This window comes from Coffea arabica, chromosome 2e (assembly GCF_036785885.1).
Source record: "Coffea arabica cultivar ET-39 chromosome 2e, Coffea Arabica ET-39 HiFi, whole genome shotgun sequence".
In the NCBI taxonomy this organism is placed as follows: domain Eukaryota; kingdom Viridiplantae; phylum Streptophyta; class Magnoliopsida; order Gentianales; family Rubiaceae; genus Coffea; species Coffea arabica.
Window position 1 is genome coordinate 6,992,601 of NC_092313.1, and position 116,243 is coordinate 7,108,843.

Here is a 116,243-nt window from a genome sequence, read left to right on the forward strand (position 1 = left end):
TTCACACTTCAAAAGTTGAAGGAGAGGAGCCTTGCATGGGCTAAAGGGTCCGAATTATTACATCCTCGACAATACCACATGAGAAAGGAACGGCCATCACCTCCTTAATCAATAATGATCTCCAACGCATTTTTATCTATCTTTTTCTGCTTTCCTTTTCCCTTTTTGTGTTTCCTGAACTGACTCGATATATCACTTTCGGTAGAAATGGAAGCAATCTTTAGCATATACTGCAACAAATATCTACTGAGAAGCATTTAAATAAAATTAAAAAAAAAAGGTGACGTGCGAGTTATTAGGAATCAGACATATTGTATTTCTCAATGATAATATTTTAAATAAAACTCAAATTATTACAATTCAAAGGTCCAATATATTTATCCCACCATCCAACTCTGAAATTAACGTGAGGATATGACAGTCAAAATAGACAGTAGTAAACCTCTAATTACCGGAAACAATATATAAAAGACAAGCAACAAACTTGCTTCCTCCTTGCTTAGATCTTCAATATGCCCTTTTTTTTTTCTGTTCACCAAAATAAAGAAACCCAGTGATCCCCCCCAAATTTTATTGAAACTTGATTTTAGTGAATCCCACGTCTTAGGTTATCTGTAGGTAACGTCCACTGATCAGCCTAATTAACCCCACATCTTAAGCGACCCGTAGGCAACGTCCATTGATCCCCATAAAAACCAGATGTTTTAAATCGAGCAAATCTTTTACCCCTTTCTCCGACCTACAATGTCCTCAATTGTCAACAAAAACACTACCCTACACCTCAGCTTCCATTCACTAGATCTAACAAGCCAAACCCCACCGTCCACCACGAGGGACTTTCGTCCTTCAAAACCAACTCCAGTCACCTACTTTGATCTAGAGGGATCGAGAATTCCTGCCACAAGCATTTGCGGTAAGATGCCAAGTACCAGAGAGAGAGAGAGTTCTTATCACCTTAGCATCGAACACTGATACTACAATACGTTCAACCTTATAGAATATCACGTATTGGCAAATCATACAATTGGCTCGTCTTCAAAATCGCATTAGACGACTTGCTTTCTAAAACTTCGATCTAATACTCTCCACTACGCACATAGCTCAAACTCCAAGTAGTGTAACATGGCTCTCATATTTCCATAATCATATTACCAAGAAAAAAATCCACAACGTTTAATAAAAAGCCCAAATAAGTACGAAGGACAAACGGCAAAATTTTTCACTACACCATGAGTTTCCTCGAAATTAAACTAATGGTATCTCCAGTATAGGAAAATGCTGATTAAGATTTTCAGTTACCAAAACAGAACTACAATTCAGGACAAAACAGCCTAGCAAATTGTCACACTTAAAAGACAATGACTAAATTCGTTCATATTATTCCAATCTTGTTTGCCACATCCAAAGCATCGTAGTCTGGAGTCAACCGAACATACGCTTTCTTTGTTCCATCAGGCCTGGCATCAAAACAGAAAGGTTGGTGATTTCAGATTAGAGCATCCAAAGCACAGAACCGTGGTCTACATATTTTCACTTCAATGTAATTCAAAATGGAATCCCAAGAACATTGCCAGATATAATGTCTGTGAGATAAGAAGTGAAGCATCTTTTGAAGTTTTATAAACAATATAACAACCCAAAGGGCAGACTGTGCAAGCACACCCTTTTTAAGAGAATCAATCAACTGAATTCAGCATTCTGCATAGGAACAGGCAAAATAATATGATGCCCTTCAACATAACTGTTACCTGATCAAAGTGTTCACTTTCTTGGTCTGTATGTCGTACATCTTCTTCACTGCATCTTTGATTTTCTTCTTATCAGCACGGATGTCAACTATGAAAACCAAGGTGTTGTTATCTTCAATCTTTTTCATGGCAGATTCAGTAGTCAAAGGATATTTGAGAATCTGATAATGGTCCAACTTATTCCTAGGAGGAGCACTGATGCGTGGGTACTTCGGGTTCCTGTCCTTTTTCAATGTCTTAGGACGATGGAAGGTAACTTTGGTCCGGATCTTCTTGGCTTTCTTCTTAAAAGCTGTCCCAGATTTGACAAATTTGGCAACCTTGGCTGCCTGAGCCTTTGTATCAAGCTTTTTTGTGGTGTCAGCTGTAAATTCCAAAAGATTCATTAAATCGTCAGGTGATTAAACAAAATGTAGAACTAATGAGTTTGTGGACATGTCTAGGTCAAAGAAAGCAAATTGTTCAGAAACGGAATAGGCTTGAAATTCCAATGAATGATCAAATTATAAACTCCTAAAAGTTAATCCTTCATATTCTAAATTAAGCATACTATCTCTCTCAAAAAAATCTACATGAGAACATACATATTCAGCAAGCACATATCTGAACTAAAATAGTGCTTAAACAATGCCAAGGGACAGATTTGTGGAAAGAAGATTTAAATAAAAGAGCCCCTTTAATCATGTAGAATACAGACTCTGACAGAGACTTGTTGCACATCCACAAACACGGAACAGAGAACAGAAGATTTGCAAACTCAATGTGATGGAAATGAAACGCAGAACAAACCACTTAAAATCTGCTAGACCACAATTAATAATCTGACAGAGGTGACGAACAGCATGCTCCAATTAATAGCTAAACTAGCTAATGAGTAACATAAAGACCCTGTCCATTCCAGGAATGAACTTGTGGGAATGACAGAAAACTGCTCCAGTTCCCAAAACAACCAATAATCAATTACTAAAAAAAATAGGAGAGTGGAATTATTGTTTTCTTTTCATTGATATAACTAAACTCATTTTACCTACTACCTTAGCAGCGAGGACTAGGACTCAAGTCTCCTCCTGGATGACCAGGTTACTTACTTCCCTCTGATTCAAGATCTAAAAACTACTAGTATAATAAGATAATTAGTGAATAGTTATAGCAATTAACGCGAACTCCTCCAAGGGTAGATAGTAAGGAAAAAACCCACGAACTTCTCTAGACGTGTAGATATTTAGCATCAAATCATGAACTAGACACCATTGATGCAACCACCCTTTTCATAGTTCCTCACTGTCCTAATTCGATCAGTGAAGAGTTTTGCATTCAATAAAGTGAACAGAATGATGTTCCAGCTGAAGTAGTTATGAGTACTAAAGTAGCCTGCTGTTTTGAAACAGGAAATTAGGTAGATGTCACTAGCTAGGCTTTTACTTCCATGTCATGAATAAGCTTTCTTATAAAAGATGTTGTCCCTTACAAAAATAGAAAAAGGCAACAAATTTCCACAACATCTGAAGTTCAGACCAGCCTTAACACGCTCATCCCCAAGTTAATTACTCATGCAGTCAAGCATACAAGGCTAACACAAGAGATAAATACAATACAAGAAACACCAAATACACAACAAAATTTAAAAAAAAAAAAATTACTACAAATTAGTGAAAGAGAAAAAACACATTTCCAATATAGCAAATCAAAGTATAGCCACAGCTCAAGTAACGGCATTCCTATTCCGCTCGGCTAATTTCGAAAACTACAGTATATAACAGCAAGCATAATTCAACTCTGATACTGATAAAACGATAGAGAACAAGAGTACCTTTAGGAGCCATTGCTGGAAACTGCCACACAAATCTTTTACCTAATCAAATCACCAAATAATTGGAAATTTGTTTCAGAAAACACTTAATCCTTCTCTAGATCTATGTAAATAAAGCTTGACTACCGTTTATCGGCATGGTACAACAATTCGGAAATCCAATCGTGGTAGAAGTTTACCTGAGGGGAGGAGCCCAGTGTCGACGGGAGGAGCTGAGTGTTGGTGAAGCGGCTGATAGGGTTTTGCGAATGGCAAGTAGTTATAAGAGACTTACGTGGTGGCAAGCGACACTAGGGCTAACACGTAATGGGCTACACGATATGGAATTGACAATATGGGCTTTACCTCCGTAGTCTGCAACCCTGATCTCCAGCCCAGAGTTATTCCATCCAGACTTTTTTCACATTTTTTCTCAAAAGATAATAACTTTATTCGAGTTTGTTATTTTATTCAAATTGATTATTTGCATATGATATTAGTTGGATCCGCGAATGGAAAATTTGCTATTCATTTGCATAAAATAAACTTCTCAGTTCTAATAAGAAGCATTCAAATTACCTAACCGGCTGTCTTTCGAGTTTAATAAGACCTAAACGGTAGTAGCTCCATAAATAATTGGCGCAAGCTCTGCCATTTTAAGGCACATAAAAATTTGTCATTTGAATTTTTATTTTTTATTACCATCAGTTTCTTGTTTCAATTAGTGATTGTGTCTAACTAGCATCTAAAGTACAAAAATTAGATAAACTTGCTTTTAAACTCATGTAGACATGGATTGTCATTAGAGTTGTTAAGTCAATCGAGTAACTCGAAATCTCATTAGAGCTCGAGCTCGAAACATGCTCGCTTAGTTAACGAGCCGAGCACTCGGCTCGTTTGATACTCGAGTAGCTCGTTAGAGCTCTTTAATGAAGGGTATATTTGTCATTTTAGAAATTAAAATTATAAAAATAAAAAATTATAGGTTTTTATTAAGGTTAATTTGCACGAACTCGAGCTCGAGCTCGTTTGTGATAAACGAGTCAAGATCGAGCTCGAGCCACATGTACATTTAACGAGTCGAGTTCGAACACATTTTAAAACTCGAGCCAAATACTCGACTCGATTAACAGCTTTAATTGTCATCATTAAATAATTAAAATTTATAAACGCATATCCTCTTATCAAATTCTTAAACTAATCCAAATGTTGCACACCTGGAGGACATAAACAGTCTTAGCTCAGTGTTTAGGAAAATGCTCATTTGATAATCCAAATGTTGAACATAGTAGTTTAAGTAAAAGATTGAGCAAACTTGCTCAAAACAAATCTTTTGACGAGAAATTCTTAGATTTTCAGTGTCTTAGTACACTTTTGTACAACTCAACTTGAGCCCTTGCTCAGCATGTAATTATACTTTGGTAATGAATAAAATCTTCTATCATTTTAGGCCAAAAAAAAAAAATCATGGATCTAGATATAGTCATGGTTTTCAAAATTGTCTGACTTTGATTTAAAAATCGATCGCTCCAGTTCTTCTAAAAAATGGAATATGAACTGGACTTTATAAGGTAGATTATAGTTACGATTTTTGAATCTTTGATTCTGATTTTGTTTCGATTCCTGTTTTATTCTGGTTACAAGTTCGGTTATTTGAGGTTTGGGATCAGTATTGATTGGGTATTTTTCAAAAATTTTATTGCAATGATATATATATATATATATGAAAAACTTTTATGTCCGATGGTTAAATATTTTTGAGGTGTTCTTGAGATTATTTTTGAGAATATATTTTGAGTTTTTTTAGAATTTATATATTTTTAAAAAAAATTAAAAATACGCTACCAACTACCGCCGCTTCCACCGGTACGCCTCTTTCCAATCGCAACCAGAGGGAGCTGGAGCTCACCACCAGAGAGAGAGGGTCGCGGCCAAATAAAAAAAAAAAAGTAACAGAATCCATAACATATTTGAATTTCACCCCAAAAAACGAATGGTCATTTATATTTCGCAGTTACGCTAAAGCCAAAACATCATCGGCATGGCATTCTTTCACATTTTATTGAAATCCAAAATGAAGCATAAGGCACGTGTCAGTGTAATTTTTTTTAGCTCAAGGTGTTGCCACTTGCGAGACCACCAACGACTTTGTCATCATTTAACAGAGACGTTATACTCAAAGCCATATAGTATTTAACTAGGAGAGGTAAACCGCGCTTCGCGCGGTGGAATATAAAATGCGAATGCCCATGAAGGATTCAAATTATGTAAATAGGAGTTGGGATTGTTGATAAGTAAATTTAGATCAGAAATTATATTGGAAGTATATGTTTTGGTTAACAATCGAAAACCGTGGGAGAAATGTAAAAAGCTAACTAATTTGGTAACCAAATATTCAAATATATTAAAAGTGAAATGTATGATGCCATGGATACATGATTTCTATGCCGTTGATTCCAAAAATTAAAACAGCAAGGGTTGTACGGGACTGGGGTATGAATACAAGTATTTCGCCTTGGCGAAGACCATGATCATCAACAAATTTGTTCCAATTTTGGTGAAATCTGTTGTCGGTCATTCCAATGATATAGTTTTTAGTTCCACTTGTGAGGACCATAGTTGGGGTTCTTGATTCATGTAATCTTGGATGAGCATGCTCGGGAACTTCCTGGAAAAGAAACAAATTTGTGTAATAAAGATAAAAAAAAAGGAGAAGTAGATTAGAAAACCATGGATATGTTTAACAGGAGAAAGCGCACACCATTGAATACTTAGCATCGGAAGAAAAAATTTGGTAAAAAGCATCTAATGCCATAAGATCATGAGAAAAGAATCGATTGATTGACGAAGTGACCAAAGTTGCACTCGGCTAGCTTTTGATATCTTCTGTAATGAAAGGAAAGGATGTGTGAGTGCATATATAACATAGGAACACAGTATAAGAGCAATAGAATTGTAGCTTCCTTGTGAAACGAAGAATTCGTAAGGGATCATTGATAAGGGCAAGGTCCAGCGTGTCCAGATTTGTAGACGATTGGTCGAGAAAGCCAGTGCATCATTTATGAAATTTGATCTTTTTCGCAAGAAAAGCATGTCATTTAGGTCAATATAGTTGTGTTTGCAAAAAAGTTCCCATTCGCCTCCAAAACAATGATTTGTGATTTTTAGACTCCATTCAGCAAGGCCGTGTTTAACTGTAATAGCCTGTCCTTCTGCAAAGTTATTATATCGAAACATTTCCACAGGAATTTCCTGCGAATAGAAGAACACTTGGTTATTAAGAGCACATAACACCATATCTGGCCAGAATTGGTTATTAAGAGCACTTGATTCTCCATATCTGTGCAAAAGAGTACATAACACCAAGGCTGTCCATTTAATATTCGGGTAATCTTTGGAGGTTCTATGGAAAAAAGAAAAACAATTAGATTTTCATGTATTTTATAACAGTGGTATAATTAGGAAAGGATACTTGCCTTGGGGGACGAATGCCTGTGAAGAAATAAGGATGATATTTTGCAACCATTGTTTAACCGAAGCAAGTGAAAATAATGATGGTTCACCCATGTACGTAAATACCATGGGGAAAGCCTCTGCAAATTTTTTTTCGAGAGAGTATACTATTTTTCCCTCCTGGCTTTTAACACTGGTTGCTGCATGGATCTTTCTATGATCAAATGTGTGAAGATAAAACTTCACTTTATCAGCAACCCGAACTAACTCCCATCTTTTAAACGGATTTTTTTTCCCATTCATTTCCACCGCTAAGTATGTATTGGGAAATGTTAGGAAGGAATGCTAAGTAGTAAGGTTTGGAGAAATTGTTTACTGTATAAAGAGCTAGGTCTAAAGTTTTTGTTTGGATATTTTCGCATCGAAGCTGCACATTTGGACGCCTTGTTATGTAGAAAAAGGCTTAAAGAGGGAAGGAGCAGCTGGAAGGAAAGGAGAACACAAACAATGCATCAACAAGTATGAGTGACAATGCGACTGTGTAGCATTTTTAAACAATAAGTTGAGAGAAAGAGAGAGAGAGAGGCATTTAATATAAATGAGTTAGGTGGACGGTGGATGAAGCATTGGCTGAAATGCAAGTGTGAATCAATGAATATAGTTGTTGTGTTTGCATTAATTGGAATTGGGCATTTAGACGTTAAAAGCTATCAAGCTATTGACAAGAGTCATACAATTAATATATATAGAATTGCAGCAGATAATGTAATGACTAATAAGGGATAGCAATACTTGTCAGACATTTGTTCAGACGGTTGATAAAGCTAAGACTTCAAAAAGGTGGGTTATAAGTTCGAGATATAGTTTCAAAAGCTGCAGCAAAATGAATGCTTTAAGCATTAGCAAAAGACATAGACATCTGAATTCATAGCCAGAAAACTAAGGAACGAAAAGGCAATCAATTTTTCTTTGCCTTTTTGCTGATGGATGTCTCCTCGTCTTTAGATGTATTGTCATTTGCATCTTCAGATTGATCAAACTTTGTATCAAGACGAATTCGCACCTTTGATGAAGAAACTTGGTTTTCTAAAAGCAATTTATTGAGAAGTATCAGTGAACGTAATAGATTGAGGATGTGTAGCTGCAAAAGTTTTTTTAACACATACAAACCTGGTGCTACACTTGCTGGGACAGTATTGCCAACTTCCTCAAAACAAGTCTGGACATCAGGATTTGCAGACTTGTTAGCAGATTCTTCAGAGCTTACATCCTCAAAACAATAGACAATTGTATAACGCTGATGACCTCCTCCATCCCTGGTAGCTGCTGCCTTTAGCTGTATTATGAACATCTTTGATTGTAGTTCCTGATGGACTTTTTCTAGCGGCAATTATGCATTCTATATATAAAAGAAATAAAAGCGTCATCGATTTGTGCAAAATTTCTTTAAGGCTTTTTTATAGATATGTATCCAACCTCTTCGTGATAATTCATTGCTTTAAGTGCAGTAAATGTGAGCAAAGTTTCAGCTAAGTCATCAAACACAGATGCAGTGAGTGTATCAGTGTGGTCAGTGAGGTCTACATCAAAACGACACCTGCATGTAATAAAGCTCGAGTTAAGATTAGACAATATATTGGTTTTGAGAAAAACCTCTACGTTCACATAAAGCAATGAATTGCATGCCGAGATTGCTTTCCTGGGAGAAGCCTGTTGTTTCTCATTACAGTGATTGCAAGTGAACGTAGTTCCAAAGTTTGCTGCAGTCATGCGGTGGCATTTTATGCAATCCATGTAATAATATTTTTGAACAATGTGCTGGAAAGAAACCTGTGCCTTAACCCATGAAATCTAAAAAATATCAAAAATGAAAGAGGCAGGTTAGCTTTTTGCTGCATACCGGAAAAAGGGGAAAAATATAAAATGGGTACAAATGCAAACCTTTTGCGTTGGTACAACATCAATGATAGAAATAATTTTCTGGTGTGATTCGTGAAATAGCTGAGGACTTTGTTTAGCATGCATGTTATCCTGAAGAAGCCCCGCAAAGCTTTTTTCATTTCTGGCAGCCCTGTTGAAAAGCATGAACGCAAATGGTAGTACAAAATGATAAGTAATGGCATGTGAGAAGATCTGGAAAAAATCTCAGGAAGAAAAGAAAAAAACCAATGCTTTAGTTGATTAGCTTCTCTGACTGGTGGGTTGACAAGAATAACCGAGTCATTCCTAGTTGACAAAGCAATTCCAAGTAGACAGAGATAGCCAGACAAAGTATTAATACAAAGACAGGTGAGCATAACATTTAATTATGCATGACGATCAGCAATTATTCCACTTACCATTGTACATAACAACATTGAGCCTGTGACATATTACAACGGGATGCTTGTCTTTCAGATCAGTGATAGATTTTCCTTGATTTTCAGTGAACTCATTCCAAAGAGACAGCAGAATAGGATTCATTCTATGTAATAGCAAGAACAGAGAAATGGCTGTTATTTTTACAATGACGGGGTAAGTGTGTCAACTGTTTCCCGAGTCATAACGCAGCAAAGAAAGAACAAGAAAAGAGTTTACTCTTCATTCACAAGCCAAATTTTTTGCACCAGTAATTCATGTGAATCTTTATGGATTGGAATAATCGCCGATGCATGAATGACTATTCCAATGACATCTATATTAAGCAGAACAGGCAAGAAAAAATCAGATACAACTTTTCTTTCATATAAGTGCAATAGAAAACAAGCGATAAGGTGTGCTTTATACTAACCAATAGTTTCATATTTCATGTCTGCGTAAAGAGGCAGGTCTTTATAAGCCGTGAAATCAAAGTGGAACGGCAACACACTTGAATCAGCTTCATCAATTTCTTCTACAACTGTTTTGGTGCTTATAATCCACTGGAGCTTAAGTCCATCAGGTTGGAACCTTTCAGCAGCAGCCCTGACTTCAGCATTTGAGATGGATATTTTTTGTAAAGCTTGAGCTTCAGCATCTGGTGGAGTAGACTCTAGAATTTCACAAAGCTCCACAGCTGATATGTAATACTTCTTGAACGGCAGTAGAAGACCATCTACATGGGAAATGTCATCATCATAGACAACCGCAGCAACCGTAATACCCTGGAGGGGAAAAAAATAGACCAAGCTAAGTAAGATACAATGGAGAGGATCCAAAGAAGACATCTGCTGATTAAAGTAAATGGCAGAGAGCAAAACCTGGGAATCACCAAATTCAAAGCGACGGAATGCCTTTGAAGTACCATTCATTTGAACGACCCTGACACGATGAGACTCAAGGACGTGCACCAAAGTTTTCCAATTGACCGTAGTTTCACTAACCTCAGATATGCGAACAACTTGGGGGACAGCAGCAACAGGCAAAGACATTGTTCAATTTACGCAACTAAGTAAAAACATCAGATAACATCAGTGCATACACGGAGAAAAAAGGAATAACCCAAAAGGTTGGGGAAACAAAACAAACAAGTACCAAAGGTACAAGAGAGCAAACAAAAACAATATTTACAACAAACAACCAAGAAAAGGGAACAAGGAAAGAACACAGTTCCAGCATCAAAGCTCGAAAGTAGGGGAGGGAATGAAATAAAATCACCATCTGGAAAAAAGGAAATGAAACAAACAAGCAAAGGAGGGGAAAAAAAAGGGGAACAGTGAAAAACACAGACTGAGGTAACAAAACACAACAAAGACCCAGAAGGGAAAAAGAAGGGAACAATCTAAAACCCAGATGCAACAATAAAACATAAAAGCAGAATAAAATAAAATCAATATTTCTGTCCTAACAGCTGAAAACGAATAGGAAGAAAAGAAACCAAAAAAGGGACAAAATCAACTCAAGGCCGGCAAGACTGGGGAAAAAAGCTTCCTCGAGGCCACCTCAAAACACAAGCCGCCTGAAGACTGTGGAAAGAGACCAAGAGAAAGCAACCCAACAGGGAGAGCAAACAAAAACAATTTTTACAAGCAGCAACCAAGAAAAGGGAACAAGGAAAGAACACAGTTCCAGTATTAAAGCTTAAAAGTAGGAGAGGGAATGAAATAAAATCACCATCTGGAAAAAGGAAACGAAATAAACAAGCAAGCGAGAAAAGGAGGGATCAGTGGAAAACACAGATTGAGGTAACAAAACAAAGCAAAGACTCAAAAGGGAAAAAGAAGGGAACAATCTAAAACCCAGTTACAGCAATAAAACATAAAAGCAGAATGCAATTAAATAAGTATCTTTGTTCTAACAGATGAAAACGAATAGAAAGGAACGAAACTAAAAAAGGGGCAAAATCACCTCAAGGCCGGCACAAGCCTGACCTTCCCCGAGGCCAGCTCAAAACACAAGCCGTCTGAAGGCTGTGGAAAGCGACCAAGAGAAACCAACCCAGCAGAGAGAAATCCAGTGGGCAAAAAAAGGGGAATGGCTAACCCCAAAAAACGCAGCTGGAAGAAGACGCAATTAAACGAGTAAAAAAAGGAAGCTGGTAAAGCATATGGGAAAAGACCAGAAAAGGAGTAAAAAAAAAATAACAATAACAAGTCACCTGAAGGTCGGTGAGCTCGAGCAGGATGAAGCTCCGGTAGGGATAAGAGTGTGGAAAAGCTATCCGAGGAAGTGTTTTCGAGAGGCCAGCTTAAAACAAAAGGCAATTGAAAGAGAAGGCAATACAGCAGTGAGATATCCAGCGGATAAAAAGATAGTGAAACGGGCAAAACGAAAAAAAAAGGGGAAGCCATAAGGAAATGGCCGGAAGAGACGAAACTCCATTAAGGAAATGAAGATGGAATAGTTTTTTGCAGGTCATTGAGATGCGAAGACAATACACAGGAGAGGAAAAAAAAGAGGACAGAAGAAAGAGGAAAGGTCAAAAAAAAAAAAAAATTATAAACCAGCTAAGGAAGTACGCCGCGTGGGCTTGTAATTAAAAGAGAGAAAAGACACGCCTTTGGCACGTGACACCGACGACGAAAAAGCAAATGAACAGTAACGCCTTTGGCTCTTAGAGTGTTATGTTAATAATAATAATAAGTTTGGAATTTTTACTCTTATTTGAAAGTCTCCGCTAAGCCAAATAAGAACAGGCTCACAAGTCACAGCCGTAACCACAACTACAGCCTATGCGGTCTAAATCCAACTCATTTATGCCGCCACAAGTTGCTCGACTTTTTTCAACATTTCAGCACGGATTCAACGGTCAACCTTTTCCCAATTTTATTGCTTTCGGTTAACTTTTAGATTCTTAAACAAGTTCCAACGCTAGTACTTGTCCTTCTTTTTTCTCAAATAGGTTTCTATTCTGTGAAAATATAATTGGTTCAAGTCCTCAGTACATGACTGTGAAGAATGCAGAGATACATGCATGATTGTGTAGCGCAAAAAGTTTTTCTAGAAGAGTTACCATGGGGCTAACTTCTGGGAACAGCAGCCATTGAGAACACCAGCTGATTTCTGGGAAATAAATAAATGGCTGCTAATGATTCGAGACACTAATTTTATATAGCTGACAAGAAGATAGAGCTAAAAGCGAAAACCTACACCTCAATTGACCTATTATCCACAAATTAATGGAATGCCTCCACTTTTGTTTTCTACAGGGCAAACTACAGCTTTTTGTAAGTTTGCAGATTGAGTCCTAAAGCTTTTGAAGCAGTAGTTGCCAAGCATCACTGGTCAAGTAAAGTCGGACCTGAATGATTTGCTCTTCATTAATTTAAGAAGCAGCTGCTTAAACCTTCTTGCAGCTGGACCAGGCCTCAATATATCAACATCACCCCATTCCGAGCAAGAAACCCTGCCACTCCATGACCTTCCCAAGCACCATGCACCTGGTGCAGGCATTCCTTTACCACGATTGAGCACAACTGAGTCAATAACATCCATAATTGGATCATTTACTGAAAAATTTCCAGCAAAAGCTGCTCCGCTTGCCAGCATACTCCCAAAATCCATAGGCCTTCTGCTATGATGGCTTTCGGAACAAGGGGAGTTGCAGTCAGTGTATCGCAAATTTGAGTTGATTACAGTGCGAGAGAACTCTGAATTGCAAGCAAGGGTCTGGAAATAGGCTTTATGAGAAAGTCTAGTGTTTGAGAAGTATAATAGGAGTATCCTTGGAAAATTTTCCCATCCTAGGAGAGCAAACTGAACGAGTTTGTGATTGAGAATCACGTGTGGAGAACCTGGTAAAGATGAGCAAGTTTCAGAAATGTTAGTGTAGTGAAACAACTAAGGGACTTATAGAAAAGGCCATATAACTTATGATTGTCTTGGCGGTTCTCAACTTTTATTGCAGGATGGGAAATGACATGTGAAACAAAGAATAGCAGGGAAATGTGCACATTGCAAAGGGTCCAATAGCAACTTTCCCAGTGTTTAATCAGAGAGTCAGAAAGAAAACGTTCCTTCCTGTGCTAATTTGCTGATATTAATGAAATTCCTTCATGAAAGTGCTTGTTGGACAACCTCTAAGGGGCATAGATACATAAGTTGTGCTTCAAATCCATGACGATAAGAAGGGTTAAGGAAAATATCAAAAAGAAAAGGCCCGTACCTGTTAAAAACCTGAAGGCATTTGGTACCGTACGCTTTTCACTGCCCATGAACATTCTTCCTGCTGATTGAAGATAAAGGCGTGGATCAACAATCACGTCGGTAATCCTTTGATATCTGAAACATATGATCTAAACTTCTTATATACATGTTTTTGGATTAATAGAGCAGATAGATGGGGCATAGAGGTGCTTACTCCTGCATGGTGATGTTAGTCTCATGTTCTATGAAATTCAACTCTCTTGGTAAATATGACAAGATGTGGAGAAAATCTGCAAATATGAGAATATGATAACTACACTTCATCCAACATAAATTGACAGATTAGCTAACTAAGCATTTCAATTTCAATCATTCGACAAAAATATGTTTACAGAGATTCTCAGGCTTATAGAAGCATATAAAAGGCCAAGGTGTTGAATTTCCTATTTGATGGGAAAACAGAAGTCTTCTTTTTTTTAAAAAAAATTAACTGCTAAAATGACTAAAGGCACCAATTTGATTTTTGGACAACGTGCACAATCACTGGTTATGATTAACCACCCAAAAGAATCTAAAACTAAAAGCTAGACCTAAGATTGCTAGAGAAAGATTCAAGAGGATTACATCAAACTACATGAGATCTAAAGCAATTACGAGGAATATGTATCTAAGCTTTCAATCCACTTAAGCAGTAAAGTATGCAAGTTCAAAACTTTGCTAACCTTAACATGCAATGACTGCAAATTTACTATTGAAGTCAACCCTCCTTCCACTATCATATTGCAATTAAGTAACTCAACACCATGTCCAACACAGGAAGTGATCAATAAGTAACAGATCATCTGAACATTAGATAAAATAAACAGTTACCAAGAAGCTGAATATCTTCATGGAATGAGCTGGTTGATTACTATATAATTTCAGCCAAAATTCAGATTACAGTGCAAGTAAGGCCATCCACTTCCAGATAATTCCAGTCTCGAGACATACGCTTACCCGATTAGTCAGGCTTACAAAATATAAAATGAATAAAAAGCGCAACAATGCTGCATATCTTTGAGGACAAGTAGTAAAAAATTATGATGGTAAAGGATATTAAGATAATGGCGGTAATCAAATGAAGACAGTGAAGTCAAATGAATTGAAAAAGACAGGCCATCATACCATCCTGAGGAATGAGAGGATAATCGGAAGCAGCAAGGTTAACAAACCAATCCCAGTCTTTTTTCCACCTCAACAAAATAGCCGCACCATGAAGAATCAAAGCAAGAGGAGAGGAGCCCTCTTCGTTTACCGGGTTTGACTTCTTCATAACATTCACATTCCCAGCTGCAACGAAGATTTCAACAGAACCCACCATTCTAGCAAGCTGATCCCTCTGCTTATCCGATGCACGCCGGTCAAGGTGCAACAGATAGTAGTTTCTTGGGTGATACGTGGCATGAAGAAGCCTGAAGATTCCTGGGCCATCATTGTTTGTACCGGAAATGAAATAGGCTACTTTAGGCGGTGGAGGAAAGGGGTTTGGTAGGTGGGAAAAATGGTGGGGTTGGTGGTTGCCGAGTAGGCGGAAGAGTAGGAAGAGGGAGAGAAGGGAGAGGGGGAGGAGAGTGAAGAGGGGAATTTGCTTGAGGAGGATTGCCATGGGTATGACTTGCTCGTTGACTGTTTTCTTGGATTTTCAAGCAGACTGATGTAATGATGTAGATGTGCTCTAGAATCAAAGTGCTCTAAAAGTGCACTTTCATTTAGAAAAAAAAAAAAACCGAGAATATTGTAGGTAGGTGTAGAAAAATGGCCCAGCTATTTAACCGGCAGATTTCCCAGGTAGGGCTCTGAATCGGATTGAAGAACAGGTAAAAAGATGTCGGCATTGACTCAGGGCTGTGGTAAAAATTTAAAAATTGAAGGAGATAAGATAACCCTTCCGGCGCATGAAAATCGCAACAGTAAATCAGTACAGAAATGCAGTAATTTACCGTGCATTCTTTCAGGCCCTCGAAAAATTTTTAGTGGAACACAAATACACTTAAAACATGATGAAGATCTAAATCTGCAAATAGCATAAGGAAAGTTCAATTTGACGACGCAAAGATCTTGCAATTGGGAACATGAATTTCTCCTCTCAATTCTCTGTTAAACAGAGTCTGTTTTTCTATGCAATGACCAACAAAGCAACAAAATGATTTGATTCTGTTCAACAACATGAATAAAGATTCTGACTTTCAAAGTAAGCGAGGATGGAAATGCAGAAAATCGAAGGTGAAATTAAAGAAACAGTTACTAGAGTGGTACAATTGATGAGAACAAGAAGCCCCCAACCCCAATTAAAATTTATTAGCAAATTTATTCTGTCTCTGCGGAACTGTGAAGAAACAGGATTACGGGTTAGTTATACTTTTTAGTATTTTGTCATAAATGCGAAAGATGAACGCTTTGTCGAGTAAGAGGAGCTGGAGCTGCTGGTTGCATCCAAAACTCAAAATTTTGCGCTAATATATGTTCCTATTCCGTACGCAGCGTTGCATCGGCGAGTCCCCAGACATGAGGATTTGAAACTTATACTAGAATTCCACTTTCATTCGGAAACTTTAATAAAACAGAGATCCCAGTTTTACTTTTAGACGCTGGCCCGACTAGTCAGAATCCTATTTCGTGCCCCCTTGACGGGATAAGCTCAGATATGCTGCAGTATCCGAACAGCATTCGAGGGAAGTTGGTGGATCTTGGCATGGAACGCGTTAGGCGAAAACTAGGTATCTGTTAGTTACGACATATCATTGAATTTTAAGGTTGCCACTATGCAGCTTCACCAATAGATTCACCCTTCTTGAATTATAAGGGGCCTTGATTTGGAAGCCCTGTTTTCCTTTTGTTAGTCCACTAGAATTTGGTCTTCTGAATGAGAATAGATATTGGGGTGGAACCATGACTACGATTTTCTGCTCTGAATTCATTAAGGTGCAGAACTGGGAATCGGTTAACTGAATCCGCTTGTTGAATTCAGACAGCGGTTCAAATGTTGCAGTCAAGCAGTTAAGCTCCAGACCATTACCCAATATGAATGCAAACCACAAGTTTTACTCATGCTGACTGCCGTGGACGAAAACAATCAACTGAATGCTTCTCTAGGAGTGAAGGTGCCTAATTGGAGTTAGTCATATTTAAGCTGTTGAACGGTTTACTTATATATTTAAGCAATAGAAAACTGGTGTTTTTCTATTGAATCAATAAGGAAAATGTTGCATTCCCGTGAAGATGCTCTTGCTGTTATATTCTCGGAGTTGAATTTAATTTTGGTTTAGGAGTAGAATTTTGGATGAGAATTAATGCTAATGTGGAATATATTCATTACTATGAATCCAACATCCGACTGTACTACGTCTTGACGTGATTGTGGGAATTACGTACTAAATTTGCGTTTGCATACTTCCAACACGATCAATTTAATGCTCCTTCCAACATGAGAATTTTGTTCTTTGACAGGAGGCGAATTTTCATAAAGAAATTCTTTAGCTTTAATACATGTACAACACCATATGATTGCGACCCAAAATTAAAACCGCAATCAGCTAATTCTTGCACTTGACAGGAGTGTGATTAGCTTCGTGAGAATGATCCTCGTCGCGTCTTTTTTACACTGATTGATAACTACAGAGGCACTAGCTAAATGAGATCAATAACCATAAAAGAACGGCAGACCCAAAAGTGAGCTTGAAAACACCAAAAGTTAAATTTGCAGAAGCAGAGAAAAATCTATGTAAATTTCATGTAAAAAAATATCTACTTTTTCCGACCGTTAACTTCGTTGCCGGACCATGTAAGTTTCATAAAGCAAGTGACGCCCTAAACTAAATGTCATTCCTTCGAATCACAGCTTAAGCTCACTTTAAATTATATTTATGAAAATATTGAAGCCTTCTTTGGAGTTTATTGCCAAAATAACAACACTCTTGTTAAAAAATATTCCCAATGTGATTTACTTTCAAAATTTATTCCCATAATGATGTTATTGTTGCCATCTAGTTATCCTGATTACCATGCACGATAACAAGAAAAGAAAGTTCAAATCTAATTTAAAGTATCCAACATGAACTAAAAATTTAAATTTTTTTTTATTACAGAGGCACAAGAAGATTGCATAACTTTTATAATTTCTTTATAATTATTTAAAATAAATTCTACCATTATTGACCTTGCTATTATTGGGCTCTAATTTTTTTAAAATGTATCAAACCTATTGCATATATATTTTTCAAAAAATAAATTTTAAAAATACAAAAGTTGCAACAAAAATTTCAACAAAAATTGTAAGCAATTAAAAAACTTCAAGACTATCATATTTATTTATGTTATCATTCCTACTCCTTAAAAAGACACGAGAATAATTTTCATTTGCCTTGAGATTATCAACTCGAGAAGCATATTTTTTAGATGCTGTTAATATAAATATTGATTTCTCAGAATTACGAGTGTGTTTGGATTGAAGATTATTTCACTTTATTTACATCTTATTTACACACACTGACTTGTTTGTATCATCAACACATTTTCCAATCACCTTTTTATCTCACATACATCATATCAAAAAAAGTGCTACAGTAAAAATATCTCAAATATATGTTTGACAAGGGAAAGATAATGAAACAAAAAAATGCGGGAAGATTTAGAAAGAAAATTGGAGAAGAAATCTTGGCTTCGTCATTGCCTAGGAGAAATTGGGGTCTATTGCTAACAAAAGATTGTGAAAATTTACCTTTATATCCTAATTATTTGAAAAAAATCTAATGAACAAATTTTGCAAAAGAAACCTTGTTTCTTACCAACAAATTAAGTAACTAATAAAATCACCTTTAATATTGCTTTAACATATTTAATTTATTTTAAATACAAATTTTACCAGTTTCTCTTTTGTAAAAATATAAGTGTATAACTTTTTCAATTTTAGTTACAAACATTTATGTATTTTATATAATTGTAGTAATTCAAAGTAAAATGCCCATAAATAGCTAGTATTTTGTTGATGTAATGCAAAAAAATCCATAAAGAGCTGGTATGTTATCGGCGCAATCTTTTTTACTTTCACATATTTAAAATTTGTTAAATGCAAAATCTACTAGTTTTCCTTTCGTAAAAATATAAATATAATACTTTTTCAGTTTTAGTTACAAACATTTATGTATTTTACATAAATGTAATGATTCAGAGTAAAATACCCATAAATAGTTAATATTTTGTTGATGTAATGCAAAAAACTCATAAAGAGCTGGTATGTTATGGACAAAACTTTTTTACTTTCGCATATTTAAAATTTGTTAAATACAAAATTTACTAGTTTCCATAAACATTATCAATTTTAGTGTAACACATTTTCAATTTTAGTTACAAACATTTATGTATTTTACATAAATGTAATGATTCAGAGTAAAATGCCCATAAATAACTAGTATTTTGTTGATGTAATGCAAAAAAATCATAAAGAGGAGGTATGTTATGGGCAATATGTTTTTTACTTTCAAAAAAATTAGTTTATGTTAAATACAGGACAACCAATTTTTCTTTCGTAAAAATATTAGTGTAACAGTTTTTCAATTTTAGTTATAAATATTTCTGTATTTTACATAAATGTAATGATTCAGAATAAAATGCCCATAAATAGATAGTATTTTGTTGATGTAATGCCCATAATCGGGAGAATCAATTGGAATTCACTGTTCCTCAACCTTGGACGCTTTATGTAAAGTAGAGATATTTGTATTCAATTAAATGTGAAGCAGGCAACAATCTATCTTCCCACAAACCCAGTTTTCACAAATGTTAATATTTTACTAATATAACAATTAAAATCAATTTTAATAATTCAAATTTAGTAGGTTAGATAAAGTTGTTAGAAAAGTGAGAAATCAAAAGAAAAATAACTCAAATTTATTAAAAGTCCAAAAAGGATTCAGTACTTCAGCTTTAGACATCCTCCAAATGACTATATATTAGAACGTTTATAATCAAAATAAATTAGATAATTAAAAAACTTAATTTTCAAACATTCATTTTCTTAAGTTTCACTTCTTAAAGGCTCTCAACTTGTTATTCAATAATGACCATATGTTGCTTCAAAGTCAAATATGGCTGTGTTTAGTACTGCTTACGCTTCCTTTTCGGTGTTTTATTCGTAGATCCATTATATTTATATTAATTTCGTCATACCCCAATACATTTCCAACTTCTGCAGTACGCAACATTTCCCCATCCCCCAACGGGTTTATAGGTCACCACTTGCTTTTGTAGAAATATTCCCTTCATCCTCCGTACATGTCAGCTTCTTTGCCATATTCTTTACCCTTTCACGTGCCTGCTTCTTTGCCATAGTCTTTACCTCTTCACACCTGTTTTGGATTAGCTGAATACATTAGAGAATTTACCATAAAACCTAACGTGGTTTGACAGAAGGTAAAAATGCAGCAAAAATAACGTTCAGGTAAAAAGTACTATAAATAAAAAACCAAACGTCAGACGACTTGGTATTTAGTGCCCCTGACCTGTAAAATAACCACTCTTAAGTCTTAAGTCTTCTCCCCTAAGAAAGAAAGGAAAAAGAAAAAAGTCGCATATCGAAAGTGTCGGCCAAAACTCGAAAGCAAAGACACACTTCTCAAGCCAAGACCCCCGGCTTCCTCTGCTTATTGGATTCCCTAACGTGCAGCGAAACGATTGAAAAAGCTACTAAAGCAGTACTATTTTAGCATCTCAAAGCCAATCTGATCTCCAAACCGTCTCGAATTCTTGATGCATTCAACTACTTCTTCAATTCTTTCCTTTATATATACGTAGTGCTTCCTCAGTTCAACTCCAAATCATATATTCCCCATTTGCTATTAAACCACTAGCGCAGTTGACAAAACTTGATAAGCCATGGCTGCAGCAGCCTCGTCAGTGAGTTTGAAGGTTTTGATCGACACCAAAAGCTGCAAAGTCCTATTTGCCGAAGCTAATAAAAACACGGTTGATTTCCTTTTCCACGTCCTGTCTTTGCCAGTGGGAACTGTTATAAGGCTTCTGGGCAAGCAAGGAATGGTAGGTTGCGTGGCCAACCTATACGAGAGCATTGAGAGTCTAAACGAAACATATATACAACCCAACCAGAGCAAAGACACCCTTCTCAAGCCAAAAGCCGCTGCTTCCATTCCTCTCTTGTCCCTCAACGATGGACAAACTGAAGCTGTTTTCTACCGGTGCGGCCGTGGTTGTTACAATTGTAACTATGTATCTGATGACCCCAAGGCGATATGTCCCCAGTGCAAGAATGTCATGACCAACAGCATGAAATATGTTGCTCCTCCAGCAGTGAAAGAAGCAGCTGCAGGGGACGAAGGGGGATTTGTCAAGGGTGTAGTGACCTATATGGTTATGGATGACTTGGTGGTGAAGCCCATGTCTACTATCTCTAGCATTGCACTGCTTAACAGGTTTAATGTGAAGGAAGTTGGTGCCCTGGAGGAGAAGGAGGTGATTCTTGGCATGAATGAGGTGGGCAAATCAATTAAGAACTTATTGTTTATTGTTAATGTAGGATGGTTAATTAATTTAATGAAATGAGTTTGACAATATCATGAGTTTGTTCTCTCTTCACTGCAGGCATTGATGTTGCTCAAGGCATCTTTTGAGTCCAAGACGGTACTCACAAATGTCTTCTTGAAGAATACGGGAAAATGAAAGATGCTCTTGCTGTGTTATATTCTCGGAGTTAAATCTTGGTTTTATGAAAATATTGAAGCCTTTGACGGGCCTAAACCTGGGAAGTTGGAGGGGCCATGTGGTCAATCCAACATAACAGATTGTTATTAGGTACAGTCGGTCGTTGTCTTGTGATTTCTATCTATTAGACTCCTAATAGATCAATTGAATCTTGAGTTTGATTTGTAAGATAGATTATAAATAATTAATCACATTTTCACTCATAATCCCGTGTAAGATGCCAGAAAGAATTGAAATTTAAGAAGTCATTAAAGATTATGTTTTTTGGTTTAAAGAAACAAACATGTTTCAGCATATCATCATCATCATCATCTTTTGTACAATTGCTTTTAGCTCCTTCCCATAATGATCCCCTCATCATCAAGATACAGATATGCTGAGATTCTTCGTCTTTTATTTCATACATACATATATATATAAATTTTTTTTTTTTAATTTTCGGTTCTGATTTTATGAGACTCTCAAAATTTCCATTAAGTATGAAAAAAAAATTAACTCTCGTATGAGGAATATTTACATAATGTGGATTTATAAAGACAAATATATGTGCAATCAAAATTACTTTTTCCAACAATTTAAAAAGAGTGTCTATTTTTTTTTTTGTCAAAAGCATTTGTATATATTTCATTTACTAACTTGATACCACAAACTCAGTTACAACTGGGTAACTACCCAAAAGATCCTTTTATGCACTCTCTTTGAGCCACATGGGAAAGTTTCCTTCCCAATCTACTTTTGTAACTAGTTTGACAGCAAACTTTGCTAGATTGTGTGCACATCCATTACTTAGTCTATTAACAAAAGAAAAGGTACATTTGTCAAACAGACTTTTCATGTTTTGTATGTCCTCTAGTGAAACAGCAACTCTGGAATCTCTGGTGCTTTCTTCCATTATCATTTCCACTACAGCTTCCTCACCAGTGGTTCACTGGTTTTCCTTGCTGCTTTTGCCCATGCTTTTATTATCCCTCCTTTCCAGTCCCTTGCTACCCCTCCAAGTCCACATTTTGTCCATTCCTACTGAGAATGCAGCATCTGTGTTAATCCTTATCAAGAGAGTGTGTCTATTAGGGTTGATGCAATACCTATCTTCCAGGTTAAGGATTAAAAGCACTAAGTTCCTCTAAAGCTTGGTGCCATTTCACTTTCTACCTTGATATCTTTTTAGTTGCACTTTCTTCCTTTTTTTTTTTTTTTTTGTTGGACGAACTTTTCTCGTTTGATTAACAGTCAATACTATACGACAAAAATGTTACTTCAAAGTAACAATTAGTAGAAACGATACTTAAAAAGAAAAGAATTGGATTCTATGTAAAATGCAAAAAAAACTCATTTCATGTACAAATAAAAAAAATTATAAAATAATACCAAAAAGAATACCATGTACTTTTAACATCAACAAAAAAATTTTGTTGAAAATTTAAAATGTCCGAGACAATGCATATGAGAGATATTTTATCATATTTGTATCTCACCTCCTTTTATTGATGTTAATTTGAGGAAGAATATATTTAACAATAGCAAAGTTTTGAATTTAGTTAACATGATGAGATTTCTTTTTTAATAAAAATGGGATATTTTGAAAACTTATTTTTACTTCCCAAAAAGAAAAGAAAAGAAAAAATTGCATTGCCAAATATAGGTGATATGAGAAGTTCCGGTTGAGAGAAGAGAAAAAAAGATGAAAGAAAATGTAAATTTGAAACTTTCGATATTTTTTATGATAAAACCTAACGTGGTTTGACAGACAGGTAAAAATGCTGCAAAAAATGTTCAGGTAAAAAGTGTAAATAAAAAGCAAACGTCAGACGACTTGGTGTTTAGTGCCCCTGGCATGTAAAATAACCACTCTCAGTCTTAAGTCTTCTGGCCTTTGGCTTGGTGGTCACTGTCAAACATCAAGTTCGGTGGTGTTGGGAGGTCAAGAGTTAAACCTTGTCTCGACCCAATTTATTATTATATGTGGCTGTCTTTATTGATTTTTTCCGATGGAGCTTCTATTTACAGCAGTTCTCCTCCCTTTATATTAGGATAGATTAAGTTACCGAGGAAAACAAAAAAAAAGGTCTCAAGTCTTCTCCCCTAAGAAAGAAAGGAAAAAGAAAAAAGGCGCATATCCAAAGTGTCGGACAAAACTCAAAAGTAACAACATCTACCTCAGAAATGCAGTAATTTACCTTGTACTCTTTCAGGCCCTCGAAAAAATTTTAGTGGAACACAAATACACTTAAAAGATGATGAAGATCTAAATCTGCAAATAGCACAAGGATAGTTCAACTTGACGACGCAAAGATCTTGCAATCGGCAACATGAATTTGTCCTCTCAATTCTCCGTTTTTCTATGCAATGACCAACAACGCAACAATAATATGATTCTGTTCAACAACATGAATAAAGATTCTAACTTTCAAAGTTAACGGGGATGGAAATGCAGAAAATCGAAGGTGAAATTAAAGAAACAGTTACTAGAGTAGAAAAATTGATGAGAACAAGAAGCCCCCAACCCCAATTAAAATTTATTAGCAAATTTATTCTGTCTAATGTTTCTGCGAAAGAATGAAGAAACAGGATTACGGGTTAGTTATACTTTTAAGCTGTTTTCTACCGATGCGGCTTTGGTTACAATTGTAACTATGTATCTGATGACCATAGGGCAATATGTCCTCAGTGCGGGAATGCCATGACCATCAGCCTGAAATATGTTGCTCCCCCAGCAGCGCAAGAAGCAGCTGTAGGGGACAAAGGGGGATTTGTCGAGGGTGTAGTGACCTATATGGTTATGGATGACTTGGTGGTGAAGCCCATGTCTACTATCTCTAGCATCGCACTGCTTAACAGGTTTAATGTGAAGGAAATAGAAGCCCTTGAGGAGAAGGCGGTGATTCTTGGCATGAATGAGGTGGGCAAATCAATTGAGAACTTAACTAAATGTTAATGTAGAATATTTAATCGCAGAGGTGTAAATAATATCTTGAGTTCCTTTTTTTTTTTTTCAACAGGCACTGAAGTTGCTGAAGACATCTCTGGAGTCCAAGAGCGTACTCACAAATGTCTTCATGAAGAGTGTGGGAAAATAAGAATGCTGCCTTACCGTTACGTTCTATGTGTTATTATGGTTTCTAGTTGAAGTTCTAGACTTTTGAATATGAATCAATATGTTAATGTGGAATTCTCAGAATTAATATGAATCCATGATTCAACTTTATTACGTCTTGACGCGCTAGTAGTTCGAATTTCGTGCTTGATTTTGTGTTTGCTTGCATCTCGGCATATCCAGGCGCTGAAAGTAATTTCGTGGACAATCGTAGCGGTTTACCTTCACCAAGAACGATTTATGTATGGGTTGCAGAGTTTCTCTGTCACATTTCATTTGCATGTGAAGGAAAATTTAAATTGGAAATATTTGAATGGTTCATATTCATCTTCAAGAAGACAAAATGATAAGTACTCGAATGATTGATGCCCAAGTCGACACATACCCATCATGTAAACTAGCGAGGGATATAAGCACTAGAAACCCTAACTGATTGGCGGATAATACGTCCAGACGGGTATACCAGCTGCATATCACTTGAGAACAAACAGAGCGGAACTGCACATCAAAATATACCTTTTGGGACTAATTTTTTTCGATTCCAAACGATGTTTGCATGCCTTTTTTTTTTTTTTTTCCCTTTTGTAGATTTCCATGAGAATTCTACTCTTCTCAACGAGAATATGGAGATGGTGAGAATCATGACTGTGATCTCTTCTTTTTCGAAATATCATAAGGTTCTAAACTGCAAAATTTTCCAATTCAAATGTTTGAAGATAGATTAAAAATAATTAATCACATTTTCACTCATAATCCCATATAAGATGCCAGAAAGAATTGAATTTTGGTTTAAAGAAACAAACATGTTTCAGTATATCATCATCATCATCATCTTTTGTACGATTACTTTTAGCTCCTTCCCGTAATGATCCCCTCATCATCAAGATACAGATATGCTGAGATTCTTCTTCTTTAATTTATACATATATATATAATATTTTTTTTTAATTTTCGGTTCTGATTTTATGAGACTCTCAAAATTTCCATTAAGTATATAAAAAAATTAACTCTCGTATGAGGAATATTTACATAATGTGGATTTATAAAAACAAATATATGTGCGATCAAAATTACTTTTTTCAACAATTTAAAAAGAGATACTGTGTCTATTAGGGTTGATGCAATACCTATCTTCTAGGTTAAGGATTAAAAGCATTAAGTAAGTTCCTCTAAAGCTTGGTGCCATTTCACTTCCCAGTCTAGGGCTGCAAACGAGCCGAGCCGAGTCGAGCTTTGAGCTAATCGAGCCGAGTCTCGACTAAATTTTACCAAGCTCGAGCTCGAGCTCGAGCTCGACGAGCCGGCAAATTTCGAGCTCGAGCTCGACTCGAATCAAGTCGAGCCGAGCTCGAGCTCGAGCTCGAGTTCGAAAAAAAATAAAAAATAATTATTTTATTTTTAAAAAAATAAATAAAATAATATTTTTTTCTTAATAAATAATAAAATATTAAGGATATATACATAATTTTACTATGAAAATAAAAAATAAAAAATATATATATATAATATACGTAATTTTATTATTAAATAAAAATAAAAATAAAAAATATATATATATACCCAAGCTCGCGAGCTAACGAGCTTAATATTCTGAGCTCGACTCGAGCTCGATTAATATCGAGCTCGACTCGAGCTTGACTCGAGCCGCTCGCGAGCGGCTCGATTCGTTTGCAGCCCTACTTCCCACCTTGATATCTTTTCAGTTGCACTTTCCTCCTCTCTTTTTTTGCACTTTCCTCGTTTGACTAACAGTCAATACTAACGACAAAAATGTTACTTCAAGGTAACAATTTGTAGAAACGATACTTAAAAAGAAAAGAAAAAGATCCAATATTTTTTGGTTTCGCAAAAATCACATGCCCTTGGATTCTATGTAAAACGTAAAATAAAATCATTTCATGTACAAAAAAAATACCATGTACTTTTAACAACCAAAAAAAATTTGTTGAAAATTTAAAATGCCCAAGAGAATGCATATGAGAGAGATATTTTTCCATATTTGTATCAAACCTCAATATTTTTTAATGATAAAACCTAACGTGGTTTGACAGAAGGGGAAAAATGCAGCAAAAATAACGTTCAGGTAAAAAGTACTACAAATAAAAAACCAAACGCCGTCAGACGACTTAGTGTTTAGTAGAGCTGTTAAACGAGCCGAGTCGAGCTCGAGCATAGGACAATCGAGCTCGAGTCGAACCTCTAATCGAGCTAGCTCGAGCTCGCTCGATTAGTAATTCGAGCTTCACAAGGCGCTCGAGATCGACTCGATGTACTGGTAGAAAATTCGAGCCCGGGCTCGAACTCGAGTTTGAGATCGAGCCGAGCTCATCGAGCTCGAAGCTCGAGCTCAAGCTCGTTTACGGGAGACACCACATCAGGTCCCGCCACACTCGTATTTAGCCTAACAAAAGAAGATAAACTTTCCCTGATTTATCATCTTCAATTCAACATTTCCACAACACATCAGTGACCAAAATGTCCAAAACAGATTATCTATCGCGGATCCGTGACGGTACATGAACTCAATCGCTTTATCTACTTGGGCAAAATAAATATAAATTAATAAAAAAGTTTCCATTCACAAATTTTAGTCCAGACAAAGCAAGAAAACTTTACGATCCGGGGACAAACTTGGTGGCATAGACCAGGCATTGTTAGCAACTGGGTTGTCAAGATGGTCCAAGAGATTTTCAATAGGGCCTTTGCCAGTGACAATAGCTTGGACAAAGAAGCCGAACATGGAGAACATTGCAAGCCTTCCATTCTTGATTTCCTTCACCTTATGCTCAGCAAAGGTAACAGGGTCATCGGCTAGACCAAGAGGATCAAAGTACTGGCCACCGTAGAGATCATTGCCCTCTTCGACGCCTTCAAGACCATTGATTCTATATCCTTCAACAAGACCCATGAGAACAACTTGGAAGCCAAGCACTGCCAGAATGCTCTGAGCATGGACAAGGTTGGGGTTTCCCAAGTAGTCAAGCCCACCTTCTGAGAAGATCTGTGCTCTGGCTTTGAACCACACTGGCTCCTTAAAGTCCACTTTAAGATATTTCTCAAGGACTTCTGGGGTGATGCATCCCAGTGCTCCGAGCATAGCCCCTGGCTCTACCGAGGTGGCTCCGTATGGTGCTGCTCATGGAGTCACGAGAAGGAGGGTGCGGCTGCTCCGTATGGTGAGTCGGTGACAGTGGTGAGAATGGAGGGTGCGGCTGCGGGTGTGGAACTGGAAAAGAGTTGACAGAAAAAGGAAACAGGGGAGGTTAGGGAAGGCGCCTGGCGGTGAGAATGGAGGGTCCGTGCAGCGTGCGACGTGCGACTGAGAATGGAGGGTGACGGCTCATGGCTGCTATGCGGGAAAAGGTTAGTAAAAGAGGAAAGAAAAATTAGGGCTACAGAGTACAGACGGGAGATGACTTAGGTTTAGTACCACATATATGATGAAATGACGACAATACCCCTACCCTTCGAGCCTCACGAGCTTCAACGAGCCGAGCACAGCTCGGCTCGTTTAATAAACGAGTATTGAGTAGAGCTCGAGCTCGGCTCGTTTCTCTCTGTAAACGAGCCGAGTCGAGCTCTTATCGAGCCGGGTCGAGCTCGGCTCGCGAGCTACCCGGTTCGATTAACAGCTAGTGTTTAGTGCCCCTGACCTGTAAAATAACCACTCTTAAGTCTTTTTTTACAACTAAGAAAGAAAGGAAAAAGAAAAAAAGTGGCATGTCGAAAGTGTCGGCCAAAACTCAAAAGTAACAACATCCCCACTTTTGTTTTCCAATATATATTTACGGCAATACTAGTATCATCAATTGCAAAAGCAATCCTTCACTTACATTCACAGAGAAGTGTTTGACAAGTCATCATGGCAGCCTCCAAGATAGGCTTGAAACTTTTGATCGACACCGATAACAACAAACTTCTGTTCGCAGAAGCCAGGAAAAACTTCGTAGATTTCTTACTTCATATCCTCTCCTTGCCATTGGCTACTGTTACAAGGCTCCTCCGCCAGCAAGAGACCATTGGTTCCCTGGAAAATCTGTACCATAGCATCGAAAATCTCGATGAAGCCTACATCCGGCCAAACCAAAACAAAAGCATCTTGCTAAGTCCAAAACCACCTGCCGGCGCTCCTGCCTTTCCGTTCACTCTCTTGGCGCTCGAGGATTCGCCGAAACCGGAGATAACACACGGCAAAGCATTTTATAAGTGCGGCAATAATTCTGGCATTACTGGTTTTACTAGTGCAACTAGTAATGCTTGTACCTGGCATGTGACCGATGACCCTCGAGCTGTTTGCCCCGGTTGCCAGCGCACCATGACTTCGGTCATGACATATGTAGTTCCCCCACAAACTGATGGCAGCGATGAGGACAGTAAAGAAGGCGGATTTGTGAAGGGGGCGGCGACTTACATGATCATGGACGACTTGGAGGTGAAGCCCATGTCTGCCATTTCCAGCATTGCTCTGCTTAACGAGCTTAATGTCAAGGATCTAAGCGCCCTCAAAGAAAAGGAAGTGGATCTTAGCATGAATAAGGTAGGTCGATAATTTTATGCAAGTATTTTGCTTGTTACTGCTACCGATTAATCTATCCTCTCTTTTCTTAAGAAGAAAATTTCCAGTACTAGCTGATATAACGCAGCTTCATGTACTTGTTCCTTTCTTGGGCTGTCGTTTCATAAGCTTACTTCTTTTTTCTTTCAATGTTAGTTTACTTCTTTTTTTATTTCAATGTCTTCCCTTTATTTAGCGGACAAAACTTGACCGTTCATCACCATGAGTTAATTTCAAGCTTTTCTTACGTGACAGGCGTTGAAGCTGCTTAAGGCATCTTTGGAGTGCAAGACAGTGCTTACCAGTGTCTTCTTGGATGTCAAATCTAAAACTCCATGAGAATTGTCTCGTATTTCACTTTTGGATAACAATTTTATGTTCGAATCAATGACTATTTTGATCCTTTTTTGCTTAATTAAGGTACCAATTCTAAATGATTACTTCCACTGGTATCTAATTCATTTCACCCTAATGCCTTATCAGCATGCGCATATGTCACAAGAGTTTCTTAATCGTCAACCTTGACTGATGTTTTAAATTATATCTAAAAACAACCGAGTTCTATGCGCTTAAGCTGACAAAAAACACTGGATTTCTGCTTTCATATCCTTTCTCTGACTCTCTGGTTGCAGTTATCAGGCTTCTGAGAAAGAAGGGCATGGTTTGTTGCTCGTCTAACCTATATAACAGCATAGAAAATCTTAGTGAAACACAAAGGTGTGTTTCTCAAAAGACACAGAAATCAAAGTTGGAATGGACATTCACTATATAGAGGATGTATACAAGACACAATTCTTAGGTGCAATCGTTATAAATCATGCGTTAACAGTTTGTATTATCCATTACATGGTTGAAATTTTTATAGCACGGACATCTTCAAAGATACAGCAAGCCTATGCTTTGCGAATTTTCTTTTCCTCGATGCCTGATTGGGAAAACCTCACTCTCAAGATTTGTAGGACATCCTCAATTTTAACTCCCCTCCTTTCCAGCAAAACCATGCCATCTCTGAGGCAGTCCTTGTCTTCTCCTCATTTTTCCTCCAGCGTGCGACATAGTTCATCAGCCTCCTACCTGCCAAAGAGCTCCAAAGATTAAGACAACTTTTACTGCGGGTGGATACTACTCATACTTGCGCTATGAAACACAAAAAACCCCAGGGCAAGCAGACGAATGCAAGCACATCTATTCATACAAAAGCCTCCCTACATGAAGAAAAGCCAAGAACTTCATACTAAAAAAAAACCGAAAAAGTTTACTGGTCATGATACCGGATTCTTGAACACAGCAACTTGTCATCAAGCAATAAGCGCTTCGTCCAAGATGGCTTTCCATTTGCGGATCCTCTGTCCTCTTTTCGTTGATTAATGGTCGATTCTAAGGCATATAAAGTAGTCAATGCTAGCTTATTTTCCTCTGCCTACCATAAGAGAGAACACAAATATAACGATGAAGAGATTTAAACACAATTAGTTAGTTTCAGGTTCATTATCTTTGACAGAATATTACAGCTGATTAAGCATCAAATGAGAACCTGTGAGCTGATCACGTCATCAATGGACGTATAATAGCAAGTCTCAGATCCAGTGTGGCAAGCTGGTCCATCAGGCTTCCCAAGATATATTATTATCTGAAAAGTAGGTCCTGAACGTTGATTCAATAAAAGCAGAGGGCAGTAATCTGAGATACAATTGATCCACACTTAAAAGAGCAAAAAAATTACAGAATCACGATCACAATCTAAGAAGATATCACTGACATTAATGAAATTCAAGGAAGTCTCTCCCTTTGTCCACAAAGTTGATCGATACCTTCTATAGAATGTTGCCTTACGTGAAGATATGGTTGTCAGAAGTGCATCTTTATTGGCATTAAGACAGCTCCTGTATCAACATTTTGAGCTAGTGCCACAGCCAACCCTTTGTCATCCCATTTGATGCTATCTGGAAGTAAGTCAAACTATAATAATAGTAAGGTACAAGCAGCTTTAACCAAGCAAGTATAAGAGATCACTAAGGAAATATGCACTATATTCAAAGTGGAGAACTGGAGAAAGCTTTATGGGTTAGACATTATCACTCCAGACCTTGCATTCTGCAAATATGTGGAGATATAAATATATAGTAAATGGAAAACAGCCCCATAACATATTAAAGGAAGACATTATGATGTTCAGATTAGTCATTAACCTCTATCACCGGTGTTTTTATCAACGGCCTGCGACACAAGGAAAGTGGCAGGCACCTGCCAATGTCTGGCTGCGAGAAGATTACTGATTTTTGTCAATAGTTACAAAACAATGCTCCCATTTCCAAACTAGATGAAAGACGACAGACAATTCTAAATTATTGTCACCCCCCAAAAAGCAAGCCATTTATATATTGGAAAATGGGGTTCAGATGTAGCTCGTGCAGTCATATAGATGACTGACGGGCGACGATAAACTCCTTTGTTTTCTTTTCCAGACAATCAACGGTCCCCACAACCGGGAAGTGGTAGACACCTGCCATGTCTGGTGAAGGTATTTATTAAAATTAAAGGGGGGAACAAAATCTCGAGACTTAATAATGTACCAAGCAATCCAAACTAACTGATTTAATCATGCAATTGGTAAGCAGCTGCCCATGTATCAATTGTCAAATGTCAACAGACAAATCGCCCAGCTCCCCTCTTTTCTGAAGAAATACAATCTAGGTAGGGTCCAGAAGCTCGAAAGAAATCAAGTTAACAAACTCAAAATCACCATTTGGAAAGTTCATCCTCTGAATATAGTATGTGCTCGTAAAATAACTTCAGTTTGAGCAGATGACATAGTTGGCGGTCACCAGAAGCTTGAGAGATATTAAATCAACAAAGGGCAGATCAGCATTCAGCAAGCTCATATGTTGAACAGAGTTACATACTAGTAAAAAATAAAATAAAATAAAATAAAATATCGTCATATATCCAAGGAAAAAGGGTTCTGATTTAGAAGAAATCTCCGACGAACAAGACATAGTTTAACAATGCAGCAGCAATTATAGGCAGACATCAGTACAAAAAGGTGAGCTGAGGGAACTTATATACAACCCAACCAGAGAAAAGACACCCTTCTCAAGCCAGGGAAAGTTCAATTTGACGACGCAAAGATCTTGCAATCGGGAACGTGAATTTCTCCTCTCAATTCCATGTTTTTCTATGCAATGACCAACAACGCAACAAAATGATTTGATTCTGTTCAACAACATGAATAAAGATTCTGACTTTCAAAGTTAGCGAGGATGGAAATGCAGAAAATCAATGGTGAAATTAAAGAAACAGTTACTAGAGTAGTACAATTGATGAGAACAAGAAACCCCCGACCCCAATTAAAATTTATTAGCAAATTTATTCTGTCTAATATTGCGCGGAACAAATTGATCTCTTGAATTATAAGAGTCCTTGATTTGGAAGCCCTGTTTTACTCTTGTTACTCCAGTAGAATTTGGTCTTCTGATTGAGGTGAAACCATGACTATGATTTTCTGTTCTGAATTCATTAAAGTGCAAAAGTGCGAATCGATTGGTTTTTTCCTAATGTAGACGGTATATTGAATCAGATTTAAATGTTGCAGTCGAGGAGTTAAAGCTCCGGAGCATTACCCAAGATGAATATCAACCTAGTTTTATGTTATGGTACAGAAACCAGAGAAGCCAGGGTTTTGCAGGAACCAAAAGGGAACAAGCTCAAACTAAGAAATCAATTATCAATGAATCAATGAAAAGTGAACGAATTGAGCTTCAACTTTCATTAATTGAATCTGGAAAACAAATTACAAGAACAGAAATAATGGATTTAGCTAAGAAGGGGAAAGATTGAAGGAAAATTTGGGAGGGAAGAATGAGGATTGATCCTCAAGTTAATTCAGACGAATCTGAGAGAATAATTCCAAAAAACTCACTAGAATAAAGCAGACAAGCCTGCTTTTATTGTTAACAGAACCTAACAGAATACTATCTAGACTAATAAGAGTAAGACACGTGTCCAAAGCATCTGCTAGTTGCCGCGCGTTTTGAATTTCTGTTGGAGCAGCTGAATCCCAGGAAAGGCGTGATTCTCTGATCACGCCTTCGATGACCTTCTGGCCCAGTGATCACGCATTCCTCTGCTGACCTTCACGCCTCCTTTGCTTCTGCTATCTAGCTCCTGCCTCTGTGTCCTTAGATAAACCCCCCATTTCATTACAATACCTCCCCCCCATAAAAAACCTTGTCCTCAAGGTTGAAACTGAGGAAACTTCTCCCTGATCATCAAAGCATCTTCCCAAGTAGCATCTGTAGGTTCAGTTCCCCACCATTGTATTAGCCACTGGGAGACAGCAGCATTTCCTCTTTTGATCATTCGTCTTCCCAGCAACATTACTGGTTCGACCCTGAGTAATCCCTTTTCATCAGTATCTGGGAGTTGCAAGATAGGTGTGGCTTTGGTCCCCAGCTTCCTCTTCAACAGGGAGACATGGAACACAGGATGGATCCTAGATGCAGTAGGCAATTTAAGCCTGTAAGCCACCTTACCAATCTTGTCTTCGATGAGGTAGGGACCAAAGTACTTAGCAGACAGCTTGGTATTGCTTCTCACCACCACTGATGATTGTCTATAAGGTTGTAGCCTCAAATAGACCCAATCACCTATTTGGAACTCTCTCTCACTCCTGTGTTCATCAGCATACTTTTTCATCCTCTCCTGAGCAGCCTTCAGATTTTGTTGTAGCAGCTCATCCATCTGTTTCCTGTCCCTTAAGTAATCACCCACTGTTGCCACCTTAGCTTGCTCATAGGGGCCAAGAGCTAGCTGAGGGGGTTTAGATCCATACAAGACTTCAAAAGGGGTCATCTGGATAGCAGTGTGGTGAGTAGTGTTATACCACCATTCTGCCAATGACAGCCACGTGCTCCATCTCTTGGGTTCCAAGTGAGACATACACCTGAGATACATTTTCAACACTTGGTTGACCCTCTCTGTTTGGCCATCGATTTGAGGATGTTAGGCTGTGCTCATATCCAGCCTTACCCCCTGTAGTGTGAATAATTCAATCCAGAACTGACTGATGAAGATTTTGTCCCTGTCTGAGACTATGCTCTGGGGCAAGCCATGCAACTTACTGATATGATCTAGGAAGAGCCTAGCTACCTTAGGGGCATCAAAAGGGTGAGTTAGGTTCAGGAAATGTGCATACTTAGTAAACCTGTCCACCACAACCATGATGGTATCTTTCCCTTCTGAATTGGGTAACCCCTCAATGAAATCCATGGTGATGTGACTCCAGGAGTGTTGTGGGATAGGAAGAGGTTGGAGAAGGCCTGGATAGGCCGCACGTTCATCTTTGCACCTCCTGCAAGTATCACATTGCAGTATTGTTGTTTTGATCTCCTTGAACATACCTGGCCAGTGAAACAGCTGCTTAGCCCTCATCCAACTGGCCTGAATGTCCTCCTAGCTGAGAGTCATGAAGGGTAGAGATGAGTTTCTTCCTTATGTCTCCCCCCTGACCTACTACAATTCTCCCCTTATACCTCAGAATTTCACTTTGATAGTTGTAATCTGAGCTCAGTCCTGAGCAGGTGAGAAGACCCCTGATGATATCCTGTGCCCAGTCATCTCCCATATAGCTTCCTACTACCTCCTTCATCCATTCTGGAGTGACTGTGGAGGTCACTGCACATTCAGCTTCATCTCTTCCTTTCCTGGATAGTGCATCTGCCACTACATTCTCCTTCCCCTTTTTGTAGCAGATCTCATAACTTAATCCCATCAGTTTAGTCAGCCACTTCTGTTGGAGAGGGGTGGTGATCCTCTGTTCCAGCAGGTATTTCAAGCTTTGATGGTCAGTGTTGATGATGAAATGATGTCCTTCTAAGTAGTGTCTCCACTTAGTGACTGCTATGACCAAGGCAAGCAACTCATTTTCATAAATTGACAATCCCAAGTTCTTCTGTCCCAAGCTCTGACTGAGGTAAGCTATGGGTCTCCTGTTCTGCATCAAAACTGCCCCTATTCCCCCATAACAAGCATCTGTTTCAACCACAAAAGGTTGGGAGAAGTCTGGGAGGGCTAGCACATGGGTGTTGCACATAGCTAATTTCAGCTTCTGAAAAGCATCCTCAGCTTCCTCCCCCCAGTTAAAACCATCCTTCTTGAGGAGAGTGGTTAAGGGCTTTGCAATAGCTCCATACCCTTTGACAAATTTCCTGTAGTATCCTGTCAGTCCAAGAAATCCCTTCAGCTGTTTGGTGTTCACTGGTTTTTGCCACTGCATCATGCTGTCAATCTTCTAGGGGTCAGCCCTTACTCCCTCTGCTGAAATGATGTGGCCTAAGTACTCCACCTGTTGTTGAGCAAAAGAGCACTTACTCTCTTTTGCATAGAGCTGGTGTCGTCTCAGAATCTCCAGGACTTCAGTGACATGCTGCTCATGCTCCTTTAGAGTAGGACTGTAAATCAGAATATCATCAAAAAATACTAAAACATGCTTCCTGAGTTGCTTCTGGAAAACCTGGTTCATCAAACCTTGAAAGGTTGCAGGGGCATTGGTCAGCCCAAATGGCATGACCTTGAATTCGTATAGCCCCTGGTGTGTCCTGAAAGCTGTCTTGTGTATGTCTTCCTCTCTTACCCTTATCTGGAAGTATCCAGCTCTGAGATCAATTTTGGTGAAGTATTTGGATCCATGCAGTTCATCCAATAACTCATCAATAAGGGGCATAGGGAACTTGTTCTTGACTGTTAGATCATTGAGCTGCCTATAATCCACACAAAACCTCCATGAGCCATCCTTCTTCTTGACCAGAAGTACAGGAGAAGCAAAGGGGCTGCTGCTCAGCTGAATGATCCCAGTTTGGAGCATTTCCTGCACTAGTTTCTCAATCTCAGTTTTCTGGATGTAGGGGCACCTGTAGGGCCTTATTTGGAATGGTTTTGCCCCTTCCTTAAGAGTGATATGATGATCCTGACTCCTCTCAGGAGGTAATCCCTGTGGTTCCTAGAATACATCCCTAAATTCCTGCAACAGCTTCTCTACTTCTGGTGGGATTGGCTCCTGGTCTGGTTTCCTATCCACCACTGTACTTACCTGTGCCAAGATTCCATATGACTGCTTCCTAGTCCACTTGTACAGCCTACTTCCTCTTATCAGTTTTAATTGTACTGTATTGTCCTCCCCTTTCAGCTCTACCTGTTGCCTTTCCTTCCTGAACTTCATACTCAAACTTCTGAAATCAAATTCCATGGGACTGTACCTTGCCAACCAGTCAACTCCTAGAATCATGTCACACCCCCTAACCTTAGTGTGTTGAACTGATGTTGGAACTCATACCCCTGCATTTTCCAAGTTACTGGCTTTGTAATGTTTCTAGACTGTAGTTTTTCTCCATTCGGCACCCTTACTAAAAGAGTTCCCCCTTCTGTCCCCAATTTCAAGTTTTTGGCCAATGCAACAATGGTTTTTCCCTTAATTATCCCTTTGATCCTGATGGTCCTATGTTCACTCCCCCGGCCAAGGCATGGATGGACACTTCCATGTGTTCGTTTTCTAATTCCCCTCCAATGCAATCACAGAACACATCAGTCTCATCCTGCTTCTCCCCCTCTATTTCAGTGGTCCCCCTCTCCTCTTCTTCCATTATCAACAAGTTTAAATGAGACTGCCTACACACATGTCCTATGGTATAGGGTTCAGCACATTTGAAGCATAGCCCCTTCTCTCTCCTAAGGTTGAGTTCTGCTGGGGTGAGTCTTTTGAACTGGTTCTGAGGATTGGTGTAGTTGTTGTGTGTTTTAGGAAATGATCTGTCAGGAACTTTAGGATAGTTGGGAGGTTTGTCAGGAGGTTTTGTATAGTTTGTGGGTTTGAGTAAAGATTTCTGGTAGTTGGGGCTGTAAGAGGTGGTCTTATGGATCTTCTGTAAGGCTCTCAGGTTTCTTTCCTGCAGTTTGGCAGCCTCTATGGCATCTGCTAGTGACTTAGGTTTGGCCATTTTTACCATAGTTACTATCTCTTCTTTCAATCCACTGAGGAAACAGGTTTTATAATAGCAATCTTGTAAATGGGGAAGAGAAGGCATTACCAAGGCTTTGAGCATTTCAAATTGCTCCAGGTAGTCAGCTATTGATCCTGTTTGCATCAGTTTATTGAATTCCTCTATAGCTTCCTCAGGAGAGCCATCACCAAATCTTTCGCATAGTGCATTGCAGAACTCCTCCCATGGAACAGCATCTCTGCCACCAAACACTCCATGGAACCATATATCTGCTTTATCCCTGAGGTAGAGCTATGCAACCTCAGATTTCATCTCCTCCTCCACTCCATTGATCTTAAAGTATTTGTTGGCCTTCCTAATCCACTCCCTTGGGTTCTCCCCATTGAATGCTGGTAGATCCACCTTAGGTAACCTGGAAAGTATTCGGTTCTCTCTGATTTCAGATCTATCCTGGACCCCTTTCTGCCCCTCTCTCCTCCTGCTACCTTCCTGGTGTCCTAGTTCTGGCACTGAGCTGCCGCCTGCCAGATCCTTCTCTTTGTCATTTAGTTTTGCTAATACTTGCGCCATCATGTTCATCATGCCTTCATACTTCTGATCCAAACTTTTGAGAGCCTTCTCAGTGCTCTCCTGCCTGTGCTCCATGATCCTTACAGCATGTTCTAGTCCATCACTCCTGTTAGCAAAAGTTCTTACTACGCTTCCCAATTCTGTCACTTCCTTCCTTAACTCATCCTGATTTTTAGCCATTTCCCAATGGCTCGTAGCTAGCTCTGATACCACTGTTATGGTACAGAAACCAGAGAAGCCAGGGTTTTGCAGGAACCAGAAGGGAACAAGCTCAAACTAAGAAATCAATTACCAATGAATCAATGAAAAGTGAACGAATTGAACTTCAACTTTCATTAATTGAATCTGGAAAACAAATTACAAGAACAGAAATAATGGATTTAGCTAAGAAGGGGAAAGATTGAAGGAAAATTTGGGAGGGAAGAATGAGGATTGATCCTCAAGTTAATTCAGATGAATCTGAGAGAATAATTCCAAAAAACTCACTAGAATAGAGCAGACAAGCCTGCTTTTATTGTTAACAGAACCTAACAGAATACTAGCTAGACTAATAAGAGTAAGACACGTGTCCAAAGCATCTGCTAGTTGCCGCGCGTTTTGAATTTCTGTTGGAGCAGCTGAATCCCAGGAAAGGCGTGATTCTCTGATCACGCCTTCGATGACCTTCTGGCCCAGTGATCACGCCTTCCTCTGCTGACCTTCACGCCTCCTTTGCTTCTGCTACCTAGCTCCTGCCTCTGTGTCCTTAGATAAACCCCCCATTTCATTACAATTTACTCATACCCAATGCTAATTAATTTAAGCCGTCAGTGGGAGCAGTAGTATTAATTAGCATATCGAGGCCATCCAACTGAATCACGCCTATCTAATTCCAAAACCATCGCCTTTGGGAATGGGGGGTTGAGTGCTGAGAATCTAGATGACAATTACATACAGGCCAACCAAAGCAAAGACGCACTTCTCAAGCCAAGAACCCCCGCTTCCTCTGCTGCTTCGATTCCTCTATTGTCCCTAACGTGCAGCGAAACGAGTGGAAAAGCTACTTACACTTGCTCCGGGGGTTCGGGTTATTGTATGGGCAGGCATTTCACTGATGATACTCGTGCTATTTGCCCCGTATGCCGTTTCTCTATGACCACGAAGATGAGCTATGTTGCACCCCCAGGAGTAGTGAAAGAACAATCCCGTGAGGGAGGCGAAGGTGGCGGGTTTGTGAAGGGTTTGGTAACCTACATGGTTATGGATGACTTAGAGGTGAAGCCGTTGTCTAGTGTTTCTAGTATTGCTCTGTTTGATAAGTTCAATGTGAAGGAGGTTGGCGCTTTAGAAGAAAAAGTTGTGAATCTTGGCATGAACGAGGTAGGCAGTTGGGATGCATGAGTTTGTAGTAGCTAATAGTATATTAAGCTTGCTTGTACGTAACGTATAATTTCTTGATTTCTTCCTGAACAGGCCTTGGACTTGCTCAAGACATCTTTGGAGTCGAAGAAGGTGCTTACTGATGTCTTCTTGATTGGCAAAAGTAACCCAAAAAAGAGGAAGAGGACCGTCAAGTGACGCCTAAAACAATTTTGGGGTGTAATCAATCCAATCCAATGATCCCTAATTTCATGTTGTCTAGTTTGATGCATTCCTGTGTTAAGTCGTTGGTCAGTTTAGTTAAGCATCAGCATGAATCTGCCTGTTTCGTGCTTGTCATAGCGTACTATTTGTTAATCTGTAATTCGCGTGGCATCTCTAGACTCCTCCAAATTATGCGTCTTCTATTTCTTGAATCCTAAGGAAAAAAATGGTGATTTCAAAGTCGAAATTCGAAGTCATTTTTTAGCCTTTTCTTTTCTTGATTAGCCCATAATATATATTATCGGATGTACCAGCTGCGCACCATGGATACTTCGGATGAAAACTGGCAATTGAATGCTTTTCCTGGAGTTAAGATCTCCAATCGAAAATTGCTGTAGCGGATAAAGGCAGGCTCGGAAGTTTCAGTCTTTCCGATTCTGGTAATGAGAGAGTTCAGTAAAAACAAACACAAATACTAACCTCCAGAAATAATCAACTTTCTGGTGACCTTTTGTTTGTTGATTTAAAATGCCTAATTGACATTTCAAATGATATGTATCACTGCTTGTGCATAATACATCACAATTTATTAGCACACTAACAACTAAATTTTTTAGCTTATTTATAGCTGAAAGACTCGCTCTAATAGTTGAGCCTGATCTGCCATTCTTGTTAAAACATGAAACTGATTTGTTGCCAACAAGTCATACTCAACAAACCAGAGAAGATTTCTGCAATAAACAAAATTGCCAACAAAATGGTCACTTGAGAACAGAGCGGAACTGCACATCAAAGTATACTGGGACCATTTTTTTCGATTCCAAACAATGTTTGCATGCCTTGTTTTTTTTTTTTTTTTAACCTTTTGTAGATTTCCATGAGAATTCTACTCTTCTAAACGAGAATATGGAGATGGTGAGAATCATGACTGTGATCTCTTCTTTTCGAAATATCATAAGGTTCTAAACTGCAAAATTTTCCAATTCAAATGTCGATCAGTATACTAAAGCAGTATGCCCAATCTGCTTCTTGAGGGCAGAGTAAAAGTTTACAAAGAGAAGTCGAGTGGACTTTCCACCTGTCACACTGAAGGGCATTAGATAAGAAGAATCTTTTCTGATATTTAATTCGAGAACAACTTCTGGGAACTCAAAGCCAACTAATCACGCCAATCTAATCTCCAAACCGTCTTGAATTCTTGATGCATGCACCTGTACTTCTTCAATTCTTTCCTTTATATACACGTAGTGCTTCAACAGTTCAACTCCACATCCCACATTTCACATTGTCTATTGGACTACTACTAATTGACAAAGCTTTGATAAGCATGGCTGCAGCAGCCTCGTCGTCAGTGAGTTTGAAGCTTTTGATCGACACCAAAAGCCGCAAAGTCCTATTTGCCGAAGCTAATAAAAGCACAGTTGATTTCCTTTTCCATGTCCTGTCTTTGCCAGTGGGAACTGTTATAAGACTTCTGGGAAAGCAAGGAATGGTAGGTTGCCTGGCTAACCTATACGAGAGCATTGAGAGCCTAAACGAAACATATATACAACCCAACCAGAGCAAAGACACCCTTCTCAAGCCAAGAGCCCCTTCTTCCGCTGCTGCTTCTATTCCTCTCTTGTCCCTCAACGATGGAGCAACCGGAACTGTCTTCTACAGGTGCGGCCATGGTCACGATTGCAACTTTGCGTCTGATGATCCCAAGGCGATATGTCCCCGGTGCAAGAATGCTATGACAATCAGAATGACATATGTTGCTCCCCCAGCAGCGCAAGAAGCAAGTGCAGGGGACGAAGGGGGATTTGTCAAGGGTGTAGTGACCTATATGGTTATGGATGACTTGGTGGTGCAGCCCATGTCTACTATTTCTAGCATTGCATTGCTTAACAGGTTCAATGTGAAGGAAGTTGGAGCCCTGGAGGAGAAGTTTGTGAATCTTGGCATGAATGAGGTAGTCAATCAGTTGAGAACTTATTATTTATTGTTAATGTACGATGGTTAATTAATTTAATGAAATAGGAGTGGACAATATCATGAGTATGTTCTCTCTGCACTGCAGGCTTTGATGTTGCTCCAGGCGTCTTTGGAGTCCAAGACGGTGCTCACAAATGTCTTCCTGAAGAATATGGGAAAATGAATATGCTCTTACTGTTATATTCTCTGAGTTAAATTTTGGATGAGAATTAATGTTAATGTGGAATGTTCATTACTATAAATCCAAGATCCAACTATACTATGTCTTGACGTGATAGTGGGAATTACGTACTCAGTCTGCGTTTGCATGCTTCACCATGATCAATTTAATGTACCTTCCCGAGTTTTGTTCTTTTACAGGAGGTGAATTTTCGTAAGAAATTCTTTAGCTGTATTTTGCTTTAAATCATGTATAACCCCATTTGATTGGGACCCAAATTAAAAACCGCAATCGGCTAATTCTTGCACTTGACCTGAGAATGATCCTCGTCGCATCTTTTTTACACTGATTGATAACTACAGAGGCACTAGCTAAATGAGATCAATAACCATTAAAGAACGGCAGACCCAAAAGTGAGCTTGAAAACTTTTGGATGACACCGAAAGCCAGAAAGTTACTATGCGCCGAAGCAGAGAAAAACGCGGTTGATTTCCTCTTTCACGTCCCCTGTTTGCCCGTAGGTACGATTATCAGGCTTCTCAGGGATCAAGGAATGGCAGGTTGCTTGGGAAACTCATACGACAGCATCGAAAATCTTTAGTAGAACATACATGCAACCCAACCAGATGAAAAACATTTTTCTCAAACCAAAATCTTCAGCTTGTTCAGTCCCTTTGTTGCCCTCAATTGATGCATCGCCGCCAGAAACATCTCATCTCCAAAAGCTTTCTACTGGTGCTCCAACAGCAACTGTTACAAAACCTAAGATTCTATGGGACATTGCAAGTCCTCTGTAACCCGCGTGCTATTTGCCCTAAATGCTGCTCCCCCACCAGTTTGTCGAGGGTGTGGTGACAAACTATTGAAAATATTGAAGCCTTCCAATCGCAGCTTAGGCTCACTTTAACCATATTTATGAAAATATTGAAGCCTTTGACGGGCCTAAACCTGGGAAGTTGGAGGGGCCAGGTGGTCAATCCAACATAACGGATTGTGAATAGGTGCAGTCGTTCGTTGTCTTGTGATTTCTATCGATTAGACTCCTAATAGATCAATTGAATCTTGAGTTTGATTTGTAAGATAGATTATAAATAAGAGAAAAATGCAGTTTTGGTACCTAAACTTTGACGCACGAGCGGTTTTAGTCCCCAAATTTTGGACGAAAACAAATTTGGTACCCGAACTTTCAAATTTTGAGCACATTAAGTACCCTTGACGATTTTTTTCCAAATTATTACCGGAAAAAGCCATGTGATAGTCACATGTCCGGCCGAAATGGAATTAAAAAAGGCCAAAAATGCAGTTTTGGTACCTAAACTTTGACGCACAAGCGGTTTTAATCCCCAAATTTTTGACGAAAACAAATTTGGTACTCGAACTTTCAAATTTTGAACACATTAAATACCCTTGATGATTTTTTCTCAAATTATTATCGAAAAAAGCCATATGACAGTCACGTGTCCGGCCACAATTGTATAAAAAAAGGCCCAAAAAATGTCAAATGCCATTATAATACTAAGTATTAAATTTAAGGACTAATAGCGTAATAAAGAAAAAATTCAAGGACTAAATAACATCACATGAGTCAACAAAACCCAAGAACTGATACAAATGAGCTCCAATTCCAGACAAATTTTGTGACTTGATTCTTAGATTAATGTACTGGAATTGGAGCTCATTTGTATCGGTTCTTGGGTTTTGTTGACTTATGTGATGTTATTTAGCCCTTGGATTTTTTCTTTATTACGCTATTAGTCCTTAAATTTCATACTTAGTATTATAATGGCATTTGACATTTTTTGGCCTTTTTTTAAATACAATTATGGCTTGACACGTGACTGTCATATAGATTTTTTTGGTAACAATTTGGAAAAAAATCATCAAGGGTACTTAATGTACTCAAAATTTGAAAGTTCAAGTACCAAATTTATTTTTTTCCAAAATTTGGGGACTAAAACCGCTCATGCGTCAAAGTTTAGGTACCAAAACTGCATTTTGACCTTTTTTTTTTCCATTTTCGCCGGACACCTGACAGTCACATGGATGTTTCCGGTAACAATTTGGGAAAAAATCGTCAAGGGTATTTAATGTGCTCAAAATTTGAAAGTTCGGGTACCAAATTTGTTTTCGTCCAAAATTTGGGGACTAAAACTGCTCGTGCGTCAAAGTTTAGGTACCAAAACTGCATTTTTCTCTATAAATAATTAATCACATTTTCACTCATAATCCCATATAAGATGCCAGAAAGAATTGAAGTTAAAGTCATTAAAAGATTATTTGGTTTAAAGAAGCCAACATGTTTCAGTATATCATCATCATCTTTTGTACGATTACTATACATACATTGACTCTCACAATTTCCATTAAGTATAATAAAAACATTTAACTCCAGAGAGAACTGATCGTATGAGGAATATTAACATAATGTGGATTTATAAAGACAAGTATATGTGCGATCAAAACTTACTTTTTTCAACAATTAAGAAAGAGAGGGTTGATGCAAAATACTTATCTTGTGAGTTAAGGGTTAAAAGCACTACATTCCTCTAAAGTTTGGTGCCATTTCACTTTGTACCTTGATATCTTTTTAGTTGCACTTTCCTTGTTTGACTAACAGTCAATACTAACGACAAAAGTGTTACTTCAAAGTAACAATTAGTAGAAACGATACTTCAAAGTAACAATTAGTAGAAACGAATCTATGTAAAATTTAAAATAAAATCATTTCATGTTCAAAAAAAATATAAAAGACTACCAAAAAGAATACCATGTAGTTTTAACAAAAAAAAATTTTGTTGAAATTTTAAAATGTCCAAGACAATGTATGTGAGAGATATTTTATCATATTTGTATCTCACCACCTTTTATTGATGTTAATTTCAGAAAGAATGTATTTAACAATAGCAAAGTTTCGAATTTAGTTAACATGATGAGATTTCTTTTTTACATTTTTTTTTCCAAACGATAGAAGGAGATTTCTTTTTAATAAAAATGGGATATTTTGAAAACTTAGCCCCTGTTTGGCAAGGCAAGTTTTTGCCTAGTTTTCTCCTATAAGTTTTTAACAACTTTAACTACAATAATATCAAAAAACTTTCCAAAATTTTTAAAGTACACACTTCAAAAATATCAAAAAATACAAAAATTTCCCTTCTTTCCTTTCTTCTTCTTCCTTCCCCACATCAATCCACCACCACCTCCGCGCCGGTCACCTCTTCCTGCGGTGGCAGCTGCAAAATTTTTTGAGGGGGAGGTGGAGGGTGGTGGGGGAGGGAGAGAGGAAGACGGGGATGAGGAGAAGGGAGGAGGAGATGGAGAAGAGAAACAAAAAAAAACTTTTGCAATTGCCGGCACCAGTCATTGGTGAGCGTCAAAGTGGTGAGGTGAGGGAGAAGAAGTGGAGAGGAAAGAAAACGAAAAAGAAAGAAAGAAAAAGGAAAAAAAAAGTTTTAAAAATTTTTTTATACAACTTTTATAGTAAGTTACAGTAAAATTTTAAATAAATATTCAAAAAACTCATTTGCCAAATGGGCCTTAGTTTTTTACTTCCCAAAAAGAAAAGAAAAAAAAATTGCATTGCCAAATATAGGTGATATGAGAAGTTCGGGTTGACAAAAGAAAATGGAGACAAGGGTAAATTTGAAACTTTTGATATTTTTTTATGATAAAACCTAACGTGCTTTAACAAATGCAGCAAAAATAACGTTCAGGTATAAAGTACTATACATAAAAGAGATAATTTCAAAAATCTCTCCTGAGGTTTCTAACAATTTCACTGGCTTCCCTTGAGGTTTATAAAATTACACTTACCTTCTTTGGTAGAATTATGGGCCTAATTACTTATATCATATGAAGAGAAATTACTCATATACCCTAAGACATTATGTCTTATAGAAGCTAATATCTAATGATTGAGTAATTAGAGCATTAATTAACTATTAATAACTAATTAATGAAAATAATTATTGAGAATTTCTTTAATGATGAACAGTGACTTGCAATTATAAAATAAGACCAATTGATATACCAAATAACGCTTTTTTATGATTGATAGAATTTGATAATGATTAGAAACCAATCGTACACAATGTGACAAGAAGAGCATTAGTAAAAAAAAATACTTGGTAAAAGAAGATTATTCGTGAGAAAATTTTCTTTGAAACTTTTAAAATTGTAATAGTTGTAAAGTAGTTTCGTGGAAGTAAAGGAGAAAGAAGGGAAAAAAAAGGCAAAATTCAAAAATTCATTCTGTTCAAAATCACAAAAATCATAGCAAACTTAATGTTAAGAGCGATGACTAGCCTATTTTACTGAATCTTGTGATCACTAGTGTAGTTTTATTATTTATTTGTGTTGTTCAATGTATTGAATGTAAATTTTTTTGAGCAGTGAAATGTGTATGCAAAAGAATTAAAACATGATATTTATGTAGAAGAAATAACAATATAATAAAAAATAAAACAGAGAATGAGATAGGATGTGAGACAGAAGATCTGTTGCGTAAATAACCACTCTTACCCCTAAGACAGGAAAAAGAAAGAAGTCGCATATCTAAAGGGTCGGCCATAACTCAAAAGTAACATCCCCGCTTTTGATACCTCCCTTCGGTACTGGTTTTCCATTATATTTAGTAATACTCATCATTTGCGAAAGCAATCCTTTATTTACAGAGAAGTGTTTGGCAGAGATTGATAAGTCATCATGGGATCCTCCAAGATAAGCTTGAAACTTTTGATCGACACCAATAACAACAAACTTCTGTTCGCCGAAGCCGGGAAAAACTTCGTAGATTTCCTTCTTCATATCCTCTCCTTGCCATTGGGTACTGCTACAAGGCTTCTCCGCGAGCAAGAGACCATTGGTTCCCTGGAAAATCTGTACCATAGCATCGAAAATCTTGATGAAGCCTACATCCAGCCAAACCAAAACAAAGACATCTTGCTACGTCCAAAACCACCTGCCGGCGCTCTGGTCACTCTCTGGGCGCTCGAGGATTCGCCGAAACCGGAGACAGCACAGGGCAAAGCATTTTATAGGTGCGGCAATTCTAGTTATAGTTGTACCAGGCATGTGACCGATGACCCTCGAGCTGTTTGCCCCAATTGCGGGTCCACCATGGATTCGGGCGTGAACTATGTCGTTCCCCCACAAACTTCGGACAGTAAAGAAGGCGGATTTGTGAAGGGGGCGACGACTTACATGATCACGGACGACTTGGAGGTGAAGCCCATGTCTGCCATTTCCAGCATTGCTCTGCTTAACGAGCTTAATGTCAAGAATCTAAGCGCCCTCAAAGAAAAGGAAGTGGATCTTAGCATGAATGAGGTAGGTCGAGAATTTTGTGCAAGTATTTTGGTTGTTACTGCTGCTGATTAATCCATCCTCTCTTTTCTTAAGAATTTCCAGTACTAGCTGATATAACGCAGCTTCATGTACTTGTTCTTCTCTTGGCTTGTCGTTTCATAAGTATACTTCTTTTTTCTTTCAATGTCTTCCCTTTATTTAGCGGACAAAACTTAGACCGTTCATCACCGTGAGTTAATTTCAAGCTTGACTTCATACGTGACAGGCCTTGAAGCTGCTTAAGGAATCTTTGGAGTCTAAGACGGTGCTTACCAGTGTCTTCTTGGATGTCAAATCTGAAATTCCATGAGAACTGTTTAGTGTTTCACTTTTGGATAACAATTTTATGTTGGAATCGGTGACTATTTTGATCCTTTTTTGCTTAATTAAGGTACCAATTCTAAATGATTACTTCCACTGGTATGTAATTCATTTCATCCCAATGCCTCATCAGCATTAGGATGCGATATGTCACAAGAGTTTCTTAATCTCGAAACAACAATCACTAAATTAAGATGCGAGGATAATCAGAAACTATAAACTCATTGACGCTATTAATGCAGTACATGCTGACATGCATTGCAAGATGCATGAATTCGTATACAATTCAACGCTATCACACTAAGTTCAGTATAAACCTTAAACTCACATATACAAAATGCACTTTAATGGGAGCAAGCCAAATCCTCCGGCCGTCTAATTCAGCTCTCGGAATTATCACGTCGCAGTCCTGCATGTTAATCATATAGAGAGCGGCGGCTTTCAGTACCCTACCATGTCCTCGTTACCAACTGCACTATTATTTCTTAAGTTTCACCATACCATGTTAATCATCGCAGTCTCAACATTGAGCTTGAAGCTTTTGGTTGATACCAAAAACAACCGAGTTCTATGCGCTTAAGCTGACAAAAAACACTGGATTTCTGCTTTCATATTCTTTCTCTGACTCTCTGGCTACAGTTATCAGGCTTCTGAGAAAGAAAGGCATGGTTTGTTGCTCGTCTAACCTATATAACAGCATAGAAAATCTTAGTGAAACACAAAGGTGCGTTTCTCAAAAGACAGAGACATCAAAGTTGGAATGGACATTCACTATATAGAGGATGTACACAAGACACAATTCTTAGGTGGAATCGTTATAAATCATGCGTTGACAGTTTGTATTATCCATTACGTGGTTGAAATTTTTATAGCACAGACATCTTCAAAGATACACCAAGCCTATGCTTTGCGATTTTTCTTTTCCTCAATGCCTGATTGGGAAAACCTCACTCTCAAGATTTGCAGGACATCCTCAACTTTAACTCCCCTCTTTGCCAGCAAAACCATGGCATGGTAGAGCACATCTGCCATCTCTGAGGCAGTCCTTGTCTTCTCCTCATTTTCCTCCAGCGTGCGACATAGTTCATCAGCCTCCTCCCTGCAAAGGAGCTCCAAAGATTAAGACAACTTTTACTGCATGTGGATACTACTCATACTTGCGTTATGAAACACAAAAAACCACAGGGCAAGCAGACGAATGCAAGTACATCTATTCATACAAAAGCCTCTCTACATGAAAAAAAGCCACGAGCTTCATACTAAAGAAAAAAACAGCCGACAAAGTTTAGTGGTCATGATACCGGATTTTTGAACACAGCAAGTTGTCATCAAGCAATAAGCGCTTCGTCCAAGATGGCTTTCCATTTGCGGATCCTCTGTCCTCTTTGCGTTGATTAATGGTTGATTCTAAGGCATATAAAGTTGTCAATGCTAGCTTATTTTCCTCTGCCTACCACAAGAGAGAACACAAATATAACGATGAAGAGATTTAAACACAATTAGTTAGTTTCAGGTTCATTATCATTGACAGAATATTACAGCTGACAAAGCATCAAATAAAAACCTGTGAGCTGATCATGTCATCAATGGACGTAAAATAGCAAGTCTCAGATCCAGTGTGGCAAGTTGGTCCATCAGGCTTCCCAAGGTACATTATCTGAAAAGTAGGTCCTGAATGATGATTTCAATAAAGCAGAGGGCAGTAATCTGGGATACAATTGATCCACACTGAAAAAAAAAACAAAAAAACTTACAGAATCACGATCACAATCTAAGAAGATTTCGCTGACATTAATGAAATTCAAGGAAGTCTCTCCCTTTGTCCACAAAGTTGATCGCGACCTGCTATAGAATGTCGCCTTACGTGAAGATATGGTTGTCAGAAGTGCATCTTTATTGGCAAAGCCTTGCATTAAGACAGCTCCTGTATCAACATTTTGAGCTATTGCCACAGCCAACCCTTTGTCATCCCATTTGATGCTATCTAAAAGTAAGTCAAACTATAATACTTGTGAGGCACAAGCAACTTTAACCAAGCAAGTATAAGAGATCACTAGTTCATAGAGGAAAAATGCACTACATTCAAAGTGGAGAACTGGAGAAAGCTTTTTGGGTTAGACATTATCACTCCAGACCTTGCATTCTGTAAATATGTGGAGATATAAATATATAATAAATAGAAAACAACCCCCTAACATCAAGATCATTTTCAGTATCTTCTGTTCACTCGCCGCAAATGACGAGACAAAGGACAGTTGAAATGGCATCAATTTAAAGGAAGACATTATGATGTTCAGATTAGACATTAACCGCTATCACCTGTGTTTTTTACTATTCTAGACATTCAACGGCCAGTGACATAAGGAAGGTGGCAGGCACCTGCAAATGTCTAGCTGCAACAAGATTACTGATTATAGTCTAGCAACAAAAGAATGCTCCCATTTCCAATCTACATGAAAGACAACAGACAAATCCAAGTTACTGTCACCCCCCAAAAAGCAAGCCATTTATCTATTGGAATATGGGGTTCAGATGTAGCTCGTGCAGTCATATGGATGACTGACGGGCAACGATAAACACCTTTGTTTTCTATTCCAGACAATCAACGGTCCCCACAACCAGGATAGTGGTAGACACCTGCCAATGTCTGGATGTAACCAGAAAATTTCATTGTCAAGAACTACAAATGTATCATCTCATTCCCTAACCAGTTAAAATGACATCAGAAGTTTGCTCTAAAACACAAGCACCCGCTAAAAGGGAAATTGATTGATCTACTAGAATATGGGGTTCAGATGTAGCTTGTGCAGTCATTGAGGTTGACTAACAGGCAACGATGAACTCCTACCATTATTTCCTGTTCCAGACAATCAACGGTCCCCACAACCAGGAAGTGGTAGACACCTGCCATGTCTGGTGAAGGTGTATGTTAAAAATAAAGGGGGGAACAAAATCTCGAGACTTAATAATGTACCAAGCAATCCAAACTAACTGATTTAATCATGCAATTGGTAAGCAGCTGCCCATATATCGATTGTCAAATGTCAACAGACAAATCACCCAGCTCCCCTCTTTTCTGAAGAAATACAATCTAGGTAGGGTCCAGAAGCTCGAAAGAAATCAAGTTAACAAACTCAAAATCACCATTTGGAAAGTTCATCCTCTGAATATAGTATATGCTCGTAAAATAACTTCAGTTTGAGCAGATGACATAGTTGGCGGTCACCAGAAGCTTGAGAGAAATTAATCAACAAAGGGCAGATCAGCATTTAGCAAGCTCATATGTTATACATAGTTACATACTAGTTAAAAAAAAACTTTCGTTATATATCCAAGGAAAAAGGGTTCTGATTTAGAAGAAATCTCCGACGAAAAAACATAGTTTAACAATGCAGCAGCAATAATAAGCAGATATTAGTCGAAAAAAGTGAGAAGGGCATACAGAATCATTGCAGCATAGCAGCAAAGGATGCAACGACGACAATGAAGAATTCTGAGAATCTTTTAAAATAGTCGAAAAAAATACCTTAGGTCCACTGAGTGAAGCTTGATCCAATTTTTTCATGCAAGCAAGAACAGGGTAGCAGGATCTGCTCTTGAGCCTCCCACCATAACAATAACCACCAAAACCAGGGTTGCATCTAAAGGAAATCTTTTGGGTCTGAAAACTACTAAAACATGAATAAGAGAATGCCATCACAGGCCCATCTAAATAAGCAGCTATACCAGCCAAGGAGAATAAACAGCAACAATTTCCTGCTACTGAAACACGAATTCCAGATCGAAATCACAAAATTATTCAAATACTATTGAAATACAAGGTAACAAGATTCAGTTTCATCGCAACTTTAACCTTTGTCTGTTGTCCGCCAGCAGCAGCAGAAATGAGGAAAGTGATGCGAGTGAGGAGGAGGAGGAGGAGGAGAGGAGTGGCGGCGAATTGAAGAATTTAGATAGGTTGTGCCACTTTTTATAACGGGTTATTGTACTTCGCATCCAGCCCTCATGTTTTACAATAGCGAAATTTGCCAAATTGGTCCCAATATTTTCAAAAAAAAAACTTTTTTAGTTCCTTACATATAAAACAAGTTAGAATAGTTCCTAACATAAAAATTATGAATCAATATAGTCTTAATGCTCGTATTTGTTTATATCTCCGGCTAAAAATAGCACATCTCTCTTACATGAGTATAATTTTAAGGATAAAATAAAAAAACACACTTCGTTTCCGATTGAGTTTTGCATCTTTCCTTCATATTTCCCCAATTAAACCCTAATTACCTCACATCAAAACCAAATTTGAAAAGGGAAAACGCAGCTGCAACTAGATGTCTGTGCAATTAAGGAATAATAGCAACAAAATGCGAATAAGAAGCTAACCTATTGAAGAGTACGATAGATCCAAACAACGGGCGATGTCTTTGTGGAAAGGAACCCCTGATTGTGACTTCTTTGAAAATCTGTAAATCTAGGGAAAAGATTCTATGACTGTCCAAATTATGGAGTAAGCTTTCTAAACATTTTAATATTCATCCGGAGGAGCGAAGTGTGTTTTTCGATTTGTTCTTGGAATTATGCCCACGTGAGAGAGGTGTGCTATTTGTAACTCGAAAAATGAGCAAATACGAGTATTAGGACCAAATTGATTCATAATTTTTATATTAGGAACTATTCTGATTGATTTTAAACATTAGGGACTTAAAAAGCTTATTGTGAAAATGTTAGGGACCAATTTGACAAATTTCCTTTACAATAATTCCAATTTTCCGCCCTTAGTTTCTCAATATTGGCCAATGGTATTCTGTTCCGTTGAAAGCAATGGTTGATTATCTGACTGAATTGAGAAGTCACGACTTATGAGGCGACTAAACTTGAAAAAAAAATAAAGAAAAGAATATTCAGATTCTTGGTAATACTAAAATAGCAAATGAAATTTTGCTATAAATTTACCCCTTAACGTCATCTTTTAATCACTTCACTCCCATAAATAATTCAACTCAATATGTTAAGAAATTTTGGACAAAAATACTCCTTTATTCTATAACATTCTCACATTGTTATTATCACTTTATCCCTTGAAATTATAGTGATACAATTGGTTTAATTTTTAACATTATTTTCTAGGCATTTTATCTTATCATTAATCTAACTAGTATGATCAAAAAATTTTAAATATATTTACCTTTTTTAATATATAATTAAAAATGAAAAAGTTGGAATGAATATGATAAAGTTGGATAACTCTTTTACAGTTACTATCTGGAAAAAGAAAATTCTAATTCTAAATCGTTGTTACCCAGTGGCCTTTTTGCATGTAACCCCTTTTTCTGGCCTTTTATCAGGTACATATTACAACAGACCTGTTCTATAAGACTCAAATACTAATTAATGGTTGTTAGAAGTTAGAAACGCTCCTTCAAAAAAAAAAAAAAAAAAAAGGAAGAAGTTAGAAACGCCAAAACAGATTAAATTTTTCGTTCTTTAAAAGCTTTCGATTAAATTTTTCGTTCTCCGGCCACTAAATAACTTTGCGAAGAGTTTCCACTGGACAATGAGCCGCAGAAACAATTTATAACTCCTCACTTGTTCAAGGGCGAGGCAGAATCTTCTTGAAAAGACGATAATGGCAAATACCTACTCCCATCATCAGACCTTTCACGGATAAGAAATCGAATTTGCATCTGGAATCATAATGACTGAAACCCGCCCAAGCTTCGAATCGAGTTAGTTAAACTACGTCGATGACTCGATAAGCAATGCAAGATTACCAACATGCATCTGACAAGTGCCCTCCAGTCTTGAATAAGCAATGCACCATGTGCATAAACTACTTTCCAGATCCCACTTTAGATTGTTAGGACGTATATATGGAAAGATGGCTACTTTAGAAGAACAAACAGCATCAATTGCGTTTCTTCATCAAGTACTCGCAGCATTTTAGTCAAGCATTCCGGTTTTCAGAACAACTACGAAAACCTGAAACAAAGCTGCTGCTTTCTTTCTTTCTTTTGTCACCAAACACTATTCAATACGCATTAAAGAGATGGTTAGACATAGGCCATTTCCAATTACATAATGGACATTTGGGATAGGTAATCATTAAATCCTATAGACTGGAGAGAAGAATACAAAGTCTCTAAGAAGCTTTTGCTGCTGACTTTCGGTTAGCAAAAGCCAAAAGGTGATGTACAGAGGTCAGCTGCAGAAGGAAAATCTATTCTAGCTATCTTCCCTTTAGAGGATTCTAAAATCAGTTTCTGAGTTAAATCAATATACAAGGTTGTGTCAGCAAGAAAATGCCTAGAGTTTATCAGGTGTCAAGCTCTGTACAACCAGGTGAACCACCTCAGCATTTACACTGCAGCATCCTGCAAAAGTAGATGAAAATAACTCAAACAAGCTCAACCTAAATTCAAACAAACTACAGAATAAACTGTGAGCGTGGAACACCATTATCAAAGACACGGACGCGTCAGAAAAATAGAACCACCCTCAAACTACCAAAGCTGGCATATGGCCACATTCCAAGTCATTTTACAAAAATTATCAGAGCTGGGCATATTGCCATTAAGAGGAAACTTCCAGGTTTTGCTTTGATGTTTCAAATCAAACGTCAACTACCAGGTCAAGTTAGTAATCCAGGAAATCACCCTCAAGGGAAAGAAAAAGCAAAACAAGCCCAATATTAGATCATGAAACGAAGACATTATACGATTACAAAACCTTCTGTGATATATATCTGGAGGCAAAAAATAATAACTTTTCCCAGAAGGTGCAAAAGCAACATGTCAAACGTCTACAACTTTTTCGTTTTTTTTTTGTTGTTGTTGTGGGGGGGGGTTGTAGAATAAACTTCAACAACACCTTGATTAAAGAAAAAGGTTTGCAGTACCTATGTCAGATTAGGAGCATTGTTCTTTGTATTTTCTAAATTTCAAATATAGTAACTCTCAGCTGGATTTATAGTATCATTCAGGATTTCTTTCCACATAATAAAAAAGTGATGTGTGATATTCATTGCCAGAAAGTCCATTTCACCATTGAAAGTCAATTCTATAAAATAAGTGGGGCTAATGTAGTATCTCCTTTTCAAAACTGGAAACCCTTCTAATTCTATGAAAATAAAATAAAACAAACGTGCAATCAAGGACATTGCTTGATCCCTACTATACCAGACGTTTCTATCACCTTAAAATCTTATTTTTATTCAGCTACAACTTACAATGTCAGTACTTTTTGACGCTTGGAGACTAAGGTGTATTTATAAGTAGTTTCATACAATGCTGAGCAAGAAAAGAAAACAAAGGACACTTTCACTATAAAGACCACACTCAATAAAGCATCACAGAATGGTTGTAGAATATCAAGTACCTTCAATTCTTAGGGAAGTTCACCACCACTGCAAACTTGCAGAGCAAATTGTAGAAGCTGAAGAAGTGTCAAAGAGAAGTCATCTATGAACAACAAGAAATGCCTCCTTAATTCAGGCTCTTAAGAAGGACAGGAACTTCAACAAGGACAGGAACTCTGCAGGTTCATTTTTTTCCTTGATAATCTATCCACAATGTCATAAACGCCAAATCAGGCTCTTAAATTTGATAATTGGCCAAGCAATTTAATGAAATGAATCAAAATGGAACAAATTAACACATTGGAAAATCAGTTTGCAACTATAAAAGGACCTAAGACTGACCCTGAATTTAAGTGCCCTATACTCAATTTCATGCTGTTTTAAAGCACACTCCCAACATAGTGTTAACATTATTACATAAGTTGTTGGAGTAAAATACACCAACTAATAATCTCCATAATCAATTCTTTACAGGAGTCCCCATGTCAGAAAATTTAATCTTACTTCAGCCGACCACAATAAAATCTAAACACAGAATGGAAACAATTAAACCAAGAACACAAAAAATTAGAATTCATACCACCTCTCCTTAAGTAGGTGCAGTAAAGATGGTTCACGTGCAAGCTTCAAAGAAAGGTTTAAGGTGTAGGAGAAACATTATCAACAATAAATCTCAACCTTTGCATTTATTTACAGGGTGGAGAAAACCCAAGACTACAGCAGACTTGCGTTGAGATGGTACTTGCCAAAAGAAAAAAGAAATTCAAAAGTCTAGAAATACAACACAACTACTGTGGCAAGAATAGATTAAGGGAATTAGTTCATAAGGCAGAATAAATGCTCCCGTGCTTCGTGCAATTAGATCATAAACACAGCATAACTACAAATGGCCAGAGAAACAATCATACTATATATGGTTTCGCCTCACATTCTCTATTTGGTAATCCTCAAATTACACATAACACTACTCTATTGAATTATAAATGCAGCATTATGCCACCATGAACATGGATAAAATGCAGGGAATAAGAAAATCATGGTAAGCAGTGCCCATACCTCAATCTTAATATCATTCGGCAGACCCAATCGAGAAATGACATCTGAACTGGCTTGCTTCCAGTCAAACTCCACTAGACCGCCAAACTTTTGATTGCTCTCTAATTTAGTATTCCATGAATTACAGTTGAAAAGTCGTCCAACCCAGAAATACAGAATCCCCGCCCCAGTTTTGCCAAAAGTAGGACATGAACTTGAAGTGATGACCACAAATGCAGATTGGGAATCAAAGTCATCAGAACCAAAAGTCACAACCTTCTCCAAACTGGGCCAACGGTACACTATTGGTTTAATAAAGCCAGAAGATGCCATACCATTCTCTAGAGTTCCATTTGAGATAGCTGACTCCTCTTTCCCAAGATGATGATTTACAATATGCAGGTCAGAATTTTTTCTGAAGGCAGCATCTGCATGGCATGAACCAACAGTACCTAAAGGCGATTGAAGCTTCAACTCATCATGCATGACATCCTGTTCCTCAGAATCTAAAGAATCCTGTGTCTCCAGGGACTTACTTAAAGAACAAGCATCATGCTTTGTTGTTACAGTGTCTTGTTCATTGGTAAGACTATTTGTAGGCATCTCTCTTCCTTGAGAATCATCAGTCAACATTTGCAGCTTAAGACTTTTCGACAAGCTGCCTCTGCGCTCAGCTATGGAAAGAGGAAATTTTTTGGATGGTGTCGACGCAGATCTTAAACAAGATTCGGAACTAAAATTAACATCAATGAACTTTGAACTTTTAGATATGGACTGAGGAGATATTTTGGACGACAGAAGTGTCATATTACAAAGATTAGAAAGCAGTGAAGATGTTAGACCAGGACCTGATGCAGCTGAAGGAGACATGTCCGGAGAATCTGACTGAATTGTCGAATTAATGCTTGCATCAGATGAGGAGTCTGGAGAGAGATAGGGAGGTGAAGAAGATGATGATGACGACGAGGAGGACAATGATGACAGGGATGATGAAGATGCAGACGATGATGATGACGATGACAAAGATGGCATCAATGATAACAAGGAGCTTGCCGAAGAATGGGACTGCTGAGCTCTGCATTGCTCTTCAACAATGAACAAGGAATCAGGATAAACTATGGAAACACCTGAGACAAATTCCTTCATATTGCCAGAGATAAACTTACGCCTCAGTACACTCCAAGAACTTTCTCTTGCTGGAAGATGAGTTTCCTGTTCAGTTTCTGAAGACGCAAATGGTGGCACAAAACCACCCATGATTGCTTTCTGAAAAATTTCAAAGTCAACACTATAAGAATCAATTATTCTATTCCCAGGGCAAATCTTGATTGATGCGTCTACTACATCCACATTGCTACTTGATTTGTCCATCAATGGCAGAAGGCTCGAAAAAGCATCCCAGAAGAAAGAAGGTTCTTCACCTTCCTTAATCATTACTACAGGGCCCTGCACTTTCTCATACCTAACAATCTGGCAAACAGCACCTCTAGCATCTCTTTCCATTATCATTTCACATTTCTTACCAATCCAAACATACATCGCAGAAGGAATATGGACAATGAATGCGCCTCTAGAATCCAAAGCGGATGGAGAAGGATCATTTAACATCTTTGGAACAAGATGCAAGGGATCATAGGGTGAGTGCGGAGCAATTCTATACATCCTTACTAACGAACTTGGGCTCAAAGGAAAAGCATGGACTCTTTTTTGGCACTGTAATAACTGGCAAGCAAAACCCATATTTGGATCAGCAATACCTCTTGCAGCCTTCACATACTGAAACGCATCATCAAAACTTTGCCCCTCTCTCCACATAAGATAAGCAATTACCAATGATGTTGACCGTGAGACTCCTTGACAACAGTGAACAAAAACCCTCCCACCCTGTTCCCTAACATCTTCAAAGTAGTCAAAAACATCATAAAGTATGCTGGTTATGTCCTCAGTTGGGCTGTCTTGCAACCACAGAGTCCGGTACACAAAATCCGCCTTAAAATACTCAGGACAGACAAACCCCACACAATTAAGAATATGAGTTATCCCGTGTTGCTTTAATATATCCCTATCCCTGGCAACTGCATCCCCACCGAGATAAACATGGTCAGCCACCTTTGAACACTCCTTATCAAAGAAAGCTATCTTTTCTCTTTTAACGAGTCCACCATTCCTATCTGAGTTCCTCTGTATATTAGATAAATCAAGCTTCAACCTCTCTCCACCGTTATTCACATCCCTACCACTAGGAGTGCTAGGGAGCGGCCACTCACCAATATCATCAGAACCAGCTTTTGGCCAGTCATCTAAGCTCCGACGAGCAATTGATAATGGCTGCAGTGGGGGGAGACACGACCTATTCTTAAAACTATTCTGGGATCTCGGAGTTAAAGGACCAGAAACTCTGCGACCCTGCCCATTACCGTTAGCATTCTCAGGTGGATCTAATCCATCCTTTTCACTATACGGGTTAAGAGGTGGCAACGTAGTCCGCGAAGAGGACCATGATGCGGACCTCCAAAACAATTTCCGGCCACCCACAACTGGGTACGGCCGCTGCAAACCACCCTCACAACCACCACCTCCTTCACCACCCGATGGGGCATCCTCCTTCCCCACCATTCCAACCTCCAAAACAGAATTCACTATACCACACCAAAATCCCTAAGCCCTAATTTCTCTTCAATCCGAAACAAAAATGCGTAAGAACTAAAGCCCTGAATGAGTTTAACTCGGAGCAAAATTATCCGCATCTGGGCCCATGGACTTCACCTGTAAACAAAATTAACCAAACAAATTACTACTATAGATTCCAGGATTTATCAGAAAATGCTCTAACTAAATTATTATCAATCTGAGATTTTATATAACAAAGTAACTGGAGGGGAAAAGGGTACAAATCATCTAAAGAAAACTAAGATCTCAAAAGTAAACAAATCAAAACAAAACTGAAAATAAATCACACGAGTTATATTTTTTTAGGGGTTTTTATAGCGCCACAACCTGTGTATTTAACCAGAGCGCCTATACATACAGGTTAGGTATGTATACAATTACAAATCCATATAGATATAAGATATGCAAATACATATATGCATCTATATAGTATATATAACAAGAACAAGAGACAGAGGGAGGGAGATTTATTGAAACTCACAGAGTAATAGCAGTAACGTAGGAGGAGGCGAGGAAAAGAGCAGAGACAAACAAGGGAGCAGTGGGACTGAGGAGAGTGGAAGTAGAAAGAAGAAGAAAGAATTGAGAAGACAGAGACAAAAATTGTTCAAGAGAGAGAAGATGGGAGTGATATAGCGGTCACATTTTTTCTTGACTTTTATATACTGCTATTTGCTCAACCAGGATTCTCATGCTCACATTCAATCTGCCTTTTTTTCTTTTTTCTTTTTTCTTTTTAATTACCCCTCTCTCTCTCTCTCTCTCTCTCTCTCTTTCCTTTCCTCTTTTTGGTGCCAACTGATTTTAAGGGCAAAGGCCAGAAGGGGCAATAGACGTTACAATTAAAAGTTACAAATACTCCAAGCTAAACCTTGGTAGATGGCAATAGGCTTTTATAATTTTATTGATGTGGCCAAAAGGGCAATAAGCGCTATGAATAATAATGGCAGCAATGAAGAAGAAGCACATAATAGAAATGATAATCTATCCCTAACAAAAGGTAAAACAAGAATTGAATAGTGATAAGTTAAAAATGTGCTCCTTGAGAGAGGTGTTATAGTTAAAAGAAAAAACTGAAAACTAAATTAAGTAAAGTGTTTGAATGCAAGAAAAGATGGACTATGGATTTTTGCAATTGTGTGATTGGTACGATGACTTAGATTGAAGGGATTATTTGTGGGACACGAGCTTTTACGTGTGACAAAATTTGTTGTAATTTCGCAAAATAATGTTTGTATTTGTTGTTTTAATACTTACGTTCATCGTCGTCGTGATAGTGTCTATATCGCACGATTAATTAGCACCAGTCCTGAATCCATATGCAATAATGTATGCAAGTTTGTATCTTCATCGAGTAAATTTCGATGTAAATTATTATGTGCATTAACCAGCGTCCGATGAGCATTCCTTGAATTTCATAATGAGGGAAGAAAGTGCGAGAGGAAACTTAAATAAATGGCATATAGACTATTTAGGACTTAGCTCATTTGCTTGTACTTAAAAATCATTAAAAAGGTTACAGTTTATTACGAAATTCCACGTCTTTGATCTCCTAAAGTAGAAATAGGACTAAATTTTATCAACCATTTTGGTATTCATCGTCAATATTAGAATTAAGCAGCTACTGAGAGTAGTACTTTGTTTATGTCGTAGGGCGCGAAATTCTTCCTCTATCTATTCCCCGCTTCGTAGGGTAGAAAAAAATGCAGACCGCATAAGTCATGTGAATGGTCCCTTTTTCAATAAAGTGCGCTTCTTTTCCAACCTTGGCATTTTCACTTTTCACTCCCCACTTGTGAACTCCATTTAGTATTATACTAATAAATAAGTATAACTCATTTCCATATTTCCTTGGTTTTAATGGGAAAGGACTCCAACAGCGGTAGCTTAGCCCATCTCGTTTGGCAGGTGAGTTTTTTTGGAAGTTTATCTAAAATTTTACTGTAACTTACTGTAAAAATTTTTAAAAATTTTTTTGAAGTGTATTTTCTTTTTTTTAATATTTTAAAATATATAGTTTAAAAATTTTGAAAAATTTTTTGAGATTACTGTAACTAAAGTTTTTAAAAAATTTATAGCAAGCAATTGCTACATCTAGTATAGGGATGGATTCCTATCATGGTGTTAAGAACCCTTGTTCTTCCACTTGGGTGTCGGGTTTTGCCTAAAAAGGGGCTTTTATCATGTATTAAGAAGGTCCAACTTCAAGAAATTTGGACGTCAAAATGAATATTTTTGAGGGTGAAAAGGTGAAGGAAAAAAATGAATTTTGTTGTGAACAAAGGAAACTAAATCATGATGCACCAAGTGTACGGTTATAACGATGAAATTGATTGATGTGCTTTTCTCCATCCATAACTAATATCATATCAGGGAGGTAAAAGTAGAACTCTTTTTTTATCTGAATGAGAAAAATCTAGACGAGGGACCAAGGCAAGCAAGGTCAAAGAATTTCTTGACTACTAACGATAATCATAATTACTCGTATTATAATATTGGTTAGATATGAAGGATACATTTGTTTGATGTAACATCCATCTTCTAAGATGTTTTATCCTATTTACCATTTGAACCTGCTCTGTTCCAAATATACGGCTGAGGTAAAATCAATACTACCACTCTATTATGCTATTCTTTTTTTTAAAAAAAAAGTTATTGTTAGAAAATATGGATTAGCTTTTAATGGACTGACAATGTACTAATTTTTTTTAAACTGATAGTTATAGATGTATGTCACATATACATAATTTGAATTTCACATTTGAATTCATATTATATGACATATTATAATACACTAACAGTGTATTAAAAACCCACTCAAAATCTATATACGAGATAAAAAGATAATTAAAAAATATATGAGGAAATATTTTCAAAAAATTTGACAATGCAAACATCAGCTTAGTGTTTCAGTAGCACAGCCAATACATCATCACTAAGCTAACAATAATTTGTTCTCATCCACTTAACCCAGAAAAGTAAAATCCATTCCTAACCATTATCATCTGGTCAGTTTATGCTAGGCAGTAAAATTGCAGCAGGGGGACCGAAATTTTAATTCAGGCAATATTTTTTTTTTATAACAACAAAAAAGAAATTAGCATGCCCACTTTTTACTTTTAAGAACCGAAGCAGGGTCTTGTCTCAACTCCCAACTTTAAAGAACTAAAGCACTGCATTTTGTCTCAAGTACTCCTACAAGCCACCAAAGAAAGGAAATGATTTCATCTTTTCAAAAGTAGATACCCAAACCAAAAGCTTCATGTGATTTTTAGCCCTAAATCCTCAGACTAACTAAACAAAGCACGCAATGACTGGAGACTTGTACCAGTAATTTGAAGGAAAATGCTGTAGGATTAAAAGCCGAATGCAAGATGTGACCAAATGCTCAAAATGATTAATGATCAGCATTTTGTAATCTCCCTTCTTTTCTTCTTTTTTTTTTACATGGTTTGCCTAACTATCTAAAATCATAGACATCATCCTATTCTGCACCTAGTTTTCCTGAAATTGATTGAAGATAGAAGACCATCCAAAATTGGCTTACTTGAGGAATCAGCAAGAAAACCATAATGGAATGTGTATGGAAAATTGAAGTCAAGCAAGGAGTAAAGTCAAATTCAAGTGCTTAAATTGACCGCTTCCACTGGATAAGCATCTAATAATGTGACGACGACCCTTTAAGATAACTTTGACAGGACCATGGCTCAATCCGGAAGAGATAGACCCCAGTCGAGCTTCTCTTCACTTCTTTTCTTGATCATCATTCTCCACACTTTCTTGACAATTCAACATTTGAGTGATGATAAAACTTGAAAGTGAACGGAGTAAGATAAGTCTCTAACAAGTGGCATTTTCCATCGCTTTGGTTTCTCTTAGTTGAAAATGTGAATCCGATTGTTTTCCAGAAAGAACAGACATATAGCTAAACTTAGACAGTGCGTGTAAATGCTGTCAAAACTACAGTGAACTGCATATGCCTCTTGACTAGATGCCATTTTCCATCCATTTCGTTTTTCCTTAGTTGAAAATGCGAAATCCAATTTAGCCCAGAATGAACAGAGACACAACTATACGTTGGATACATGGAGAACATGATTTACAATGCATGAAGATGTTCACAGATCTAGTATAAATTTGGGTTTCAATAGAAACCAGAAGCCGATGGAATGTAACCAGTACGCTGGACCGACTAATGGGATGGACTTCTGAAGAGCTTGATACAGTGACGGAGCACCACATGAGCGGGTGCTGTTAAATTATAGTAAGAAAGTACAAAGAATTACTGGTCATAGCATGATCCGGCACCAATTGGAGGTCTTCGAGCGTATTGGTTTCTAACTGGAGCAGCTGCAACTCCGCGCCTATTCAAGAGGCAGCGGAAGTATTCCAATCTATTCAATGCACTTAACTTAGTATCTGGTGCAGATGTTGCCTCCCTGTCACTCCACAAGCGCTCTGAGAGAGAGAGAGATTAATTTTACGATACAAAAAGGAAAAATTTCAGGAATGGAATGCATAGTATAAAACATTTATAAAGGATGAAGAGAAAGAGGCCTTGGAACTATAGTGTATTAGCACGCAAAGCACTGGAAAGACATCCAGACGGAAGAGTAAATAAATACTATATGGTAGTACTCCCAACAAGAATAGGCATATGACAAGCACAAACCAACAGACGTCCTACTCTTGGAAGAAACTATGAGTGGAAATAAGCAATGAAAATCTCACCGCTTGATAATCATTTGAAAATCATGACCTGACCAACTGCCGGGAATCCAACTCGACAAATTTAATGTACTATCTCAAGAAAAACTTTTTGTTTTCATCCTCCATACCTTATATCTACTTTACATTATCCCAAAAAAAACATTTTTAAAAAGCTAACAAGCAAGAACAAGGATAGAAATATGCGCTATCATGGTGAAGTCCAGAAACTGTTAAAAACTTGAAATTGTCCCATTTGATTCTCAAGCACCTTCCAAGCAAAAAATAAAAATAAAAGACTTCATAAAGCCAATCACACTGCAAAAAGGTTTGGGATCTTAAAATATATCCTGACAACCGTAAATGGGTCATGAAGCCCAATCATATGAAACTAATTTTGTGAAATGCAAACCTGCTGCTGCTGCAGCTCGAGGCCATATTGTTTGTTGAACATCAGATGTATCAGCTGTTTCACTCCACATGCATACTTCTCCTCCAAGCACAAGTCTTTGTTCAGAGGCATCTTTTATTCCTTCCAGTGGCTCAGCATAGTAGGTCTCATTCCATGGCACGTCTAAGTGGTCTAGGTACCAGACACCTTGATTGCTAAAAATGCATCTAAAACCCTTTGCAACAGCCTTTGGGCATACACCAGGACCCAACCTACATCAGATAACTGACTGTTTCTTAAAAGTAACCATAAAATGACACTATTTATCTGTAGAAGTACATTAAATGTGATCCTTACCAGTTATGCACCACAGTTTGAGGGTTGAGTTTAGATGGAAATGTGTTGAAGGTCTCCTCCCTAGAACGACCATTTCATACACCCATTGCTCGGATTAGATAGAAATGTAAGGATGAGAAGAAGCACAAGTAAACTACTCATGAAAGAACATGCTCTTTATGGACATTGGCTTCCAACTAAACGGTTTTTGTCTACTAAGTGTTATAGGCTCCAGGAATGGAGGATGTTCTGAGAGACGCACACAATTGAAATTTGCAACATACCAGTTGACAGGGGTCCAATTAAGTGACAAGGCTATTTCTTGAGCTTTGAGCACAAAATATTGATATCCATCTTTAACAGTCATATTACGATCTTGCAGCCTGTATGCAGCAAATAAACATAAAATATATCAAAATTTTGATTGACTCCCAAAATCTAGGAGACTTGCTTGCTCACATGATTAACTAGCAGTAATGTAAAGAAAGATTAAACTAGGATGTTTGAATCCCTGGCCCCACAAAAAAAAAAGAAAAGAAAAGAAAAAAGGACAAATGAAGAAAGTTTGGGTAGTGCAGACAGAGAAAACATAAGAGTAGGAAATGAACACTATCCTGAAATCATGATGTGATTCCCCTTCCTACAAAAGATCTGTTGATGGAACACTTTTATGAAAAGGACACTAATACGTTGAGCACTGCTTCAGCAAGCCAGAAGTCATACATTTTCAAAAGGAAACCAACCCTACTATGAACATGATGAACTTGCTAGAAACGGCAGGATACGGGTGTCAGAAAACAGATAATTTTTTATAAACCAATATACAATAAAAGCAGCAGGTTTCTTGCAAGGGTGAGAATTTATGAAACCAGCAAATTTCTTGCAAAAGCTTGATTTATCATCCTCAACTATCATATCTTTAGCACACCTTCATAAATTTAGTACAAGCACCAGAGAGAAACATAAAATTGAATTGATTCACCCCCAGTTTGGCTAAGAAGTAACTTCTTAATAAATTAAAATTCTGAAAAATATATGAATTCTTGAAAGAAAATTCCAAGTCATATTATCACAACCATAACAATCCAAGAATGCCCAAAAGCTAATGATTTATTCGTACATCATTCCTAAAAGATGTAGTGCTTGATAAGTAAAACCGATACTCATATATATGCAGCAATATCACTAGTTAAGCTCTATAAATTGGAGAGAGACATTGAATTACCATTGCTTCACATGTGGAGTAGAGTTCCAACAATCTGCAAAAGGACAGGACCATTTTAGAAAGAATAGATATTCAAGGATAAGGAGTCACAAATTTCACAAATCAGCACAAGGTTAATGTGATCATGGAACCACTGTAAGAGTAGGAGATGGGATCGCTTTCCAACTTTGTACAGCAATAAGTGATCCCTCATAGACCAGAGCTTATGGCAAAATTCACTTCAATATGAATAATCAGTCTTACTTTTTCTTCTTGTTTCTTGTCTCTATCTTATTGGTGCTAAATGAAGGATATGTGCTAAACCATATCTTGAACTGAAGACAACATGCTAAATTAAGAAATACTGTAAGTTCAAGAGGCAACATGCTAAATTAAGAAATACTGTTAAAGAATAATAAAAGACATCTATCTTCGTTGGTAATAGAAAGGTAAACTTCATGTGTATTTCTCTTCTATGATTTTTTTTCCTGAGGATAAAAAGCATTGGAGGATATACTATTACTCCATATTCTTTTGACAGATGTAGAATTAGCAACCTCTGATTCAATTTATCTTGGCCCTCTGTTTAAGCATTCATACTGAAGGCTTACATGCTATAACATTTTAAACTTTCCCAGCTAGCACACGTTACATTTCTACCTTAGAAAATTCCTATTTCTACTCTTGCTAATTAGATGATTTCAAAAGAATACTGAAGTACACATACTCCCTGCACATTTACTTCAGTAAGAAAAGTATTGTTAAAAGTGTTAAAATTTCCCTGCTTGTTAAAGTAACAAATAGATACGACCTCTTACATATGCAAGCTTTACAAGGAATCATATTAATATACCGATCAAGAAGAAAGGTGTCTATATCCTGGACCATCATTTTCTTAACAAAGGGTGAAAGTTCTTGACTTGACAAGGACTGACCTGAGGGATAATTTTCTAAGAAGTTGAACTTTGAAGTTTTTTCCCTTAATAAAACAATTGATACCCTTTCCCTCTTCATGACATCTTGGAAAGGACACTTATTTTTATCAGTTTGTTCCAATCCAGCTTGAACGTAGATACAGAATGCAATAAATGGAACTCAAAAGATAACAAAGCACAAAGGCAAATAGGACACCTAAATCTTTAGCATTGTCAGTTTGTTTCATTCTAGTTTGAAAGTAGATATGGACTGCAATGGGTAAAATTAAACAGATAACGAGCATAAGGGTGAAAAGGCATTACACAAGAGAAGGTTTAAAGAAATTGCACAAATATACTAACCTGTATTTACCTCATCACCACCTAAGTGGAAGAACTTGAATGGAAAGATTTCCCTCATGCCTGCAAAATGAGAAAATGAAATGTCAATATTGATTAACAAGCAGCAGGAAAACTGCATTTTACAGAAAAGTCATCCAGCCTAGTTACATACAAGGAAGCAAGCACATCTGACAAGAACCAGGAAGGACACACATTTGGCAACAGTCAAAGAGATCTAACAGGCAGAATAATACCAGTATTTTAAGGTTTGTCATGGTGTGAAATGAACCATTGATATGCCATGCAGTTTTTTTTTTTCCCTGAAACTTTCCAACAAAGTAGTTGGAGAAATTCAATGGGCTATGTGCAACTACTGATTAATTGAAAAAAAAATACTATTCAATTTGGTTTGGTGTTTTTTTTTTTGGGGGGGTGGGGGGAGGCTGCATGTCCCTTATTTAACTAAAGCACATAAGCAACAGTGAGCGGCTGTTGCAAACTAAAGTAAACTTCAACCATCCAAATGTTAAGGACGTAGAAGCAATAACTGGTCAAGTTTACAAGGAAGCACCAGATAACACCATGAAAATTTACAGTCACACTGTGAAACATGACTAATTGTAGTTCTTGTAACATAGAATATGGACTTCAGGTGATTTGAGTACTACTCAATAGAGGCTAAACGATGAGCAAAAACAACATACAAACCACTAAGTGAAAAAACACATTAGCCGAGGTTTCAACAAAGAAAACAAAGCAGTAAGCTCATGGTTTGCATGCTAAATTAAGTTCCATTTCGCCAACGCTTGTACTAACCTGCAAGGATGCCAGAAATCACATCAAAGGTAAAGTTTTTAGAAATGTCCAGGGGCTCTCTGCAAGAGGGCGAAGGCCAGAGATCAGGATAACCTTTACCCCTACAAAGAATCCAGGAAAAGAAAACGTAAGCTTCAAGCGATATAGCAGGTTCATTGTCAAAACAAGATATATTGGCTAATGATAATCAACAACCTTCATAAGATCACAAGGCTCGTAAGCACTTTACCCTAGGTATAAGATTCTGCTAAATGCAATGATAATGGGGAGTAAGAATAGCGACTAGAATGCAACATATGATTTTCTCGCTTTTGAAACAGAAGAAAGAAAATGTGAAAAACTTGTGATAGAAAATATGTTTTAAAAAAGTATAAATATTCCCACCTCACCCTCTATTCTTCCATGAATTTGAATGTTGCTCAGATGGTTCAATCCCCAAAGTTGTGCTCATGGGCAAACACATTAATGTTCTTCTTTAAGTGGCCTTTTGTGCAGAACTTAACGTTTGCTTTCAGGAATATACACAACTTATATTATTCTTCAACAGTATCATAAGGTATTTAACTATCTAGGTTTTGGTATTAATATTAGGACACCCGGGACTGCATGTAGAAATACTTTTTGTCCCCATAGTCACACTCATGCAGAAAATACATAACCTTGTAATTTGCCATCTCTATTAAGAATTCAGCACTTTTGTAAATAAACTAATATCCTCAAATAAACTAATATCCTCAGATGCATAAATTTTAGTTTTTAAACAAGGAAACATAACATCAATGCACTTACCATGACTCTGCATGACCAGGGACGTCAACTTCTGCCATGACATTGATACCTGCCTTCAGTTAATAATTCTAATCAGAACATTACCCAAATTATAAATTGCATATTATTTAACTAAGAATAAAGTTATTAAAGTTTTACTAAATTAAAAGAAGGAAGATGTTCTTATTGAGAACTTTTAACAACTGCTCAGGGGATGACATACCTCTCATTTTCGCATAGCTTCATATTGGACCGAATAAATGAGACGAGAAGAGTTGACCAAAAGAACACCATTAGATTCAGAATTGAAGAAATTACATATGAGGCACTAAAATTAGTTCCAGTAGTTTCATAAGTCATTAAAATGAGAAATAGGAGAACTAATTCTATAAGAAGCACAATGAAACAAGTTAAACTATATGCCTCTATTGGGAGGTGAAGGATTTGTTCCTCCTCTTCAGAGTTAACCTATAAAAATAACACAAAAATGATGAGATGGTACCCAAAACGAATCTGTCATTGTTCCACATTCTTGACTTTATAAGAGTCCTAAACTTCTGATATGACAAGAAGATACAGTAAAAACCCTTATTCCATTTCTGAAATTCTTCAAAACAGTCCCCCATAAAAGCTATAGTTTTGTTTATGTTCAGCTTATCTTTATGTTCAGCTTATCAGCATATGGAGTTATTATCATCTAAGGAGAACTACAATCAACTGTACTGAGAGTCTCAGTTTTGTTATAATAACAAAAACCTACACACAATTATTTGATTTTCCAGTAATGTCTCCTCAGATTTCAGATTATGTTATAAAAACTTTCCTTATTTTTAACAGAACTGGTGCCATCACAAACTTTTGTTATACTTCCAAATTAGCCAGGCAAATTTATAGGAAAGTTAAGCCATTCTCAATAAATAATTAGTATATTTTGTAAAGCTTCTTGAGTGTTAGCAACATAAGCTAACAAGGGGTAGTATCACAGGGAAGATGACTATGATTTACCCATTATTGGAAGGCTAAGCATTTTCGCACAGAATTTGAAGCTAAAATAGGGTGTGACTGCCAGTCTCCAGACACAACTGGCTGACTTAATTAAAAACCAGACCATTTGTTCCATATTAGTTCCTTGCACTTGCCCAACCACCATTTTTACTTTTGAGTTCTACCTTTTCAAACACAACTGTCCACCAAAAATTATTTTCATTAATGTACTCTAGTAACAACTCAATTTTTCAACAAAAGAAATGATGGGAAAGATTCTTCCTGCCACAACTGAGTCGCTAAATTCCTTTTTCTTTTTCTTTTTTGCTAATTGAGTCTAGTATCACAAAGTTATTGAGCATAAACTTCTTATTAAGATTAAATACTTATTAGTTAAATTCACAAAAGAATTTCAATAAAAATAAAAGAAAATATACCTAACAATTTCTTGGGCATCCTCAACCGTATAGCGTTCCCATTTGGAATATGCCCCTTTCCACAACTTTGGGTATCTAGGCACTTCCAGAGGAAAGGACTCTTCATCTATGATGTGCCAGTGAAGGACATTCTAATGAATGCAACGAAAATTTCAAATTCTTTTGCAGGTTGTTTAGAAGAGAATCAAAAGTTTTGAGCAAGCACTCCAAATAATTGTCCTCTACAAAGTAATAGCTGCAAAGTAAGTAGCTCTTAATATGTCTTACAAGTTTAGCATAGGACATTGATTCAATGACTTGCTTGATAACATCAATGGGATAATAGTGTCTTGAAGTATCTGCAGAAGAGTACATAAAATAGCTGTAAAGAGCAGAATAGTCTAGAATTCCATTTAAGCATGAATTTCAGTCAACATTTACTAGAACATACCAAGCGAAAGCCCACGATACTCGAACCTTGGCTTGTCTTGAATGAACCATGGTGCTTTGGACACTAGCACAGTTTTAGCTCCATAATCAAATACACACAGTTGGCTCAATGTCTGGAAGAGAGAAATCAAATGGGAAACGAGTAAGCATATGAACTTATATATGAGATCTGAAGCTCCCATTGGCAAGCATATCTTGTTGTGGACAGTGGTATAGATTAACAGCCAAACATCCAGTTTACTCAAATCTTAGTAAGAGAACCTTACGCTTGGACTCAAACAAAAATATACACTAGTAAAAGTGAGATTCAGCAGGAGACAATTCTCTCAAGATATGTGCTCTTCCTGTTTCTACAGATTTTCAATCTCTGATTTTCTTTCTACTCAATCAAAGAAATGGCAGTACATCAGCATCTCATTTTATAGCCACAAGTACTTTACATATAACCACATTTAACCATAATCTAGTATGAATACTAATTAGTTTCTATAATTTTGTTGCATGGTGCGTACCTCCAACCCACGTAGTGCGCCATACACAGAATTAGCCTGCAGGGGAACAAACACAACCAATACTGAAGATGTAAGGGAATAAGGAAATGAGGAAGACAATTAAACAAACTTAAGCAAGTGTAGCTAATATAGGGATCCATAAACTCATAACCGGTCGTAGGGAAACGTTTTGTGTACCTAGCCTCGAAAAAGATGAAATCAAATTCATATAGGAGCTCCGGTTGGAAATTTACCTCAATGGTGGCTTCCCCGATAATCGAATGTTCGTCATTCTTTCCCACCAACAACGAATAGCTCTCATCTACTCCAAGTTGCAACTGTCCAAAAAAAAACGAAAGAAAAAACCCAGAAAAAAAAGAGAGAGAGAGAGAATCAAGTAACCAACCAAACATAAGCCAATTAAACCCCCAAAAAATGAAAAAAAAAAAACAAATAATTGAATATATAAGAAAAACAAAAAGACCCCAAATTACCTCTTCATTGTCGGACTGAACAATAATGCTAAGCTTCTGAATATCATAGACAACTCCAGAAGTGCTGGGTACTTTGGAAGAATGCTTAAAGATGAGATCTTTATATCTCTGAACAGCTTCTTTAACGATACCAGAAGCGCCGCCATTGCCGCTAAGCACAAGCGAGAGATTGGGATCGACGGTGAGGGTTTGATTGCCGAAAGTGTATTGAGCCGGCAAGGGCCAGAGCAAAGTGAGGGATTGATCATCGAAGTGGAGCTTTGACTTGTGAAGTGACAGAGTTCGAGAAGAATTGACCGGAGTTGGGAACGATCGAGAGATGGACAGGAGGAAAGGGAAGAGCAAGAAAAAGAGAGTTGGGCGTTTTGAGGGCATGTTTTTGAAATCAGTTTTGACCCTGGTTACAGCCAGCGTACGGAGGAAGACGGTAGCAGTACGATTGTCAGAAATGATCAGCTTTGCGTTTTTGTGGTTTGGAACTTTTTGAGTTGGGAGTCTGGAATCCGGATTGAGAAAATTTTTCCCTTTGGAAATGGATAATGCTACTACAGTGGAGGGGAAAAGAAATTTATTATATTCCATCCTTTGCATGATACTACTATTTATTAACGAGCTTGGTTTGCAACATAATAATGGTTTTATATTTTCTTATGGGAAGAGGACAATAACTCTTTTTATTTTACTTTTTTCCCTTTTTCTTTGGGTACAAGGTAATTAACTCATCTACTTTTCTGAAAAAGAAAGGTAATTTCATTCTAACAGCACTATTGACAGTAACTGCATTAAACATGACACAAATACATATTCTCAAAATCAACTAGTACCCTAGCTAGAAAAAACAATAAAGTCATCTATCTAGTTGCTTAAGTGATTATAGAGTGGTCATCTCTTCATTAGTTGACTAGCTTATAAATTTTGTTCATAAATCCAACCCTATTAAACATGTTATCGAGATCCAACTAATCCGTATGAATTATGATAATTGGCTTTTGTTGGGTAGGTGAATTAGTTGTTTCTTCGCGTCTAATCATTAACCTACTAACATTCACGTTGAAGTAGCTCGTGTTTATTCCTTCAAACTACCAAAAATCGACGGGGATCAAAATTAGGTGACTGATATGACCATTAAATATGAGTTGATCAAATTAATCATTTGAGCAATCTATTTCTGCTAAATTTTTTTGGGTAATCATCCGACCACTCAGGACACTTTTGCATACTCCACAAGCACCCTCTATTTGTCATTTCATTTAATTATTTTAGTCATTCACAAAATAGTTAACCACAACGCCGTTATAGTGACTCGTCCAAATCTACCTGTCAATAAGTGGACTTGGGTATGCAATGAACTTTGAATGGGTCTAAATAAATATTCAATTAAACCTATTTAATTGGTGAGTAGTGGATTGACTTGGTTCATCAATTTATACACATTTAAAAACAATCATACGTATGTCAAATAATCATATGTATATATAATAAAGTCGTACTCTCGTCCTTGTTCCTTTATCTCTTTCCTAAATGGTTTAACAACATAGCAAGTAACTACAACACACTCTATGAAATAACCTAATAACCTCATTGTCCCATATCTCTTTTTTATTTTGCCTTTGTTCGTTCTTTGGATGGAATTCTAGATAATCCTTTCATAATTATATCTTCCATTCTCTCGATTTTTTTTCCTTAACCCTAAACTAATCTTCAAGCCAAAAAATCATTGGGATTACTATAATTTGAATTATGTTTTTATCTCTCTTTCATCTTCAAAAGTTCGAAATATCAATTCAAATATTAGATTATCATTATCCAAGATGCCCTACATTCTTACTCATATACATGGTTCTCGATCTATTACTCTTCACTTTGTCTCTTTTCCATCGAATTGTGATTTTTAAGGTTTTTATTTAGGTCAAATACTAATTATTGTTTAGCTGCAAACTGACTTGCTTTTATGGGCAGGAGGAACCTTAGTGATATGGGCTGGTGTAATCTATGGTAGAGGGGCATCTCACGTTATTAAGAATTCTTCTTTTTAGAATGTTTGTATTTGGAAATCTAAATGGTTTGGTTAGTAGTTTGAGTTTTCATTTTTTGGGATTTTTGTATAGATATTCAACACGCAAGTAATCGAAGAGCAAGAAGGTACCACTAATCGCATAAATTGCAAGTCATCGAGTCCATCCATGAAATGGTAAGGCACAAGTAGTGCTGTTAATCGGGTCGAGTCAAACTGAGTATTTGGCTGTAGAGCTCGACTCGAGCTCGTTAGGCAAACGAGCTTTAAAATGTGTTCGAACTCGACTCGTCAAATATACATGTGGCTCGAGCTCGTACAAGTTTGACTCGTTTGTGCAAATTAACCTCAACAAAAATCTATAATTTTTAATTTTATACTTTTGACTTCTAAAATGACAAATATGCCATTTATTAACGAGCTCTAACGAGCTACTCGGATATAAAACGAGCCGAGTAAGCTCGGCTCGTTAATTAAACGAACATATTTCTAGCTCGAGCTCTGCTCGTTTACCGCAACTAACGAGCCTAACTCGAGCCTTATCAAACCGAGTTCTAATGAGCTTTCAAGCTATTCGTGAAGTTTAACAACTCTAGGCACAAGCCAAGTATAAGAATTTGCATCAACTTGACTTCTTTTTTTTTTTTGTTTGTTAACAAAAGCTGACATTACTATTGATTCAACCTTAATTGTTGTAAATTTTCTTAAAAGCACTACCGTATGCAACTGTGGCAAACTTTTTCAGTCAAGCCATCAAATTTTTATGCTAATCATTGCACGTCTTTTATATTTGCTGAAAATTTGAGCTTTTGGTTTATAGGAAGATTAGCCAGGATATGATCTTGCACAATCTAGATTCCTAATTAGTCATGATAGCAAATGGTGCAATGATATATTGTTGTGTTACTCGTGCAAATGCAAACGACTGGAGGTATATTTGACGTGTCCAATTTCTTTTTTCTATTCATATAGCTAACAATTAAATAGATTTTTGTGGAACTTATGGTAGATTATGTCTAATTTTATTTTTCTTTTCATGGGTAGTTATGTTATAATCAATTTTTGTTTCAAATGAGAACCTTTTGTCTGTGATTTCACTGAAATAGTTGTTTGGTGCAGGTAAGATCTATATCTTTGTTATTTGTTTTGTACTATTTTTTGAAGATTCCCGTTCAACGAACAGGTACAAAAACAGTTATATATTTAAACTTAATTTTTAGAAAATGTCAAATAAATTAGAATTTTCTATCGAATTTTTTTAAAAAATGTCATTATTTCTTGTCAAACAACATGTGAAAATTTTTATTAAAAAATGTAGAATTTCAAGCGAGTTATAAATGAGTTATTGGATATATTCAAATCCATCTTTTAAATGGGGTACGAATAGGTTAATTTATTTTGACACATTTATTAAATAAGTATAAATGAATTAATTCAATTATATCAATTGTCCATTATGACCTTCCAAGCCTGATCAAGCTATCCATTTACACATTTTTGTATGTCTAAAGTATTTTGTACTTACAGTGTATGGTCTTTACTTGATATTTCTTTTTATTAGCTCATGAGCACAAACGTGGCTGTAGTTTAGTGGTTAGAATTCTACGTTGTGGCCGTAGAGACCTGGGCTCGAATCCCAGCAGCCACATGCCTTTGGTGCTTAGAAAACGTTTTTCAAATCACTTGTGATGAGGATAAAAATTTGGATCTCCAGACAACCCCATCATTCCTTACAAAACACTCCGAAAAATCAATAATGTGGCCACTCTTCCGTGAGCTATAGCCTATAGCCCTTTTTTTTTTTTTTTTGGCTGAAAATGTCAAAGTCTTTTGTAGTAGCTGAACATTTTTCCCCCATAGGCCATAGTATAGTCATTCTTATTTTGTCAACAATCTAAAAATCCTAACTTCTAACTTTTCTTTTTCGTTTTTGCCTTATTTTTTTTTTTCTGCTAAACCCCCAAGCCAACCAAATAAAAAAAAGTGATGACGAAAAGGCTTTTAGAAAGAGGAATAGACATTTTATTCGAATTTTTAATTGTACAACAATATTCAGATAACAATTTGCATTTTGCTGAAGTTGTCTTTTTTTTTTTTAAAGCGTGTCATTGAGAGTAGAAGATTCAATTCTAACACCTGTATATAGTAATAAAATGAATGTCATCGTCCATTGAATTGAGATGGTATCCATTTGGATTACATTTTTTTGGGATAGTTTTTAAACTGTAGAATTTTATTATAAATTGTATATGTGAAATTTTAAAAAATAATTAATAAATGTATTGAAACAATCTTAACGTCTTTTCACAAGTTCAAATCAAACAATTATTAGACTCATTATAGTATCTATTTAAAAGAGTAGAAGAGCATATATTCACCCAAGACTCTCCGTAAAACGACAACAGTCTATCTACAAAATATAAATTCTTTCTACAAAATATAAATATGAGATTAAACTTTCCTACACTATCAGCATTAGATGAATGACAACTATGCAAAATTTGAAATTGAAATTCAACTTTTGCACAATATCATGAATCCAACGATGATAATGTATACACCGTCAGTGTAGGAAAGATTTACTCTTATAAAAAAATCATAAAATGTCCTGTTTCTTGGAAAAAGAAGGAAAAGTCCTTCCAAGAACAATTCCATCCACTCGAAATGAAACACATAATAAACAAATAAGGTCAAAGTAAGACAATCACCAAGGAATCCAGATAATTTTGGGGACTCCCATGATCCCACGAAGATTGGGCCACAAGCATTCTGTGATGGCGATGACTAATATGGGTCTTAATTCTAATTTTTGGGCCCGATTTGAATGCTGAATCATTTGTCATCCGGATCCATTATTCCTTTTTGTGCTCGAGCCTTTCGGTTGTCAGTTTATTAGCATATCCCCATAGGAATTTTCACTCAATCTTGCCCTTACACGTACTGTTATATCCGCCTTAGTGGGGATCTTGTCAATTTCCAAGTGGCCAACCCAGTCAGCAAATATTGCCACGTCATCCATCTCATCCCACTCGGTGCTCTTGCACGCGCCATGGTTTATTACTGATTTATTCTTTTTGGGCCTCGAGTATGATTGGTTTTGCTATTAATTGCAAAGTTTGTGATTCTGCCGCCAAACATACTTCTTATCCCAAAACTAATAACCAAAATTCTATTCTTCCAGCAAAGATATAAAACCAGAAGTATTGTTATTAACTTTGCATAAAAGTTATTACAATGAATTATTCATCACATAGAGTATTCATGCAATCTTTCTACCTATATGAACCACTCTCATTATAATATTAACTAAAGAAACAACCGAATGTATACACTAATTAGCTGTCATGCATTTAATTCATTATACATCACTAAATCTCGTCATATTTTATCTTGTTTTATTCAATTAATACTATGATTCATCTTAAAATCAAAAATATTTATCATACTCTTGACAGTTTATATGTATTAAAACTTTGTCAAAACATCAAAAAGATTAATATATTCTCTTATTACGTTATTTTGATTTAATTTGTAATTGAAAAACATATTAGATTGAATAATTAACTTAAGAATTAAAGATGTCATGTAAATAGACTTATTTGTATGCTTGCGCAACTATCATAAATAGGTAGAAGACTTTAAAAAAAATACATGAAAATTAATTACAATATCCAAATTATATATTGCAAGACAATATAAAAAAACTACAAAATATAAAAATAATTAGAGACTTTAATTCAATTTAATTAAAACTATTTATTCGTTGATAATAGTCGAATTGAGATATCCCAATTTAATTTTTATCTGAGTTCTATAGTAGATCGCTTTCTTAATAAGGAAATGAATTAAATAAGTATACAATTAATCAATTACATTGTATCCTACCTTGAAGAGGTTTATGACAATTTCACTTACCTCTCTTCGGGTTTGAATAAATACACTAACTTCTCTCCTACAATAAAATAGCTATAATATCCTTCACTTATACGTAATCTTAAAAAAAATCTATAACTACAATCAATCATTCATTCTAAAAGCAACAATTGCCACACAAAATAAACTATTTTTCAAAGTTTTCGGTTATCTCTCCTGCATTATTTCTTCTGTATTTCATAATCCACTATTTGTTCCATAGTTGCTGTCTCATCCGATGCATTTTGAATTCAAGTTATTATGGAAATAGACCCCATTTCTTTTTTTTTTGATAAATATTATCGAATTGAAATTGTCAAATGACAAGTTACGAGAGTAGATTTGTCGTCAAACTAAATGAAGATGAAAAGAATGGTGGCGATATAGAGTACAAACAATAAAATAAAAAAGTGATGGCCTAAAAAGGAACATTGATTGAGTAAGGTTATGCTATTATGCCGATTGTATAAAAATGATTTTTGAGATATAAAAACTGCAATTGAATTTGCCTAGAAATATGGGATATGGTCTCTAGTATTGCTTGAAGGTAGATTGTCAAATTTGTAAGAATGTAGAAATTAAATTGAAGTGTTTTGTTGAGTTCGTTAGTATATTTGTTACGTTGTTTGTAATGGTTACAGAGTTGAAAAATTGATAAGTAAATTTTTCTCCATTTAACAAAAGATTATTTTAGGATTTTTAGAATAAATTTAACATATTGGGTCTATATTGTTACTGAAATGCTAATAATAAAGGAGGTAAGTATAAATTTTTTAAATTAGAGCTGAGCTAGTTGCAATAATTAAGAGAAGTTTGTGAAATTATCCCTAACAATCATCGCTCATTTCCAAAGAGTCGTTCTCCGAATCTCTTAAAGAGGCTGAAGATAAGGAAAGAAGACGAAAGAAATGGAGTACGAAACAACCGCGCGTGGGAGCGTGAATTTCCACAAAAGATCTGCTGTCCCGAAGTTCCCACCCACCTGGTTCATAATGCTCCCCGCCATGAGCCACCACAAGGCACGCAACCACCAACCTCCACTAGTTTCACCTTTCCCAAATTGCCCCCCCCACTTCCCGTTCTAGTCACATTTCCCACCTTCTTCACCCCATTCGCTAAACCGATACGTATAGTTCCGTCGGCGAACTCTAACATTTCTTTCTTCTAGGGTTTTCCTTTATTTTTTCTTTTTTTTTAACCCTCCTCAGCAGAGAATGGTGGAGCCGGTGAAACTCGATGGCGATCACGGCGGCTCCGAAGAGCAACTCCTGTTGCAGGAGAACGGCAATGTTGACAGTTCCTGGCGGTTGAACTTCGACGGCTTCCAGTTATCTGCTGAGCAAAAGGAGAAACCTCCGCGTGGCCGCCATGACTGCCTTGGAGTTCTAGGTAACTTCCGCAGTTTAATCTACTTACTTCTCCTTTTTGTTTTTGCTGATGCCGTTTTGCACTAGTTATTGTCCTGGAATCGCCTTTTGGAATGTGTGGTGTCGTTTTTCTTGTTCTTCTTTGTTTGACCCTGCTACAAATCTGGTCTATTTTATTGAGTTGTCTCTTAAGAGGAATTTGTTCTATTGGGTGGGGCCCTATCAATTTGAGGAGAAAAATCAAAGAGGCCTAGGGGCATTAATGGTGGTTAAACATGCAAAGGAGCACCAGTCAGCTGCTGGGGCTTATTTAAGTACGGAAGATTAGATTTACAGGTCCAGTTTATTTATGACACCTGCTTGGTTGTTATTTTTAAGGATATATTTTTAGCTTTTTGTTTCTTGAAAAAATTTCATTGCTCAGTGCATATTTGGAATAGAGAGCTGTATTTTAAGGTTTGGGTGCTGACTGCTGAAGGCTTTATAATATGAGCTCACCGAGTGAAGATTGCGGTCCTTTCTCGACTTTATTCATTTTTAATTGTTTGTTGATTTATTTTTGGTCAGTTTGTCCTTTGGCTCTGCTCCGGTGATCAATCTGATGGAGTTTTTCCACCAGTCCGTGCTTGTAATCTTGTTAGGAGACTTGAAATGTCTGATATTCTTGTTTGTTGAATTGTTGGCTTGTTGAGTATTATCCTTTTAAATTTGGAACTTATGCTGGATGTGATACTTCAGAATTGCCAATTTAATCTTCTTCTTTTTTTTTTTAATAATTTTGCCTTAACTTCTACAAATACCTTGTGCATATGGTTTTCTACCAATCATTTTCTGCCTGAATAATTCTAGTTGGATTCAAAGGAGGCTGCTTACCATCTGCAATGACTGAGAGTGATGTGTGTTGTAATTCAGTTAGGGAACATATGGGCTGCAGTTATTTCAGTTTTACTTGTTGGTTCAGGTCCAGAAGATAATGTGGCCGAGTATTATCAACAGCAGGTGGAAATGCTGGAGGGTTTCAACGAAATGGATGCATTAGCTGAGCGCGGTTTTGTACCTGGGATGTCAAAGGTTTGTACTGAACTAGTGTTCATCTGTTTTTGGTGATTGTGTTAAAACCATTCAAATGCTGATTAGTATTCAAGAATTAAGGTTGAGAGCACCTGGTTATTCACTTTTGACTGTTTTTGTTTCAGGAAGAGAGAGAGAAATTGGCTAGAAGTGAGACAGCTGCTATTCGCTTATCAAATATTGCAAATATGGTTCTTTTTGCTGCTAAAGTTTATGCATCCATCAGGAGTGGTTCGCTGGCTATTATTGCTTCCACATTAGACTCACTTCTTGATCTTCTTTCCGGGTTTATCCTTTGGTTCACGGCATTCTCTATGCAGACCCCTAACCCATATCAGTATCCTATTGGAAAGAAACGCATGCAACCTTTGGTTAGTCTCTCTGCAACTGTACACCTATCCTCTGCCATAACATAAAGCCATTTTATCATGCTAGTTTGGCTTTCTATATTGCACTGTGCTGGAATGGAATGTTCATTGACTAGATTGCTTCCTTGCAGTTGAGGAATAAATTTGTATGCACAATCCTGAAATTTCATGGCTTCTACTGTACTAAGTGATTCAAATGCGTCAAATTTGCCCCCTGAAGTCTTCTGAATTGATTTTACTAGTAGCAGTTCTTGTATTATCCCAGTTTCGTTACGTAAGAATTACATAAACAGAAATGTAAACTATGGTGTAGCTGTAGACCAATTACATCTATGTTTCTGTACTCATGCTTTACTACGTTATAATTGGATCATTATTCACTTTGGGGTTAAAAAATATGCGTTGAAATATGTCAAATTAGTCAAATATAATAATGATGGATAAACTGATTCTCTCTCTCTCTCTCTCTTTTTTTTAAAAATATAAATTTACTAACATGGGGACAAATTTGTTAAGTTTGTTGGGCTTCTACGTACGTACTTTGCTCGTGGCAGTTATGTGATTCTAATTCCATTAATTTGAGATCTCTCATTGTTTCATATGCAGGGGATCCTAGTTTTTGCATCTGTAATGGCAACTCTTGGGCTGCAAATTATCTTGGAATCCCTACGCACTCTAATATCTGATGTAAGTTACTATATGGGGGCTTGGGTGGGTCTATTCAAATTTATTCGGGTGTTCAGATCTGGTTGCTGGCATTTTTTTAAAAATTTATTCCTCCTGCTGATTGCAAGGATGAGATGATAGAGTTCCTTTTATGTTCTTCCTCTGCATTTTGCTCTTGACATCTTTTGAATCCTGTAACTAAAATGGCTCTCCAACCTTTTCTAGGAGGACGGATTTAATTTGACAGCAGAGCAAGAGTGCTGGGTGGTTGGTATAATGCTCTCTGTGACATTGGTAAAACTACTGCTGGTATTTTATTGCCGGTCTTTTACCAATGAGATTGTCAAGGCATATGCCCAGGACCACTTCTTTGATGTGATCACCAACGTCATTGGTCTTATTGCTGCACTACTTGCTAATTCTATCAGTGATTGGATGGACCCTGTCGGAGCTATCATTGTAAGTTGATCTGTCTTTGTGGTTCTGTAGTCTACTTAGGTGATGGAATTTGCTTTTGCACTATGCCAAAAGTCAGTGTGTTTCACAACTGTAGAAGGTTAGCAAACAAATTTCTGTGGTTTCAGTAGCTGTCAATGTCAATCCCTCTAGGAGTAAAGCTTTAGGGGAAAAAAACAAAGGAAGGAAAAAGAAAAGCATGACAGGAACTTAGTATTTCTTTTGAAATTCATACTCTTTGAGAGGGTATCAAGTTACCATCCAAAGCAGGAACTTAATTCAAGCAACGAGGGCCACTGATATACTATTGGCCTTCTTCATTTTGAAATTGAATATTGGGTCTGCTGATATACCTTACTTTAGTGTAAATCCCAATATAGCCCATGACCTGGTTTTGTAGTCCTCTTTGTGTTCTGTTTCATTGGCCACCATGAGAAGTGATTTGTTTAGTCAGTCTGTTAACTTACTCGTATCTAGGAGTAAAATGTGGTTGCCACATCTGATGTATATGAACCAGATTCAGATAACCAATTTGTGTGTATCATCTGAAGATGTTTCTTTGTCGCACTTCTTTCCCTGGATGCTCATCTCCTTGTATCAATTCCACAATCTAAATGATATGTTAGATTCTGAAAGGGACAGCAATAAGCTGCCTAGCTTCCAATTGAATTTCAGTATTTTGAATGCATGTCAGATTTTTGTATTGATCTTCAGTTGCAGCTGTTAGGCCATTCTGGCCTTTGTTGTAAGAAGGGGGCTCTTTCTAAGTGGTTTTAGGCTATCTGAACCTCTCTCTCAACTTTCTTGCATTTTGAAGATGCTTTTTCTGTCTTCATCTTTATGACCTTCTGTTGTATTCGTATATGTTTTTTCAGCTGGCCCTCTACACTATCCGTACCTGGTCCTTAACTGTCTTGGAGAACGTGAATTCCCTTGTTGGAAAATCTGCTGCACCAGAATACCTGCAAAAGCTCACCTACCTTTGTTGGAACCACCACGTGGCCATACGGCACATTGATACAGTCAGGGCTTACACTTTTGGTTCTCACTACTTTGTAGAGGTCGACATTGTCTTGCCAGCCAACATGCCATTGCAAGAGGCCCATGACATTGGAGAGGCGTTGCAAGAGAAGCTTGAGCTATTGCCTGAAATTGAGCGTGCCTTTGTTCATCTTGATTATGAATACAGTCATAAGCCGGAGCACGCACAGGCACACCTTTAATTAGAAATCACACTCAACGTTCCGTTACCTTCTGTTGATTTCTCTCGACTGTAGTCTTTTGCTAATACAGTAGGAAATCCATACTCGTATTAATTAAGGCATATGTCGCGGCCTTCTGCAGTAAGATGGCACGTGTATAGGGGTCGAAATTGTTGGTTGAGTGGTGAGGTTTTGCATTTGATGACCAATTCCTCTTTGGGAAATGATACGAAATGGCATTTTATGGGGCCGGATTATGCATTTACGGTTATACGCTGAGTTGAATTCGGATCATACAAAAGCAACGTAAAATCAGTAGTATGATTGTCAGGGGTTGTCTTGCTTCATGGTTTTATTTTTTTTTTTATATTAATTTTGAAGGGGCTGGGGGCGGGTCGCAATGTTTTCTCTTAGGTGTAACTTGGTTTTCTTTCTTACGTTTTTTCTTTGGGTTATATAGTTCCACTTTGATTTTGTTCTTTGGATTACTTTTCCGTCTGATTCCATTTTTTCTTTCTCTTTTTACCTTAAAGGAGGTAATGTGCCTTTTTAGTCTTGAAAATTCTACAAAATCCTTGGATACAATATTTGTTATGATAAGCTCTTCTTTGTCTTTTTTCTTTTTCTTTTTTAGGATGTCAATCCATCTCAAGTTTTAACAAGTCACTTATGTCTAAGGGGCTCCAAGTCTCAATAAATTATCCATGTCCAAAGGAAATTTGGACGGGATAGGTATTCTAATTTTAATATTGGATTTAAAATGGAATTAATCTCATTTATACCTATCGTTTGGGTACGCATTGAGATCCAAACATCTTATCAAAAATTTAATTCATCCAACAATTTCTCTCTCCCAAACGCCGTTACCTAAGATATAAAGAATAAAACAAGGTCATGTGGTTAGAAATTCTTTTGTCATGAAATCCCGCTCTCCTTTCTCTTCTATGTTGCAAGGGAAAGATCAAGATAATAATTTTAGATTAAGTTTTAAATTAGACCATCTAATTACGTAGGCAAAATGATTTGGGAAAATTGTTGGCCGTTAAGTGAAATAAAATATAGGAAACTGTGTTATTTTTTACATGTTCAGGCTAAAACATTTAGGTTTGATGAGCCTTTGGTGCATATGTGAAAATTTTTAATGCAATTAAGCTTCCATCCTTGCACCTTATCATTGAGCTACAATTAATTTCACTAGCCATGCTTTCCCAGAGGCTTCATTAGTATAAATACAAAAACGATGGTTCTTTATAATCATAAATACAAGTCTTTTTAAGTTTTTATAGGATTTTTTTTTCTCAACTAAAATTTAGCAATATTGGAAATCTAAGATAAATATATATATATACATAGAAAATAAATAAAAGAAATTTTGAGGAAAAAGAATTCAAGAAAATATAAATTTACAATAAGACCAAAAGAAATTTAATAAATGAAAATATTAAAGTTATATTAAAAAAAAAAAAAAAAGAAAAAGAAAAAAAATACAGAAAATAGATTTGGGTATATTGTGTAGGATCAATCTAAATCCATCTCAAAGTGATTCGCCCAAATTAGTCTAACAAGACAAATGGGTAAGGTTACACCTAAATCTATATTACTCGATCCCATTTCAAATCCAAGGAAATCCTGTCCATTTTGCCACCTGTAGTCTCTTTTTTTTAGCATGTGGAGAACTCTAATCATTTGTCCTTGTAAGACTTTTTCTCAATTTTCTTTATCGGAAGATTTCAATATCAAATTCGCTTCTCTTGGAAATTTGCCATCCTTTCTTTGGGCCTGGTTGTAGAACATACCGAATGCGACCTCTTAGTGTGTTGTGTAGCCACATAACAAAAATTGGATCCAACAAGGTCCACGATCCGTGCATTGGGTTCCTTGAATCATCTGTGAAGAGAAGTTGAGCCCATGTTTCAATTAACCTCCGCAAACCCGAAAACACGAAAATTGAAGAAAAAGTAGTGCTGACACAAAAGGGGGCCATTCTGCGTCCTTTTGTTTGTCCTCTGCTTGGGCCATGAAATTGATGGCTTGGCCCAAGAATTTTCATTGGCCCATCTGCCCTTTCCTCATTTGGTAAAGTAACACAGATGATCTGTTCAACATAATTTAAGTAATAATTTGTGATGATTTCATATCATATTCTACTCAAAAGTTCGTAACCAAACATAACCAGTGTAGGCGAGGTTTGGTGTTATCTGTTCAATACAATACAATATAGAAAGCTAGAAGAGTGAAAGTTTGGTGTAAAATTTTTTGATTATTTTCTGAATTTTCAATCTTATAAAAACTCATTTTTATCATAATTTCACAATCACCTTTTTTTTTGTTGACAAAACTCATAACCACTTTAATTATTGTGACTACCAAATTATTATAATCTTATAAATTGGCTCTGTTTGGATTGACTGTTTTTTCAAAAATAAGTTTTTCAAATATAATGTTATAATAATACACAATAATTCAAAAAATATCTCATCCATACAATATATCAAATACTTCAAAAAAAAATTTCATATACACTGGTATAGTAAAATTTTTCAAAAATACCACAAAAAACAGTTAATCCAAATGGAGCCTGAACAGTTCTTTAATAAATTATATAAATTGTCGCCATCTCAAAAACATAATTTATACAACATTAATTCATTTTAATTATTTCAAAATTGCACACGCGTTGAGTGAGCATGGTTTAACGCTCACTAGTACTTATGACAAAGTTATTTTAATGGAGTAAAGACAGTTTACTCTTTAGAAGTAGATTCGATTTTGGTCCAATTTGATCTTAAATATCATTCTACTTTCTCCGGGTCATGAACTATCAATGTTCGACCGGCGGCTGTTTAATACAATTGTCCGTCCAATTTCTCCTCGTTAACATCTGACCATTTTGTGATTAAAATATAAGCAAAATCAAAGCAGCCGCATACGGCATAACATGCAAGAGCGAGCGAAAACGCGCACGTCTGCATCCATCTTACGCTCGAGTCGAGTGTGTCCAGATTCCAGAGAGAGAACCAATTGATACATAGTGAACTTGACTGCTATACCGTCCCAATGCACGGCGTCTACTGTACAATTTTTGACTAGTATATGGATTACATTTAATATCTTATCTTTTCTACTCTTAACTTACAATGACAGCCCCTGCATTTTGTTACGTATACGTAAGTGCTCTAATTGGAAAATTGCAACTACTGCAAATCTTAATAAAGTAGATGAAATTAGAAAAGAAAAATTTCCCTTTTTTTAATAATATCATCGAGAGAGCAAGTATGACAAGGTACGTAGTTAAGTAAAGTATAGCTTTCAAAAAAGTTAATAAGCTGTCGTTGCGATTTAAGCAGTATGAAAATTGTTTCTGCGCAATATGCCAAATCTGTCCTGACACCAGCTTGCTTGTATTAACGGTAAGTTAGCTCATTTGTCATTATGATGTAAACCATATTTATTAAAACCAACCTGGTCATCAACTCGAAAAAAAAGGACCGGATTGGCGGATAAGTGGTTCAATTGACGGGTCGCACTATATAATAAAAAAAATAATACGATTAAATAAACATATAAATTATAATATAAACACGAAAATTCTTAAATGTTAACAAGTCATAATCTATTTATATTTCATAGTTCATACGTACAAGTCATACCCATACGTGTTATTTAGTTCATGAATTCATATTGATATTATACATAAACATAAATGATAAATCTAAGTGTAAAAAAAAAGAAAGAAATCGTAATTCTCAAATCTCTTTTCAATTTTTCTCATTTAATTGTCAAATAAACGATAATGCCCATGCTGGTGTGGTTGATCAAATTAAAAAATTGGGTAAAAAATTAATTTCAAAAAAAATTTCAAAAACCCGCCAAATCGTTGGGTTTAACAGGTCATAGGTTCAACCATATGGATCAAACAGTTCAAAACGAGCTGTTTGTAACTCCGATCCAATTGTTAAATCAGTTCAATTCCATAGTCAGTCCATCGATTTAATTGGTTCAACTGTCGGATCATGTCGAGTTTAAAATAACTATGATTTAAACGAATAATCATTTCACTCTATTCATATTTTCATGAAATTGACAAATCCATTTCATGCGTTCATATATCAACCTAAATTTGCAATTATTATTATTATTGTTAGCTCTTTCAGCAGTTATTGATTTCAAGACACGTGTAATTAGAGGAAAATATCAAAATAATTGCATATCACACATGTTCTAGGGTTGATCTCACATTGTAAATATTTAATACTACTCCTATTTCTAGCAAATAGAGTGTCTGTTTTATTTTATTGTGTGTGTGTTTTACATAAACTGATATAATAGTTAGTTTGCTACTTTATGATGTTACCCTTTTCGTTTCGCTTTTAATTTGCTATAATTGAGTCTTTGACTCTCAGGTGCAAATCATCAAGTACAAATCTACCGCGAAAAAGCACATGGATTTCCATTTTCCAATTGGCGTTGAAGAGTTGTAAAACTAACAAATCGCTACAACGGAACGCAAATGCTGCTACTGGTCGAAGGCAGCAGAAGAAAAGTTCTAAAAACCGATCACGAAATCTAATCGACCACGTTCCAGTTTTTAATTATTTATTCCTCCAACTAAAATATGGAAATTCGCCAGGCGGGCCCAGCATCACCCAAATTCCCGTATATTTGCCACTTTCCTCCTATCAGGTGGGGCCACCCATAAGCCCGCCTACGCCATACGGTGGTCAGTCAATTGCAATTTGCAGTCCCACCGCCAACCCCGACCCGGGCCCTCCAGCTCCAAGCCAACGCGCCAACAATCTCCATGCGCTTCCTTTGGCCAAAAAGGAAGCGCATGGAGATAAATTACGCCTCCTCCAGCTCCCAAAACCTCGTTCTTGCTGCAGCGGACTGTTCTCCTCCTCCTCCTTCTTCTTCCAGCTCGATGGCCACGACTCGGCCTGTTAAGATTATTCCCTTGCAACATCCATCGGACACGGCGTCGTATTCCTCGTCTTCTTCTTATACGAAACAGTCTGCGGTCAACTCGGTTGTGGAGAAATGGAAGACGAAGGTGAAGCGGATGACGTGGACGGAGTGGATCGAGACGTTCCTTCCTTGTTACCGTTGGATTCGAACCTACAAATGGCGCGAATATTTGCAAATCGATCTCATGGCTGGCCTCACCGTCGGCATCATGCTCGTTCCTCAGGTATTAATATCATGCCTGCTTATCATGACATCGCTCTGGATTCTTCTTTTAAGAATTTTGCAACTGTAGGTTCTAAAAAGGCATACGAGTACAGTTCGGTGCAAGCATTTCTTTTGATATGATTTTAGTTTTCTGTTTGATAAGTTGCTGAAGACTATAGCTTCGACAACTCTCGTAGGAGTTTCAGTTAACAAGTTACTTTTAACAGTGTGGATTCGGTCAAACTGTCTCAAATGGTAAGATACGCGGGTGACTAGCTCCTCTGGTTGCTTAAAGCATTGAGCATTAATGTTGCTTATCGCGTGCTCCTTTTTGTTCCATCATTTAGCACGATGGTTAAATGCATAATGTTGTTGGTGGCTGTATTTTATGATGCATCTACTGTCAATTACATGGATTGGCGTTTTTCTCTGACGAATTCTGTTCTTTGACCAGTCAATGTCTTATGCAAAGCTTGCCGGGCTTCAGCCGATATATGGACTTTGTAAGTGTATCTTTTCTTTCTCGATTATATTCAGGAAATTGCTCTAGTTTAAGGACAATTAATAGCTGAGTATTGATAGACAATAGCTCAGGCAAAATGGGGAGTCAAAGAATGGTAATCGAAAAAAGAAACAGTTTCAAGTTTCATTTTTAATCCTAACAGTTTTTCTGTGCCAAAGAACCTGATCCAAGTTGATTAACACCTTGCTCAAAATAACATCTATAATTTCTTCTTAACTACTTGCATAATCGAATATGAAGAAGCTCTGATCGAATCTGAAGCTCAATCTGAAAAAGTAGATTGAATGTGGAAACAGGCAAGAGCACGAGCTTAATTTTCATCAAACCTTTATTCAATTTTAAGATTTTAGTCTTTAATGGATTTGATGGAGTGTAAAGAAACCAATATGCAGACCTAGTAATTTACTGTGCTCAGTATTGACTCCATTAATCAACCTTCAAAAGTCTCAAAAGTGACAGAATATGGATATGGTTACTTTTATAAGTTGGTTTTGCTTTGATTTTTTGTTAATCGATAACAGTGGGAAGGAAGATCCCCCTTTCAAATAAATTGCAATGACATGTGGCAGTATTACCACCACAGGCATGTTATTTGCAGCATACTATTTACCTGAGTAGTTTGGTTTTATTTTTTTTGACTGATTACTATCTTATACATTTCTTATACTTTTCCATGATAACCACAATTCACTTTCCTTTTCGGCTCCCATGCCAGACACTGGTTTCGTGCCTATATTTGTATATGCTATATTCGGATCGTCGCGCCAGCTTGCTATTGGCCCAGTTGCATTAGTTTCCCTTCTGGTTTCAAATGTCTTGGGTCGCATAGTGGACTCCTCAGAGGAGTTATACACAGAGCTTGCCATATTGCTGGCACTAATGGTTGGTATATTGGAATGCATAATGGGTCTCTTAAGGTACTTATCATTTGTTTGCTTCTCATGTGAATAACTAAACTGTTCCATAATTTAATTTTTATGCATTACTTGTCGTAATGTACTTTTCTACTTTTCCAAATTGCAATAGTGTTTGGATAGCTAAATTTTTCCACATAATATTTCACTTGCATCATAAACACATTTTCCAACCCCCCTTTTTATATTCCTCACATGCATCACATTACAAAAAGTGCTACAGTAATTATTCCAAATAATACTCTATCAAAACACTAATGTATCACATGCATTTCGCATGGGAAGGATGTTCAAAACTTTGTAGAAACTGATAATTTTGTTGCAACAGGTTTCTCATTTTAAATTGACGAAGATACGAATAGTTATGTACTTGTAGAACAAGCCTCATACTTATCATCAACATGAAGTGTACAATATTAATGCTGATTGTCAAAGGATTTAAGTTTGCTACCACTTTATTACTTTTAGATGTCAAGGCAGCTATTACTCTGAATTTTGCTATTTGTTTTTGGTGCATGATAGTAGAAAATAAGCTGGCTGCTGACTTAACAAGTAGCTTATGGTACTTTATTTCTCCTTGTTCCTAGAAAGAGTTTTGGCCTAGAGGTCATTTTATTTTTCTCTCTACTCCACTGAAAATTGTGCTGTTTTTTTGCTATTCACATGATTTCTGTCTGGTTGGCATTCGTGAAGTGTCTTACACTGGTGATTTTTTTTCCTCTCTAGACTTGGATGGCTAATTCGTTTCATCAGTCACTCTGTGATTTCTGGTTTTACAACTGCTTCGGCCTTTGTTATTGCCCTGTCTCAAGTGAAATACTTTTTGGGATACGACATAGAACGTAGTAGCAAAATTATTCCGCTGGTTAAAAGTATAATTGCAGGAGCAGATAAGGTATGCCTTGTGTTTGAAATAAGTCTTCTCAACACTTTTGGTCTGTTTTCAAGCAGTTAATATAAGTTGATCAATACTCTGGGTTGTCCACAAAACACAACTTAGCTGGTAGGAACATTAGCCAGGTGACCTTGAGGTCCCTGGTTCAACTTTCAAGCCCTCCCCTTTCTCCCTTCCTCCTTTTAAGATTTGGAGTCTCCCCCTGGACACCCAAAAAAAAACCCCCTTCCCGGAACTGTAATTAAACGAAGAATACAGTTTGAAGGAGTGGGAAAGATTTTATTTCAGAATATAGAGATGAAGAAGATGAACAATGTAGACTTGAATGAATTTACAATATCACAGATATATCCCTTCTTTCCCCCAATTCCTCGCTTTAAAGCTAGGACTATTTTGCTAAGTTGTGGTTACAACTAACAAACTTAACAAGGTAATTGATGAGCCAATCCCAGCACGCCATCAGTCAAGAGAGTAACTACCATACTGATTTGGCAATTTAGCTATTTATTGCATCATAAAGCTATAACCAAAGAATTACAATATGCATCACTATGTGTAGAATAGTCATCTCACGTGTTTATTTATTTTAAACTATGTAAGGCTGTGCAAATTTGGTCGATGGCTAGTGTCTGCTATATGCTGTCATTGATAGTTCCACAGCTGATACTAATGTGGTGATGAAGAAGTGTTCTTTTCCAGATTATATGTCTTTTTCAGTGAATAATATATAGGGAGTAGGATTTTTAAGCATTCACGAGCTTGTTAGATGCATACCTCAAAATTGATTTGCATTACTTATAAGAAGGTTGAAGATTAAAGTTTTCAGATTAAAATGCAAAGAATACTGTTGAAACATTTAGCAATAACTAGAGCTTCAAATTTTTATTTTATTTTTTTTATTTGTCAAAATCCACTTCAAGCGACTGGGTGTATTAAAGAGGTGTAGATAATTTGAGATTGAGGATTTTGAAACATGGATAACATGAATTACGTCTTGCTTCAGTTCCTGATAACTTTTATGTTTCTACTAGGTTAGGATTTGGTTTCTTCTTTTCTAATATATGTGTTTAGCTATTTATTCCTGTTTTTAGAGCCATTGATCTTCCATTTTTGTAGTTTTTGTGGCCACCATTTGTGATGGGCTCGGTCATGCTTGCAATTTTGCTGATCATGAAGGCAATGGTAGGGGCTGACTTGCGTTTTTTTGGCGAATATGCTTTACTTTAACTGCGTGACCATAAGAGTATAAATATTTTGCTGACTTTGGCTGCAGGGGAAAAGAAAGCACTTGAGATTTCTGCGAGCTGCTGGTCCTCTTACCGCTGTAGTTCTTGGTACAACCTTTGTGAAAATCTATCACCCATCTTCAATTTCATTGGTGAGAATCACATTAAAGAGCTTAAACTTGGGAGCTGAATTTGAATCTCTAAAGTACAGCAGAAAAAAGTTAGTGTAAAGTTTGTTGTGTGAAATGTAATCATCTGACTTTATATCTCAGTGTTTTTTAATTCTGCTCCATGCATTTACATTAATATTTTCTTGCAGAAAACAGAATTTAGGGTATAGTTATTTGGCAATGGTCTGCTCAACCCTGGAAATATGCAGGAAACTTTAAGTTGCTATTGCACATTGATGTTTTTCCAGATAGGCCTAGGTATTGTTGAATAGGTGGCACTTTGATCGGACAAAATGCCCTTCTGTGGTCATCTTCCTGGTTGTTATCAAGTAATACCATGGATATTGTCAAAATGTGGGGTTAAAAAAGATGACTTTTCATATGGTGTAATTGCAAAATATGGATGTCATCTGTGCTTTTTCTAGTTTTGCCAATGAATTCATGTTTCTATATGAACCATACTGCCCATAGTATATGTGGAGAAGCTACACCATTCCAGGTTTCTGTTCACTCATCTTTTGTGGGGTTAGGGGTGGGGGGAATTATTTGCCTGTCATCCATTAACAACTAATATAATTGCATCTTGTTGTGTGGATTTTTTTATTATCTCTTTTTCCTTCTGTCACTGTAAATAGACTTCTACATTAGCCAAGGCAAAAACTCCTAAATTCGCTTGAATATATTGAGAATGAAAAGGCTTTGATTCGTAGTTGAGCATTCACTTCAGCAATGCATGATAAAGAGGTAAGTTGCATTTCATATGTCTAATAGGATTTCAGCATATAAACTTCTGTGAGCGTCAAACATTTGTTGACATTACAAAAGGTGTTGCTTTACTCGAGACCTTTTTTTTTAATTTCTTTTGATAACTCGAGGAAAAGTGATGTCATGGGTTTTCACCGGGATAAACTTGTTCAATGCTGTTTCCTGTTCCAAGATTTTGGGGTAAAAGGATAGTTGTCCTCAAGTGAGAAAAATTAGTTTGGACAATGAAAGTTTTACTACAAAATAAACCAGACGCTGTAAGATGTCAGTTAGGCAACCACTGCCAGAATTCCAGATGTCACAAAAGCGATTGTATCTCTTACCAATGTCACATCAAAGGCACTTTCAGAGGAAAATTTTGAAAATTTCTCTGCCTTCTTTGTCTACTTATGGCCTCAGCTGATATATGTGTTTTACATGTTGATCAAATACTATTGCACGCCATTTCACTTCAGAGAATTTGATGTTGATCAAAGTGTAACATCATTATGAACATTGAGTGATTACTCTTTCAGGTTGGTGACATACCTCAAGGGCTGCCAAAGTTCTCCATTCCCAAGGAATTTGGGCATGTTACATCACTAATTCCTACTGCCATTCTAATTACTGGTGTGGCTATTTTGGTAAGAAAACAGTCTCAGCATTTATGTTGAAAGACTTTGCAAGTTATGTTTTGTTGTGAGCGGTCAACTTAACACTTTTCATTAAATATCTAGGAATCTGTGGGGATAGCCAAAGCTCTGGCGGCGAAGAATGGATATGAATTAGATTCAAATCAAGAGGTATGTCTTGCAAAAGCTTGCGGGATAAAGAATTACAGAGTATAGATTGAATTTGCCTGCGTCTTATTTGTAACAATTCTGAAATCAGTCTCATTCCACAATCAGTTTTTTATGGTTAAGAAATAGCACAGGACAAATTAGATTCAAATCAAGAGGTATGTCTTGCAAAAGCTTGCAGGATAAAGAATTAGAGAGTATAGATTGAATTTGCCTGCATCTCATTTGTAACAATTCTGACATCAGTCTCATTCCACAATCAGTTGTTTATGGTTAACAAATAGCACAGCCTCTCATTCAAATCAATTGTTTATTGTTTATGGTTGACATCAGGGTACTTTGCCTACTAATCTCATTGGCTTGATATTGTTATTATGTTTATGTATTTTGAATAAATCTTCTTTTGAGTGTACAAAATAAAGTTCTTTCAAGACATGCCTAATGCCTTTTGTTGTTAATTCACTTAATTGTCATTGTAAATATTTTGAAAGTCTTTTGGCCAAATGTGAATTTGAGGAAATGATCAATTTAATGACTGGTGAATGGGCCACGTAAACTTTCAGCAGACATGGGTTTTTCTTCGTCTTCTTTTCGCATTTTCGTTCTTTTTCCTGCCCATTGGGTTAAACATAAAGCTGGCTGTGGAAAGAACTTTTGTGATTTACCCCTTTGGAGTTATTCTTATGCAATGTTCAGTTACTGCAGTATAGGTAGCAAATAGCACACACTCTTACTATCAACAAACCTGTTTTTGTCTTTTGACAGTTGTTTGGACTCGGTGTGGCCAATATTGTTGGTTCATTCTTCTCTATATACCCAACAACAGGTGCATTTTCTCACATCTTGCAAGCCAAAAACTTCTGTGGCATTTTCTATGCTTGTTATCAATGACTAGGAACTTGTCTGCAGCATTCAGTATTATGATCCTCGTTTCCTACCTGCATGCTTCTGAGAAGTTCTAAATTGTCTTACAGGTTCATTTTCTAGATCTGCTGTAAATCATGAAAGTGGAGCAAAAACTGGCTTATCTGGCATAGTGATGGGTATAATAATGGGATGTGCTCTTCTATTCATGACTCCACTATTCGAATACATACCCCAGGTCTTTCTACTTACTGATGCATTAATGACTTCAATGTAAGTGCAGATGAATGTGTATAAGCTTTTAGTGCCAGTCTTCTGTAAAGAAAATAAGACCCGAAATTAATTGTTTCATCTTCTGGAGTTTAAGGTTTAGCCTCTAGTTCACAATATCCTCTAACATTGTTGTATACCGTTGAGTGGCCTTTCTTCAACTGAACATATAATAGTTGATAAATACAAGAATTTGGATTACTTATTTGAATTTAGTAAAAATTCTGTAATCTTATTAATGAATCTCTTGAATATATCTTTGAGATGCTTCTGTCTCTCACTGTGGGCTACTCCATATACTTTTCTCTGATTTTGCAGTGCGTGCTGGCTGCTATTGTCATTTCTGCTGTGATAGGGCTGGTGCGTCTGCCATCCTTTCAGATTTTATGTGGTGCATGTTGACTTAGGCTACACTTTTGCATAGTACTGAAGTACCTTTTACATTTCTTCAATGTGCTTCAGCATTTGTTTCTCTTTTCTTGCTTGCTTTGTCTAAGAGTAATATGTTGGGACCATTCTAAATTGCTATTTGTACAACTTTTAAGTATTTTCTTCATGGTAATTCTTCCCTCAATAGAGTCCTTGTGGAAGGTTGCTTTGCACACTGTAATATTAGACACCCATGAATTTGTCACATTGAAGATGTGTTCGAGCTATTTGATAGGTAATTTAAGTCGAGTTCGAGTATGAACAAGTGATGCTTGTAGGCTAGACAAGCCTTATCAACTGTCAAGTACTGTATATATATCAACTAATATATTAATATTAATATTTTTATTTATTTATTAGTTTTAAATGTCAATTATATCCCTTGTTTTAGATTATATAAAATATTAATTTGTATTACGTAAGCTGGACTGAGCTGGATTAAACTCGATTGAGCTCGAGTAAGGTACACTGAAGTCGAGCTTGAGCTCAGGTACTTTAACTTGAGTTGAGCTCGAGTTGTGCACTACTCGACTGGACGTGACTCAACTCGATCGGTCAATTTTATGATCAGACTTAGGCACAATGTTTACCAGTCCGTGCTTATGTTAACAGCTTAAGAGTACGTATCTACTATGTGCATTGGACTATTATGGTATTCAAACTTAGGTTTTAACTCTTTAAATTAGTCGGTCTATATGAAATCAAGCTTTGAATTCTACTGCCGAGTTCTTAAGGGTCAAGAATTTTCTTCAAACAACGAGTTTGGGCTTAACTTCTTTATTTCCTTTATGCTTATTATATTGGTTTTTCACTAACTAATGCGTTCCTACTCCTATATGATCATTGAAGGACAAGTTGTTAGGTTAAAAGGAGAGATTTGCTGCTAATGTAGACACAAATCATGTTTTTGGTTCTGGAAACTGTTTCTGGCAGTCACTGGTAGTGAGTTAGTTGCTTGATTTTGATCTCAGTGTGATTTAAGTCTGTAAAAGTTTGTTGGCTGTAGAATAGTAAAAGTTAGATAATTGGTATTTCCTTGGTCCTATGTCTATCAACTAGTTACTCCCATTGAGTTGGAGTTATTCTGTGTTTTCAGTTTTTGAGTTTGCCTTTTGAGAGAGTTTTAGCCTATATATAGTTGGGCTATAACATCTTATGCTCCAAAATCGAAGATATTTGATTCCTAGTTATATGTTCAAAGTACAGCAAACTTTGGGATACTATTACAGCATATAATCTCTGTTATTACTCCCATCTTTTATTTTGGGGTTCCTCATAAACTGCTGTTTGTTGACTTAGGGATTTACTTATACTAGAAAAGATTCTGTTGTTTAGGTTATGGAGTTCTAATTCAATGCACCTATCCCTAACAAGGAAAATTGTTTCTATAATTTGCCCAAAACTGCTTTCCTGATTTTCTGCATACACAAATGAAAGTGCATGTTATTGCATTTTCCTTGTTCAGAATACAGCATTGTCGATGATTTAATGATTCACATTTCAGGTGGATTATGACGAGGCTGTTTTCTTGTGGCGTGTAGATAAGAAGGATTTTCTCCTCTGGATGATTACCTGCATAACTACCTTGTTCCTTGGCATTGAGATTGGTGTCCTTGTGGGTGTAAGTTGAATATCAGAAAATCATCATTTTGTCTACTTAAATTTGTGGACTTCAAGTTGGGATTTCAGATTTCAAGATCGTTGTGATGGAATTGGTTTTTAGATGTGTCAAATGCAAATGTTGGTGCATATATCTGCAGGTTGGTGCTTCACTGGCTTTTGTCATTCATGAATCAGCAAACCCACATGTTGGTGAGTCATCTTACTTTATCAGTCCATCATGTGTGTATTTTGGTGCAACGAATATACTGATGTCATGACGATCCACTTATTGTGGTTCTACCAAATTTCACATTGGGGCTTAAGAGCCCTTGCCCCCTTTAAAGTTGGTCATGTCAACAATGTTCTTCTTTTTTATGACATTCGAATATCCTATTTTTCATGTTTTATTCGGCTCACTGTGATATTTGTTATCCAAAAAAGGAAAAAAAAAGTACTGATTCTCATAACTCATTCTAAATATCATGTTCTCTCCAGACAAAAGTAATGGTGTTCCTTCACCTGTCAGTTCATTCCTTTCAAGTAGTGGCATTAGAGCTTTGAACACATTCTCCTGTTATTTAGGGTGTTTGATGACTATTCAGTGGGAGATAAATTAAATCATTGATGTTCAAACGAAGAATTTCATAAGAAACTAAACTTTGGTGTATTTTTAGTCTTCAATTTGTATCATTGTTAATACTTAATTGTGCTACATTGAGGCATTATTGATCAACACTTTTCCACAGCTGTTTTGGGTCGTCTTCCTGGAACCACCGTCTATAGAAACATTGAACAGTATCCAGAAGCATATACATACAATGGGATAGTCATTGTTCGTGTTGATTCTCCTATTTATTTTGCAAATATAAGTTACATAGAAGACAGGTGATTGTTTTTTTTTTTTCCTGTAGTTATATTAACTGCATCTTTCAGTTTTTGTTTACAAATTGGGGATGAAATACTGAAGTCCCTGATTTTCCTACTCAGGCTTCGTGAATATGAATATGAGATTGATGTTTCTACCAGCCGTGGACCTGAAGTTGAAAGAATTTATTTTGTGATCATTGAGATGGCACGTAAGATTCTATTATTGGGACCTTTATTTCTATGACAGACCCAATTCGTCAAGAGTTACTCCTTTCCATACTTTTTAGCTGTCGCTCAAGCTATGTTTTGAAGTCTTACCTTGCCATAATTTGATGATGAAAATGGTCAAGAAACTTGCAAGAGTTTTACTTTTCCCCTGGGTGTTCTTTTGACGTTCTTCTGTCTCTCTGTCAGCCGTTACGTATATAGACTCCAGTGCAGTCCAAGCTTTGAAAGACTTGTATCAAGAATACAAGTCGAGGAATATTCAGGTTGACAATCTCTTTAGCTGGAGAATTCAAAGTTTAAATTGCATCATAAAATTGTTTGGGACAGTATAATTATCTATAACAACTCAGCTGTTATGCAGGTTGCCATCTCCAACCCAAACCGGGACGTTTTGCTGACTCTCACAAGATCTGGTCTTGTTGATCTGATTGGCAAAGAGTGGTATTTTGTTAGAGTCCATGATGCGGTTCAAGTTTGCCTTCAGCATGTGCAGAATCTGAATGGAGCTCATAAGAAATCATCAGAATCCTTGGTGGACGACAGACCAAGCTTTCTGAGAAGACTAATGAAACAGAGAGCAGAAGAGTTCTCTAGCACTGATCTGGAGACGGGTCATAAAAGTACACTTGGTTCCAAAGATTCAGACTCTCAATTGGAACCACTTTTATTCAGGAAGTGATGAAGAATTGAAGATCCTAGGCTCTGCCAACTAGGCCAACCTTATGCGGGCCAACCTAGGACATGGACCTTCTCTACATAACCATTTGCCCAGTCCAGCATCTTTTATGAGAGCAGTCTGTTTCTGTGCCCTTCATTTTTCCTTTTTTCCCGGGGATAGAAGGGGAATTGAAGTCTGCGGGTTCTGTAGCTAATTGTTGTATGTATGTATATCCATTCATTCCCAGCATGTCTGGCTTGATTGATTTATTGTAAGTAGGTTTTTAGTTGTAAAATACACTTAACAGAGTATTCAAATCGGAAATCCATTCCATTCCCTTGTCATTTCAGTCAGTCTTGTTTTGTATCATTACAGCATGTGCATCCTATGCTTGAACAGCTGAACCCCGAAATTTCCAGGTTAGGATCTGCTTGAATCTTTTCACCAGCGGTGACCATTAAAATATCCATTCTTTGTCGATGGATGGAGAGACAGAAATGGTGGCCGTAGTACTTTAGTGAACTGCAACAAGCTAATTGGGCATGCTAGTATGAATTTTTGCCCAGTTAATGCTGGTCATCTGGGTTTTAAACATGTTGGGAAACTGAAGGCAAACAAGTAAATTGAACCAAGGATTCAACCTGGACAGCTCTCAATTCTTAAAAGTTCAAATTGCGCAGAGACTGGAAAATGGTGCAAGCGCAGCGGGAAAGGAATACGTGTGCTGATTATTTATCATCTTTCCAAATTCGTCTCGAGTCTAGCTTCTGGGATCCCACCTACAATGCTCTTAGAAGGCGGGTAGGCAAAGAGGTAGATGGGGGATACGGGGGCCGATGGAGTTTTATTATAACAAAAAAAAAATAGAGAGAGAGAGAGAGGACTAACTGTATCACTGATTTCACTTGTTCCGGTTTGTATTTGGTTGTATAACTGCTAATTTGTTGACCCAAGCTGTAGCCCAACGATTTCTGCCATATTAGATGGTCTGGCGGGGATATTCTCTTTGCATACGACTCGTTATTAGTCCCACATCGGAGGATGACAGAAATCTTACTGACCTTGGCAGCTTCAAAAGCAGAACAACTTCCAACGTAGAAACTTGCCTTAAACTAATGAGTAAGGAAAACAAAGCAAACGGTGAGAGCCGTTTGCAGCGCTTATGACCAATCGTGTGGCGCAAGAATTTATGGAGGGGTTATAGGCTGGCCAAGCGTTGACGCTGCTTACTTTCGCAGAACTCGCTTGAGCGGGCCTCCCAACCACCCGCCAATTCTCAGTCAAAACCTTTTCCTAACAGCGATTTCTAAAATTTAAGAAACGTATTCCTCGGGCAGTAGTCATGGTCGAGCCTTGTTAAGCTACAATTTTTACTTAGGTTGGCCCGCTGTATATTCTTGCAAATTCATAAAGTGATGTGCAACGAGATGAGAATTGAAGAAGAGAGAAGTTGCCGGAAATTAGGAGAGGCATGAGCAATTGTCTATTAAAAGCTTGTAATTGAAGTTTGATCAAGGGTTGAGTTACAAAGTCTTAACATCAAACACCACTATAATTGTTAGAACTAGTAAACATCACTATAATTGAGTGAGTTGCTTACTATTTGAGATAACCAAAAAAATTACCAAAGGTGTAAACATTAGAAGTCTTGGGCTGAAAATTGAACCAAATCGCATAATACTTGAATCAAACTTAATTCATCTGAACTTCTTCTCCAACTAATAATGAAACATGAATTGCATTTTGTGTTTGGTCAAATTAGGCTTGAATTTAATTCGATTAACTTAACATTAGAAATTTACACGTAAAATATTCAATTTATTTGAGCTCAAATCGAGCTCGATTCGCTAAAATCATATTTTAATTTAGTTAGATATACTGACAAGTCAAACTCAAATACAAGTTCAATTTGATTAACCTCGGTGCACCCCTATATAAGCCTCTTCTAGGTTCTAGCTTTATGTAAGATAATTTGAGCAAATTTACCCGGCATGATTAAGTTTACCGAATCCTTTGAATTCATTCGAAAAAGAAAGGGATAATTGCAGAAACCTCCCCTGAGTTTTATGGTAATAGCATTGACCTCCCCTATGAAGTTTAAAATAGCAATCACCTCCCTAAAAAAAGACTGACACAATTTAATACATTCTTCATTGTCAATTTACTAAAATACCCTCACTAAAATTTAATTTTACCAAAGAATGTGATGACTTAAACCTAGTAAAACGTTTGTCATTTTGATAATTGTAGTTTACACTAAATTAACTATTTATGCATAGTTTAACTAAATAACTAAATAACTAATAATCTAATTAATTAATTAACTAATTATCTGTTGACATAAATAACTAATTAACTTTAGATGCTTAACTAATTATCTAATTAGTTAATTAACTTCTTAATTAACTAACTAACTAACTAACTCAAGTTGCAGTCTCCGTCCAGCTTTGATTAAGGGTATGCTTTAGTGTGAGACTAGTTTTAGAGGCAAGAACAGGGCGGCAATTGCTGAGGAAGATGGCGCCATGAATTGGCGCCAATTTGTTACAAGTTGCTCTTGAGGTGACAAGCTGCCTACTTGCAGCATAAGAGAGTGTGCCTTGCAGATAAAATTCTGTTAAATAGCCTGCCTGAAACCCGCTTGCGGGTTTCCCCTTTATGTAAAATGACTAAAAGCTGCGTTTCTGTTCTATTTATATCAAACACATACTCTCAAACCCTCACCTGAAGGGTGAGGATGAGAGGGGAGGTTTTGCTGGGTATCCTAGGGCCCTCCGATGGGCATGTGCAACTCAACGCAGCTTGCATGTAAAAAAATTTTTTTTTTTTAAGTAATTTGTTAAATAGCCTGAAACCCGCTTGCGGGTTTCCCTCTTTTTTTTTTTTTTTTAAAATAAATTCTATGCTAAAATGACTTAAAACAAAAATAAAAGACTAAAAGTAAATAAAAACTAGCATGAAAAATAAAAATAACAGTAAATAAAAATACACTAAAAATTTGGTGTCTACAGTAGTTAATGAATAATCTGGAAACAGATTGAATGAAGACTCAGAAGAAACGGAAGCTGGTCTCTTATTATTAAAGAGTGAAGGCTAAAATAGGCATATCAGGTGAAAGTTTGTGGTGGAAATCTGTTTTTCGCATATGCACGCGCCTTTGCAGTTCGTTTAAGACACACGCCGAATATTTGACGATTTCCGTCCACTTTTCAGGTTAATTCAAACCACGGGGTATCGACTGGTATGATATGAAACCACAAGGGGTTTTTATGTATGATTGCCTAACCACAGGGGGCTTTTTTGTTGTTTACCCAAAAAAGTATAATTTGTTGGGGTTGTTTTCAGACTCAGAAATCTTCAATGTTGCCTTTCTATTGCACCAGCAATATTTGTTTTGTATTGTGAAGGATGTAGGAGAGTTCCATGATGTTCTCCTGTGGCTGGAAGAAGCCATTTTCTGATTTCTGCAATATGACTTGAAACTGCCAAACTGAGTATCAAGCAAGCTGTGTTTTGAGCTGGAAAATTGCTGCTGCATACATGAGTCCAGATTCTGGTATTCATTTTGCTACTGACCATCGTTTATAAGCTAGTGCCTTAGTTACATCAATTAGCCGTTAAGTAGCCGTTGGTTTCTCAGCAAATGAAGTTGTTGCAGGTCATCATCTGGAAGCATGTTGTTGCATTTATACCCCCTGAACTTCCTTGTGCTTAATGAAAAAGCCCCTCCCTTGTTAATACTACTTGTCAACCAACATCAGGGCAAATTTGGAACAAATTTTTTATCTCACTTGTACAGCTAATTTTTTAATGGGAATTGAAGCTGCCTGGACTGATTTTGCAACTTAATGTTCCTGTTGAGGGGTGCTATCTGCCATTTCAGAACTTAGAGGGGAGCTCAGTGCAACTGTCAGTAGTTTCAGGGGAGGTTTCTGCAATTTTCCCAAAAAGAAATGGCACTGAATCCTCTTTTTTTGCCATAAAATTACGGCGGTTGCTGTTATTTTACAAAAGTACAAGGTCCGGTCCTGTGCAATGAAAATTACCTTTCTTGCTACTATATTTACTGCCATTTGCCTCCTCCTCACTACAACAGTATTTGCGAGTACACCATTTACCTTCCCGTCGGTGTCGTTTTGTCGGTTGTTCTGGCCTTTGGGGGATGTCTTGTCCTCATTCGATACATTTTGGCCTAAGAATCTGACTCTCTCACTTGCAGATCACAAACCTCTTAAGCTGCTGCTACTACTCCGTAAAGCCCAACCCCCCCCCCCCCCCCCCCCCTCCCCGGTCTCCTCATTTTTCTCGGGCTAGAGCCGAAATGGAGAATAAGGGAAAAAAAATGGTGAACAACTCATCGGATCCAGAATCGGGTAAAATTTCTAGAACTTCTCAAAGAAATTTTGAAATTGCCGACTTATGCTTAATAATTACTCCACATGATTCCCTTTTTAGCCTTGAAATGTTTCAATTCAATTTCTGGTTTATGCTGGAGTGATATATTGTTATAGTTACCAGTGACTTTAAGATGGTGCAATTTGACGTGTAGGGGGACGAATTTGTCGTGTTGCCCAAAAACTAGTCCCACTACTACTTGCAAAATAAAAAAGAGCATACGGACTCCCAATTTGACATAGAAAGGTACTATTTCTGCTTCTGCAACTCTAGAAATTTTTTTACTACTATAATAACCTGTGACATTTGTTGTAGCACTAGAGACGCAGTTTTTGCTGCAATTTTATTTTACACTGCTGTATCGGATGCAGCATGCTTATTTGGAATATCTACTAAAATGCGTAATAAGGCAATTATGCTGGATGCTTAGGATTTATTAATACCACATGAAATTGGAGAACTGGTAAAACTGGCAACTTATAAGAAAGTGAGCAAATGATATTATTTATAAAGTAACATCTAGTTAGCAAAATCTAGTTCCGATCTAGATTTCTGATCACTTTTTAACCTGAAATCACTATGTAACCCATATGCAGTTCTTTTTTACTTACAAAAAGTTTAGATCTCACTTTTTTAATAGCAAAAACAAATATGAATAGAGTCAGATCTCACTTTTTTAATGGCAAAAATGAATATGGTTTGGGTTGCATCTTACTTTTTTAGGGGCAAAAACAAATATGAATTGAGTCATTTGTTTAACTACAGTAAGAACTAGCCTTTTTGTCGCAAAAAGAAAAAAAAAAAAAAAGACTGTGCGAGTCACATGATGGATTTAGGGTAAAAAGTAGTCAAAAAATTAGGTTGGGACTAAGTTTTATTAACTTGAATTTGTAAAGGACATAAAGTTAACATTTTAAAAGTGAAGGACAAAAAATTCATTTGGCAAAATGTGATGGATGTTTTGAATGATTTTCCCTACTGATAATTTCGATTTCCTCAAAATTCATATTCCAAAGGTAATGGAAAAAAATTTGGCTTCTAAAATTGGGAAAGTTGTGGGCTTCACCATGATTATTTTGTTTGCTTATCTATTCCTACTTTCAGCCGGAATGAAAATTACTGAGAAATGATCTTAGTGGTTATGCATCCTTCTAAGATTGTTGAGAACATTTGTTAGTGCTACACGCTTTTTTTTTCAGCTACTTTTATTTGTCTTGTAATTCATTAGATTTTCATGCTGTTGGTGAACCATAAATTCTCTTTAACATGGATGATGATTATTACAAATTATTGTTTTCTCCAAATTAGGTTGAATATGTAGTCAATAATGCTTGTCTCACTGAGCTTTTTGGCCAAAGAAAGATGATCCTTTTCTATTATGCTAGTTGATGTGTATTTTGCTGTTTAATTGATTATTAACCACTAAGCTTGTGGTCGGCACTTGAATGTGTGTTTACTCGAGTGTTTCCCTTCTTAATTTGTATTTTTGAGCTTAAAAAGTGATCAATGATAAGGACCTTTTGTGTCTTCATTTTCGCAGGTTGAGATTCTTAGGAATGACTTATTACCCTTTCAAAGCATTAATTGGTCCAAAGGGATTGTGTAATGTTTCTTCTTGATTCTCTGAGTGTCATATTGCTGCTGCTAGACAGTGGTTGGCTATCGATTCTCTAAGCTCGCCCTCCACTTGGCCTTGACAGGGTAACTTTCTCTTGATAGTTTTCACAGATAGCTTGGATAGGAAATCAAGGATTATAAGTTTAGGCTTCCTTCTTCATTCCAAACCAATCAGCAGCTGACATGTAGTGAAGCTGAATCCATACTTTTAAGCACATACAGCCATGAGAGTTGGTGAACTGGCTAAAAAACTTGGGATGTAGGATCCTATCATTTTCTGCTTCTAGGTGAGGCGTACATGTTTCCAATTTAGCTTTGATGTTTGTGCACCTTCAAAGCCTTATCGCTGGTATGCTGCAGAGAGCAATATGAAGGCAGCTAGAGATCATGTGAGAACCACAGATAACATATTACCAATATCCTCTTATCAAGTCCATCGAATACGATTGTCAATAATTATGTAGAAAGTCCAAAACTACAACACCTCCTCCTTACTTATTAAAAGGAAGGAGAAGAACCAAAAAACAAGTGAAGATTTGAAATCGCTTCTAGTCTCAATTATTTGACATGACTTGTGATAGTTGGACTGAGATATCACAAGGATTTATGAATTTCGTCTTATTTCTATGACCCATAGTCCTGGCTAGTTGGTACTGCTTAGCAAAAGGAATTGTTTGATTTAATTATTCTCATCATGAATGTTCAAAAAGGAGAGAAAAAGCAATCCTTTCGGTAGTGTTCGTTTGCATGGAAGAGTTTAAGAAAGTGAAGGAAGTTTGTCATTTGTCCTTTGTATAATGTTTGTTTAGCAGGAATGCTACTAAATATTTTTACACTTAGCCACACTTTAGTGAATTTGTGTCCTGCAAAATTTGCAGGATTTTGAAGGGAAAAATGTTAGTTACACACAGTATTCTCAATAACTACCACTAGCTGCCTATTTTACCTCAAAAATTTTCTTGTCATAGAAAGATGCATGAAAAAGTGATTTTCTCTTTATTTTACTTCACTTCATTTCTCACATTCACTTCATTTCTCACATAGCTTTCCTTCTAATCAAGAAGACTGGAAGGTGATTCCTTTATTCAAAATTTTTAGGGAATTATAGACATGTATCTATAGATCATAGCCTTGTCTGAAAATTGTTAAACACTAGATTTTAATACAGGCATGAGAAATTAGCTATTATTTTAGGGTTGTCAGGGTAACATGATTGACAAAGAGTGCAGGAAATAATGCAACCCATTTACAGCCCAGAATAAGTGTGGTAAAGGGCCTTCTGCGCTAGAAGAATTGCTGTGGTTTTGTAGTTTGCTTTTTAGCAAGTGATCAAGAGCTGAAAGATGCATGAAAGACATCAAGTTTTGGGCCTCGCTTTGGGTGAATAGAGGGGAGTCAGCCAAAGTTGCATATGTCAGATCCTAGAAATGGCAATATTATCCCCCCCACAAGCTGGTCTTTCTAGAGAGGAGACTGAGAGGGATTGAAAACAACATGTAAAGCAAGACAAGACGTTGAGTTGATTGTGAGTTAGAAAGATGAATTGGCTCAGTCCGATGCAAGAAGCCGAAAGAAACAGTGTCTAAACTGGCATTTTGCGAGTCTTTCGGTTATTTTGGTGCTGATAACTAATCCCAACTTACAATATGCACAACCTTGTAGTAGAGCAGAATATTCATGGAAATTGATTCAAAAGACACACATGCCCTTCTATATTTTTAGGGTGGCCAAATCTTTAAACAATTGGCCACGTGTTTGTTGAAGATTGGTCCATGATGGCCGAGCGGATAATTTGTTGCTCTAGTAGGATGCCATCTGGTTTTGGTGGATTGTCAAATTCAGAGCATTCCTAAATGGGGGGGTCCCCTTCATCACGTGGAAGGGGGCTGCCTAATTGCAAAATCCCACAAGACAAAGAAATGGTCGTTTACAAATCTCCTCTAATCCCCTCTCCACCAATTATTATCCATCTCCCACGTGGGACTTTGGCCCAACCTCACCATTACTTCTTTTCCCTTCGCTATATAATCTAATGCTTATTGCACTGCCATAACTCATGATCATCTAGCATCATATATGCTTCACCCGATCTCTCTCTTTCTCTCTCTCTCTCTTCATATATTTCATATTGAGTTTAATTAAATTCTCTTCTGAATCTTGTTTATGTGAATCACATCATATCTTAACATTATGGGGGACTCTTCTGCTTCGTACATACATATGGTAATTAAAGCAGATATACCTTGACAGATTATATCAGTGGTTTTGTGCTACATACATGTTTTTTCATGAAAGATTTTTGTTGTAACAGTGTTCTGGCTTTGAAGTCATACATGTTTCTACATATGGTATTGGTTATCTTGCCTACCAAGTAATATATGATTGTAAGCTGGTGGTTCTTTTGCTTTGAATAATGACCTAAATGGATGATCTGATTTAGGTGCAGCACCTAATAGAGAAGTGCCTTATCTTCAACATGAGCAAAGAAGAGTGCGTGAAAGCCCTCTCCAAGCATGCGAACATCACACCAGTCATCACTGCTACTGGTTAGTTTATTTGTTTCAACTCGTTGCTGTGTTTGGACTTTCTATCTGCACTTGATAGCTAATGATACAAGTTGCATGCATGCACAGTTGTGCAGTTGCATCATGCATGACTCTGAAAACTGCCTCTCCTTTTACTGACACGATAAAGTCACGAGGAAGAAGAAAGAAAGTTAGCAATTAAGTTCAATATCTTTCAAGGGAAAATATGAGATTAAGATAATAGACATCTTGCTTATTGAAGCAACGATCCTGAGGAGTGTGAGAAATTACAGTATTATGAACCTAGCGATCACTACTGAAGACAGCAGGAATGGTTTCTGTTGTTGAAAAATTTTCATAAAATCATGATGTGGAAGAAATTTTAGAGATGATTGGCCATATCTTCCGTAACGTAACGTGGAATTTTGATGTGCATCTAAAGCACTTTTGATCTACTGCAGTGTGGAATGAACTAGAGAAAGAGAACAAAGAATTCTTTGAGGCCTATTCTCGATCTCAGAAGAAGGAAGATCGAATGTCAGAGGCAGAAACAAATGCAATGATTCAAAAGATAGTATCTGATCATGATCACAATGATGATGATGATGATCGTGATGAGGAAAATCCCAAGGATCCAGAAGATTAACACGCCATAGAAATCAAAGTTATGATTTACTGGTTGGGATGCCGTTTCTTATAATTCTTATACCTTAACCTCCTCACTTCACATATGAATTCTTCACATCCAGCCAAACTCATATAGAATATTTTAAAAGGGCCCCTACATCATTGAAAATTGAAACTACGGACTTAGTACTATGTGGTCCCTTTCCACATAATCAATGAAATCTTGAGGATTTCCTATCAAGACGTGCCACATCCCCCAGATAGGAAAGGTTTCCTTGTGCAATCTTTGCTATTTCCTGATCATATGATCGTCGAGTAATGACAAACATATGGATGCCTCATTATTATTATTATTATTATGTGTGTTTTGTGAATATTCTAGAGGGTGACATATTATTGGAGGGTGGAAATGCAAGAAGGGTACCTGACCTGGATTCTTTCTTTGATTTGTTACTATCGTCTATCATTCTATATAAATAAATTTGTTTCTTTGCTGTTATTTATGACCATTGAAGGTTGCATCATGTGACATGCATATGTTTGTAACTCAGTAGGATTGAATTAGTAAATGAAGCATCGAATGTGGGACTGCCTGTTTCTTTCCTTGCGAGGTCGCAATCATGATCCTTGCTGCACCTGTTTAACATTCTCGACTTGATGTTCTTTTTTCTTTTTTCCCCAAACATTTTGCATCAAATTTTACCTTGAAATTTCTGGTGCATGTGGACGCTTTGTGGCTAATTGCAATCCCAAGTTCCTTCAGATGCTAGTTTCACGAATCCCGATTGCACAATTGGATAGAATTGTCAATTAAAGTTTTTATTCTTTAATATATTCAACCACATAAAGCATAGATTAAAGGCAGTAATAAGTCGCTTTAACACTTCTTGGATGATATATGATCGCAGGGATTGCCAATTGCACAAATGTTATTTTCCTTCAAAAAAGTTGGATGGGTTGTGATTTCAAAAATTTGCCTGCAAACTAACCAAAGTGAAAAAAAAGAACGGAATTTGCACTTAATTGGCATTCTTGTGTTTGGGAAAAGGTTTAGTACTCATTTCATTGGTTGTGTTTTCTGTTTCATACGAAGACTGAGATTAGAGAGGATGCATACTGCATAGGCATTTAACAAAATGTTTAAGAAGGATGAATTGGATATGCTGTATTTGGATTTCTACACCTTAAACTCGGGAAGGTCAACTTAGTGACTTCATATATTATCCCTATGGTTAGTAACTTTGCATTCAACTGTATTTTGCCCACTCAGACAAAAAAAAAAAAAAAATCTTATTCACTTTGAGCTCCTGAAAATTGTTGGTATCAATTGACGCCATCTCAAGTCTCTTTCTTTTTAGACCTTCAACCGTTTACGAAGGTTAATTAACTCGTGCTGCTCTTTACCAAACAAAATACTTTCTTTTGTGATGGCTATAGTAAAAAAAATTTACGATCATTATATTCTTGAGAAAGTCGTAAAAGAACCTGACGTCTGGAAGTACTTTTTGCCCTTTTATGGATGGCAAGTTAGTGATACAGCTTTGAGATTTTACCTTATGAAAGGAGCACTATTGATTGACAAAGGGCAAAATGATATCCATTTTTTTTCTCTATTGAGGTTCAAGAGAGAATCCAAACTTTACAAGGGATAGAGATACAAAAATATGTGGTCTTGATTGAGAAACTGTAGGTGACAATGAGCTTTTCTTCTAGAGTTCAAAAAAAAAAAAGGTTTAAAGAAGTAGCACTATCCCTTGAAATTATTGTTGTAAGGCCCAAAAGAAAGGCTATTTGTTCTTCTTCTTCTTCTTTTTTCTGCATGGATTTTACTGTTCTTTTTAGGCCTTAACTCTATGGAAGCCTTAACTCTATGGATTGGAAAACATAATTAAAAGCTGCACAGAACCATATATTGTTCGTCATGAAAAGTCATCCACCAGAACGGCCGTCATTGTGTTCATTTGATGTTCTTGAAACTCAATGGTGGATATGATCAACCAGCTTCAACTTACTCCCTCCCTAGTTGAGAATCAATCAACTTTTGCACAATTTATTTCGCTTCCAAAAAATGTTGGAATGGTTCCTTAGATATGGGGTGAACTTCAGAGGCCATGGTAATATATGGCATCCTTGAACTTCTCCTATGAAATAAGAGCAAATAGAAGAGGTTAAAACTTTGAAGAATCGCAAGGATTTCTTCGTACAGAGATTCGAACACTGCTAAGGATTGCCAACTAAACATGACAGTGACACCACTAATCAACTTTTTGTCACCTTATCAATCGTGACAATGGACTTCTCACGAGTATTATTAGGACAACTCTCTCTTTCAACTTTTAGGGTTTCTTCTTCTTCTTTTTTTTTTTTGTTTGTGGTCTTGACAACTGCACACTTCTAAATGAATATGGGGGGTTTTTGCATATCATATGCTGCTGGCTTGCAGGGATGTCTGTCTGGAGAAGGAAGACTGTAGAGGCGGTACTGTGAAGAAATGAGGCAAAAAAATTTCAGATGTTCTACAAAATAGAAGCATGAAACGGTGAAAAAAAAAGTGCACAGAACTACTATTAATCGATTCATAATCTTGCTATTGATTGGAGAACCTCGAGTTAGTTTTGCATTTTTTCAGATGAAAAAAAAATGCTCTTTTGGTGAACCCTAGTATTTGCTGCTAAACAATTTTTTTTTTTTTTTTTTTTTTGTTGGAACGGTCCTGCTAAACAATTCAAGGCTATATCCAGAAAATTGCATACTTTCCATTAAAAAAAAATTAAAAGAAAGGTTGTGCATGAGATTATTGTTGAGTGGAGAATTAAGTGGGAAGCGCACTTGGCCAGTTGTTTATGACAAAGGTCTAATAAAATCAACATGACAAAGGCCACTCAATTATCCAATCATTCTATAATATTTTTGTCCATTTAATCTGTCCAGCTTGTTTGATTATTTTAACGAGTTTAAAATTTTGTTTAAATTTGACTTATTTATTTCACTTATTTTGTTGAAGTTTAGTTTGACTAATCAGCATGGAACGAGTTTTTATCAAGTCAAACTCGATTCAAATGTCAACTAATTTGGTTCATTTTTCAGCCCTACTTTCTATTCACCCTCCTTATAATTTAAAAAATCTTCATATTGAAGTTTTGTTGAGAATTTAGATCCCACTTGGTCATTTATTTAAGAACTAATATTTCACTTAAAAAAAAAAAATTCTTTCGCCACAGAAAAACACACAATATTAGGTCTGTAAACCAAAACAAAGCATAAGAAAATTTCAATTTCTGGTTAAGCCGTTAGAACTTAGAAGAGAATGTGCAAGGTCGTTTTATGTCACGGGTCAGAACTTGGAACAAATCATTGTCAAAAGTCACTACTGCTTGCAGCATATTTAACCTAATTTAAAGAGTGGCAAGAAGCTACGCCTCTTCTTCGGGGGCGTAGCAGAAAGCAACTCGAGAAAAGACGTAAAGAATAATCCAATCTAGTTGTACAAAAAGTTGGAAGGAAATATCCATCCAAACAAGAGGAGTCTAGGGTTGTAATCGAACCGAGTTACTCGCGAACTTGATTCAAGCTCGGATTGATCGAGTTCGAGTCGAGTTTCAGTAGATCGATAAGCCGAGCAAATCGAATTCGAGTATCTAGGTGCAATGCTCCAAGACTCGTCCTTTTAATTTTAATTATCAAATTTTTTAATTTTAATTTTTAAATATATTATTATTATTATGAAATTATCGTTATGTCCAAAAGAGTGGTTGAATTTACGAAATGTTTCAAATCGTATGAAAATTTTTATAGAGCAATAATATCTTTTCGCTCAAAAATTATCAAGATCAAAAATTATCAAGAAAATGAAATTTTTTGACTCGAACTCGATAAGGCTCGCATTGACTCGAGTCAATGCGAGTCGAGCTCGAGTTCTATGAGCAATGCATCAAGCTCGAACTCAAGTTCCAATAACACTACTTGCTTGAGCTCGAAATCCTTCTCAAGTTCCAATAACACTACTTGCTTGAGCTCGAAATCCTTCTTGCATTTTCAAATTGAGCTCTTGAGTATCAATTCGACTCGATTACATTTCTGGAGAAGTCTAGTGATATATTATATTATCCGAAACTTTTTAAAAATGCAGGATAAACTCGCAATCTGCAGCCCATCTTCCTCCCCGAGAATTTTTTATCTGCAGAATGGGAGATCCATTTTCCTACCCCTAGAATTTTTTTTATCTGCAGCGTGTGAGATTTAAACTCTCAATCTACAGCCATTTTTCTCTAGGTTTTTTGATCTGCAGAGCGAAAGATTTAATTCACAATCTACGGCCCATTTTTTAACCTGCAGTTTGTACCGTGTCAATAAAACCATTTTCTGTTTTTTCTCACATAAAGCTTTCTAAATTTATTTTCCTTTTTTTGAGTAAGAAAGAAGCATTTACTTAAATAAACACCGCAGAAGGTAAAACCAACACTCGTTTCAACTTCATGTGCACTCGGGCATGAGCCGTTTCTCTTTATTAAAAAGAAATAATAATAAATAAAGACTCCTCTGACAACCGTGGGATGGAAAATATGGCTTAGGATTCTGCGTTCCTCGTCCCATAACGAAAGTCTTGATTCTCCCCTCCCATCTTCTCTCATTGTCACACACACCCCTTACATTAAAAAGAGAAAATGACCCCAAAACATTACGATAACCATACACATGCATATGTGCAGAGAAGATAAAATTGTCGGCAAATTTGTAAAAGGACAGCTACAAATGTGCTCCTGTTTCTGCATCTTCTCCACGTTTCTGGTATTAGTACGAACCACAAGAAAACATAGACATAGCATCCGCCTTTTTCAACCCCCTCGCTCTCTCCCCACACCTCCAAAAACAAAAAAACAAAAAAAGTACCGACAATTATAGCATGTCTTGTCACAGAATAGATAGGAGCTTTGTAGTTGTCGTAATTTAGAACAGCTTCACGCCTCAACCTTTGGCTTCCATCCAGCAATCACATGTTCTTTTGCAGCCTTGGTTTTGTCAAAAGTCTCCCAAGAAAAAACCAGCTGCACAATAAGGAATTAACATGAAATCAGACGTCTCTATTTATCTTATCAAGCAAGGTTAAAGCAATAATTGTGATTGTACGGAAAAAGTTAAATCACAGAAGACTTAGATTTAACTTCTCTTCTTCTTGGACAACATCATGGACAAAAGCATTTTCTTCATATTAAGTATCATGCTTTAGGTCAGCAGGAAAGTATCCAATAGATTCATGCTCAGATATCGCGAACTGGGGGAAAAAAAGAACCGACAGATCTCCTGTATAACTTATAAATCTTTCCAGAGCACTACGTAACGGAACAAGCAATCTAGCATCTACACAACGCAGCATGACATTCAACTATTTTGCCCTTGTCCTGCTGAGAACTCAGTTTAATTGCTTTGACTATTTGGCGACCAAGGTAGTATGAAGAACTAAGTTCACGAATTATCTTTATGCTTCGTTTCAGAAGCAAGTGATAAGAAGGACACGGAAGCTGGATGGTAGAAAGCGAATACAACCTAAGAAGGAAGAGTGCAAGCTGCGAAATTATAATCAATGAAAAAGTTCACTGGCGAAAATGAGAAAAGGAAAATTCCAATCTTGTCATTAAGATCTTTCGAGGATGGATGCATAAAAGACAAGCTCATGCGTGTGACTAAAATGGCCTTGCTTAAGTAAAATATCAGCTGATTTACTACATTAATTTGCTCATCAACAAACCAAGCAGGTATACAAGTACTCCCAACTGTTGATCTAATGCAAACTTTCAACAAAGGCTGCAGTGCAGATAACTTGTGTTCCCTAAATCCAACTTCCAGAAACACCTGAACTTTCAAACTTACTTACACATGAAAAAAATGTATCATTTTCTTAATTTCTTTTTCACCCCTTTCAATTCAATACGAAAGCTGCTATTAACTGCCAACTATAATTTCTACAAACCATACGGCAAAATGTCTTTCCACTCAACTCATGACATGGAAAGGAAAACGTTGTGTTTTAGTCGGAAAATCCCACCACCAAGCAAGAGAAGAAAGGAAAAAGGAAAAAGAAGGTGCAGCTAGAAACAGAAAATCAAGCAAAAGCACGTGAAGATGCAGGGGTAGGAAGGACTTTAAAGAAATCAGCCATGCATTTCAAGAGATGAGAGAGATAGGGATGCAATCATGAAAATCTCATACCTTTATGTAGTTATGTAAATGAGCCAAGTTTTCAGGGATTTTCCAGCCCTTGAAATGGTCGAGAGTTGTTTCAAGATGGTACAGTTTAGGTGCCAAACTCAAATCAACAGCAGATATCTTTTCGCCATTGATATATGGTCCCTAAACAGGCACAACCACAAAACCAAACCTAAGAGTTAGCAGGAATAATATTCAACTTTGATCATTTTTTCAGTAATGACAAGGGCATGTATGCATACATGAGCTTTGAGGTGTTCATCTAATGCCTTTAGTTCTTCTAGTAGAGCTTGCTCTGTCCCATCATTGGGATCCTTGCTCTTTAGAAACTTGACGAAAGCAGGGAATATCTTTGAAGCCCTAGATTTTGAGAATGTTGAAAATAAGAAAATCAGTAAGAAACAGCAACAATTTTGCAGTAATAAAACAACACAATTTGTTTACTCTTCCTGAACATGACAAGTTGACTCAACAGCAGGAAATTTTGAACAGGGATCATGAAAAATTGATAGAGGATCGTCTAAACATCAGAGACAAGCAAATAAGACCACCTACTTTTACAAGACATAGACTTCATGATATCACAGTAACTAGCTGTTCTTATATAAAATATTACTATTATTGTCATCTGTTGTTTTACACTGTTGTCCAGGACGTGAATAAGAGCATCAGCTCAATAGAAACCCCCCCTCCCCCCCCCCCCCCCAAAAAAAAAAGAAAAAATAATATCCATTTTAATTTTTTGATTGATACAAGCTTGTGTGATTACGCTATAGGCTCTCATCCTTCAAAAGAAATAGCAAAACTAGAAAATGAGAGACTGAAGTTTCTGTTTTAGAATATTTTGAATTCCAGTGGATGTCTGAAAGCCAGAACATAAGATCTGCAGGCAAAACCAGATTTAAGCAGAACTTCAAGGACATCAAGAAGTGGCATGTTCTGAAAATCAAGAAACTTTGCAAATCAATAAAATTCCCTATATGATCACCTGAACTTTCCTATTCTGGATACAATTTTTGGAAGCAAAAATGGACAACATAAAATATCAGCAAGGGTCAAAGTAATTTCTGCAGTAATCACTTCAAAAAGAAATGAATAACAAGGTAAGGATTGTGCATGAGAAGATGCTAGCTACATAGAAAATTGCGAAATAAACTCCACAATTTAACAATAGCATAATTCAGCTTCAAATTCATATTTTCATAAAAACCACCAGGATGATTATCTAGTATACACGCTCCACATATACCTGCTTTCCCGGGAAACTAAAAAATTTACTAACACCCAAAGGTTCTAGTACTTAATAAACAATGCCTACACATAAACACAATCAGCCAAATAGAAAGTCGCCTATGACCCAGTGGTTAAAGGTCTTTGATCGTCCTCCCCCTTCCACCTTCTTCCTTCCCAGCCCTCCCACTCTATAAAGGATAATACGCGGATAAACTTGTAGAGAAACAGAATGTACACAGAGGAGGCTTCAGGAGGAGCAGATAGAGGGGGTTCTGAGTATTTCTCTTCAATCATCCCAACTATCACATCAGAGTCAGAAATCCATTTGTCATCAAATTTGATCACTGGCACCTTCCCTTCTGGGTTCACAGCCAAGAACCTAAATACCATTTCCAAAGAAACATTTTTTGGTATTAGACTAAAAACCCGGCAAAAATTACTAAAAGGAAAACAATTGATCAAAGAAAAACAGTAAATGGGAAGCAAAACTGACCATTGTGGCTTGTCATCAGTGTTGATTAGGTGCAACTTGTAAGGTACTTTCTTTACCTCCAGGGTCAAAAGTATCCTATGGCAAAATGGGCCTTCAAAATGCCAAAACCCATCAGAAATTTCACCAATATATTGAATCAATTCCACGAAAAAAAAAAGGAAGTAAGAATAAAAAAAATCCAAATAATATTAAAGAGTAAATAAACTTGAGTGATAGATAAATAGGGAAAAGGAATTACAGTCTCCAAGAATGTCAGCGGCACCAGCAGCAGCTTTTACACAGACCTCCACTGGCTTAGAATCAGCCATTGATGATCGGAAAGAATAAGTCTTTGCTTGTCTGGTACTGTGATTTGTGAGTTTTTGGGGCGAGGGGAAGGACGTGGTGGTTTCTTGAATGCAATGGAACGGGAATCACCGCTCTATTTAGATTCTTCTGGAGTTATGGGTGTTGTTGTATTAAGTACTAACGCATAACGTGTCCTTCTGTGGCGTGTCAGACCATTGACCACGTTGATATCATATGACTTTATTTTAGGGATAATTGCAGAAACCTCCCCTGAGATTTCTGACATTTGCACTGACCTCCCCTCTAGGTTTAGAAATTGCATTCACCTCCCCTGAAAAGTAACAATTCGTTGCAGAAACCTCCTTGACAGTTTTTGTAGAAGTGAGATAAGAATTTTCTTCCAATTTTTCCCTTACTTGCTTGACAATTATTATTTGCTTGACAATTGCTTAACTAATTATCTAATTAGTTAATAGTTAAACTAATTAACTATTAACTAATTATCTAATTAACTATTAACTAATTAACTAAAGCTGTTGTCTGTCCGAAACTAACAAACTATTTGCATGTTAAACTAATTAACTAATTAACTGCTTAACTAGTTAACTAACTAACTAATTAACAAACTATTTGCATGTTAAACTATATGCAGTACGCATTACCTATTTAAAATATCGGCTCTTTATAGGTATTTTACTTTCAAACATTTAATTTATGATAAAAATATCAATGTTTGTAAGTAAAATTCAAAAAGTGTTACAGTAATATTCTTACAAAAAGGGAGGGGCATAGGACCATAAATTAAATGTTTAAAAGTAAGAATATTGATATTATTGTAACACTTTTTGAATTTTACTTACAAACATTGATGTTTTTATCATAAATTAAATGTTTGAAAGTAAAATACCCATAAAGAGCCGATACTTTAAATAGATAATGCGTACTGCATATAGTTTAACATGCAAATAGTTTGTTAATTAGTTAGTTAGTTAATTAGTTTAACATGTAAATAGTTTGTTAGTTTCGGATAGACAACAGTTTTAGTTAATTAATTAATTAGTTAATTAGTTAATTAGTTAATTAGATAAACAGAAATTAGTTAATTAATTAATTAGATAATTAGTTAGTTAATTAGTTAAGCAGTTAATTAGTTAATTAGTTTAACATGCAAATAATTTGTTAGTTTTGGATAGACAACAGCTTTAGTTAATTAGTTAGTTAGTTAAGCAGTTAATTAGTTAATTAGTTTAACATGCAAATAGTTTGTTAGTTTCGGATAGACAACAACTTTAGTTAATTAGTTAATTAGATAAACAAAAATTAGTTAATTAATTAATTAGATAATTAGGTAGTTAATTAGTTAAGCAGTTAATTAGTTAATTAGTTTAACATGTAAATAGTTTGTTAGTTTCGGACAGACAACAGCTTTAGTTAATTAGTTAATTAGATAAATTGAAATTAGTTAATTAATTAATTAGATAATTAGTTATTAGTTAATAGTTAATTAAATAATTAGTTAATAGTTAATTAGTTTAACTATGCAGAAATAGTTTGATTAGTTAATAACTATTAACAATTAGATAATTAGTTAATTAGTTAATAGTTAATTAGATAATTAGTTATTAATTAATTAGATTATTCGTTATTTAGTTATTTAGTTAATTAGTTAAACTATGCAGAAATAGTTAATTTAGTGTAATTTTTATTAACAAATGTTTTGTTGGGTTTGATGAAAGTACTCATCACATTCATTTGGTAAAATTAAATCATGTCAGGGGTACTTTAGTAAATTGACCCACTTTTGCCTATTAAATTGCCTCCAACTTTTGATAGGGGAGGTCAGTGCTATTTCAAAATTGATAGGGGAGGTTCATGCTATTACTATAAAAGTCAGGGGAGGTTTCTGCAATTATCCCTTATTTTTATTGCCCAAATGGTTCCTCGCTTTTTTTATTGATAAAAACATTTTTAGTCCCAATTATTTAAAATCTGTCAAATAATTACTCAAATATTTAAAAGAGTGTCTATTTAGTCTCGGAACTCATTTCCGGTCGGTCCACAATTACAAGGGCAAAATGGAACAAAATTCGCTTTTCTCAAAAAAAAAAAAAAAGACAATTGCAAGTCTACTTCTCTAATAGGAACCCTGATTTTTATCCACTACACCTATAATCAAAAGTTGTTTACAATGAAGTAGATGCTATATAAGTGAAAA

The 116,243-nt window shown here is 36.7% G+C and overlaps 15 protein-coding genes, 1 long non-coding RNA gene and 2 other non-coding genes across 31 annotated transcripts; 9 read left to right on the forward strand and 9 right to left on the reverse strand.

Moving 5' to 3' along the window:
* Positions 1-1,148: 1,148 nt before the first annotated feature.
* Positions 1,149-3,855, reverse strand: LOC113730541 (large ribosomal subunit protein uL23). Its single transcript, XM_027255274.2, has 4 exons — positions 3,738-3,855; positions 3,559-3,600; positions 1,749-2,112; positions 1,149-1,457 (listed from the first exon to the last, which is right to left on the reverse strand). The coding sequence occupies exons 2-4, from the start codon at positions 3,569-3,571 to the stop codon at positions 1,373-1,375; spliced, it is 462 nt and encodes a 153-aa protein (XP_027111075.1). The 5' UTR covers positions 3,572-3,600; positions 3,738-3,855; the 3' UTR covers positions 1,149-1,372.
* Positions 3,856-7,708: 3,853 nt separating this feature from the next.
* Positions 7,709-11,930, reverse strand: LOC113730542 (uncharacterized). 3 transcript variants are annotated; one of them, XM_072078540.1, is made up of 10 exons: positions 11,546-11,930; positions 11,296-11,444; positions 10,209-10,395; positions 9,761-10,112; positions 9,568-9,664; positions 9,330-9,454; positions 8,932-9,216; positions 8,644-8,841; positions 8,161-8,389; positions 7,709-8,076 (listed from the first exon to the last, which is right to left on the reverse strand). In XM_072078540.1, exons 3-7 carry the CDS (start codon positions 10,377-10,379, stop codon positions 9,164-9,166), a joined length of 798 nt encoding a protein of 265 aa, XP_071934641.1. In that variant the 5' UTR covers positions 10,380-10,395; positions 11,296-11,444; positions 11,546-11,930; the 3' UTR covers positions 7,709-8,076; positions 8,161-8,389; positions 8,644-8,841; positions 8,932-9,163. The 3 variants fall into 3 exon arrangements, with proteins under 3 accessions (XP_071934641.1, XP_071934640.1, XP_071934642.1); XM_072078539.1 differs by having other exon boundaries at positions 8,467-8,841; XM_072078541.1 differs by lacking the exons at positions 9,330-9,454; positions 9,568-9,664 and having other exon boundaries at positions 8,467-8,841; positions 8,932-9,061; positions 11,546-11,900.
* A 500-nt stretch (positions 11,931-12,430) lies between these two features.
* Positions 12,431-15,299, reverse strand: LOC113730543 (beta-glucuronosyltransferase GlcAT14A). Its single transcript, XM_027255276.2, has 4 exons — positions 14,698-15,299; positions 13,748-13,823; positions 13,553-13,668; positions 12,431-13,181 (listed from the first exon to the last, which is right to left on the reverse strand). The coding sequence occupies exons 1-4, from the start codon at positions 15,176-15,178 to the stop codon at positions 12,673-12,675; spliced, it is 1,182 nt and encodes a 393-aa protein (XP_027111077.1). The 5' UTR covers positions 15,179-15,299; the 3' UTR covers positions 12,431-12,672.
* A 4,844-nt stretch (positions 15,300-20,143) lies between these two features.
* On the forward strand, positions 20,144-21,543 carry LOC113730546 (uncharacterized). Its single transcript, XM_027255278.2, has 2 exons — positions 20,144-21,057; positions 21,166-21,543. Exons 1-2 carry the CDS (start codon positions 20,443-20,445, stop codon positions 21,241-21,243), a joined length of 693 nt encoding a protein of 230 aa, XP_027111079.1. The 5' UTR covers positions 20,144-20,442; the 3' UTR covers positions 21,244-21,543.
* A 5,385-nt stretch (positions 21,544-26,928) lies between these two features.
* Positions 26,929-27,607, reverse strand: LOC113730547 (chlorophyll a-b binding protein 3, chloroplastic-like). The gene has a single exon (XM_072078542.1). It carries the CDS (start codon positions 27,474-27,476, stop codon positions 26,967-26,969), a length of 510 nt encoding a protein of 169 aa, XP_071934643.1. The 5' UTR covers positions 27,477-27,607; the 3' UTR covers positions 26,929-26,966.
* A 575-nt stretch (positions 27,608-28,182) lies between these two features.
* LOC113730544 (uncharacterized) lies at positions 28,183-29,349 on the forward strand. The gene is made up of 2 exons (XM_027255277.2): positions 28,183-28,916; positions 29,190-29,349. Exons 1-2 carry the CDS (start codon positions 28,242-28,244, stop codon positions 29,271-29,273), a joined length of 759 nt encoding a protein of 252 aa, XP_027111078.1. The 5' UTR covers positions 28,183-28,241; the 3' UTR covers positions 29,274-29,349.
* Positions 29,350-29,676: 327 nt separating this feature from the next.
* On the reverse strand, positions 29,677-31,240 carry LOC113730548 (uncharacterized). The gene is made up of 5 exons (XR_011840148.1): positions 31,124-31,240; positions 30,746-30,877; positions 30,469-30,578; positions 30,206-30,354; positions 29,677-30,008 (listed from the first exon to the last, which is right to left on the reverse strand). It is a non-coding gene; the product is annotated as an uncharacterized lncRNA (long non-coding RNA).
* A 7,401-nt stretch (positions 31,241-38,641) lies between these two features.
* On the forward strand, positions 38,642-41,201 carry LOC140037406 (uncharacterized). The gene is made up of 5 exons (XM_072081545.1): positions 38,642-38,857; positions 38,951-39,020; positions 39,933-40,020; positions 40,310-41,015; positions 41,124-41,201. The coding sequence occupies exons 1-5, from the start codon at positions 38,642-38,644 to the stop codon at positions 41,199-41,201; spliced, it is 1,158 nt and encodes a 385-aa protein (XP_071937646.1).
* A 4,556-nt stretch (positions 41,202-45,757) lies between these two features.
* Positions 45,758-46,958, forward strand: LOC113730550 (uncharacterized). Its single transcript, XM_027255285.2, has 2 exons — positions 45,758-46,523; positions 46,768-46,958. The coding sequence occupies exons 1-2, from the start codon at positions 45,900-45,902 to the stop codon at positions 46,849-46,851; spliced, it is 708 nt and encodes a 235-aa protein (XP_027111086.1). The 5' UTR covers positions 45,758-45,899; the 3' UTR covers positions 46,852-46,958.
* A 107-nt stretch (positions 46,959-47,065) lies between these two features.
* On the reverse strand, positions 47,066-51,444 carry LOC113730549 (histidine biosynthesis bifunctional protein hisIE, chloroplastic). 6 transcript variants are annotated; one of them, XM_027255281.2, is made up of 7 exons: positions 50,716-51,170; positions 50,389-50,624; positions 48,617-48,862; positions 48,427-48,519; positions 48,164-48,312; positions 47,716-47,961; positions 47,066-47,548 (listed from the first exon to the last, which is right to left on the reverse strand). In XM_027255281.2, the coding sequence occupies exons 2-6, from the start codon at positions 50,557-50,559 to the stop codon at positions 47,763-47,765; spliced, it is 858 nt and encodes a 285-aa protein (XP_027111082.1). In that variant the 5' UTR covers positions 50,560-50,624; positions 50,716-51,170; the 3' UTR covers positions 47,066-47,548; positions 47,716-47,762. The 6 variants fall into 6 exon arrangements, with proteins under 6 accessions (XP_027111082.1, XP_071934644.1, XP_071934645.1 ...); XM_072078543.1 differs by lacking the exons at positions 47,066-47,548; positions 50,716-51,170 and adding an exon at positions 51,243-51,444 and having other exon boundaries at positions 47,608-47,961; XM_072078544.1 differs by lacking the exons at positions 47,066-47,548; positions 50,716-51,170 and adding an exon at positions 51,243-51,443 and having other exon boundaries at positions 47,608-47,961; positions 50,389-50,530.
* A 1,507-nt stretch (positions 51,445-52,951) lies between these two features.
* On the reverse strand, positions 52,952-58,636 carry LOC113730551 (protein-tyrosine-phosphatase MKP1-like). 2 transcript variants are annotated; one of them, XM_072078546.1, is made up of 5 exons: positions 58,400-58,636; positions 56,097-58,014; positions 55,270-55,922; positions 54,234-54,417; positions 52,952-53,230 (listed from the first exon to the last, which is right to left on the reverse strand). In XM_072078546.1, the coding sequence occupies exons 2-4, from the start codon at positions 57,862-57,864 to the stop codon at positions 54,346-54,348; spliced, it is 2,493 nt and encodes an 830-aa protein (XP_071934647.1). In that variant the 5' UTR covers positions 57,865-58,014; positions 58,400-58,636; the 3' UTR covers positions 52,952-53,230; positions 54,234-54,345. The 2 variants fall into 2 exon arrangements, with proteins under 2 accessions (XP_071934647.1, XP_027111087.2); XM_027255286.2 differs by having other exon boundaries at positions 55,270-58,014; positions 58,400-58,634.
* A 3,337-nt stretch (positions 58,637-61,973) lies between these two features.
* LOC113730552 (beta-hexosaminidase 1) lies at positions 61,974-70,807 on the reverse strand. The gene is made up of 15 exons (XM_027255289.2): positions 70,232-70,807; positions 69,992-70,075; positions 69,759-69,794; positions 69,248-69,359; positions 69,085-69,155; positions 68,818-68,948; positions 67,620-67,636; positions 67,418-67,466; positions 66,629-66,729; positions 65,834-65,893; positions 64,578-64,611; positions 63,637-63,735; positions 63,374-63,433; positions 63,038-63,288; positions 61,974-62,376 (listed from the first exon to the last, which is right to left on the reverse strand). The coding sequence occupies exons 1-15, from the start codon at positions 70,604-70,606 to the stop codon at positions 62,201-62,203; spliced, it is 1,656 nt and encodes a 551-aa protein (XP_027111090.1). The 5' UTR covers positions 70,607-70,807; the 3' UTR covers positions 61,974-62,200.
* A 3,014-nt stretch (positions 70,808-73,821) lies between these two features.
* On the forward strand, positions 73,822-73,893 carry TRNAH-GUG (transfer RNA histidin (anticodon GUG)). Its single transcript has one exon. It is a non-coding gene; the product is annotated as a tRNA-His (tRNA).
* A 3,166-nt stretch (positions 73,894-77,059) lies between these two features.
* Positions 77,060-81,558, forward strand: LOC113730553 (metal tolerance protein 11). Of its 2 annotated transcripts, none has more exons than XM_027255290.2 (6): positions 77,060-77,546; positions 78,486-78,595; positions 78,721-78,966; positions 79,570-79,650; positions 79,855-80,088; positions 80,961-81,558. In XM_027255290.2, the coding sequence occupies exons 1-6, from the start codon at positions 77,372-77,374 to the stop codon at positions 81,306-81,308; spliced, it is 1,194 nt and encodes a 397-aa protein (XP_027111091.1). In that variant the 5' UTR covers positions 77,060-77,371; the 3' UTR covers positions 81,309-81,558. The 2 variants fall into 2 exon arrangements, with proteins under 2 accessions (XP_027111091.1, XP_027111092.1); XM_027255291.2 differs by lacking the exon at positions 77,060-77,546 and adding an exon at positions 77,816-78,037.
* A 4,383-nt stretch (positions 81,559-85,941) lies between these two features.
* On the forward strand, positions 85,942-96,995 carry LOC113730554 (sulfate transporter 4.1, chloroplastic). 3 transcript variants are annotated; one of them, XM_027255295.2, is made up of 18 exons: positions 86,386-86,475; positions 86,911-86,959; positions 87,501-87,562; positions 87,695-87,896; positions 88,620-88,788; positions 89,905-89,970; positions 90,062-90,166; positions 91,465-91,572; positions 91,666-91,731; positions 92,494-92,554; positions 92,703-92,830; positions 93,181-93,222; positions 94,796-94,912; positions 95,052-95,103; positions 95,640-95,778; positions 95,881-95,969; positions 96,175-96,251; positions 96,350-96,995. In XM_027255295.2, exons 3-18 carry the CDS (start codon positions 87,535-87,537, stop codon positions 96,665-96,667), a joined length of 1,767 nt encoding a protein of 588 aa, XP_027111096.2. In that variant the 5' UTR covers positions 86,386-86,475; positions 86,911-86,959; positions 87,501-87,534; the 3' UTR covers positions 96,668-96,995. The 3 variants fall into 3 exon arrangements, with proteins under 3 accessions (XP_027111094.2, XP_071934648.1, XP_027111096.2); XM_027255293.2 differs by lacking the exon at positions 87,501-87,562 and having other exon boundaries at positions 85,942-86,475; XM_072078547.1 differs by lacking the exons at positions 87,501-87,562; positions 88,620-88,788 and having other exon boundaries at positions 85,944-86,475.
* A 753-nt stretch (positions 96,996-97,748) lies between these two features.
* On the forward strand, positions 97,749-97,906 carry LOC113733505 (U12 minor spliceosomal RNA). Its single transcript, XR_003459018.1, has one exon. It is a non-coding gene; the product is annotated as a U12 minor spliceosomal RNA (small nuclear RNA).
* Positions 97,907-102,755: 4,849 nt separating this feature from the next.
* On the forward strand, positions 102,756-106,309 carry LOC113730555 (uncharacterized). Of its 3 annotated transcripts, XM_027255298.2 has the most exons (4): positions 102,756-104,881; positions 104,970-105,006; positions 105,099-105,204; positions 105,645-106,309. In XM_027255298.2, exons 2-4 carry the CDS (start codon positions 104,992-104,994, stop codon positions 105,827-105,829), a joined length of 306 nt encoding a protein of 101 aa, XP_027111099.1. In that variant the 5' UTR covers positions 102,756-104,881; positions 104,970-104,991; the 3' UTR covers positions 105,830-106,309. The 3 variants fall into 3 exon arrangements, with proteins under 3 accessions (XP_027111099.1, XP_071934649.1, XP_027111097.1); XM_072078548.1 differs by lacking the exon at positions 104,970-105,006 and having other exon boundaries at positions 105,105-105,204; XM_027255296.2 differs by lacking the exon at positions 104,970-105,006 and having other exon boundaries at positions 102,759-104,881.
* Positions 106,310-110,488: 4,179 nt separating this feature from the next.
* LOC113730556 (glutathione S-transferase DHAR2) lies at positions 110,489-114,182 on the reverse strand. The gene is made up of 6 exons (XM_027255299.2): positions 113,979-114,182; positions 113,741-113,831; positions 113,483-113,626; positions 112,257-112,374; positions 112,018-112,158; positions 110,489-110,855 (listed from the first exon to the last, which is right to left on the reverse strand). Exons 1-6 carry the CDS (start codon positions 114,046-114,048, stop codon positions 110,769-110,771), a joined length of 651 nt encoding a protein of 216 aa, XP_027111100.1. The 5' UTR covers positions 114,049-114,182; the 3' UTR covers positions 110,489-110,768.
* Positions 114,183-116,243: the final 2,061 nt, after the last annotated feature.

Coding starts and splice junctions, on each gene's coding strand:
- LOC113730553 (XM_027255290.2), top strand. CDS start 77,372: ATGGTGGAGCCGGTGAAACTCGATGGCGATCACGGCGGCTCCGAAGAG. Junction 78,596..78,720: donor TTGTACCTGGGATGTCAAAG/GTTTGTACTGAA, acceptor TTTTTGTTTCAG/GAAGAGAGAGAGAAATTGGC. Junction 80,089..80,960: donor ACCCTGTCGGAGCTATCATT/GTAAGTTGATCT, acceptor ATGTTTTTTCAG/CTGGCCCTCTACACTATCCG.
- LOC113730554 (XM_027255293.2), top strand. CDS start 86,089: ATGCGCTTCCTTTGGCCAAAAAGGAAGCGCATGGAGATAAATTACGCC. Junction 87,897..88,619: donor TGCATAATGGGTCTCTTAAG/GTACTTATCATT, acceptor TTTCCTCTCTAG/ACTTGGATGGCTAATTCGTT. Junction 91,573..91,665: donor TTACTGGTGTGGCTATTTTG/GTAAGAAAACAG, acceptor TTAAATATCTAG/GAATCTGTGGGGATAGCCAA.
- LOC113730549 (XM_027255281.2), bottom strand. CDS start 50,559: ATGGCATTCTCTTATTCATGTTTTAGTAGTTTTCAGACCCAAAAGATT. Junction 48,520..48,616: donor TAGATTGTGATCGTGATTCT/GTAAGTTTTTTT, acceptor CCTACTTTTCAG/ATAATGTACCTTGGGAAGCC. Junction 47,962..48,163: donor TTGCTGTGTTCAAAAATCCG/GTATCATGACCA, acceptor GCTCCTTTGCAG/GGAGGAGGCTGATGAACTAT.
- LOC113730552 (XM_027255289.2), bottom strand. CDS start 70,606: ATGCCCTCAAAACGCCCAACTCTCTTTTTCTTGCTCTTCCCTTTCCTC. Junction 65,894..66,628: donor GATTTCTGGCATCCTTGCAG/GTTAGTACAAGC, acceptor CTCATTTTGCAG/GCATGAGGGAAATCTTTCCA. Junction 62,377..63,037: donor TCGAGCTGCAGCAGCAGCAG/GTTTGCATTTCA, acceptor TCTCTCTCTCAG/AGCGCTTGTGGAGTGACAGG.
- LOC113730546 (XM_027255278.2), top strand. CDS start 20,443: ATGGCTGCAGCAGCCTCGTCAGTGAGTTTGAAGGTTTTGATCGACACC. Junction 21,058..21,165: donor TGATTCTTGGCATGAATGAG/GTGGGCAAATCA, acceptor TCTTCACTGCAG/GCATTGATGTTGCTCAAGGC.
- LOC113730544 (XM_027255277.2), top strand. CDS start 28,242: ATGGCAGCCTCCAAGATAGGCTTGAAACTTTTGATCGACACCGATAAC. Junction 28,917..29,189: donor TGGATCTTAGCATGAATAAG/GTAGGTCGATAA, acceptor CTTACGTGACAG/GCGTTGAAGCTGCTTAAGGC.
- LOC113730542 (XM_072078540.1), bottom strand. CDS start 10,379: ATGTCTTTGCCTGTTGCTGCTGTCCCCCAAGTTGTTCGCATATCTGAG. Junction 10,113..10,208: donor TTGAATTTGGTGATTCCCAG/GTTTTGCTCTCT, acceptor TTTCCCCTCCAG/GGTATTACGGTTGCTGCGGT. Junction 9,455..9,567: donor ATTTGGCTTGTGAATGAAGA/GTAAACTCTTTT, acceptor GCTATTACATAG/AATGAATCCTATTCTGCTGT.
- LOC113730543 (XM_027255276.2), bottom strand. CDS start 15,178: ATGGCAATCCTCCTCAAGCAAATTCCCCTCTTCACTCTCCTCCCCCTC. Junction 13,824..14,697: donor TCCTCTCATTCCTCAGGATG/GTATGATGGCCT, acceptor TCATATTTGCAG/ATTTTCTCCACATCTTGTCA. Junction 13,182..13,552: donor TGCCTTCAGGTTTTTAACAG/GTACGGGCCTTT, acceptor CATCTTTACCAG/GTTCTCCACACGTGATTCTC.
- LOC113730547 (XM_072078542.1), bottom strand. CDS start 27,476: ATGCTCGGAGCACTGGGATGCATCACCCCAGAAGTCCTTGAGAAATAT.
- LOC113730550 (XM_027255285.2), top strand. CDS start 45,900: ATGGGATCCTCCAAGATAAGCTTGAAACTTTTGATCGACACCAATAAC. Junction 46,524..46,767: donor TGGATCTTAGCATGAATGAG/GTAGGTCGAGAA, acceptor CATACGTGACAG/GCCTTGAAGCTGCTTAAGGA.
- LOC113730555 (XM_027255296.2), top strand. CDS start 104,849: ATGGGGGACTCTTCTGCTTCGTACATACATATG. Junction 104,882..105,098: donor CTGCTTCGTACATACATATG/GTAATTAAAGCA, acceptor GATCTGATTTAG/GTGCAGCACCTAATAGAGAA. Junction 105,205..105,644: donor ACCAGTCATCACTGCTACTG/GTTAGTTTATTT, acceptor GATCTACTGCAG/TGTGGAATGAACTAGAGAAA.
- LOC113730541 (XM_027255274.2), bottom strand. Junction 1,458..1,748: donor AAAGTGAACACTTTGATCAG/GTAACAGTTATG, acceptor TTTTGATGCCAG/GCCTGATGGAACAAAGAAAG.
- LOC113730556 (XM_027255299.2), bottom strand. CDS start 114,048: ATGGCTGATTCTAAGCCAGTGGAGGTCTGTGTAAAAGCTGCTGCTGGT. Junction 113,627..113,740: donor ACTGATGACAAGCCACAATG/GTCAGTTTTGCT, acceptor AATGGTATTTAG/GTTCTTGGCTGTGAACCCAG. Junction 112,159..112,256: donor ATGAACACCTCAAAGCTCAT/GTATGCATACAT, acceptor GTGCCTGTTTAG/GGACCATATATCAATGGCGA.
- LOC140037406 (XM_072081545.1), top strand. CDS start 38,642: ATGAGCTATGTTGCACCCCCAGGAGTAGTGAAAGAACAATCCCGTGAG. Junction 39,021..39,932: donor TGTCTTCTTGATTGGCAAAA/GTAACCCAAAAA, acceptor AACCTTTTGTAG/ATTTCCATGAGAATTCTACT. Junction 41,016..41,123: donor TGAATCTTGGCATGAATGAG/GTAGTCAATCAG, acceptor TCTGCACTGCAG/GCTTTGATGTTGCTCCAGGC.
- LOC113730551 (XM_027255286.2), bottom strand. CDS start 57,864: ATGGTGGGGAAGGAGGATGCCCCATCGGGTGGTGAAGGAGGTGGTGGT. Junction 54,418..55,269: donor CGAATGATATTAAGATTGAG/GTATGGGCACTG, acceptor CATTGTGGATAG/ATTATCAAGGAAAAAAATGA.